General features: G+C 44.4%; 1 protein-coding gene and 1 long non-coding RNA gene across 2 annotated transcripts; both read right to left on the reverse strand.

The window, feature by feature from the left end:
- Positions 1-34,761: 34,761 nt before the first annotated feature.
- On the reverse strand, positions 34,762-70,583 carry LOC148527293 (uncharacterized). The gene is made up of 7 exons (XM_088469106.1): positions 70,517-70,583; positions 67,571-67,623; positions 64,043-64,120; positions 54,468-54,513; positions 53,644-53,745; positions 49,635-49,766; positions 34,762-35,833 (listed from the first exon to the last, which is right to left on the reverse strand). The coding sequence occupies exons 1-7, from the start codon at positions 70,572-70,574 to the stop codon at positions 35,649-35,651; spliced, it is 654 nt and encodes a 217-aa protein (XP_088325232.1). The 5' UTR covers positions 70,575-70,583; the 3' UTR covers positions 34,762-35,648.
- Positions 70,584-77,403: 6,820 nt separating this feature from the next.
- Positions 77,404-81,347, reverse strand: LOC148527294 (uncharacterized). The gene is made up of 3 exons (XR_015878035.1): positions 81,281-81,347; positions 79,572-79,600; positions 77,404-77,454 (listed from the first exon to the last, which is right to left on the reverse strand). It is a non-coding gene; the product is annotated as an uncharacterized LOC148527294 (long non-coding RNA).
- Between the last annotated feature and the right edge of the window lie 62,832 nt (positions 81,348-144,179).

The raw sequence follows: 144,179 nt of genomic DNA on the forward strand, positions 1-144,179 counted from the left end.
AGGCATCAAAATTCCGAAGGGGGGGGTTAGGTTTAGGCACCCCTGGGGGAGACTTAGGGTTAGGTAACCCTTAAGGGAGGGTTAGGGTACTTACCAGCTGGCGTTGGGCTCTCCTCCTGTCGGGATTTATACAGCTGCCGATATTTCATACTGAATCTGTCTCTGAGTAGTCCCTGCTTTATTTAAGCTACTTTGGATAACGACTACTGCCATGGACTTTGGATTACATCTTCCAATAAGATCCTGAGCAGCAACGTTTTCAGAAAAATAATGTGAATAACATCTTCAGGTAAGGACTATATAACATATTTTGGCCTGTCACTCTTACCCCTCCAGACAGCTCCCTCTATTCTATCTGCAGTGTTTCATTTAGAAGCAATGGATAAAGCAAATTATTCGTTTGATATGACAGAGCATGAGATGGGTACACACTTGACATATCTTCCAGGGATCAACTCCAGGCCAGACTGTTGACTCCATCGTACTGATGACCTGGCTGCAGTTCAAAACCCAAAATATGCCTCTACACCTGTCCAATCTTGCAGCAGATCTCAGATCAACATTTGCTGAAATTATCTACTGAAAGGATTGTGTCACCGTACACACTTCCAAGTTTTGGCAGACACAGGCAAGGGCATAGCTACAATAGGTGCAGAGAGTGGGGCTACTATGGGGGCCAGGCCACCTCTGCTCCCTGTCTCTCTCCCTGCACTGAGTTACACTGCCATCTCCTCAGCCCCTGGCTTTTTCATTCTCCGCAGTGTGCTGCTGCATGGCATCTGGGCCTAGAGGTGATCTAAGCTACAGCCATCTATAGCTGCTGCCTGCATGCATTGTGATGTCACAATGCAGATCACAGCCCTATATAAATAATGCCCAGCTACTAGCAGCCATTTTGTGGTGACATTTTGTCCTACATTGATACTCAGTATTTCCTGTCTTATTTAAGCATCTTTGGATATCAACTACTGATATGGACTTTGGATTACATCTTCCAATAAGGTCCTAAACAGCAACATCTTCAGGAAAAGAATCTGAATAACATCTTCAGGTAAGGACTATATAACAAATTTTGGCCTGTCAGCCTTACCCCTTCAGACACCTCCTTTTTTTGTCTACAGTCTTTTATTTAAAAACATTGATAAAACAAATTATTAATCTGATATAAAGTTGCATGACTTAAGATGGGTACACACTTACCCATTCCTCTGGGGATCCAACTCCAGAACAAACTGTTGAGAAAATCTTACTGGAGACCTGGACACAGATTCAACACCCAATATCTGCCTCCACACCTCTCCAATTTTGCAGCAGATCTCAGATCTGCATCTGCTAAAACAATCTCCCAATCTTTGGCAGACCACCTGCAGGTCACAGCCCTATATAAAGGATGCACAGTTACTGGCAGCTATTTTGTGGTGGCATTATTTTGTCCTACATTGATACTCTTTGAGTAGTTCCTGCCTTATTTAAGCAACTTTGGATAATGACTACTGAAACCAATTTTGGATTACATCTTCCAATAAGGTCCTAAACAGCAACATCTTCAGAAAAGGAATCTGAAAACAGTTTTCAGGTAAGGACTAGGGCAAAACTGCTTTCCATCAGTTGTACCACGGTGATGATATCGTCAGGTTGTGCATGTTCAGGGATGAGGGAGGATGCTCGCACTGAGCAATATCATTTAATTATATAGTTCAGTGTGAATGCTCAATGTCATTAACGACATTGAGCCCGGAAGTTCAGGGAAAACACTAGTCGATATCGCTCATGGAGCATGTTGTCTAGTGTGTATGCGGCTTAAGGGCCCCTATGTACCACCCAATGGTGAAAAGTCCATGAAAGATGACGTTTTGCCTCTTTCTGAGACCCGATTTTTGGCAGGAAAATCCAAATTTGATGGGAAAATCCGAACTAATCCAAGCCTACACAACCCTAGTCATAATGCAGGTCATAGCCCTCTATAAAGGATGTCCAGCTACTGGCAGCCATTTTGTCCTACATTAATAATCTGAGTAGTTCCTGCTTTATTTAAGCAACTTTGGATAATGACTACTGATAGGGGCTTTGGATTACATCTTCCAATAAGGTTCTGAACAGCAACATTTTTATAAAGCATGAATTTATCCAGCGGATATATCACGGTTAATAAATGACAAGACATAATTTGAGATAAACCAAACACGTCTAATTCAAAGAAAATAAAATAAAAATCACACAATGAAAAGCGAAATAGATAACAACAGTAGTGCTGTGCGGCCTAGGAAACCTCCAATATTGATATAGGAGGTTCATTATCTATGTGGCGTAATGAGTACCATGAAGTAGATGAAAAACATTGGATGAGCAATCGTTCAGTCTGTAATGGGAGTATATTTATATAACTTTCCCAGATGTAAAAAAAATTTAGATACTAAGATTATTTAGCCAGAAAGGCCTCCACCCAATCCATTCTAAACAAATACAATGTTTTTTCCTTGAACAGAGAGTAAGGAGGTATCCCCAGCTGAATCCATACTTGCAGTATAGTCTTTTTAGTGGCTGCACTTAAAGCTAACAGGAGTTTTCGACTATCTAGAAATATCCAAGAGAAAAAGGAAAAAGGACTCTATTTGGGGGCACACTTAAAAAGTTCATTCTTACTAGCTGTTGTTTGTTTTATCACAGGTATCTTACATATTCATAATTATAGAACATAAATTTTAACTTTTAATTGAGGTATTCTTAAAAAGTAATCTGTATTGTTACTGAAAATAAACAATAAACACACAAGTAGAAAAAACACATGTGAATATAGTGAATCACTATATTCAGCTGACGTTTATACATTAATATGTCCAAGTGGCAGTTATACATTGATATGGTCAGAAAAATATTAGATGGAGTTTGACACTTGTCTATCCACCCAAAGTATATTCAGCAGTGATGGTCAGTGTAACATATTGAGACACAGATGAAATTAGTAATACATATATTCATAATTCTGTAAGTACAATGACTGACAGATGGCTGAAAAATTGTGTGTGTGTGTAATATATATATATATATATATATCTACTTATTTCAGCTCAAAGATATCCACTTAGAGGGGTATTCAATATGAAACGTAAACCTCGCTGTCGAAGTTTACGTTTCATATCAGAGTTTTTACCTGCGTTAAAGCATCGGGCGCGCACCCGCTTATCCCTGTATTCAATATGAAATTAATGAAAACGAGAGTCTGCGAAGTTGGGTTTGCGTAAAGTTACGAATTTTTCCTTAAAAAAATTGTAGGACCCCCCTAAAGTTGTAAAAACATGGGGGATCACTATGGGTACCCCCGTTTTAGCCTTTAAATGAAAGTCGGGGATTTAAATAGCCACAGCAGGTGTTTTTACCCGACATTGAAGAAGTGATGCAGAAGAACACTTAGGTTATTTTTTTTGTTTTTTTTAAGTGGTCCCATCAAATTTGGGGTACATGAAAATGGGTACTAGCATATTTTTAAGTCCCTAAAGTAAGTTTTTAAAAATTCTGCAATTGTGCACCTGCCGCTATAAATCTATTCTAGAAAACACCTGCCGCATACATGCAGAATAGCCCTGAACCTATTTCCCTATTTTTAAACAATTTTTTTCCCATTTTTTTTTTTTTCACCCCAATTTTTAAATACATTTTTTGGGGTGTCCCTATTTTTTTTAAAAAACTTTTTTTTGACACAGTTCTTTTTTAAATGTCATTCCCAGGGGTGCAGGCTATTTTTTTAAGCCTGCACCCCTAAACCCCAATTCAGCACTTTTTTTCGACACCTATTCAATGGTGAAAAGTTATCCCCGTTTTTTAGCAAAGACTTTTCGAACCTGCGATAAGTCTTTGAAATTGAATACGGTGTAAAAGTCAAACCTGCGATAATGACGTCAAAAGTGCGATATTAACGCAAAAACGATGTTTTCGCTCCCATATTGAATACCCCTATTAGACTGTATCAGGTACATCATAGTCATACATAAATCAGATTTTTAGGAGATATGCCATCGGCATCAATGATCATCAGAAAATACAGTTCTAACAACATAAATATAAATTCTCCTGTCTTTTTGGACAGAAAACACAATATACCATCTTATCAATAAATGGTTTTGCTAACAAAGTTAAATTAGCCAAGGCGATATTTGTTACCAGTTACATAAATACATCTCACAGCAAATTAGCTGTTCTTTTGTCTGAAATAGACCATGCAAATAGAACAATTAACAGCTGATGCTGATAAAATAGGATGTGCATATAAAGCAATTAGCAGCTTATGCTGTTTATTATTCTCTCAGCTGACCACTTCTTCCCCTGACGAATCAATCAATAATAAAGCAGGGGTTTGACCAAACACTTTTCTTTCTTTCTTTCTATCTCCAATGTGATTAATAATAAAGGTTCATGGCTCCCAAGTAATAAATGTCATGCATATTATGCTGGTTTAGTGTCAGAAAGATGTAAGAGTTTACTAACTTTGGAACTCCTCTTCTCTACTTTTCCCCGTCTTACTTAAAAGCATAGGGCGGTGAATGAGAGTCAGAGGAGACCCTGTAGTAAAGCAAAGGAAGAAAGCGAGGTATCTAGCGGCAGGGGTCTGTGGCTGTTTACACTGTTACATTCTCTTTGCAGTGTAAAAACTAGGGGTGTGCACCGGCCACTTTTCGTGTTTTGGTTTTGGATCTGGATCTTTCTTCGTGTTTTGGATCTGGATTGGTTTTGCCAAAACCACCCTTCCAGGTTTTGTGTTTGGTTTTGGATCTGTATTTTTTTGGAAAAAAGCATAAAACAACTAAAATTACAGAATTTTTTTTTTGGTTGTTCCTACGCTATTATTAACCTTAATAACATTAATTTCCACTCATTTCCAGTCTATTCTGAACGCCTCACACCCACAATATTGTTTTTAGACCAAAAGGTTGCGCCAAGGTAGCTGGATGACTATGCTAAGCAACACAAGTGGGCGGCACAAACACGTGGTCCATCTAGGAGTGACACTGCAGTGGCAGACAGGACGGCAGTTTGAAAACTAGGCCCCAAAGAGTACATAATGCAAAGAAAAAAAAAAAGAGGTGCAAGATGGAATTGTGCTTGGGCCCTCCCAACCACCCTTATGTTGTATAAACAGGACATGCACACTTTAACAAACCAATCATTTCAGCTCCAGGGTCTGCCACATGACTGTGGCTGAAATGATTGGTTCGTTTGGGCCCCCACAAAACAAGCTGGCAATTAATCTGTCCCTGCACAAACTGGCTCTACCAAGGCAAGATGTCATCCTCCTCCTCCTCATCCACCGATTCCTCACCTTCAGTGTTATGTACATTGGTATACCAAAAAATATTTAGCGAAGAGCTAAAAAAAGAAATTCCTTATGTGGGGCACTCTTTTATTTATTAGTTGAGATATGTGATCATAAAGATAATATATTTTTAAAATCTAACCTTTCTTAGCTATAGTTTTAAAATAAAGAGGTTCAAGACATTAGCCTCAAAAGAATGAGAGAAATGATGAGTCTACCCTCAATACCGACACATAAAATAATTATTATATAATAAGAATATAATAGGGCAGTAATTGATGTTTAAATGTATATACAAATATATCAATTCATAATATAAAGGCGAATATATTTATATAAAATTACATCTAACCACCAAGGAGTATAATTTCATATGAGTTAAGAGTGCTGAGTACAGCAATTTAGTTCATATATCACTATCGGCATTGCATCATATGAACCAATTTATCAAAAAAGGTTGTCAATCAACAAATTGATGACAACCATCAGCACTTTAAATACTCCTTTTGATATCTGGAGATGTTAAGACACATATAGTTACCTCAACAATCTAATAACAGTTCAGACGTGTGTAATTAAACCCACATGTTAAAATGCTCTTTCCGAGAGGACACCAGATGAGAGAGGGACTCTGACAGTGCAGATGGAAAAAATAGTGTGAGAGAGTCCCGTGCCAGGTGTTAGGTGGCCTCTGTTACCATCGGCATTGCAGAGACCAGATTCGCCATGGGAGTGTCACTCACACTGAAAGAAAGTACCTGCTATGTAATAGTGATTGGAAGATCTCCTCGGTGGTGAGTGTGCTGCCCCACGGTATCTTGCTGGAGGCTGGTAAGATGCACGTTTCGCCTTGTTAGCTTGTTCACTTACAGCCTGCATATAAGGGAGCTTTAAATACTAATGGTTGTCAGTGTTTGCTTGATTGACAACCTTCTAATGAATTGAATATATAGTACTTAAATTGCTGCTGTCACCTTACGGATAAAAGAGCATTGTAACATGTGGGTTTAATTACTCACATGTCTGAACTGTTATTAGATTGTTGAGGTAACTATATGTGTCTTAAATCTCCAGATATCAAAAGAAGTTTGTAAATTGCTGATGGTTGATTTTTTGATAAATTGGTTCTTACGAGGTAGTGCCCATAGTGATATATGAACTAAATTGCTGACTGATATACTCAGCACTCTTAACTCGTATGAAATTATACTCCTTGGTGGTTAGAGATAATTTTATATAAATATATTTGCCTTTATATTATGAATTGATATATTTGTACAGTCAGGTGCATAAATATTGGGACATTGACAGAATTTTCATATTTTGGCCTCTATTCACCCCCACAATGGCTTTGAAATGAAACAAACAAGATGTGCTTTAACTGCAGACTTTCAGATTTAATTTGAGGGTAATTACATCCAAATCAGGTGAACGTTGTAGAAATTACAACGGTTTCTATATGTGCCTCCCACTTTTTAAGGGGCCAAAAGTAATGGGACAAACTAAACAATCTTAAATCTACCTTTCACTTTTGAATACTTTGTTGCAAATCCTTTGCAGGCAATTACAGCCTGAAGTCTGGAACGCATAGACATCACCAGACGCTGGGTTTCATCCCTGGTGATGCTCTGCCAGGCCTCTGCTGCAAATGTCTTCAGTTCCTGCTTGTTCTTGGGGCATTTTCCCTTCAGTTTTGTCTTCATCAAGTGAAATGCATGCTCAATCGGATTCAGGTCAGGGGATTGACTTGGCCATTGCATAACATTCCACTTTTTAGTTTTAAAAACTCTTTGGTTGCTTTTGCAGTATGCTTCGGGTCATTGTCCATCTGCACTGTGAAGCACCGTCCAATAAGTTCTGAAGCATTTGACTGAATATGAGCATATAATATTGCCTGAAACACTTCAGATTTCATTCTGCTGCTTTTGTCAGCAGTCACATCATCAATAAATACAAGGGAACCAGTTCCATTGGCAGCCATACATGCCCATGCCATGACACTACCACCACCATGCTTCACTGATGAGGTGGTATGTTTTGGATCATGAGCAGTTCCTTTCCTTCTCCATGCTCTTCTCTTCCCATCACTCTGGTACAAGTTGATCTTTGTCTCATCTGTCCATAGGATGTTGTTCCTGAACTGTAATGGCTTTTTTAGATTGTTGTTTGGCAAACTCTAATCTGGTCTTCCTGTTTATGTTGCTCACCAAAGGTTTACATCTTGTGGTGAACCCTCTATATTCACTCTTGTGAAGTCGTCTCTTGATTGTTGACTTTGACACATATACACCTACCTCCTGGAGAGTGTTCTTGATTTGGCCAACTGATGTGAAGGGGTTTTTCTTCACCAGGGAAATAATTCTTCTGTCATCCACCACAATTGTTTTCCGTGGTCTTCCGGGTCTTTTGGATTTGCTGAGCTCTCTGATGCGTTCTTTCTTTTTAAGAATGTTCCAAACAGTTGGTTTGGCCACATCTAATGTTTTTGCTATCTCTCTGATGGGTTTGTTTTGATTTTTCAGCCTAATGATGGCTTGCTTCACTAATAGTGACAGCTCTTTGGATCTCATATTGAGAGTCGACAGCAACTGATTCCAAATGCAAAGGTCATAGAATCAACTTCAGACCTTTTACCTGCTTAATTGATAATGAAATAACAAGGGAATAGCCCACACCTGTCCATGAAATAGCTTTTGAGTTGATAGTCCCATTACTTTTGGCCCCTTAAAAAGTGGGAGGCACATATAGAAACCGTTGTAATTCCTACACCGTTCACCCGATTTGGATGTAATTACCCTCAAATTAAATCTGAAAGTCTGCAGGTAAAGCACATCTTGTTTGTTTCATTTCAAAGCCATTGTGGTGGTGAATAGAGGCTAAAATATGAAAATTCTGTCAATGTCCCAATATTTGTGCACCTGACTGTATGTTTTGTTATTAATGGTGTTTTTCTTTTTTTCTTAATTTAAAGTAGGGATGAGCGAGTTCGGATTCTCGAAATCCGATCCCCCCCGGCTCGGGTTTTCCCGCCAGACACGGTTCATGGAACGAGGCAAAACGTCATCATCCTGGTGTCGGATTCTCGCTAGACCTGTACTTTGCACATTTTGCGCCTCCCGCCCCGCCGCCTTCACTCCAGTCCTGGATAGGGTAGTGAGAGGACGTGTCTGGTCTAGTGTCTGTGGGAAAGTGTGCTCTGCTGTATCAGTCCAGTCCAATGGTGCTGTGCTGCTGTATCAGTCCAGTTCAGTGGTGCTGTGCTGCTATATCAGTCCAGTGGTGCTGTGCTGCTGTATCAGTCCAGTCCAGTGGTGCTGTGCTGCTGTAACAGTCTGGGGGTGACCTGCTCTGCTGTATCAGTCCAGTCCAGTGGTGCTGTGCTGCTGTATCAGTCTGGGGGTGACCTGCTCTGCTGTATCAGTCCAGTGGTGCTGTCCTGTGCTGTATATACTATATTCAGTCCAAATAATTTTTGCAGGAGCTGCCCTGTGTGGTGTAGAGGTACATTGCCCTTCATCCAAATAATTTTTACAGGGCTGCCCTGTGTGGTGTAAGCTGCCCTTCATAAAAAAAATATTTTTACAGCAGCTGCCCTGTGTGGTGTAGAGGTACGTTGCCCTTCATACATATAATTTTTACAGGGGCTGCCTCGTGTGGTGTAGGGGTGCATTGCCCTTCATACATATAATTTTTACAGGGCCTTCCCTGTGTGGTGTAGGGGTACGCTGCCCTTCATACAAATCATTTTTACAGGGGTGATTCACTCCATAAAAATAATGGAGGACAAAAATTTGGAGGATAAAATAGGGAAAGATCAAGAACCACTTCCTCCTAGTGCTGAAGTTGGTGCCACTAGTCATGACATAGACAATGAAATGCCATCAACGTCGTATTCCAAGGCCGATGCCCAATGTCATAGTAGAGGGCATGGAAAATCCAAAAAACCAAAGTTCAGTAAAATGTAAAGTAAAAAAATATAAATTTAAATCGTCTGAGGAGAAACGTAAACTTGCCACTATGCCATTTACGACACGGAGTGGCAAGGAATGGCTAAGGCCCTGGCCTATGTTCATGACTAGTGGTTCAGCTTCACATGACGATGGAAGCCCTCCTCCTCCTGAAAAATTAAAGCTGGCAAAAGCACAGCAAAGAACTGTGCGTTCTAAAAAGTTATAACAAGGAGAGTCCAAGTGTGTCGACGGTTGCGATGCCTGACCTTCCCAACACTGGATGGGAAGAGGTGGCTCCTTCCACCATTTGCACGCCCTCTGCAAGTGCTGGAAGGAGCACCCACAGTCCAGTTGCTGATATTCAAATTGAAGATGTCACTGTTCAAGTACAACAGGATGAGGACATTGGTGTAGCTGGCGCTGAGGAGAAAGATGACTAGGAGGATTCTGATGGTGATGTGGTTTGTTTAAATCAGGCACCGGGGGAGACAGTTGTTGTTCCTGGGATGAAAAAGCCCATCGTCATGCCTGGGCAGAAGACCAAAAAATCCACCTCTTCGGTCTGGAAGTATTTCTATCCAAATCTGGACAACAACTGTCTTGCCACATGTAGCTTATGTGAAGGTGTAATAAGTAGGGCTAAGGACTTTAACCACCTAGGAACATCCTCCCTTATACGTCACCTTCAGCGCGTTCATAAAAAGTCACTGTCAACTTCAGAAATTGTGGCTAAGACCGTAAGCAGTCCATGGACACCTAAATCACTTTGTCCTGTTGTATCCAAGCGCCTGCAAACCACACCGTCAACTCCCTCCTCATCAATTTCCTCCTCAATCAGGATCGGAAGTAGTCCTGCAGGCCATGTCACTGGCATGACTGACTCCTTTCCTATCCGGGATTCCTCCAGAGGATCCTGCATTGCTACGCTTACTGCTGCCACTGCTGCTGTTGCTGCTGGGAGTCGTTCATCATCCCAGAGAGGAAGTTGGAACACCACTACTTCTTTTACTAAGCAATTGACCGTCCAACAGTCCTTTGCGAGGATGATGAAGTACGACAGCAGTAATCCTGTTGCAAACTTAACAGCTATTTTGGTGTTAGACGTGCGTTCGGTATCTGCCATTAGTGCAGTGGGATTTAGACAATTGATGGAGGTAGTGTGTCCCCAGTACCAAATCCTGTCTAGATTCCACTTCACTAGGCAGGCGATACAGAGAATGTACAGAGATGTCAGAAATAGTGTTCTCAGTGTCCTAAAAAATGCGGTTGCACCCAATGTCCACTTAACCATGGACATGTGGACAAGTGGAACAGGGCAGGCTAAGGACTATATGACTGTGACTGCCCACTGGGTAGATGTATCGCCTTATGTAGCAAAAACAGCAGCATCACCAGTAGCAGCATCTCAGGAACGCCAGCTCGTTCCAAGGCAGGCTACGCTGTGTATCACCAGTTTCAGTAAGAGGCACACCGCCGACAACCTCTTAGAGAAACTGAGGGAAATCATCGCCCAATGGCTTACCCCACTTAGACTCTCCTGGGGATTTGTGATATCTGACAACACCACCAATATTGTGCGGGCATTATATCTGGGCAAATTCCAGCACATCCCATGTTTTGCTCACACAATAAATTTAGTGGTACAGAATCTTTTGCAGGAGATACTTTGGGTGGCCCAAAAAATTTTGGGCCACTTTCCTCATTTAGCGACTGCATGCCGAAGACTGGAGCGCCAGCAAACACTCATAAACCTGCCCTGCTGTCACCTGAAGCAAGAGGTTGTATCGAGGTGGAACTCAACCCTCCATATGCTTCAGAGGCTGGAGGAGCAGCAAAAGGCCATTCAAGCCTATACATCCACCTATGACATAGGCAAAGGAGGGGGTATGCACCTGACTCAAGTGCAGTGGAGAATGATTTCCATGTTGTGCAAGGTTCTCCAGCCCTTCGAACTTGCCACACGTGAAATCAGTTCAGACACTGCCAGCTTGATTCAGGTCATTCCCCTTATCAGGCTTTTGCAGAAGCAGCTGGAGAAAGTGAAGGAGGAGCTGACGGAGCGATTCCACTCGGTATGTGGGACTTGTGGATGAAGCCCTTCATTCGCTTTGCCAAGATTCGAGGGTGGTTAATCTGTTGAAATCAGACCACTACATTTTGGCCACCGTGCTCGATTCAAGGTGTAAAGCCTATGTGGTGTCTCTCTTTCCGGCGGATACAAGCCTGCAGAGGTGCAAAGACCTGCTGGTGAAAACACTGTCAGCTCAAGCAGAACATGACATGGCAACAGCTACTTCTTCATTTTCTCCCGTAACTGGGGCTGCCAGGAAACAAATTAGATATCCTAACCAACCTGCTGTTGGTGATGCAGGGCAGGCAGGACCAAGTTTGGACATCTGGTCCGGACTGACGGACCTGCCAACAATTTCTGACATGTCTACTGTCACTGCATATGATGATGTCACCATTGAAAGAATGGTGGAGGATTACCTCGGTGACAGCATCCAAGTAGCCATGTCCGTACCTGTACTGGCAGGAAAAAGAGGCAATTTGGAGGCCCTTGTACAAACTTGCTCTATTTTACCTAAGTTGTCCCCCCTCCAGTGTGTACACCGAAAGAGTTTTTAGTGCAGCCAGGAACTTTGTCAGCAAAAGGCGTAGGAGGTTGCTTCCACAAAATGTGGAGAAGATTATGTTCATCAAAATGAATTCTCAATTATTCCAGGAAGACCAGCCTCTAGATAGTACAGAGGGACCTGTGGTGGTGGTTTCGAGCAGGGACAAATTAATACTCTGTGAGGATGAGCATGTACACAACACCCAAAATGATTTAGAAATGATCCCGCACAGGACAAAAAAAATAAATTACAGTGTGTTTAAACCAACGTAAAAATTAAGTAGTTAAGTGAAATACTATTTAATTACAAGTTGGTGGTGCTCCCTAGAAATATGTGAAAGATAGTCCACAGGTATACAAAAAATGTTTATCAAAAGAGCTAAGAAAAAGAAATTCCTTATGTGGAGCACTCTATTATTTATTAGTTGAGCTACAGTCAGGTCCATAAATATTGGGACATTAACAGAATTTTCAGATTTTGGCCTCTATTCACCACCACAATGGTTTTGAAATGAAACAAACAAGATGTGCTTTAACTGCAGACTTTCAGATTTAATTTGAGGGTAATTACATCCAAATTGGGTTAACGGTGTAGGAAATACAACAGTTTCAATATGTGCCTCCCACTTTCTAAGGGGCCAAAAGTAATGGGACTATCAACTCAAAAGCCATTTCATGGACAGGTGTGGGCTATTCCCTCGTTATTTCATTATCAATTAAGCAGGTAAAAGGTCTGGAGTTGATTCTAGGTGTGACATTTGCATTTGGAATCAGTTGCTGTCAACTCTCAATATGAGATCCAAAGAGCTGTCACTATCAGAGAAGCAAGCCGTCATTAGGCTGAAAAATAAAAAAAAAAACATCAGAGAGATAGGTGTGGCCAAATCAACTATTTGGAACATTCTTAAAAAGAAAAAACGCATCGGAGAGCTCAGCAACACCAAAAGACCCGGAAGACCACGGAAAACAACTGTGGTGGATGACAAAAGCATTATTTCCCTGGTGAAGAAAAACCCCTTCACAACAGTTGGCCAAATCATGAACACTCTCCAGGAGGTAGGTGTATATGTGTCAAAGTCAACAATCAAGAGACGACTTCACAAGAGTGAATATAGAGGGTTCACCACAATATGCAAACCATTGGTGAGCCACAAAAACAGGAAGACCAGATTACAGTTTGCCAAACAACATCTAAAAATGCCATTACAGTTCTGGAACAACATCCTATGGACAGATGAGACAAAGATCAACTTGGACCAGAGTGATGGGAAGAGAAGAGTATGGAGAAGGAAAGGAACTGCTCATGATCCAAAACATACCACCTCATCATTGAAGCATGGTGGTGGTAGTGTCATGGCGTGGGCATGTATGGCTGCCAATGGAACTGGTTCCCTTGTATTTATTGATGATGTGACTGCTGACAAAAGCAGCAGAATGAAATCTGAAGTGTTTCGGGCAATATTATATGCTCATATTCAGTCAAATGCTTCAGAACTCATTGGACGGCGCTTCACAGTGCAGATGGACAATGACCCGAAGCATACTGCAAAAGCAACCAAAGAGTTTTTTAAAACTAAAAAGTGGAATGTTATGCAATGGCCAAGTCAATCCTCTGACCTGAATCCGATTGAGCATGCATTTCACTTGATGAAGACAAAACTGAAGGGAAAATGCCCCAAGAACAAGCAGGAACTGAAGACATTTGCAGTAGAGGCCTGGCAGAGCATCACCAGGGATGAAACCCAGCGTCTGGTGATGTCTATGCCTTCCAGACTTCAGGCTGTAATTGCCTGCAAAGGATTTGCAACAAAGTATTAAAAAGTGAAAGTTAGATTTAGGATTGTTTAGTTTGTCCCATTACTTTTGGCCCCTTAAAAAGTGGGAGGCACATATAGAAACCGTTGTAATTCCTACACCGTTCACCTGATTTGGATGTAATTACTCTCAAATTAAATCTGAAAGTCTGCAGTTAAATCACATCTTGTTTGTTTCATTTCAAAGCCATTGTTGTGGTGAATAGAGGACAAAATATGAAAATTCTGTCAATGTCCCAATAATTATGGACCTGACTGTACATGTGTATTGTATTTTTATATATAAAAAAACCCTCACCCCGTAGCCAACCCTCCAGCATTTGTCCAGCTTCAAATTTATCATGAAGGGCTGACTGACTGAGGATAAAGGAGTGATGACATGCACCAGGGTAACACACCACAACACTCATTGCTTTCATGCTTGCATCACAAACCACCGGCACATTAGTAGAATGCTGGTGTTGCCTATTCAAATACACATGTGCCCGCGCCCTAGGTGGTTTCAGCCCAATGTGTGTGCAGTCAATCGCACCCAGCACATTTGGCATGCCTGCAATATGATAAAAGGCTACCCTGACTGCATGCCACTGTGACTCCTGAGCAGGAGCATGATCTGTGACCAAGCTTACTGCAAAACGTACGTCAGAAGAAGTGTGAGCGGACCACGTGGGGCGCACACATGACCCAAGCCAGCTGACTCCCCCTGCTAGCAGAATGAGATTTTGCAGGTGGTAACACACACAGAGGACACGGGGACTTCCAGGCTGCCAGCATCATATGTGAATTCAAGCAGCCGCATCACCCGACATATTGGTAACATTCTTACACACTGGCATTTCAATTGTTATATGGTTAAATCGTCCCAGGAGGGAATGGTATGTTTTTACTAGAGATGTGCACTGACCCTCATGTTTTGGATCTGGATTTTTTCTTTAAAAAAAATCATAAAAACAGCTAAAATCACATAAAATGGGCCCGTTTTTGTTCATACAGTATTATTAACCTCAATAACATTTATTTCCACTCGTTTCCAGTCAATTTTGACCACCTCACAGCTCACAATATTGATTTTTTCATCTAGTTAAGGGCCAAAAGGTTGCATCCAGCTAGCTGGCTCAAAACTGAGTGATACATAGAGTTGAGGATTGTGCAAAGATGATGGTTGGGGTACCCCTTGAGCATTGAAGAATTGATAGTTGATAATTCATACAATCACTGGCTGAAGTAAGAGTGATAGTTGGCGCAGCCACTGGCTGAAGTAAGAATAGATGATATTTGGTGCAGCCACTGGCTGAAGAATTGATAGTTGATAGTTGGCGCAGCCACTGGCTGACGTAAGAAGATATGATACTTGATAATTGGTGCTGTCCCTGGCTGAAGAATTGATAAATTAATTGGTGCAGCCCCTGGCTAAAGAATTGATAGTTGGTGCAGCCCCTGGCTAAAGAATTGATAGTTGGTGCAGCCTCTGGCTGAAGAATTGATAATTGGTGCAGCCCCTGGCTGAAGAATTGATAGTTGATAGTTAATTGTTGATGCAGCCTCCGGGCTGAGTAGTAGTGATTCTAGTGATTCAAATCTATGATTAGTCCTGCAACAGCCTTGAGGCCTGGAATTCTTAGCAAGTTGTGGCCATTACAGCCTTGAGGGCTGGTGAAGAGTGATGACAGGTGGCCTTTGGGTTGTGAAGCAGGATGCAGCCTCTTGGCCATGTAGCAGCCTTAAGGGCTGAGAACCCTTGGCTGAATGTCACTGTTGTGCGACTTGTGCCGTCGGGTTGATACAGCAAACGGCAATTGGTTCAGAATTCGCATGCAGGAGATACTGTCTGTAGCCATTACAATTTCTGGACATTCATAAACCATAACATTAAAAATGTCAGGCAGCAATGCACCAACCAACACATAATGGAAAGGAAAAAGGTGCAGGATGGAATTGCCCTTGGGTCCTCCAACCCACCCTTATGTTGTATATATAAAACAGGACATTCACAGTTTAACAACCAATCACTTCAGTGACAGGGACTGCCACTTGTGGCTGAAATGATTTGTTTGTTTGGACCCCCCCCACAAAACAAGCTGCCAATGCGCAGTGGACATTGGTGGCAATGATCCCATACACAAACTGGCTTTACAATACATTAGATGTCGTCATCCCCATCAGTGTGTACATCCTCCTTTTCTTCACACAATATGAATTTGTCCCCGCTGGAATCCACCATTACAGAGTCAGATGCTTCTGTATTTTTTGGACTTAAGTGCTGGTAAAGGTCTTCCTCGTGGAATTTGTAATTCATTTTGATGAACATCTTCTTTTCCACATTTTGGGGAAGTAACCTCCTACGACGATCACTGACAAGGTTCCCGGCTGCGCTGAAAACTCTTTCAGAGTACACACTGGAGGGTGGGCAACTTAAGTACAGCAAAGCCAGTTTGTGTAAGGGACTCCAAACTGCCTCTTTTTCTTGCCAGTAGTGAAACAGACTGTCTGACATACCTATTTGGATGCTATCCCTAAAATAGTCATCCACCATTCTCTGAATGGTGACCGTATCAGACAAATTCACGGTAGACATGTCACTCATTGTAGGCAGTTCTTTCAGAACCAACCAGATGTCATTTAGATGTTGCTGACTGATCTGCATCTCCACCAGCAGTGCGTCTCTTAAGAAAATTTAGGGCCTGATTCAGACCCACTCGCGAGCGGCTGTCCACTCGCAAGTGGGTCGATGGTCTGCACTGAGCATGCGCACGACGGAGGGAGCTCCGTCGTGCGCATGTGCCAGATGCGACGAACGAAGGACTTTCCTACGCTCGTTGTGTCTGATCAAGGGGGGCGTGCTGTCGATGTTGATTGACAGCACGCCCCCTTTGGTGGGCGTGCCGGGGGCGTGCCTCCCTGACGGGGGCGTTCCCAAGGGAACGCCTACCGTCAGAAGCCGGCCCACTGACATCACTAGTGATGTCAGTGGGAGTGATTTTGGCTCTGATAGAGCCAAAATCACTCCGGGCCTTGCGGTTGAAAACCTCAACCGCAGGCTCCGGCTCGCAGTTTCGATGGTCGTGACCATCGCGGCCATCAAACTGCACGCTCTTATAGGCTGTGGGTGGTGACCCACAGCTATACGAGCGTCCATTTTTATGGAGGGCGGCCCTCATTCAGAGCGTGCGCTCTGCTCAGAGCGTACGGCTCTGAATGAGGGCCTTAGTTTTTTCCTGGCAGCTGTAGAACTGAAGGAGGAGATGCTGCCGTGTCATGTTCCCCTTGAGCTGACAATTTTTTCACCACCAGCTCTTTGCATCTTTTCAGATTTATGTCCATTGGAAAGAAAGAAACATGGTATGACTTAAACATAGGATCAAGTATGGTCGCCAAAATATAGTAATCTGATTTCAAGAGATTGATGACCCATGGATCCTGTTGCAGTGAATAAAGGGTTTGATCTACAAGGCACACATACTTAGCGGAATCACTCTGTTTCAGCTCCTCCTTCAGTTTCTCTAGCTGCTTTTGCAAAAGTCTGATTAGATGAATGACCTGACTCAAGCTGGCAGTGTCTGAACTAACTTCACATGTGGCAAGTTCAAAGGGTTTGAGAACCTTGCACAACACAGAAATTATTCTCCAGTGCACTTGACTAAGGTGCATTCCTGCTCCTTTCCCTATGTCATAGACCATAGTGTAGCCTTGGATGGCCTTTTTCTGCTCCTCCATCCGCTGAAGCATATAGAGGGTAGAATTCCACCTAGTTACTACCTCATGTTTCAGCTGATGGCAGGGCAAATTAAACAGTTCTTGCTGATTCTGAAATCTCAGACACACAGTTGCTAAATGTCGAAAATGTCCAGAAATCTTTCAGGCCACTGAGAGCATCTCCTGTATGCCCCTGTCATTTTTAAAAAAAATTGTTGCACCACCAGATTAATTGTGTGAGCAAAACATGGGATGTGATCGAATTCGCCCACATGTAATGCTCCCACAATATTGCTGGCATTGTCAGAAATCACAAATCCTGAGGAGAGTCTAAGTGGGGTAAGCCATTTTCCTATTATTTCCCTGAGCTTTTCTAAGAGGTTCACATCGGTATGCCTCTTACTGAAACCGGTGATGCACAGACTAGCCTGCCTCTGAATGAGCTGGCATTTGTTAGATGCTGCTGCTGTTGCTGTTTGCACAGTTTGAGGTAATACACCTACACAGTGGGCTGTCACAGTCATGTAATCTTTAGTTTGCCCTGTCCCACTTGTCCACATATCTGTGGTTAAGTGGACAGTGGGCACAACGGCAATTCGGAGGACATTAATAAGATTTTTTTAATACCCTTGTACTGATTGGGAATTGCTATTCTAGAGAAGTGGAATCTAGAAGGCACATTGTAGCGGGGACACAGGACCTCCATTAATTGGGTAAAACCCACTGCATTAATGGCGGACACTGGCTGCACATCTAATACCAGCATAGCTGTTATGGTGTCAGTAATCCGCTGTGCAGCTGGGTGTTTGCTGTCATACTTGTACACCAATGCAAAGGACTGTGTGACAGTCAATTGTTTGGTTGAACTTCTTGAACTACTAATATTAGTCGTTTTCCTGGTCCCCTTCTGGGATGAATATCCACTTATAGCAACAGCAGAAGCAGGCATAACACTCAAGGATCCTTCTGAGGAACAACGGCTAGGAGAGGAGTCAGTCCTTATGATATTGGTTGCAGGACTACTTCCGATCACGAATGAGGATGTTGATGATGATGCAGGTGTTGGTGGTGGATATTGCAGGCGCTTGGATCTAGATAGAAGGGAGCAGCTTGGTGACACTGGATTGATTGTTGTTTGTTTTTTGTCCCCAAAGTTTCAATACCCTTTCCGATTTGATGAATGCACTGCAAGTGACGTAACAGGGAGGAGGTTCCAAGATGGTTAAGGTCCTTACCTCTACTCACTGTTACTTGACAATGGTCACAAATGGCTTGGCAAAAATTGTCCAATGATTCCACACATGAGAAGTGGATTTTTTGGTCCTTTGCCCAGGCATGACAACAATGGGATTTTTCCCACCATGTGCAACAACTGTTGCCTGATTTACAGTTTTTACACAATATCCTCGCGATCAACATCCTCATCATCATCAACATCCTCATCATTCTTGTTGTTATTACCAACTAGATAAATATCCTCCTCATCCTTCTCGTTCAATTCCACAGAAGCATCCTCGATTCTTCGTCAGAAGGCACACAAATGGTGGAAGGAGGATCCTCTTCAAGTACAGTGTTAGAAAGGTCAGGCTCACACATGGCAACCACAGACACACTTGGACTCTCCTCAGGGATTTGTGATTTTTCCGAGCACACAGTTTGTTACTCGTCTTAACAATTTAAATTTTTTTGTACCTCTCCTACAAGCAGAGGGGCTTAAATTATCATTAGAACCATCAGTCATAAATACAGGCCAATGCCTTATCCTTTCCTTGCCACTTCCTGTAGTGAATGGCATATTGCCAATTTTTTGTTTCTCTAAAGCTAACTTAGCTTTAGCTTTTATTTTCTTTGTCAGGGTAAAAGTTGATTTTTTTTTTTTACATGGCCTGACTTAATCCCTGGTGCATCGGCCTTCATAGATGACGTTGACGGCCTTGCATCGTCATCATGACTGCTGCCGGCAGCTACAAGACTGGTATGTGGATCCTGCTCTCCTGTCATGAGACTCTCCTCCATACTCACTGTGGTCTTACAGCAGTGTCACCAAGCAATTATAGTGCAGCTCAGTTGTGGCTGATGCACACAACCAAAAAATTGTTTTTATTTTTTCACTGGTGGTGTGGCTAACATGCACACAAAAAATAGTTTTTATTTTTTCACTGGTGGTGTGGCTAACATGCACACAAAAAATAGTTTTTATTTTTTCACTGGTGGTGTGGCAGGCTAACACACGCACACCAAAAAATTGTTTGTTTTTTGTCACACTGAGGGTGAACCCCTGAAAGAGGCAGCAGCCCCTTGACAGACAGCAGCACAGCACCCCTGCGCACATACGCTGATGATAGTTTTTATTTTTTCACTGGTGGTGTGGCAGGCTAACACGCACACACCAAAATATTGTTTTTATTTTCACCCTGGTGGTGTACACACAAAACATTTATTTTATTTTTTTTCCACTGGTGGTGTGGCAGGCTAACACGCACATACCAAAATATTGTTATTTTCACCCTGGTGGTGTACACACAAAACATTTATTTTATTTTTTTTCCACTGGTGGTGTGGCAGGCTAACACGCACACACCAAAACATTGTTTGTTTTTTTCACACTGGGGGTGAACCCCTGAAAGAAGAAGCAGCCCATTGACAGACAGCAGCACAGCACCCCTGCGTACCTACGCTGATGACAAGTGTGGCTAACATGCACAGAAAAAAATTGTTTGTTTTTTTCACACTGGGGGTGAAGAGCACCCTTTATGGACAGAGAACCCTCTGAAAAGGGTCTAATCTTGGAAATATTTTTAAGATGAAAACGACAGGACTGTGAGAGATTCTGGATATGTGGTTTGAAGGAGAGGGAGGAGTCCAGGATAACTCCAAGACAGCACACTTTGGGGCTAGAGGAGATAGTTGTGCCATCAATTGATAAAGAAATGGTGGGAAATGTGGTTATGTAGGGGGGTAGGAAGATAATTAGCTCAGTCTTAGACATATTAAGTTTAAGAAATCGCTGGGACATCCAGGAAGAGATGGCAGAGAGACAGTTGGAGACACGAGTGATGAGAGAGGGAGAGAGGTCAGGGGAGGGAAGGTAGATCTGAGTATCATCAGCATAGAGATGATATTGGAGGTCAAAAGAGTTGATGAGTTCACCTAGTGAGGATGTATAGAGTGATAAAAGGAGAGGTCCAAGAACAGAACCTTGGGGAACACCTACTGCAAGAGGCTGTGGGGGAGAAGAGGAGTCATGAGAGGAGACAGAGCAGGATTGGTCAGAGAGGTAGGAGGATAGCCAGGAGAGGGCAGTGTCATGTAGACCAAGGGAGTGAAGGATTTGCAGAAGGAGAGGGTGGTCCACAGTGTCAAAAGCAGCAGAGAGGTCAAGGAGAATGAGTAGAGAGTAGTGGCCCTTAGATTTAGCAGCAAGGAGGTCATTGCTGACTTTTGTGAGTCAAGTGAAGAGAATGGAAGCCAGACTGAAAAGGGTCAAGGAGGGAGTGGGAGGAAAGAGAGGTGGTAAGGCAGTTGTAAACAACATGCTCAAGGAGCTTGGAGGCAAAAGGGAGGAGAGAGATGGGACGGTAGTTGGAGAGAGTGTTAGAATCAAGGGTAGGTTTTTTTTAGTAAGGGGGAGACAAGGGCATATTTGAATGCAGATGGGATAGTGCCTGATGATAGGGAGAGATTAAGGAGGTGGGCAAGATGGGAGCAGGCAGAAGGAGAGAGGTAGCGGAGGAGACGTGAAGGGATAGGGTCAAGGGGAGAGGTGGGAGGAGGGGAGGACTGGATGAGGGACATTACTTCCTCTCCAGATACAGGGGAGAAGAAAGTTAGAGTCTGTAAAATTGAAGGAGAGGGGCGATCTGGGAAAGGTGGAGGTGGATAGCAGGGGGACTGGTGGGATATGATGTCCTGACGTATGGAGTCAATTTTAGATGTAAAGTAGGTATCAAAGTCAAGGGCAGAGAGCAAGGAGGGGAGGCGAGGAGGGGGTGGGCGGAGGAGGGAGTTGAAGGTGGTGAAGAGACTGAGACTGATTTGAGGACTGAGAGGAACTGAGGTTCTTGAAATATGCTGTTTAGAGAGGGAGAGGGCAGTACTGTATGATGAGAGCACAAATTTGAAATGGAGAAAATCAGCCTTAGAGCGTGATCTTCTCCATTGTCGCTCGGCAGTTCGTGAACACTTTTGCAGGTATCTGGTGCATTTGGAATGCCAGGGTTGAGGTGTAAATCTGTGAGGGTGAATAGTGATCGTCGGAGCAACAGAGTCAAGAGCAGAAGTAAGGGAGGTATTGTATAGGGAAATGGTTTGTTCAGGGCAGGAGAGAGACAGGATAGGGGAGAGAAGTGAGTCAAGCTGGGAAGAAAAAGAAATGGTGTCAATAGCCTCAATGTTGCGCTTAGTGATGGTGGCCTTAGGAGGTGGAGGAAGGGAAGGAGAGTGGGATAGGTTAAAAGAGAGAAGGTGATGGTCAGAGAGGGGGAATGGGGAATTGGAGTAATCAGAAATATCACAAAGGTGAGTGAAGACCAGGTCAAGCGAGTGCCCACTCACATGGGAGGGTGAGGAGGTCCATTGGGAGAGACCAATTGAAGACGTGAGGGTATGGAGTTTGGAGGCAGAGGCTTCTGTGGGCATATCAATAGGAATGTTGAAGTCACCTAGGATAATAGAGGGAAGGTCAGAGGAGAGAAAGTGAGGGAGCCAGGAAGCAAAGTTGTCAATGAATTTGGAAGGAGGGCCAGGCGGACGGTAAATGACAGCTACTCTAATGTGAACAGGTTGGAAGAGGCGTATAGCATGAACCTCAAATGTAGAGAAAGTAAGATGGTTCAGAGGGTAGGAGTTGGTAGGACATATATGAACAACAGCCAGTCAGCCCCTATATAATGGACAACAGACAGCCAGACCCTATATAATGGACAACAGACAGACAGCCCCTATGGATGGACAGGACAACCTCAGTGACTCAGTCACAACAGCCAGCCCCTATGGACATTAAAAGCAACAACTGTAGCATGCACAGCAGCACAGCTCCCTCCCTCTTTACTCTCCACAGCCGGAATTAAAAATGGCGGCGATCGCGGGACCTTTATAGAATCCAAAACCCTTGAGAATCCGACAGCGGGATGATGACGTTTTGCCTCATGTTCCCATAGTGGGTTTTTATGGCCTAAAAACAGTGAAAGCAAATCAAAGATCTGGTGATACAGCGACAGCACTGGCAAAATTGGAGATGAGTTGCATTTAGAATTTGAAGACTTTGGTACCCGGTAGGTTAAACAAAGACTTCGAGTTAAAATGGTTTTTGTGAGATGCCCATTAGTCTTATTATCTTCATTTATCTATATATGTATGTTTCAATTTATATGTAGTGTACTGTTTGGTGATATTCTTACTTTTGTGAGATTATCATTGGCATCATTTTCCCTTTAATATTTGAATACAAAAATCTTCTGAATTTAATCATGCATATTTCCATCTATATTCGAGAGAAATGTGTGGCGGTGTTCTTTCTTGGGACTTTAATAAAAAAATAAGGAATTTTCTTTAAAAAGTTGGACATTGTAAAAAGAAGTAAGAGGACATATCCATCTTATATGAATCCTTTTCTTGACTATCCTTTCTCATCAACAATTGATATGTATTATACATATTTTTGTAAAATACTGTTAAGATCTTATGTACCTGGAGTATCTATTATGATTGTGTCTATGTATCTTTTATGTAATTCCTGTTTAAATATGCCATTTGAGTTATATGTGTATTTTTTATATTTGTATCTGTCACTTCCGGTTTTGATGTATTCACGCCACTTACGGTTTTTGAGCATGTGGATAGCATCCGGCATTGTTTGTATGTTAATTCTGGTCTTGATTGTAAGGGTAATATCTTGATGAAGTTTGTTCCATCTCCGCTTCCGGTAGATGACACGCTGATGTCATTTCTGGCGATGGAAATAAATTGTCAGTGGCAATCCCCGGGCCTATTGGTAAAATCCTATGCCATTAGGAGAGGCGTGGCAGTCCTTATTAGTTGGGACAGGTGGTATATACACCTGAGCAGCTATTGGCTTAACATGATATTGGCACCCCCCACGACCTGCCGTGATTGGTGGATGTCAGCATAAATACCTATTTAATTCACACTGTCCAGTACGTCTTGACAAAGGCTCCTGAGTGAGCCAAAACGCGCATCGACTGAAGGAAGTGTGAATCTCAAAAAAAATTTTCCTTAAGGGGCACATCCACTAGACGATCTACTCCCTGTCCAATCTCTAAACTATTTTCCCTTGATTTTTTCCCTTGAAATTTTATCTTTCAGTCTGAACGATTTGCAAATGATTTGCAAACTATCTTTAATAGATCAAGTGAAATTGACCTGCATGTTCAATCGACTGACGAGACGATCAAACAACCAGCTGGAGCGCGCATCGTTGATCGTTAACGGCCAAACACTGCACGATTTATAAACGATTTTTAAATGATTGAACGATAACGACGTCGTTATCGTTCAATCGCCTGCTAAAATCGTGTAGTGGATTATAGTGAGGTATGTTCATGCGAGCTTTTGGAAGTATAACGCTTGGTTTTTCCTAAATATCTACCTCAAGGGTGAATATTTAAACATATATTTGAATTTAAGTGTCTAGAACGTTCCATAAGTGTGCTTTATATGGAGAAACGTTTTATTTAATTTTTACATTTATATTATTGTTCTTAACGTGGATTACACTGAGACCAATTTTGGTTTTTGTACCACTGGAATAAATCTATTTTTTTACAAATTCAACTGGTGCATATGGATATATATTTCTGGGAGTGAACCACGTTGATGAACCATAGTGGATTATAACTTCAAGGAGAAAAGAAAGATACCTTTATGTGCAAGATTGACTATACAACACTGTGAGTCTTGGTACGCTTTCTTAAGCCCTTCCTTTTAAATAAATCTTTATGAGTGATCCCTTAACCTCACTAATGTGAGTTATGGTAATTAGTGATTTGATTGGATTCTATGCCTAATATATGGTGTGGTGGTCAACTATAAAGAATGCTTTTTTAGTTGTCTTTTCCTTGACAAAGACAGATGGTCGAAATGCGTTGGTGGATGGGCTTAGAGATCACTGACACACCTGGAGACTTATGATCTGATGTGTAACAATCCGGACTTTGTTTCCACAATTCAGGTTATATTCCTTTTTTTCATCTTCTCCATGTGTGACCAGTGACCAATTATTTTATGATTTTTTAGAATGTTTTCTGTTAAATATAATAAATTTATTTGAACCCTGCCTCGCTCCTGATATATATTTTATATAATCCGGTGCTTTTTCTCATGAGATATGAAGTGAACACAGAGAAAAAGGAGTGACTGCAGGTGGATTCTAAAAGATACCTTGATATATACGTTGCAGCATGTTAGATTGTGAGTGGGGGTACGCCCATTATTCAGTTTGTTGAATACTACCACATGAGTGATATGAAGCATAGAACATTAAGAGCACGGATCAAAAGATACCTTTATCAGAGAATTTTACTCCGTTTTTACGTGAGTATGGTACGACTATCTACATAAATTTGAATATAAAGGGGAGAAATATATCCGAATTCACACAACAGAATGTGGGATTACCATTATAAAGAACGTACTACACCATTAGCTTTTTCTTCTTCTCCCCTTGTGTTTCATCTTTTGAGGAATACAATTGAAAGAATTCATCATCCTGAGAAAAGGAGAAAGACTATTTTATTGGATTAAGAATCCTTGTTGATTTGGGATAGGACTTGGACTTGAAACATTCAGTAACCACACCCTTCATTGTATGTATAAATAATCTATTTTGAGTGTATAAGATTTTACTATTTTTTATTAGGGGCTGTGCGCAGTAGTGGGTTTTATTTACATTCTTTATGACTTCTATCTTTGGGAGGTGGATGACCCTCCTTTAACACTCCCCCACTGCAGCCGCCTGAGTGCGCAGTAGATTCCTATATTCTTTTATTCCTTGGTGGAGACTGTCAGCTGGAAGTGGCAGTGTGGGATCCTTCATTCGCAGGAAACAAACATCTCTCGGGCCGACCTTGGCTCTCCACAATTGGTTACATTAACATACGGTTTAGCACTCCTCCAGCTAACCAGAGCCTGCTCCCAGCCTTGCTACGCAGGTGCATTACAGTCAATCGCAGTGCTGCTGCTCCATCGTGGTGTCATGACGGAGCCAATCGTCACCTTCCCCTTGTTGTTCTTAGGAAAGGCTTCCACCTAGGCTGCTTGGCGCTACAGCCTACCAATGAGGCAGGATGGATGAGGCCATCTGGCAGCAGAACATGAGGATGGGAGACAGAGCAACAGCTGCCTGGCTGCTGTCACTCAAAGTAACATGGGGCCAAGAGGGCCCCCACACCCCCCAGATTACACGAGGAGCTGCTGCTGGAAGAAACCCAGTAAGTAATCTCTGTAATAGCTTCCTGATGAAGAGAAAGGATTGGTGTGTGTGTGTGTGTATAGTCTATGTTACTCAGATGATCTCAAGGAACATTTCAGTGAAATCCTGATCCAAATCGGTTCAGTAGTTCTCGAGTTTATTGCAAACATACATAATACAAACAATAAATAATCTATATATCCATACAAACATAAAGCAAAAGTCCTGCACCTGGCTCCGCTCAGATGGAAGTCGTTGAGCACGGAGAACAGGTGAGCCCTTTTCCCCATAGCACTGTCATGACCAAATAAAGCTTTTCTCCTAGGCATTGTGAAATCTCCACCAAAACAAACTGGAAGCTTCATATGTGTGGTGTATGTATATGTGTGTGTAGTCAATTAACATGATAGTAAGATGATTCATAGCCAATGTTACTTGGATATCAAGGAACATGTCAGTGAAAACCCGATCAAAATCGGTTCAGTAGTTCTTGAGTTACTCGGGAACATACATACAAATAAACGTTTCTATATACAGTGTATTGTAAGAATTTTCTTACAAAGGAATGACTCTTCACACCAGTTTGTTTAGTCAGATGGATTCTTTACTCTTCACAAATGTTTGAACAGCACATTTGTATACATTCGATGGCTTCCTAGTACTAGCTATGCCCCACCAGCCCTATCTATTGTCTGTCTGCTATTCAACGTCGGAAGACCCACCCTCCAGATCCCACAATCCTATTATGCTTCACACACTCCAGAGCAATCACACCAATGTGGTGCAGCTGTGTGTAAGATGATGTCGTTTATAGACCAATGGACTAAATGCCGCCAGTCAATATCCCGACAGCAAAAGCCTAACAAGGGACTTAAGATAGGTGCACAAAAAGAAGAAATACAGGTGCTCAACTCCAAATTAACTGATTGTATATGAATAAATAAATTTTTCCAGGGAATAGAGGTTTTTGGCATAAACTTGGCCAAGGTTATGGGCCTACCCACCGTATCCGGGTAACCTCTGTCGGGTAGGTCTCTAACATACTACGGTTCAAATACAGAGCACAGGACACCTCCAAACCGGCCCAGCTAAACCACGCCAGGGCACCGCCATAGTTAGAAAAGTGCAGTGTAAAATAGATAGTAAAGAGCAGCCACTGCTGCATATAAAGAATGAAAATAAAAAAGTGAGGTACATGTATAATAAACAAACAGTGAAGGGTTAAAATGTGTTATAATGCGGTGCCCTGAAACAGATCAAGCAACGCAATCCAGGGGGACCCACACCCCAAAAATGAACCAAAGCTGCACTACATATTTGCAGGACTTACCTATATTGTGCCTCTGACTGATGTGCATATTACTATGCCAGACTCCATGCTCTAAACCAATGTAGTAGGGGTGCTAGTCTGAGTGGAACGTGTCTCAGGCTTTCCAGGTGTGCGAAGCAATGCATTGATTGGATTTATATGGGAAATGGACATCAGACTGCACACCCTGAACATATATATACATAATTGGAGGTGCTACCTGTGGAGACAATTGATATATGCACAAAAATGCTGACGCCAATCTTAATACCGATGCCGGAATGCTGAAGGATGCCGGACCGATCGAAGTAAGCCCAGCCGTCCTTAGCACTTAGTCATGCGGGGGAAGGGGGGGGGCGGTTAGGTTTAGGCACCCCCAGGGAAAATTATGGTTTGGCTAGGGGAAAGGGGGGTTAGGTTAGGCAGCCCCTTTTGGGTAACTTAGGGTTAAGCACCACCCTGGGAGTTTTAGGGTTAGGCACCCCTAAGGGAGTGTTGGGGGGGGAGAAGGGTAGGGTTGGGGTACTTACCTGCTCCGTCTGGATTCTCCTCTGTCCGGCTTCCGGTGTCGGCATTTCATCCCCACCCCTGTGTAAGACCTTTCCTGAGTGTTTATTTTCCAGTTACATTAGTCCATATTAGTGATTTTATATGCAGAAAGAAATAATAGATATCTAGTGCAACACTGTATATTCTTCAGTGTAATACAGAAATTGTACTGCACTTACATTTAAAATGGGAAAAACAGCATATATATATACATATTTTAAAAGTTGGCTCATTCTCTGGACTCCCCCTCTCTCTACCGACAGGATCACCAGACGTTCTCATTGAATTCATCTAATCGTATCCATCGATAGAATTGTAGAGCATCTTTGCTTCAGTTATCCTTGGACCATACAAACAAGCTCAAACTAAAAATGGAACATCTACAGGATCTATGGACTGTTGAGTAAGGGCTGGGTTATAAATATTATCTAAAGTCTGGGCTGAGTGTTCCATACATTACTTCTATTAATAGCCCTTATAGTTCCCATTATCAATGGGGACTACGATCTGACTCCTATGTACTAAACTCCAAAAAGCTTTTCAGTGTTTAGCCCGGGTAGTTTACACCATCTTCAGTGCCTTTATTATATATGAATTACATATGAAAACTACTCTTTTGAAACTCCAATCATGAGACTTAACAAGGAAATAATGAAATGAAATACCATTGTGTGTGAAATACTGGGCCATATATGAAAACTACTCATTTGAAACTCCTAAGTTAGAACATTCCTACTCCTAACATGACACTAAACAATTAAATACTTTAACAGGTTTTCAGGAGTAAAACCTTTTCTGTCTTCCATTAAAATTAGCTTGAATGTGCTAATACTGTGCTCCACATCACACGAGGTAAGGGGAGCGAATTTCATGGCTGTTATTTCCATAGGATTCCCAGGCAGCGTTTCTTGCGCGCTCTCCCCAAATAGAACAAGACTCACTTTTTCAATCTTCTTGAAATCGGTATTGCGTGCCAGCACAGCCTCCAACTTCTTGGCTATGGATGTCCCAACTGGTGCAGGAGCCACCTCGTTTCTCACTTCCTGCATATCCTGAAGCGCTTCTGTCATTGGAAGAGTTGCTTCTCCCTGCTTCTTGATTGCTCTCTTTACATCTACAATAGCATGATGCTCTCATAGTTTTCTGCATAGTACATTGCGGCTGAGAGCCAGGTCCCCCCCTCACCGTGACGCATCAGGTTGTGGAGGGAGAGGTATCAATGGAAGCTTCTCCCTGAAAGATTCTTCACTGAAATAACCATCTTGTTGACTACAGAATGCTGCTCCCGCATTGCTTCAGCTACCCGTTGGAGCTCATGTGTTAGACAGGTGACATGGAGCATGCGATGGTGGAGAGCCTTCAAACACACACCGGCTTTCAGCATGTAAGCTGCACTATCTTTCACGAACAAGCATCACTTATCCTCTTTCTCTGCATCTGGCCACAGAACCCGTAAGGCATCCCTCACTGCAATGGACAAACTGGAGTGGTTGGAGTGGTTGGTTTGCAAAAGCTCCCTGCATAGGATGACATGGGGTATAGTCGGTTCCTCACAAGTGAGCTTACCAACAACGATGGCAGCAATGCATCTGCCACAGGCATCCGTTGTTGAATCCAAATCAGAAATCAAATTACACACAGAGCAATGCTGGAACTGCCTGCCTTCTTTTTCCACACATTTCCACACTAAATTTATATAGTTTCAACTTAAGTAACAGAATTAGGTTCTAACAGTCAAAATAGGTAATATTAGGTACTAATGCCCATATTAGGGCATTTTAGGTCCTGTAGTTCCCTGGTACATAAAACATAAAAGGAAACTGAAAGTTTGAAAATAATGGAAAAGGGTTAGAATAGGTTAGAACTTAAGAATCCTGGGATTAATGATAGGTAATGCAGAACTGGTTGGGAGCAGAGAATGAAGATGCAGGAGACAAGAAGAACTAAGGTGGAAGGGTTGAGGGGTATATAGCATAAGGGATAGAGTCAGATGGAGGAAAAAATATGGGAGAGGGATTAGGGGAGGGGGGTGGAGCAAACAAGGATGAGCCGAGAAAGAGGAAGAGAGGTCCATGACCAGTCAGTAAGGAACCAGGCAATGGTACCCATAGTGAGTGAACCATGGGGTCCAAATGTAAACCCCTAAATGTTACTGAAGGGATATTGGGTTACTGCTAGCTGGATATCAATATGGTATATGTGCCTCTACCCAAACTATTAGAGGTTAGCCTGGGAAAACCTACAAACTAATTGTATATGGTATAGTTGTCAACATGCAATTCTTCGTAGTACGTGTACAGATGTTCAATATGCAAATTATTATACAGAAATAATTTTACTTGGATCCTTTCTTCTTTCACAGGAGGTCGCTGTTCTGGTACTCCCCCAAATATCTGCTCAGGTAAGTATTACTCAATAATGACAGTTATAAGTTATTTTCTTTATAGCGTACAATGACAAATAATATACATAGCTATGTTACACATGCATTGCAATATAAGTACATGTATAATACTAACAGTATACATTTACATTGAATGACACTTCTAGTATTGTAAGATAGTCTTAGATCCTAAGTTGCTAATATTGTCCCTATAAGTTATTAAATTATCCTCGTTTCAACTTGGTGGTGGAGTTCCTCTTTAATATTTTACAGTCACTATAGAACTCCAAGTTACTATAAATGTAGCTTTTTGTGTGTTCTCAAAGTTCAGTTCCTGCAGAGAAATCAAGTTGCTTCCTCTGCTGAATACTAATGGTGCATACACACGATCAGATTTTTCCTTCAGATATGAACGATAACGATTTAAAAATCGTTCAGTCGTTCATATCTGAAGGAAAATCGTTCATATCTGACATGCCTGAACGATGGACGATCAACGATGCGCGTTCCCGTTTGTCAGATAACGATATCTGACATCTGATGGGTTTGCAGTCAGACTTGGACGATTCCATTCATTTTAATGCAGTCAAAAATCGTTCAATCGTTCAAATCGTTCAAAACTTTGGTAAAATCGTTCAAATCGTTCAATCGTTCAGTCGTTCATCTGACAAATCTGACAAATCTGACCGTGTGTACGCTCCATATGCCTCACACTTCAATAGGTAATTTCCTGAGGAGTTATGCAGAAGCCAGAGCCCAAGGCTATGTGCTGTATAAGTTCTTAAAGTTACTATAAATTCCAAAGGGTTTACGGAGAAGTATGTAGCTGCGGCCAAATACTGAATAATATTCCCTTTTTTAAAATTTCCACTAGTTACACTGAGTCTCCTCAATTAGCTGTGGTTATGCTGTGAGCTTTACTCGACACTCATCTATAATGCAACCTTCTTCCTGGTCTCCCTAGGTCGCTCTATGCAGTCTCTTTATAAGATGCTGGTAACTAGATGCCTTCTCTTAAGCTTATAACTTCCTTTAATAAGAGTCTTTAGCACTCCCTTAGTATATAAAGATAGTCTTATATATTCTTCTCAGAAAGCTAGCATATTATCACCCCAGCATACATAAGTCACTATGAAGGCTTGGCCCGAAGAAACTATTCTTTTGGAATACACTTTGTTTAAATCCTCCATTAATCTCTAAGCTTGGGTTGCACCGAACTCTTTGAGTGACAGATATGATTTGTTCCCAGTCACTTAAATGCTGCAGCCAGTGTCAACACCACACAGGACGTTTCCCTGACATCGCTGTGCCTCAGCGCGGTTGTTTTTTTTTTAAACTGTCTGTGGTCGTTTTTTATAAACACCCTGAATTGGCCCCGCCTCCTAACTCTCAAGCTCCTATTGGCTGCTGGTCAATCTCCTAGGAACTGGCTCAAGCTCAATATGACAGCTGCCCGTAGTCTATAAAGGAGATGTGCTGTTAAAGGATCACTATCCTTCTATACGTTATAGTTTGCCAGTCAGTACTGCTCACTATCTAATTATCTTGTAAGAGTGGGTGTGCTGGGTCTTCCGTTTACTCACTCACCAGGCTCAGCGTTACTGCTGCAGCCTTCCCAGCCTTGAGGTCCCCGCCCACCGATCACCTGCTTGAGCTGACAGTGGTTCTATTTACAATCAGCGCCTGGCAACTCCTGTGACGGAGGTGCTGCTTCCGCTGGGCGTACACTACAGCCGGCTTCGCTTCCCCCTTCAGCTACCGGGTAACCTTTGAGATGACCTCCTCCTTTCCAGGTAGCACTACTGAGCAGCCCCTGCCCAACTTATGAGCAGCACCCAGTACGCCTCGCTACTTCCTAGTAGCAGCCCCACACTGGCATCACATCCGCTACTCCGGCATTCCTATGGTGAGTAACGATGTGCGCTCTGGAGGGGGGACCAGCAGACTGCCAACTAGCGCTAGCACAGCCCTTAAATACCAATCTACCCGCTGCGCAACTTACCCTGTCTCCCGCTCACAGCGCAAGCGCCTACTGTTCGAGGGCTCGTGCTGATTCTAGTACCTTCTATAGTACCAGAGGCCCCATGTAATTTTGCCCACAGCACATATACCTTAAATGACCAGCCTCTGTTATGGCTTTTGCCCACCCCCTCACAGTCTATAAATATATACAATGCATACATATTACATTACCCTATACATCCCTATATACATTTCACATTGTCAACATTTATTTATTTTTTTATTAAAACCATATATTCTTTAGGTACAAAAACATTGAGGTGCCAGACATCACTCTCAATGCATATGTGGTTACACATACCCTAAAATGTGCCTATACTATTTTTACACAAACTTTGATGAATTTTTCATAGTATTGTTGATTTGTTGATAGTGATGTTAAGAAGCCCAGTGATATATTACATTCGGGACACAAACCAGATCCAATTCTACACCTCTTGTTTTGAGGGGGGATTAAGCAGCTTCCAATTGCACACTAGTTGATACCTTGCTGCACATGTAATGTGGAGTATCATTCTAGGAAGTATGTTTAAGAGTATGGGGGTGCGGGAGGCATAGTAATAGGTGTGATGGGGCGGTGAGTGTCCTGTGACACAAGAGACTTAATCATAGTCTAGGACGAGGTGAGGTTGGGGCACGACCACCAAGTGTGGAAAAAGACTCCAGCAGAGAAACAACATGTTGGGGTACATCTTGTATAGGTGGTCCAGAACCAAATACCATCAGCTGAGGACTTTATAGGAGTTTTCTTTGATGGCAAAGCTAAAGGAGGTTTTGAGGGTGTTGGACCATATCAGGTCCCAAGCAGTAATGTGCGGGCAGGTGAGGCAGAACCTTTCCTGTCATACTTCACTATACTCCAGAGTTTTGACTATAAAATTTATACTGCCTCCCCTGCTTACCTTTTCCGCACAATCCTGATCAAAACTCACCAAATTTCTAGCACTATATACTGCTGCACCTTTGTATAATGCCCACATGAACCCCCAGGTTCTTATATGTATGTGTAAATCTGGCTCCGATACTAGCCAGTGCCTCCTCAGCCATTTACCTCACCGCATGTCACTGGTCCCAAGCCTCTGAACCTAGCTAGCTACCAAGGTCTAGTTCCCAGGCTTGTTTCTATGGAGATAGGGAGGCATAATCTGGGGTCAGTATAATGTGGTAGAGTGAGGAGATAGCACCTCTGTTCAATGGATGGTATATACATAATCATTCCATGGGAGTAAGACTTATGATGAGGGTAGTCATTAAAAGGGAACGAACTAAGTGACATATTTTTAGGTATTGGTATCCCGCTGCGCCATGCTTCTTCCTCACTGTCTACCCCATCTGTCTGCCCCTCCCCTTTAGAATGTAAGCTCTCACGAGCAGGGCCCTCTTCCCTCATGTGCTTCTCCTTCCCTCACTCATACGATCATCTACTCCTAACTCTCCACAATGGCACCTAACACTTGGTTGCTGACGCCCAGCTGCTTATTTGAGTGTTATGATCGCTATTGCAGCAGTGTCTATAAATTATGTCCTTGACCTGCATTGTTTTGTAGTGTAAGTCGCTGTTTTCATGTTTGCTCATTTGTTTATGTACATTGTAAGGTGTTGTGGAACCCTTGTGGAGTCATATAAGTAAAGGATAATAATAATAATAAAGTTAGTGGAGGGGATCCCATGTTTCTCTTAAAGCTCCTGGAATTTGCACAGGGCAAATTTACCAACTATGTGGTGAACTCTAGTGATGCTCAGTGTGGTCCACGTGGCCATTTCAGAGTGGAAACAGTGGGTGATTGCACAAAGGAGTCATAGGAGAGGGGTATTCGGAGAGATGGTGAGAGAAGTTAACACTGTCCCAATGAGAGAGCATTAATTCAACCGTGGCTGGGCCTATATGCATGGCGAGAGCGGGTGCACGACCACCAAGTGTCCCTCAAGATCAACCCAAGGCTTAACAAATGGTGAGGTATGCTAGGTCAACATCTGACTGAGACGTGAAGCTTATCTCTGGTAGTGGTAGGTTTAAATATCCAATTCTTACTAACACGGGGTGTTTTATGATTCCAAACAAATTACAAAAAGTAGCTTTGCAGGGAAATACATTCAATTTTATTAAAATAAAACAGAAATATAGAGAAAAATAATTGTCAGAGAAGCAAAACAAAAAACAGCAATGTACAATTCTTATTGAGAGCAGAGCACTGTTTGAGTCAGTCCAACTCATACACTGATCACTTGGTGGATGCACAATGGAAGTGGAGAAGGTTGTGGGGTCTGGGGCCAGTTCACCCAGGCCATGACACCCACCAACTCAGATTTTCATTAAACTTTGTACACTTGATACTACCACATAGTGTAGCTACTGTACAAACCCATGTAAAATATTTCTTCTCTAGGCTTATGCATTAATGAAAAGTCCTTCATTGATACCACTTTCAGACAGAAAATGGCAAAATACCTGGCTTTTACCAGCCATTTTGCGTGCCAGGTTTTTTGCCATTTTCTATCTGATACCCCTGTTACCCAGGCGAATGAAAATCCTGAGTAATTCACTTTTACTTGGTCATTTGCCGAACAACCGTTTTTTTTTCCCAGTGTGAAAGGGTTAACTCGGGACTTAATTCCTGGGTCTACGACCCTACAGAAAACCAGGATCGGAGATCCGGTGATTTAGTCCCGGGATGACCTTTTCACACAGGGAAAAATACCAGGTTGTTTTGCAATTTACCGGGTAAAAGTGAATTACCCGGGATTTTCATTTTCAGTGTGAAATGGTTTATAGCATGAATTATCCCAGATTATGTGTAATAAGAAATCTGCACACATATAGAAATATACAAATTAAAATACTGCCCTGGTGGGCAAAATTATACCTTATGGGCCTTACAGGGGTTATGTTTATGAGGAATTTTATGGTTGGGTTTAAAATTGTTAAAGGGGTACACCTGGTGAACAAAATTATACCGAATGGTAATTTTTATTTTAAAAGAGAGAATTTTAAAACTTTTAAATGCTCATACAGGCAATCAAAATCCCATTATTTTTCTTTAATAGCCTATTAAAGTAAATTTAAACAAAAAAGGGACATAACTCATCTGCCTTAGGTTGATAATGCTTATTGAACCCACTTTATTTATTTTTTTTTTGGTGCAAAAAATAAAGTATGAAGTAAATGAATGTATAACGACTCTCAGTCAGGCAAGATTGATAAAACATTTGTTTCTCGAATCTCCATATTATGATCGACAGATGGTCGAAATTTCTAGGTGATATGTGGATTAGGCACTGAGATGAGAATATTTTTCCACATACACCTCACACTAAAAATGGAGCTTTTCCGAGCAATATTTTCGAAACTTTGACCCCCCATATCTCAAAAACTATGAGGCCTAGAGGAGAAAAAAAATACTTTGTGACTATGTGGTAGTATCAAGTGTACAAGGTTTCCTGAATAAGTCGGTGGGTGTCATACCAACATTTTTCTGGGTGATTTGACATGGAATGACCCTGCCTCATCCAAAGAAGAAGCTAAACAACTCCCAGGCCTGCTCAGCAAAACTATATGTGAGTTATGTAGATGCAAATCAGGACCTGGCTGCGGAATCTCCAGATGCTGCCACTATACTCTGATGTATAAGATTGATCATCGTCTGTTGCGCTTCCAAGAGTGACAGCAATCTCCTCTGCTCTATGAGGAGATCGTCAACCTTGCACTCCAGGTTACTGTAACAGAGACAATGACCATCACACTTCTTCAAGCCAGGGGGTCCTGCAAAGTGACAAAACAAAATCAGGAATCAAGCCTCAAATGGTAATTACCTCTCAGTCTTACAATGTTGAGCTATTTATTAAAGACAATAGAGAGGTTACAGTTTAGAGTGACCTTTGTGTGCTAAGTGCACATACTATAGCCTACGATGCCCCTACATCAAATAATTGGTGCCTTTCTGTTAGACAAGAGGAACTCATCAGGGATACAGTCTGTGCCCTATCCTTTTTGCCATTGTATTTGTGCCTCTATCAGACAATGCCTAAGAGGAAAACTAGAGAAAGAGACTGGAAGCAGGTAGATGGATATCCTGGCTCCATATTGATTTGAGTGTTGTTTCAAATATTTATTTACATAATTAATCTACTGATAAATCATAATTACCAATATGTTTATGGGTTGTGATTTTATTGACTCTCAATTCTGGCTTTCAGGTAATTTTCTAGGACCACCAAGGACATTGCAATAAATGTGTGCATGTGGTCACTACCTGGTCTCCTATATCCGCCACCAGCCACTAGAGGCTGCCACGTGTACTTAAACTGGAAGATTCTCTGGCCAGAATCTCATAAAAATCTATCATGGTTCCTGTTTTTTCTGTTTGGGTATATGAGTAGTAGGGATGGCCATCGGTAGGCTGTCCATTGATGGTTTCCATCGATGGTTTCATCTGTGATTACATCAATGGCTCTAATCCATCTCTGGGGTCATGGAGAGAGCGGGTCAATCAAAATAGAGTACAGAGCTTAGCGGCCGGCCCAGGGGCGGGGTTAGGCTCTGTGCCACTTTTTTTTTTAAATTGGATCTCTGCCATCGATGACAAACCTTCATCCATTGGTAGTAAACCATTGATATTTGATAACTATCGATGACCATCCCTAATGAGTAGACATACACAACAGATGGACCTCCTAACAGCCATCTAGGTGGCTGATTCCACAGACAGAGACTGATTAAGGGGAGGGCACAGGAGGCGAGTATCCCTTGGCCCCCCTCTCTCAGAAACATAATCCATTTTATTGCAGAGGCACAATATGGAAAAGAGCATTTTGTACTTCTATTTTGCACTTGCTCCAAACTCTACATGACTTCCATTGAGTTTAAACCTATTGTTCACTGTTGTATTCATATTGATGCCTGACAGATCAAAAAATTACAATAGAAGTAAAGGTTGATCATAGACATATCCCAGGCTCAGCTTATTTAGGAAAATCTGATGTTAAGTCAAAATGAACTAAAGACCAAAACTATACTAAACAGCGAGAACAGTGATATCAAGAAACTCTGGGTGTGATTCACATTTGGGAATAGAGTAAAGCTGGCCACACATCTAAAGATTAAATGTCCAACCAGCCAAGTAGTTGATTGGTTGGAATGAAAATCTGGTAAGGTATGAAAGCAAATGACAATCAGCAATTTGCTCCCAAATGCTGGAAAATGGACCAAAACTGTTGTTTGAACAAATAGTTTAGATCAAACATTTAACAAACTTGTCTGACGACCATTTTCATCTGTTTTCTGGCATTTAGGAGCAAATTGCTGATCATCATTTACTTCCATTCCTTACCAGATTTTCATTCCAACCAATCAACAAGTTGGCTGGTTAGATGTAAGTTGGTCTAGTGTGTGGCCAGTTTAATATTGCACACAGGTTCTCAAACTCTAAGCTCATGACCCCAAACAGTGCATGTTTCCAGGTCTCCTCACAGAATCATAAGTGAAATAATTAGCTCCACCTGTGGATCTTTTAAAATGTGTTAGTGAGTAATTAATACACCTGTGCTCCTGCTGGGTGACCTGCAAAATGTGAATTGTGTGGGGTCCTGTGGAGAACCACTGACATAAAGCAAGAAACTGCATTGCAACATGATTTGTCCAGGTGTGCAAGGGGTGCAAATACATACATGATTTTGCATGTAGCCCACAAATGCTGGACAGCTTTATTTTTACACTGCAATTTAGATGTCAGTCTGGACATATCCCTCCCAAAGCTAAATCTCTGTGCACATTTTAAATCTGCCCCACCTGCAGTGCAGCATGGTTTTACCGTTACTTGCTCTTTCTAAAGGCGCCTATCCACTACTAGATCCCGGGATGACGGCACGATTACGTCGTCTCCCTAGGGGATGCAGTGCCTACACTGAACGATTGATCGTTCAGTGTAGGCACATCAATCATCCCCGAAAATGGCCAATCTGTCGTTATCGGCAGATTGGCCTGCATGTTCGGGCCATGATTGATGTCGGAAACGACCAGCGGGAGCGTGCATCACTGGTCGTTTCTGACATTTACATCCCCGATGTGTGTACGATTTCTGCACGATTACTGAGCGATTGCACGATTACGATGTCGTAATCTTGCAATCGCTCAGTGTCATCGGCTAGTGGATGGGCACCTTTACTCTATTCCCAAATCTGAATCAGTCTTTCTGTTTATAGTGAGACCACATTTTTGCTTGAACTTTAGTAGGAAATGTTGCATGAATGAAATAACTTATTTACGTGCACGTGCTCAGACATATGTGAGAATACATCCAGCTCTATAACACTAGTATATGCAGATTTAAACAAAGAAAAGAACACACTGCGCTATGTAACTGCCTAATTAGTATAAGTAAAACAGATACTCCAATAAAATAAAGGATGTTTCATAACATATGATAATTATACATAAATAGTAACATGAACTAATACAAATCACTAGTACAATACATACATTTTACCCATAAGAATAGACATAAAAAACATAAAATAAGATAAAAATCAGATTTTGTTATATTAGTTATATATAGTTGAGTTAGAATGCAATTCAACACTGATGTTAATTAATACCTCTTTTCCACCAAAAACCCATGTCACACGCCGGCCTGGAGACCCCAGAATCAGACCCCGTTGCTTACCTGTGCGGGCGCTGACCCGCGCTGTCTTCCGGCTCCCGCGCTGTACGCTGTTGTCCTCTGGAGGGTCCCGCTGCCGTGCTGCTCCCACGCCGGCTCCTGCTCACCGCTGGTCCCCGCTGACTACCTCCAGGAAGCGCTGTCCTCCGGTCCATGGGCGCGGCCATCTTGGATTGCCCATGTGACCCCACTTCCACCAATGAGGAGCCTTCTCCTTCTCTCTCAGCCTGTCAGCTCCCAGTGTCCACTATAAAAGGATCCCCAATGCTCACACAAGTTGCCAGTGCAACTAGTTTCTTAGTTTAGCTAAGTAGCCTTCCCACTGCGCTCCAGCCGCTCCACGTAGCCGCTCAGCTACCAACGTCTACCCACGGCTATCCAGCCGCTCCACGTAGCCACTCAGCTACCAACGTCTACACACAGCTATCCAGCCGCTCCACATAGCCACTCAGCTACCAACGTCTACCCACGGCTATCCAGCCGCTCCACGTAGCCGCTCAGCTACCAACGTCTACCCACGGCTATCCAGCCGCTCCACGTAGCCTCTCAGCTACCAACGTCTACACACGGCTATCCAGCCGCTCCACGTAGCCACTCAGCTACCAACGTCTACACACGGCTATCCAGCCGCTCCACGTAGCCGCTCAGCTACCAACGTCTACCCACGGCTATCCAGCCGCTCCACGTAGCCTCTCAGCTACCAACGTCTACACACGGCTATCCAGCCGCTCCACGTAGCCACTCAGCTACCAACGTCTACCCATGGCTATCCAGCCGCTCCACGTAGCCACTCAGCTGCCAACGTCTACCGACAGCTATCCAGCCGCTCCACGTAGCCACTCAGCTGCCAACGTCTACCGACGGCTATCCAGCCGCTCCACGTAGCCTCTCAGCTACCAACGTCTACCCACGGCTATCCAGCCGCTCCACGTAGCCACTCAGCTACCAACGTCTACCCTAGGCTATCCAGCCGCTCCACGTAGCTTCCTAGCTATCTCGTTACTGCCGCATTCCTCAAACTCCTGTCAGTTCGCTGCACCCTCTCATGCGGAGAAACTTCATTAAGCCAAGCCTCCTCCAGCGAGCGTCTGCGCCAAATAATACAGATCCAAGGCCCAGTCCGGGAACACAGCTCCTAAATTCCACGTTTGTGACAGTTTGCACTGGCCAGATGGACTCGGCAAGTGGTCAAGGATCTGGGATAGAAGCCTCGCAGGATGTACTATCCCGTCTGGAAAGACAGGAGACCTCTCAGGCTCAGCTGATCCAATTTATCCAAGATATGTCGTCACGCCTGGACAACATCCAGTCCTTACTGGCTCATCCCGCTCCCGCTGGCTCCCAAGCCGCCTCTCCTCCTGTGGTGTCACCTGCTCCTCCGGTTCTACCTCCTGCTCGTCTTCAGCTCTCCCCTCCGAGCAAGTTCGATGGCAACCCCAAATTATGCAGGGGTTTTTTAAATCAATGCGAAATCCAATTCGAGCTACAATCCGCCAACTTTCCGACGGCCAGAACCAGGGTGGCATATATCATCCCTCTACTCTCTGGCCAGAACTCGATTGGGTCTCGCCCCTTTGGGAGAAGTCGGATCCCCTGCTCTCCAACTACCCCGAATTTGTTGCTACATTTCGCAAAATCTTTGATGAACCCGGAAGAACCACCTCCGCATCAGCTGATATTCTACGCCTCCGTCAGGGCAGCAGGACCGTCGGCCAATACGTAGTCCAGTTCCAGACTCTGGCTTCAGAACTCAATTGGAACGAGGATGCCCTCATCGCTGCCTTCTGGAGTGGCCTTTCTGAAAGGCTCAAAGACGACCTAGCTTCCCGTGACCTTCCAACCAGTTTGGATGGGTTAATCTCCCTCTGCAACAAGGTGGATCTCCGTCACAGGGAGCGTGCCTTGGAAAGAGGCAGATTTGATCGTGGAAGGCCACGTCCAGTTTCCCGCTTACCCTCTCCTCCTCTGGGCGAAGAACCCATGCAGGTCAACCGCTCTCATTTATCGGCTGAGGAGCGTCAGAAAAGGCGGAGGCAGAACCTCTGTATGTACTGCGGATCTCCTCAACATTTAGTTAAAACTTGTCCCATTCGTCCGGGAAACGCCTCCTCCTAACTTATGAAAGAGAGGTTAAGTTAGGAGTTGCCATTGAATCACAAAGGAAGTCTGATTCCACCATCCAGGCTCATTTAAAGTGTCCTCGAGGTTCCAAAGCTGTATTAGCTCTCCTGGATTCCGGAGCGGCAGAGAACTTTGTCACTACTGAATTTGTCCAGAAGCATCAAATCCCCATGGAAGCATTGCCTCGAGTCATCACTTTAACCGCCATCGATGGTAGTCGCATTTCTAGTGGAACCATCACCCATCGTACAACACCACTTAAACTTACCATTGGGGTGCTCCTTTCCGAACAACTATCCTTCCTAGTGATTCCCAAAGCCTCTCATTCTTTAGTCCTCGGATTACCCTGGCTACAGAGACATTCACCTCAAATCAATTGGACCACCATGCAAATAATCTCCTGGGGTTCCAATTGCTTCAAAGGTTGCCTTCAGCGGGTAATACCTATCAGATCTTCCGTTGTACGGGATTCTACAGACCTGCCCAAAGCCTACGATGGGTTTCAGGATGTCTTTTGCAAACAGAGCGCAGACCTGTTACCTCCCCATCGTGATTGGGACTGTCCCATAGATCTGATTCCCAGGAAGAATCCTCCTAGGAGCCTATAATTTAATTCGTATCCGTCCAGGCGATGAATGGAAAACGGCCTTCAACACCAGGGATGGGCACTACGAGTATCTCGTTATGCCCTTCGGCCTCTGTAATGCTCCGGCCGTCTTCCAGTTTTTCGTCAATGAAATCTTCCGGGACCTCTTGTACAAGTGTGTGTAGTTTACTTAGACGACATTTTGATTTTTTCTCAAGACCTCCAAACTCATCGAGACCAGGTCAAACAAGTCCTTCTGAAGTTGCGGTCCAATCAACTGTTTTGCAAATTAGAGAAGTGTCTGTTTGAGGTCTCGAGTGTACCATTCCTGGGATACATTATCTCCGGAACAGGCCTTCAAATGGATTCGTCAAAACTACAAGCCATTCTTGATTGGTCTCTTCCTTCTTCCTTAAAATCCAAACAAAGATTCCTAGGATTTGCCAATTACTATCGCAAGTTTGTAAAAGGTTTCTCGACTCTGGTAGCTCCGATTACAGCCCTCACCCGCAAGGGAGCAGATCCAACTATATGGCCCGTCGAAGCTACCTCTGCATTTCAACTTCTTAAGCAAGCCTTCATCTCCGCTCCCATCTTAAAGCAACCAGACTCCACCCGGCCCTTTATCCTGGAGGTGGACGCATCCTCTGAAGGTGTCGGTGCAGTGCTTTCCCAGTGATTTAAAGATGAAAAACTTCATCCCTGTGGTTTCTTTTCCCGGAAGTTTTTGCCTGCAGAGAAGAACTACACCACTGGAGATCAAGAGTTACTCGCCATGAAACTAGCCCTCGAAGAATGGCGATATCTTCTAGAAGGAGCTCATTACCCCATTACCATTTTTACTGACCATAAGAACCTCCTTTATCTTAAATCTGCACATTGCTTGAACCCTCGTCAAGCCCGGTGGGCAATGTTTTTCTCCAGATTTAATTTCAAAGTCTCCTATCGCCCCGGTTCACAAAACCTCAAAGCCGACGCACTCTCCCGTTCCATGACGAGCAACCCTGATCTACCCATGGAGCAGCCCCAACCAATCTTGAATTCCGCTTCCTTCGCCTCTACTCAACTATCTTCTATACCCCCGGTTGGGAAGACTTTCGTCGCTCCGGAACTCCGCAAGAGGTTACTGCATTGGGCTCATGCTTCCCGGTTCTCTGGTCACCTGGGTATGGATAAAACCCTAGAATTTATCCAGCGGTCCTATTGGTGGTCTTCGATGAAAAAGGACGTCAGGTCTTATGTGTCTTCATGCATCAAATGTGCCCAACACAAGATACCTCGGCGGGTTCCACACGGTCAACTCCAACCTCTTGCAATTCCATCTAAGCCATGGACTCACCTATCTATGGATTTCATCTCTGATCTTCCTCCATCTCGGGGCCACAACACAATTTGGGTTATCGTGGATCGTTTTTCTAAAATGGCTCATTTCGTACCACTTACTGGGCTTCCGTCTGCACCTCTACTCGCCCAGAGCTTTATAAAAGAGATCTTCAAGCTCCACGGCCTTCCTCAAGAGATCATCTCCGACAGGGGAGTACAGTTCGTAGCGAAGTTCTGGAGGTCACTCTGCTCAGCCCTTCAGGTAAAACTCAAATTTTCTACCGCTTATCATCCCCAGACCAACGGTCAGACCGAAAGGGTCAATCAAGACCTGGAACAGTTCCTGCGCACTTTTGTCTCCTCCTCCCAAGATGACTGGATTGAACTTCTTCCTTGGGCCGAATTTGCCCACAATAATCATTATCACACATCCACCAGCTCAACTCCTTTTTTTACAGTTTTTGGTCAACATCCTCGAGTGCCAGATTTCCCTCTTCTTCCCACATTACATGTGTCTGCGGCCAAAATGTCCCTTCAACGATTCTCCAACATCTGGGAAAAGGTTCGTTCCTCTCTGACTAAAACGTCAGCCCGGTACAAGAGATTTGCTGACCGCCAAAGACGAGCGATTCCAAATTTCCGACCTGGGGATATGGTCTGGCTCTCTACCCGAAACCTAAGACTCCGAGTACCCTCGATGAAATTTGCTCCGCGATTCATTGGTCCATTCCCAATCATCAAAGTCCTGAATCCTGTGGCTTACAAGTTAAAGCTTCCTCCATTTCTTCGCATTCCAAGTTCCTTCCATATTTCTCTTTTAAAACCACTAGTCTTAAACCGATTTCAGAAGGTCCTGCCTAAAGCTTCTAGTGTGCAAACACAGCAGGGAGAGGAGTTCGAAGTTGACAGAATCTTAGATTCCCGTTGTCGATACAACCGTCTTCAATACCTTATCGACTGGAAGAATTATGGTCCGGAGGAACGAATCTGGATAAATGCCTCCGATGTCCATGCACCCCGTCTGGTCAAAGCGTTCCATGTGAAATTTCCTCATAAACCAAGGAAGTGTCCGGTGGCCACTCTTGAAGAAGGGGGTACTGTCACACGCCGGCCTGGAGACCCCAGAATCAGACCCCGTCGCTTACCTGTGCGGGCGCTGACCCGCGCTGTCTTCCGGCTCCCGCGCTGTTGTTCTCTGGAGGGTCCCGCTGCTGTGCTGCTCCCACGCCGGCTCCTGCTCACCACTGGTCCCCGCTGACTACCTCCAGGAAGCGCTGTCCTCCGGTCCATGGGCGCGGCCATCTTGGATTGCCCATGTGACCCCACTTCCACCAATGAGGAGCCTTCTCCTTCTCTCTCAGCCTGTCAGCTCCCAGTGTCCACTATAAAAGGATCCCCAATGCTCACACAAGTTGCCAGTGCAACTAGTTTCTTAGTTTAGCTAAGTAGCCTTCCCACTGCGCTCCAGCCGCTCCACGTAGCCGCTCAGCTACCAACGTCTACCCACGGCTATCCAGCCGCTCCACGTAGCCACTCAGCTACCAACGTCTACACACGGCTATCCAGCCGCTCCACGTAGCCACTCAGCTACCAACGTCTACCCACGGCTATCCAGCCGCTCCACGTAGCCGCTCAGCTACCAACGTCTACCCACGGCTATCCAGCCGCTCCACGTAGCCTCTCAGCTACCAACGTCTACACACAGCTATCCAGCCGCTCCATGTAGCCACTCAGCTACCAACGTCTACCCACGGCTATCCAGCCGCTCCACGTAGCCGCTCAGCTACCAACGTCTACCCACAGCTATCCAGCCGCTCCACGTAGCCTCTCAGCTACCAACGTCTACACACGGCTATCCAGCCACTCCACGTAGCCACTCAGCTACCAACGTCTACCCACGGCTATCCAGCCGCTCCACGTAGCCACTCAGCTGCCAACGTCTACCCACAGCTATCCAGCCGCTCCACGTAGCCTCTCAGCTGCCAACGTCTACCCACGGCTATCCAGCCGCTCCACGTAGCCACTCAGCTACCAACGTCTACCCACGGCTATCCAGCCGCTCCACGTAGCCACTCAGCTACCAACGTCTACCCACGGCTATCCAGCCGCTCCACGTAGCCACTCAGCTACCTACGTCTACCCACTGCTATCCAGCCGCTCCACATAGCCACTCAGCTACCAACGTCTACCCTAGGCTATCCAGCCGCTCCACGTAGCTTCCTAGCTATCTCGTTACTGCCGCATTCCTCAAACTCCTGTCAGTTCGCTGCACCCTCTCATGCGGAGAAACTTCATTAAGCCAAGCCTCCTCCAGCGAGCGTCTGCGCCAAATAATACAGATCCAAGGCCCAGTCCGGGAACACAGCTCCTAAATTCTACGTTTGTGACAACCCAGGTCTGACCTGGGTTTTTGGACATGGTTCCAACCCTGGTCAGACCCAGGTCAGACCCATTTACACTGCACCTTTGATCTGGGTTACTCCCAGGTCAGCCCTGTTCACACTAAACTCAGGTCTGCCCTGCTAAACCTGTGAGGTCATAAAAAGTGGGAGGTGAATGCTCCACAACCACCAATCCGCTCATTTTAGGCATGATCCAGGTCAGATAACCCGGGTTGCACCATTTACACTGCACCATTACCTGGGTCCATCCTGGGTCCAACCCTGGTAGCTACCTGGGTTGGATTGCAGGGTCACTTGACCCAGGTTATTTTTCAGGGACCCTTTTACACTGAGCTGCGACCCGGGTAGACCCAGCAAAAACCCAGGTTTTTGCTCTGGTGTAAAAGGAGTATAAGTGTCTATCCACTTGTAAAGGTGGCAAATAATGTAGCAGCCGGTATCATAAAACTGGTAACTCAGAAAATGTGTCTGTGTGTATGTGCTGTTAGATAGCGCAGTGTGTTCTTTTCTTTGTTTAAATCTTGCATTTATTAAGTTTTGACACTTAACTTCCCACATACTGCTGCTGGTTTCATACATGCCAATTTTTCTATATTAAATCAACTGATTAGCGCCGGGAGCTGGGTAGAGTTTTTATACCATTTTGGGGAGGGGGTGGGTTGTGACCGTGTGCCATGTCCCTGTCCTCGTCACACTGGGGGCTTGCCCAGTGCATCGGGACCTGCTGGAAAGACCCCAGACTCTACCAGCACAGTGTGGATGATGCAGACATTAATCTATTTCTACCCAATAGAATTGGGTAATGAAGTGTCACATACACAACAGAAAATACTGTCTGGACAGTGTTGTAAATAAATGCTAAAGTCACATTTACCATGTAAAACATAATTAAATGCAAATTAATTTACATTTTAAGTCAATACAAACATTTATATTTTTCCTTTTTCTACTGCAATCCAAATGAAAATAATGATTAAGTAATGTGAATTGACGAAAAAACTTTGCATAATATAACATAAGACGTATGTAAATAATACTTGGCGCAAAGGAAAACAAACAGGGAAAGCCATATTACCAGAAAGGGTGGGAATAGGTGGATAGGGATAGGTGAGGGGTTGAGGGTATGGGTATGGGTGTGGATTGAAAGATCTACAGTAAAAAGGTAGACAGTGCCTAGATAGACACCAGATGTTAGACAGTCAATAGGTCGACAGGGACAAAAGCTCGACATGGTTAAAATGTCGACACAAAAATGGTCAACTTTTTTTTTCTAACCCTAAACTTCACCCCACCCCTCGGTGCCTAACCATCCCTCCTGGTGCCTAACCCTAACCGTTGGGGTAGGTGCCTGACCCTAACCCTCCCTCCTGGTGCCTAACCCTAACTGTTGGGGTAAAGCTACGTACACATGGTACGACAAAACTGGACGATTTGAACGATAACGATATCAAATCATTCAGATTTTGGCCCCTTCCAACCCAACGACCTGCGATGCGCGGGCACCTATGGACGATAACGATATCATCCATCACCCTTGCATGCAGGTCAACCTGGTCGATATCGACCAGGTTACTATAGGGACCCGCGATCAACGATAGTCATTGGTGAGTTGGTGGTGTGCTGGATGATCAATATCGATCATCCAGCACACCAGGGAGGGTGCAGGACGATCAGACAGCGATATCGTTATCTGATCGCTCTGTGTGTATGCACCTTAAGTGCCTAACCCTCCGGTAAGTGCCTAACCCTAACCCTCCGGTAAGTGCCTAACCCTAACAAAACAAAAAATGTTTTGACCATTTTTGTGTCGGTCTTTCGACACTGTTGACCATTTGTACCTGTCGACCTTTAGTGTGTCTACCTTTTGTCCCTGTTGACCTATTGACTGTCTAACATCTGGTGTCTATCTAGACATTGTCAACCTTTTTACTGTAGATCTTTAAACCGTATCCCGAGGGTATATAGATCTGTTGTTATGAAACATGAGCACAATATGTTGCTACCAGCCTACATACAACAGAACGATGTACTGATATTAGAAAAATCCAAAATACATTTATTAAAATATGAAATGAAATAAAGCACTTGCATGTTATTAAATTCAGCTGTGATTTTAACAATTAACATTTAAAGATCTCAGAACTCTATACTAGGGGTAGATTTACTAAATGAAACGTAGAATCTTATTGGTCAACATCTCCACTTCTAAAAACCCGCACTTTAGTAAAAATACCCCTAGAGCAGAGATGAATTTTCACCACGATAAGGTAGAATTCCAGGCTTAAAAAAAGTTCTGTTTGATTTGAATGGAAAAGTTTTAATATAAATGTCCAGGGATCTGTGTAATCCAAATATCATTAAAGCACCTGATCGGCGCTGCTTATATGAAATGAAACAAATATGTATCTATAACCAGGATTCTAAGTTTAAGTGTAAATATCCAGAGATTTCTTTAATCCAAATGTCATTAAAGCACTTGATTGTTGCTATTTAAATAAAAATGTCTGGTTGCTTGATCTGCAGGTATGTGCAACCAAATGGGAGCTGTTATCTGCCTTTAATTTGGATGTTTGCAATGTTGGTAATGGAGTGCACTCATGCCATCTCCATGATGTCCTTTACTGAGGCATCAGGTCGTATACCAAGATGGCCACTACTACGGCTACTGCGCATGCGTGGCTACATCTTGTCACTGTGTTTGATTACCACAGTAGGGGAAGGCGGGGCTAGTTGTTACAGAGGAAAGTTGTTACAATGAACCTAAAACCACGCCCACGTCGTGCGACTGGGAACAAGATTGAACATGTTACTGTCAGTGCTCAGCGAAATTACGCTAACGCAGACGTGTTTATGTAATAGGTACCCAAACAAATTTGTTTTTCTTGTTCCAAAGTAATATTTTTCACCAAGTCGTATCTTGGCTGGACTTAAAGGTAAGGATTTATCATTCATTTTGTTAGAGTAACAGACCATTAGTGTATTTATTACCATTTTTATAATCGTGAATTGAAGCACGGAATTCGAGCTATGGCCATCTTGGTTATCTGACGTCACTTGGGGCAAGTTGTTACTGACTGACACTCCCATTAAAGACCAGCTAAAACTAGGGGCAAATTTAAGAAATGAAAAAAAAAAAAGAGGCAAAACTACAGAGAGGTAAGAAATCTTTATTCTGGAATGAAGATAAAAATAAAAAAAACTCAGGGCCTGATTCAGCAAGGATCGCTATTCTGCTAATATGACTTCTGCTAATTCCAGGTGCAGAGGCAGTTTTGCCATTAATGCTCCCTTATAAAAACCTTGCACCAGGTCCAATGCCTCATCAAAGGACTGATAACAGACTCTGCAGAAACCTTCCAGGATGCCATAATTTAGAAAGATGCTGTATTAGTCTATATTTACCGGGCACATTTTTAGGTAAGACACCAAGTGGGGAAATGCACAAAATCTGGAAGCGGGGCCAAAGCGAAAAGGGCCGCACATGCGTCCTAAGATAACTTCAGCTGTAACCTTCCGCAACTCAATTTCAGGAAACTCCCTACCTGAATGAAGATTCCTAACTGCCACAACTTTTATTGTTAAACAGAAATCAACTGTAAAACCCTCTAAAAGAAATTGGGCCTCATCCCACAAAGGATACCAACCCAACCATTATTCAAAATCCTTTAAGTATCGGTGAGCTAGCCTTATGAAGCGTCAGGCCTGGACTCGAACTTTCCTCCTGACTCTGTGTCCTTTCCTCTTTTACAATCCTTTGCTGGATGCCTACCTAAACAACGAAAGTCGTTATAGGCAAAACATTTAGCTTTTGCTGACAAGCCTGCTGCACCTTTTGCCGGTATACTCCTCTTAGTGCGTACCCCCTCTTGAGGAACCTTCTCTTGCTGGGTTACCTCCAACCACACCTCTAGCCCAAGAAGAGTAATCCTTTTCACTTCCAGTTTGGAACAAAACTTATCGTCATAATCCTTCCAAACCTGACCCTTTGTCTTTAAAAAGATCATGTATCAAATAAATATATTTGATAGCATTTTGGTGTTCCTCACGTTTCTAGATAACATGCCGAAAAAACTAAGATGTCCTTAATCCAATTATTATAACTTCCAAATGCCTCCTCTCCAATACCACCTGGCTTCCTAGCCTTATCTAAATATTTATTTGGCTCCTCTGTTAAAACATAAAAAAATCTACATATTTAGTATTTACACATACAATTTTTTTCCCTGGCCTTTTTCGTCAAACCCCTGGTAACTGTTGTGTTTGCACAATGTATCATGTCTCCTTGCAAACCTTGATCCCTTTTATCAAAAGTCTGCAGTACTAACGCCATTAGTCTGCTTCTTACTTAAACTTTGCACAGTAAACTTAGCCAATTACGCAGCCTACACGCAGCGCCAGAGGAAGAGCTGCTGCTGCTACTAGAAGAAGATAATACAGATGATAACAGTTCATCAATTAAGGGCACATACTCACCAATTAAAGAAGGACCAGGCTCTTCGGAGTCAAAAACTGGCGTTGATCCCGCTGCAGCAAGATGGCTGGCCTCTGCAACATCTACTAGTGCTTCCATCGCTATTTCAAACCCACTAGGAAATGAAGTTGAACCTGAAACAATAACTGGGTTAGCAACAGCAGGCAATAACAGTGCAGGCAAAGGCGGGGACGGAGGCTGGGGAGAGGGAGGTGGAGCTGGATTCACTGGCAGTGGGGTCAAAAGGGGAGGTAACAAAATAGCATGGGAATCCTTGGGGAATTGACAAACTGGCCTGTGCCAAATGAGGGATGCTCATTAGTGGTGCAGCATAAGGCTGCCACCAAGCCGAGGGGAAAGAAAAGGGCAATGGTGAAGCAGTAGGAGAAATGGAGGGTGCAGCTGACACATCAGTGGGCAACAAGGAAAAGTTAATCCTGACTGTCTAGAGGGAGGGAAGTTTCCAGACTAATAAGGAAAAGTAGGGTAATGGTGCACCGAAGGATGTCTGCCATGAGACCATATGAGCTGCACATTAGCAGTAGTTGGGGACGTAACCAGGGGAGAGAAAGGGGGAAAATTTGATTGTAAACCATCCTGGATACTCACAGAGGTAGGCAAGGATGAACCACTGATAGAATAAAATGACCCTAAAACAGCCTGCTCCCCCCCCCCCAACATACTGCACATAGGGGAGCTAAAATTCTGACTGATCGTGTTACTATGAGCAACAGGATGGACTGCGGCCAAAACCGCCCCCGCTGCTGAGCAGGCCTGCTCAGCCTGACAGGGAGGGAAAGCTGCACTAGCAGCCCTAGGGTCCTCCCACCTGCTCAGCCTGACAGGGAGGCACAGATGCACTAGCTGCCCTAGGCTCCTCCCCCTGTCCAGCCTGACAGGGAGGCACAGATGCACTAGCTGCCCTAGGCTCCTCCCCCTGTCCAGCCTGACAGGGAGGCACAGATGCACTAGCAGCCCTAGGCTCCTCCCCCTGCTCACCTGACACGGAGACACAGCTGCACTAGCAACCCTAGGCTTCTCCCCCTGCTCAGTCTGACAGGGAGGCACAGCTGCACTAGCAGCCCTAGACTCCTCCCCCCTGCTCACCTGACAGGGAGACCCAGCTGCACTAGCAAACCTAAGCTCCTCCCCCCTGCTCAGCCTGACAGGAAACACAGCTGCACTAGCAAACCTAGGCTCCTCCCCCCTGCTCAGTCTGACAGGAAACACAGCTGCACTAGCAAACCTAGGCTCCTCCCCCCTGCTCAGCCTGACAGGAAACAGCTGCACTAGCAAACCTAGGCTCCTCCCCCCTGCTCAGCCTGACAGGGAGGCACAGCTGCACTCTCGTCTCAGCACAATATAAAGACGCCACACTTACCTTACACACATCCATAATACTTAGCAAGACTGCAAAACCATCAGTAACATCGAGTACCATGCACACTTGTACAAGGCCTGACCTTGCTCAGTAATTGCTAACCTCATCGCACGCAGTGAGTACACAAGCTACGTGTGGTATCGCAGTGGATAATTTATGCATGCTCCTGTAATGGCATTCGCACGCACTGGCATGCCTGCCCCCTGTCACCACCCCCAAACGGTACTTTCTGTCAATCACTCTGCAATGGATCTGTGTACTGCAGTCCCGATCGCAGCAGAGTGTTTGCGCACGCGCAGTGTGCGATGCACACTTAAAGAATGTAAGCTCTTTCGAGCAGGGCCCTCTACCCTCTTGTGCTTCTCCCTACTGTAATTTAATTTATCTCTTACTCCCCACTAGGGCAACTAACACTTGGCTGCTTATGCGGGCGTTAAGGTCGCTAATATAGCAATGTTTATCCATGTCCTGTATTGTATTGTATTGTAAGTCAATGGTTACTTTTTTGTCTATGTACTTTGCAAGGCGCTGCGGAACACTTGTTAATAATAATAATGTTAATAATAATAATGCGCAGAACGCAACAATTGGTTGATTGCTTTCGGAATCGCAGTTGCAATCCTTGCCAAATCAGGCCCTATATACCAAATATATGCCAAATGTGTAAAAATAAATATTTGGATAGATCTACAAGGCGCAAAGAAAACCAGCTGCCACATTTGGTATAACAGAGAAGCACCTAATTCTCACAAGCATATAAATAACAATCATAAATAAATACCAGACCGTTGGTGCTTAGTAGTTTCACAAAATAGGATAAAAAGAGTCCTTTGTTGTTGTCTCAGTTTCGTTTGTCTCTCCACAGGTGGTCCCTATGTAAATAGATACAGATCACAAACAAACTATTGGTATCGTGTTGGAAAACACTCCTATTATCTTTTCAATATCCCATATAGACACGCACTCTGGTGATATACAGGTGGAGAAGCACAAATGGTGATCAAAATTCTATTGAGTAAAAATACCATTTGTGGATTTAAAAAAACCTGATTGGTGTAAGCAATGCATACATGTGAGCCACTATCCTAGATGTGTATAGTACATTAGGGACGTCATTACACATAGGTGCATTGGAAGAATCCATAAAGATACCTTTAAAGGAGTGTGCCCACTATGCCACATGTAAGCAACATGTGAGTTAATAATTAACACGTATAAATGAAAAGTGTCTATATGGGATATTGAAAAGATAATCAGAGTGTTTTCCAACACGATACCAATAGTTTGTTTTTTATCTGTACCTATTTACATAGGGACCACCCGTGGAGAGACAAACAAAACTGAGACAGCAACAAAGGATTCTTTTTATCCTATTTTGTGAAAGTACTAAGCGCCGACGGTCCGGTATTTATATATGATTGTTATTTATATGCCAAATGTGATTTTGTGATAAACGTATAAAGTTTTCTAATGAACGCTTTTTATATTAAGATTTTGTATAGATTATTTTATCGGTAACAATTTGCTCCAACTTTAGATTGTTACGATTATTTTTGTTCCGAAAAACATATTTTCATTGTTAATAATAATTATTGGATGTAACTTACACCCAATATAAATAGAAGAAAGAATACGGTTTTGTTTGTACATTTTCCTGTTTGGTTGTGATTAAAGAATTTTGAGATATTTGAATTTCTGTATTTTTGGAACAATTAGCTCCACCTTCCCCTACTACACGGAAGGAGAGACCCTGTGTTTTCCTGCATATCGATGCATTTACATGACCAGACAGTCCCATACCAATGCATTTACATGACCACTGTATGTTCCGATTCACCTCACTATCTGTTATTGCTACTGTGAGTATGAGATGTAGTCAGGAAGCCGACGGTCAAAAATGCCGACCGCCGGCTTCCGGACTGTCAAATCCCGGCAGGGGTCTAATGATAGGCGTCGAAATCCCGACACCTATCATTATCCCTACGCTGGGAGCCCGACGCCCTGCATACCAAACGAAGGTAAGCTGGGCAGCGGGCCTAGTCAGCCGGCGGGGGGGGGAGGGTTAGGTTAGGGGCTCCCGGGGGGTACTTAGGGTTAGGCACCCCCCCCCCGGGAGGGTTAGGTTTAGGCTGCGGGGAGGGGGTTAGGTTTAAGCACTTACAGGGGGGAGGTTAGGCACCTCTTAAGGAGGGTTAGGGGGGGAGAGGGTTAGAAATAGTTCATTTCCTTACCTTGTCGGGATCTTCACTGCTGGACGTCTGGCGTCGGGATTTGAACCGCCGGACTTAGGTCCTGCGGTAAATCATACTGATCCCTTGAGTATGGCTGTACATCTGCACACTACAATAAACCTAAAACCCTGATTAAGTCTCACTGCATGACCCACTTCATATTTGGATTCCGCTCATGTTGCGAGCAGGGCCCTTTTACCTTTATGTCTGTCTATTACTTACTACCCAGTTTTGTTCTATTAATGTTGTTTCCAATTGTAAAGCAAAATGGAATATGCTGCGCTATATAAAAGAAACTGTTAATAAATAATAAATAAAATGTTATATATCCATCTTATATATACCACAAATAGTACACACATATCAACATGTAAAAGAGCGGGCAGGATGTTGCCTTACCTGCCACTATTCGTGGTCCAGTTTGCGGCTGGTTGATGGTAGTCTGTTCCTTGTTGCTGCTGTTTCCTTCAGCTATGTTGCCACTTCCGGGGTCCGGATTTCCTGCAGCAGAGCACAAAGGTATAATATAGCAGCCACACTAATAACTTCTGTTACTGTCATCTGAAGACGCAAATCTGCAAATATCAATCAGAAGCAGCTAGTTATTCATCGTCATTGCGTCTCATTGCACTAACCCTCCTGACTGCTGATAGATGCACATGTCTTAGTCCAGGTCTACCTCAGACACAATTACCTGAATAAGACCTTACTGTACTTGACCTACGTTTGCCCATCCCTAACGTCCCCATTCTGCTTCTCCTTTCCTATAGAGTTCTAGTGTAAATCTGCATACGGACCTATACCTATGTGTTTTTTGGTGCGCAGTATAAGAAATGTGTATTTCAGACATCTATCCAACTCTACATGAAGCTCTGTATGTCAAATCATCCCAAATAATTTCATGGGACAGTCGGCACAGGGGCCGCAAGGATACGGAAGTACCTAAAAAAGCACTTCTCTTGTGATCTTACGCTTTCATATGGTCATGCAACTCCTAGGTGACTTTTAATAACCTTATATGTATTTCACAGTTGGGAGTACAATGTTATAATAATATACATTTTTCATAATTAAGAACAGTGTTTTGGCTCAATGCAAGCTACAGATCTCTACATTATATATTATAGTATGTTTTCCCTCACATCATATTCACAAATAATAGTCCATACAAATTAGTACAACTATAATATCCCACTCCAACCACCCCTAAAAAAAAGAAATACCTGAACTTGTTTGTTCTTCATCCACTTCATTAAGTTGTGTTTCAGTCTGGAAAATATGCAATTTGCATGGTTAGGAAGTAATAAATATCCAGTTGCTGGTTCTGTTGCAGAATGTCAAGGTCCATTTACTGTAAGTTGCATATTGTTATTGTCACAGTGCTTCGGACGCCGGCTTGTACTTACCAGGTCCGGCAGCACTGGAACCTCTGGCGGCGGGCAGTGGTCGGGGAGTCCCCGGAGCCCCCTGCCATGACGTCACTTCCTACTCTCCCTCTCCTCTGCAGGCGGCCGCGGCTCTCCTTGGAGCGCGCACGCCGACCTGAAAAATATTTAAAGGGACAGGCGCACCAAACGTGACTACACGTTTGGTGCGAGAATTAGATTTCTCCCTCTAAGAGGGAGTCTCTGACACCAGACAGGTGCCAGAGTATAGGCTCATTCACCATATTCCAGGGTTCCTGTGATACTTCGTTACCTGATTCTGACCTTGGCTTTGTTTGTGACCCTGATTTCGCCTGACCCCTGGTACTGCATCTGATATCTGGTTTTAACTTCAGCTATTCCCTGTGACCTGCTCTCGCCTGCTCCCTGGTACCGTCTAGTCCGTTTGGTTCTGACTCGGCCTGTCGACTACGCTATACATCTCCTCCACTGCATCCAGAGTTTACCAGCACCTGTATAAGGGAACCTATCCTGAGGGCCGCGACCTGTGTGTCGGACACAGCCAAGTCCATACCTTCTTGTGAGGGTCCCTGGTGAATACCGCCGGCACATTAGACTCCGCGCCTCAGGCATAGGTCTAGTCAACTCCCTAAATATGGGCCGCATCCATAATCCATCCGTGAGTTGTGACAGAATACTCTGGCCCAAAACATGGATGCTACTGGTAATCCATCATCACGAGACCTGCTCGAGAACTTACTTGCTAGAGTCGAGAAGCAAGAGCAAGACCAGGCTCAGATTATGCAGTGTTTGCAGACACTAATGCAGCAAGTCGGTGTCGCTCAAGCACCTCCGGTACAGCCAGGCCCATCCACTACTTCACCAGCCACAGGAGCTTCCGCACCTATATGGATTCCTAATCCAACAAAGTATGATGGGGATCCTACAGGCTGTCGTGGATTCCTGAACCAATGTTCGATCCAGTTTGAAGTCCAGGCAGCAAGATTCCCTTCAGACAGGACAAAAGTTGCTTACATAATCTCGCTATTGTCAGGTCAGGCATTGGCCTGGGCCTCTCCACTGTGGGAAAGGAATGATCCACTAGTCAACAAGAGCGCTGAATTCCTGAGAACTTTTCAGAGGGTCTTTGATGAGCCTGGACGGGTATCCTCTGCAGGGTCGGCCATTTTACAGCTGAAACAGGGAAACCAATCTGCAGGACAGTATGCCATGCAGTTTCGAACCCTTGCTTCTGAGTTGGGGTGGAATAACAAAGCCCTGGTTGCAGCTTTTATGCAGGGTCTGTCGGATTAAATTAAAGATGTCCTTGCATCTAGGGAATTGCCGACTTCTTTGGACGACTTAGTCTCCTTGTGTATCCGAGTGGATCTTCGCCACAGAGAGAGAACACTTGAAAAGGAACAGTCTTGCCGCTTCACCTTTAAGCTTGCTCCACATTTCACGGCACCTACTGAGCCCCTAGAAATTGGGAAATCTCGACTCCCTGCCGCAGAAAGGGATAGGAGGTTTAAAAATAAACTTTGTTGGTACTGTGGCAAACCAGGTCATCTTCTCCCTGGCTGTCCAATGTGTCCGGGAAACGAGAAGGCCTAACTGATCAAGGGGTGGTCAGGTTAGGTACATTCCAATACACCCCAGTTTTCCATCGATGTAACTCTGATTGTAGGAAATTCTTCCGAAACCATCAAGGCCTTCTTAGATTCAGGTGCCGATTGCAATTTTATTACGGATAAGAAGGTCCAAGAGTTAAGGATTGCGAGTATGCAGCTGCAAAAACCCTTTTGCATTATTGGACTGGATGGGAATAAACTTCCTACGGCTACCATTCACTCACAGACGACAGATGTTACCATGCAAATAGGGCCCTTCATCGAGAATTGATAACATTCTATATTCTCCCGTCAGCCGAGAGTCCAATCATTCTAGGTCTTCCCTGGCTCCGCAAGCATGCTCCTGTTCTAGATTGGAGAGATCACCTCAAATTCTGTCGTGGGAGTCTCAATGCCGTGGGTCCTGTTTACCTTCTGTTAGACCTCCACACCGTGTCATTCAAAGTTCAGTTGTCTCTCCAGAAGACCAACTTCCAGTCCCATATCAATCCTTTACGAGTTCAGCAAAAAGGCAGTGGAGACGTTTCCTGCCCACCTGGAATGGGATTGTGTTATTGAAGATACCACCCTGTGGAAGTGTTTCTTCCCCTTTAACTTCCAGAGTCCCAGGCTGTAACCGAATACATTAAGGAAAATCTGGAGCGTGGCTTTATCAAGGAGTCTAAGTCACCTGCCGGAGCTAGTCTGTTCTTTGTTAAGAAGAAAGATGGAGGCTTGAGACCATGTATCAATTACCAGGGCCTGAATGCAATCACCATTAAGGACCGGTACCCCCTACCGATGATTTCTGAACTTTTTGACCATATAAAAGGGTCAAAGATTTTCACCAAGCTGGATCTCCATGGGGCCTATAACCTAATCAGAATCCGGTCTGGGGACGAGTGGAAGACGACCTTTAATACTCGTGACGGCCACTACGAGTACTTAGTCATGCCCTTCGGATTAAGCAATGCCCCAGCAGTTTTCCAGAAGTACATGAATCATATTTTCCGGGACTTGTATAAATATGTAGTGGTATACCTGGACGATATCCTAATATTTTCTGAGGATATAGCAAGTCATCGTCAACATGTTTGTGAGGTACTGTCACGGCTCTGGGCTAATCAGCTTTTCTGCAAACTGGAGAAATGCTCTTTTGAGCAAAACTAATTAACATTTCTGGGGTACATCATTTCGGGTTCCTGCCTTCGAATGGACCCAGAGAAGCTTGCCACTATTATCAGTTGGTCCCGTCCAGTTGGGTTGAAAGCTATACAACGCTTCCTGGGTTTTTGCAACTTCTACCGCCAGTTCATCAGGAACTACTCTTCCATTGCTGCTCCCATCTCTGCTCTTACCAGAAAGGGTCAGGACACTCGTGTGTGGTCAACTGAGGCAGAGGAGGCTTTCATTAATTTGAAACATCACTTCCTTTCAGCACCCATTCTGAGACAACCCAATTGTGACCAACCTTTTTTTTTTGAGGTGGATGCTTCCACAGTTGGTGTTGGGGCAGTCCTGTCGCAGAAAGATAAAGAAAATAAATGGTACGCCTGTGGGTTCTTTTCCCAAAAGTTCTCTGCAGCAGAGAGGAAGTATGCTGTTGGTGATAAAGAACTACTTGCCATTAAATTGGCTCTACAAGAATGGCGATACTTGTTGGAAGGAGCTAAATTTCCAGTAACAGTCTATACTGATCACAAGAATTTGACGTACCTCAGGACAGCTCATTGTCTAAATTATCGTCAGTCCAGATGGTCTTTATTCTTCGATCAATTTAATCTAGTGATTACTTACCGGCCACGCAATAAAAACTTCAAAGCCGATGCCCTGTCTCGAGCATTTAGTTCTGCTGAAATAGAAGAAGTAAGGGTAGACAAGGCCATTCTAAACCCTGCTTGTTTCACAGCAGTCACCAATAAGGTCAAGATTCCTCTGGGAAAAACATTCATTACACCAGACCTCCGGCCTAACTTGCTTCAGTGGGCACATTCATCACGTTCCAGTGGGCATGCAGGAGTCAGGAAAACCTTGGAGCTGATCCTCAGGAGGTACTGGTGGCCGTCGATCCTTCAGGATGTAAAGGACTGCGTGGCAGCATGCCACATTTGTGCTCAAGCTCAAGGTTCCACCGCACTCTCCATCAGGTTCCCTGTTGCCACTACCAGTGCCTGATAGTCCATGGACTCACATTTCTATGGACTTTGTCACTGATCTGCCTTCATGCCAAGGGTTCAACACAATTCTGGTGGTGGTGGATAGATTCTCCAAACCTCACTAGCTGGTCATTTCTTCAGAGGAAAAAGGCATGAGTACTCTGAAGAAAAGACCAGCTAGTGAGGTCAAGAAACACGTCAGGAGCGGAGGAGCTGTTTGTTTTATTCCCCTGGATCACGGTCATTATTGCGGTAGCAGAGCGGAGATAAATTAGCCCGGTTGCTGGCAATCACTATACCGCTCAATACAGCTGCCCCTAATACGCTGCGAAGCATATACATTCACTGGTGAGAAACTTACCTACTGGACACAGATCAAGGCGGCCGCCAATTACATCTGAAATTATCCTCACCAGTCCCCGTCACATGTGTGGACTATGAAGGTATGTTAAACGGGGAGATGGCATGCTAAGGAGCAGACACGGCCGCAGGTTCCAAACATACTACAGTCCAATTTTGGTTGCTGCAGCAGTCTAAAAATACATTATATACCTGCTTCCGAAATAAATAAATTAAAGACCAAACACTGGATGGTTGCAAACCCCTGGAGCAGGCTATTCCGATTGAGGAGGAGGGAAAATTACATATTGGTGCTCCTAGCACAATTACTAACTATATGTTAGTTATAAAAGTTTTATTGGACACAATTCGTTGGATTCTCAACAAAGGGTATATAGCTAATTTGTGCTATGCCAAATAACTCTTTTTACTTTTGTTTCCGAATTACTCTATTGAGAGATATTTAACTGTTTATTAATATCCATATTTTTTCTTTTACTTTTTCAATTTTATATAAAAAAATTTTTATATCATCACCCCCCCTCGTTTTCATATAAGCTTATATATGTGACCGATTTTATGATGTTAGGGGATTATGATTTTATCCTATAATTATTTTATGCATTTATAATTAAAACAATGTTTATACAATTACCATTGGCTTGATTGAATTGTTTTTTTCATACCACAGTGTATATATTAGTGGAGACACGACTATTGAGAATCATTGTTCATAACTTGTGTGTGCTCCCTGCCTCTTTCTTTTGTTTTACCGACTACTCTATACGTCTCCTCCACTGCTTCCAGAGTTTACCAGCACCTGTATAAGGGAACCTATCCTGAGGGCTGCGACCTGTGTGTGTCGGATGCAGCCAAGTCCATACCTTCTTGCGAGGGTCCCTGGTGAATACCGCCAGCACATTAGACTCTGCGCCTCAGGCATAGTTCTAGTCAACTCCCTAAATACGGGCCGCATCCATAATCCATCCATGAGTTGTGACAGTTATCACTGAGTTTCACATCTTCATATATTCTGATTATGGGGTTTGGGGATATTTCAATAAGACTCAGTTACTTTCTTTTGCAGACTCTCAGGGCCTGATACAGAGATGCATGGGGCAGGGGTTTTTGCTTCAGCCGCACCTTTATGCTAATGCCACAACCAATTCACGGCCTACTGAGATACCCACTGACTGTGACGCTATTCAGTTGTGGTGCGTACTAAGGGGTATATTTACTAAGATGGGAGTTCTATTAAGAAGTGATGTTGCCCATAGCAACCAATCAGATTCCAGGTATTATCTTCTAGAAGGTGCTAGATAAATGAGAAGTAGAATCTGATTGGTTGCTATGGGCAACATCACTTCTTAAATAGAACTCCCATCTTAGTAAATTTACCCCTAAGACACCTCATAGATCACACCATCGGTCGTAGATAGCACCAGACCTTTAACAGCTGCAATTTTGCCACCTGAACATGGCCTCCTGTGTCAGTGCCGCAGTCGCTGTCAACAACACGCCTGCATCAGGCTTGCCACCCCCCTGTTACCTTCGAGGAATGCCTACTGAAAATCAATCTTTCTGCAATTTCAATCTGCGTCTTACAGCAGTAACTCCCGGGACGCATGCACAATGGGACTTGGACGCATGTATAGACTGAAAACATCGGACACTTGTTTGTGACATCGCCACTACCTGAACCAGGACAAAATTGCATTCACTAAAAAAGCCGCAATATAAAGCATACAGAAGTCTCCACATAAACCTTACTTCCTTGCTCGTTAAACAGCCCAAAAGGAGAAAAGAATGTCTTTTCTCCTTTAGCACGTCCATTGTATCCCTGACATAAGAAGGTAGAGTTAACAAGTACTGTCTGAGATATTGATCAATGAAAATACTAGCTTTCTCAGTCAGGCTCCCTTTTCCATATACAATTGGGTGACCAGGAGGTGTTTGGTTGTTTTTATTAATTTTGGGAAGGAGATATAATGTCGATACTTTAGGATTATCCACTCTGAGAAACTCAGAGACTTTTTTGGATATAATTCCATCTGCTAAAGCTCGAGATATTAAATTATTATAACTCTAGAGAAAATCTTGGGTGGGGTTAAAATTAAGTTTTTTATAGCATTGAGTCTCGCCTAGTTGTTTCTTTAATTCATTGACATACATGGTTCTAGGCCACAAAACCACATTTCCACCCTTGTCAGAGGGTTTCACAATAGTATCCTGCCAATTGATGATCTGATTTAATGCTAATCTTTCTCCAATTGTAAGATTTTGGGCTCTATTTACTACAATCCGCATATTGAATGCGGATTGTAGTGTGATATTACCGAGTGAATTCGCATTGCGAATTCAGGCAATATCACAGGAATTTACTATGAATCCCTTGCAGGGACAGAGCTTGCGATAAAGCTCTGTCCCTGCGGATCCCATCCGCACTCTAGTCGCGGTATTTTCGGAAAAAATACCGCGACTAAGAGCCCGCGCATGCGCCGACCGACCACCGCTACTACCCCCCCACCGACGCTAAGCCCCGCCCCCGCAATCGCGGACCCCCGCGACCCCCCCTCCCCCCACCTGCGACCCCCCCCTTCATTACACTTACCTGCATCCTCCTGGCCTCCGGTGATCTTCTCCAGGTTTCCCGATCAGGTGATCTCCCATACTGCACTGGGGTCCGATCACCTGATGACCGGGCCCCAGTGTACTATGGGAGACCAGCTGACCGGAGAGGAGCCATCACCGGAGGCCCGATCACCGGTCCCTGGATTCAGGTAAGTAAAAAAAAAAAAGTTTAATTTTTTTTTCTTTTTTGTACAGCAATCAGCTTGCGGTCTGCTTAGACCACATAGCTGATTACTGGTACCGGCTCCCGCCTCTGCTCTCCCGTTTGAGCAGCGTGGGAGCCCGGTAACCGTTATTATCACAGGGCTTCCCCCGGTATTTTTTTACAATTTATTTTTAGTAACTTAGGTCGGATCACATTTCCCATTACAATTATGGGAAATGCGATCTGCTTTACTAAAAATAAGTGATACTGGGGGTTGGAGTAGAATTTTACTAATTCTACTCCAATTGCCCTGTAATAACTACAGGTGAAACTAAAATAATGTGAAAAGGGTGTGAAAACACCCTTTTTCACTTTATTTTACTAAAAATAATGTTAATAAATAGAGCCCTATCTGAGATATAATGATCCGGCTGTTCTGAAAACAATTTATCAAAGTCCCTTGAAACTAGGTCCGTGAAGACTTTTACACAGGAACTAATTTTTCAGTCTGGAAAGAAAGTTGATTTGGGTTTAATAGTTAGTTGGTCAAAAGGTCTTAAGTCCTGTAACATTATGTTGGTGTCACCTGCTTCCAAATCTTCCAAAATTTGGATCATATATCGGTCTTCTTCTGACAGTTCAATAGTAGAGGGATTAGTGATATCAGATGGTGACTGATCTTGTTTGAATTTCTTTAAAAGGATCTTACGACTGAAAAGCTGCAAGTCTTTTTCACAATCAAATCTGTCAGGTAATTGCACTGGTGAAAAAGACAATCCTTTAGATAATAAAGAAATTTGATCATCAGTAAGGGATCTGTCGGTTAGGTTAATAACCTTGAGACAGTCTTCATCACAATTAGTTATTTCTTGTATCTCCATAGATCCCTTGGTTCCTCCAACCAACCTCTCATATCCCTTATTCTTCGTCCTCCTCCTCTTGCCCCTTCTGGTCTTAAATCTCCTATCCCCATATTGTTCCTGTTTTCTTTGGGGGTTTGTTCTAAAAAAGTTCTGCTCCTATCTGGGAACAGAATTTGAACAGAACTTTCACCCTCTGAGGAGTCAATTTCTGAGATAGAGTAGCCAGTGGCATTAGTATATCTATTCCGTTGGGACTGATTTTTCCATCGGTAAACATTGTTTTTAGCAAAGTCCAGTTTGTCTCTCTGTAACTTCTTCTTTTTTCTCTCTATGATCCCTATTTCAAATTCCTCAACATCTTTCTTGTATTTATTATAAACTTTTTGAAAACTCTCCATTGTTTAAAATTTTTTAAGTTTATCACCCAATCTTTTAATTTCTTTGGCATACTATATTTATATTTTATTTCAATTAATTAAAAGTTATATTTTACATTTATTCTCAGTGCGCCAACAAAGAGGACATTCTTTTCTCCTTTTGTGTTGTGATTCTTTATTGTCCTTGGCAGCACCCCCAGCATCTTGATAATAATTTGAGAACAATTAAATTGGGGTTATTGTATTACTAATATATTGATACCCACTGGTGCAAAAGTTTCCTTCTTCTTCCCTTTCCCTTGATACACTCATTAAATAGCCCTTCTGGTTGCCCCATGCTGTGGTATGATTTGGTAGTGCCGAGCGTCTTTTCATATGACTTTTTACCTTCAAATGTGTGTTATTCGCAAAGCCGCTGACACTGTAATGTAGCATTTTGCATGCAGATAAAGCCGCAGTCGCACATAGAATAGACATGTCGCATATCATTTTAATCAGCAGAAGCTGCTTGTGCATCCTATTAGCATCAATTTGTGAATAAAACGCATTTGAAGGTAAAAAGTTGCACGAAAAGACGCTCAGAGCTACAGAGTCACTCTTTACCAAGGCGCAGCAGGAAACTGTTCTGATGAGATGTATGAACATCTTCTCTGCTGGAGTGTGGGCGATCCGGGCTAGAGTCCACAGCACATCAGCCTAGTGCTGATGCACTGTGTCTCACCTCCCGTCATGCTCCAGTGAGCATGTGCGTATGTCCCTTGCACAACACATAGCCCATCAGCCACCACAGCCAGCGACATGCGGCAACCATAGCTGCAGCTGTTGAAATCGATATCTTGTAGAAAGCAGCCCTGAAAATGACTGGGGCACATGGCGCCCCGGTCATCTCTCCACATTAATAAACAGAGGAGAAGTGGTATCAATGCACATAACGTGCATCAATACAGCTAAACCCCATAACGCTCCTTCATACATCTCCCCCTGTGTTCTTGTTTTGTTCATATGGTTTCTGTCTATGTACCTTGTAAGGCACTGCGGACCCCTTGTGGTGCCATTTAAATAAAGGATCATAATAAATTATTATTATTTTCACTGATATACATATACACAGCTCTGCGCAGCCAACACTTCTGCCTACAAGTACATGGCCTGAAAACACTCAGCTGATGTGCAAAGGCTCAGTTATCACCCAGTTACACCCATTCAGGAACAAGCAGAGATACGGCTGACATGCCTATGACACTGATCAGGCTTACAGAGGGCACAATTGGTAGTCTTTCTGTGACACCCACCTTCGTTATCCAGTATTTTGGGTAGGTTCCTTCAAACGTAACAGGTTCTTTCTTCCTTTGCAGAGAGGTGAAGGTAACCTGACCCCAGACCCAAGAATCACACAGGTTAATAAAGGAAAATTCTGTTTTATTTGACTGGAACGCTTCCCAAGTAATAAAACCTGTTTGCTTTAAATACAGCTAATCCAGCATCAATGTAATAGGTTTGTTAAACATTAAAACACAAATTCCAGATTATACCAAACTATGCACACAAAATGACAGTAAATATAATTTAATATCACAAAGTTAAGCAGTAAATACTTCTATATGTATTGTCATTATTACTATCACCAAAAGCTTCCGATAATGACTCACACTACAGATCCCTAAATAGGGGTATAGGACATTGAAATTTATATGAAGCAACGATTTTCATTTACCTTCCCACACATTCTAATTACCCATTATGAGTCTCTCTATGCGCATGGCCATGCTACCATGGTGCACTTATTCATTACTATGGAGTTGATTGAATAGTAGCATCCAGTAAGCTCAATACAGTAGGTAGTAATTCTGTATTAGGTGACTGTAGTTGTCAGGTGAGGGTATTCCTGGTGTTACTGGTTAGAGCTGTATGTGCTGCCTGTATGAGTACATAGCCTGTCAGCCATTACTGTCTGTCCTCAGTGCTGTCACAGAAGTACTTATTTTATTAAGATTAAACAACTTATTTCAGATGATGTATGTGGTAGTTGCCAGGGCTGCATATGTATCCTCTGTCACAAGTGGCATCCTGAATCTCTGTTACTCTCTGTGAAGGGTGCAGGGCAGTATTATCATCACAGACCTGATCCTCGTAAGGGCCGTATTCAATTTGAGGCGTTAAGTCTGGATTTGCGGTAATTTACCGCCGATGACGTCGTTATCGCCTGTTTTAGTTTCCTCCGTATTCAATTTGAAAGACTTTCCGCCTAGGCGTTAAGTCAATGCAATGTAATAGGCGGTAAAGTATCGCCTATGAATGGCTGGCGTTAACAAGTGCAGAATTGGGGTTTTGGGGTGCAACATTTCGGGAACCCCCGTGCAGCCTTCAGACAGTTCCCCAAAGGTACTCTGTGTAAAAAAAAGTAAAAAAAAAAATTTAAGGGCACCCCAAAAATTGACTTTGAAAAAAGGGGCGAAAAAAAAATTGGGGTACAAACTTAAAAAATAGCGAACTTTACTCTGGGGGGATCCCCAAGTATGCCCCAAGTGTTTTTTTGATTGCAGGTTTTTGCGGCAGGTGGGTTTTTCATGTTTTTTTTTAAGCCACTTTAGCAACTTTAAAATATGCTGAACCCCATTTTCAAGTACCCCAAATTTGATGCCCATAGTTGTTTTGCCCAAAAAAAACATCTAAATGCTCTTCTGCATCACCTTATTCAAAGCCGCATTTATGCACCTGCCACGGCTATTAGAAACCCGACTTCCTTCAGTAGTTAAAAATGGGGGTACCCATAGTGATCCCCCATGTCTACATATCTTTAGGGGGATCCCGAGAATATTTCCCGAAAATTCCCGTTTTTTTTAACCTGTAAAAAAAAGTAGTAAAAATTTACAAAAAAAATGACATAAGGTCCCTCCCCAAAAGCCAAACCAGCCCCAGGCTTGCCAGCCAGTGGTGGTTTCTACAAATATGGGACTAAAATGTGTAGGGTTCCACCGTATTTTAGAAACCAACACCAGGCTGCAGGGACTAGTGCTGGTTTTAAATTTAGGGGGCAAAAAAGACTTGGGGTACACCCTATATTTAAGACCAGCACCAGACCCAACCGACTGGGGTGTAATGCCACAGCCCGGAGACCCAATCACCGGGGCTCCAGGTCCAAAGCATTATACCCCAAGTCGGTCAGCGCAATCCGGTGATCTCGGGGGAGTTGGGGACCCCCCAAAAAGGGTCCCCCCTCTCCCGAGCACCACAGGCTTACACTGAAGCCTGGGGTTCATCCCCATACCCCTGGAGCGGTGGGTATGGAGGTAATAGGGGGGCCAAATAATGTAACACTATTTTACTTTACAGTGGAACTACAAGTGCCAGCATGCCTGCCATTTTGCACTTGTGGAACTACAAGTGCCAGCAGACATGCGGCACCTGTAATTTCACTGTAAAATAAATAGTTAAACACACACACCGTGACAGTATAACTTTATTACACACACCTACCCATTCACACATACTTACCTATACCAGATGAATCTGTCCCCTTCTCCACATAGAATATCCGAAAAATATGGTTCTGCATATAAAAAAATCATACTCACCTATATCCTGGCGCTGATCTCCGCAGTAATCCACGTACTTGGCAAAAAAAAAAAACGACTACACAACCCACGAACTAGCTATGAGTATACTCATAGCTCCCGAACGTCAGGTGACGGCACATACACGGAGCTGGCATTCCCAAGAGCCAATCAGCGGCCGTGCTGACTGTAGAGCTCCGGGTACTGACAGTTCCCACGTGGTGTGACTCACCCACGTGGAACTGTCAGAAGCTGGAGCCAATCAGCGGCCGCTCTACAGTGAGCGACCTTACAGTATGACATTTTTTTGGTAAATTTTATGTATTTTTTTTTACAGGTTAAAAAAAAACAAAAAAAACCCGGAAAATATTCTAGGGACCTCCCTAAAGATGTATAGACATGGGGGATCACTATGGGTACCCCCATTTTTATCTCCTGAAGGAGGTCGGGATTTCTAATAGCCACGGAAGGAAAAAAGCTATTTAAAAACCCGACTTTCTTCTGCAGGCAAAAACGAGGGTATCCATAGTGATCCCCAAGTTTGGACATCTTTAGGGGGGTCCTAGGATTATTTCCCGAAAATTCCTGTTTTTACTGCCGATCCAAGTATCGCCGGGTCCCGTTTTCGCCTACTTTCAAATTGAATACGGGGATAAACAGGCACGCGCGCGATACTTTAACGCCTGGAAAACAGGCAAAGGCAGCGTTAAGTTCGGGCCGCGTTAAGTTAACGCGGCTCGGCTCAAATTACAGGCTTAAATCTGTCAGGTCCTGCACCCACTCCTGGGAATCTCCATCCTCTGTCAGTTCAGGGCTCTCTGGCTGTCACCTCTCAGGGCTTTGCTTAAGCCTATTATAGGTAGTTCCCTCCATTTCCTCTCTCTCTTGAGGCTCCTCCCCCACAGCTGCATCAGGTGTCTGTATATGTGTGGGGGGATGGGTTAGTCTGGTATGTAACTCCCCTGTTCCTTCAAGAAAGCAGTTTATATTAAAACATAAATATAAATGATGAAGTGATGTCCTGTTTTGGGGTATCACATTTCCTCTAATTTTGGCAATACTCTGGGACTTGACAGAATACGTGTTAAGATTAGTGTCATAGCAGTTTATTGAAGATATTAAATAACCAACAAATTGAAAGGCCAGCTCACAATTACACAGTATGGTTAATAATAATAATAACAACAATAAATGCCAAAAGATTAAACAAAAAAGTGATCCACCAATGTCTTTCACAAATGAAAAAAAAATAAAATAAACACTCACATTTTGATAATCTTCTGTAGAAAACTCTTCTTGGGGTACACTGGAAATATAACCTAGAAATAATGAATTGTTAGACCCTGAATTATCATTTAGGATCCAACAGTACATAAAAAAACTATTTATATCAGGTAAGCCGATAAAATCCTTTTTTGTAATTATCATTTACCTTTATGTTAAAGTGTGGGTTTTTTCTGCAACACAGAGGGAGAAGATTCAGCATAGATAGGAGGACACTGTGAGCCCGATTCAGCAGTGAATGCAAGTGCTGATCGCAGATTCCTGATTATTGGGAATCTACAAGTGTGCAGGACCTATTCTGCGAATGTGCAAAATGGGTCCTGCGTAGTCGCACGCAGACCCTTGAATGTCTCTGCCTGATTGACAGGCTTTAAGGGGCAGTGAGGGGGTGCATCCGCATTGTTTCCCAGGAGTGTCCAGCCCAGGATCTGCGTTGATCAATGCAGTGTCCTGGGCTCTGCTGGCCGGAGGCCAGGCACCGTCCACCATCGCGACCATCGACCACCAAAGGTCACAATGGTGATCCCAGCCTGCGACCTCCGTTGCAGTGCTGGGATTGCAAATGCAGCAGGCGGTGTCATACACCACCTGCTGCATTTGCATAATAGCAAGGATCGCAATTGCAAAGCTGCCTGCTTGCAGCTTTGCAATTGCAATCCTTGCTGAATCAGGCCCAGTGTCTCTTTACCCGCACAGGCAGTGCCATAGCTGGGCACCTCTGCGCCCTAGTCCAGTACCACTTTACCCGCACAGGCAGTGCCATAGCTAAGCACCTCTTCGCCCTAGTCCGGTACCTCTTTGCTCGAGGCATGTTCGAACAGTGTGGTCGAACAGGGGCCCACCCCTCCCAGCCATTCCTGATTTCAGCGAGCCAGTCCTGTTTTTGCACCTCCACCGCCACAGCTGTGGAGCAGTGCCAGCCCCTGGGACAGGAATGGATGCCACGCACATGCGCGCAACATCCATTCAGTGCAGGGAGAGAGCTGGGGGCAGCCCAGCTGACGTTAAATGGGAGGTGTGCCATACAGGTACGCCCCCAAATAGTGTCATTTAGAGGGCGTGGCACATGGAAATTAGCCCATGCCCCCTTTTCAGCTGCACACGAGATTTATGGCCTCCCTAGCTGCACAGGGACGCGGCCACAGGCAGTGCCATAGCTGGGCACCTCTGCATCCTAGTCCGGTACCCCCTTCACCCACACAGGCAGTGCCAAAGCTGCGCTCCTCTGCATCCTAGTCCGGTACCCCTTTACCCACACAGGCAGTGCCATAGCTGGGCACCACTGCGCCCTAGGCCGGAACCCCAGTGGGAGCTGGAAGATGGTTGCCGGAAGTGTCCCAAGGATACCCGCTTCTATGTAGTGGGGTGCCTCACCAAGCAGGATGGAAAAGGGTGGTGGGCTGTCTCTCCAGTGACCGTGCCACCCTCTTGGCTTTGCACCCTGTGCAACAATACCGGTCACACACTCCTCGTTACGACCCTGCCGCATAGCACCTTCTGTTTGTGCCCCAGTTCTGCATTTTTTTCACAAAGTGTTAAAGCCCAGATTTGTACAAATTATAGAAACTTTTCATTCTGTGCGTAAAACATGTCTCCCATCCATCCACATGCATACATTAATGTGAGAATGTGACAGGGCAGTGGCACACATGCATACACTAATGTGTGAATGTGACGCAGAGCAGTGGCACACACACACTAATGTGAGAATGTGACAGAGCAGTGGCACACATGCATACATTAATGTGTGAATGTGACACAGAGCAGTGGCGCACACACACACTAATGTGTGAATGTGACACAGAGCAGTGGCACACACACTAATGTGTGAATGTGACACAGAGCAGTGGCACACACACACACACTAATGTGAGAATGTGATACAGAGCAGTGGCACACACACACTAATGTGAGAATGTGACACAAAGCAGTGGTGCACACACTAATATGAGAATGTGACACAAAGCAGTGGTGCACACACACACACACACACACACTAATGTGACATAGAGCAGTGGCACACACACACACACTAATGTGAGAATGTGATACAGAGCAGTGGCACACACACACTAATGTGAGAATGTGACACAGAGCAGTGGTACACACACACACACTCTAATGTGACATAGAGCAGTGGCACATGCACACGCACACTAATATGAGAATGTGACACAGAGCAGTGGTGCACATACACACACTAATGTGACACAGAGCAGTGGCACATGCACACACACACTAATGTGAGAATGTGACACAGAGCAGTGGTGCACACACACACACTAATGTGAGAATGTGACACAGAGCAGTGGTGCACACACACACACTAATGTGAGAATGTGACACAGCAGTGGTGCACACGCACACACTAATGTGAGAATGTGACACAGAGCAGTGGTGCACACACACACACTAATGTGAGAATGTGACACAGAGCAGTGGCACATGCACACACACACACTAATGTGAGAATGTGACACAAAGCAGTGGTGCACACACACACACACTGTGACACAGAGCAGTGGCACATGCACACACACACACTAATGTGAGAATGTTACACAAAGCAGTGGCACATGCACACACACTGTGAGTAAGGACCCGCAATCGCACACAGAATATAGGAATGCTACATATCAAGTAATCAGCAGACGCTGTTTGTGCATCCTATCTGCATCGCTGAGCGAATAACACACATTTGAAGGTAAAAAGTCGCACGGAAAGAAGCTCAGCGCTACCAAGTCACACGGAGCTCCCGCGTTATGTTTAACGCGATTTGTAGCACACGGAGGATAGCTGTATGTGGGCACATCTGTAGGACACCTATTGCAGATGTGGTTGTTCTGTTATCTATAATCAGTTTGCAGAAGACCTCACACAGTAAATTATGGATTTCAATACCCGATCAGACAACATGTATCTGCTTACCCATATGTTCAATGTACATTTGCTCGTAGACTTTCCTTTCCTCTGGGGACATTGTCATCAATTTCTCTTCCAGCTGGCATGAAAAATAAGAAAATAAAAAAAAAACATTTAATGCAATATAGTTATTTTTAGGCCTTCACGCTCCTGGTCCCAGCTAGTTATGTGGAAATTGCCTAGACAGGAAATAAATTGCAGCATATTGTACTTATTACTGAATAAAGCATATAGTGAAGTGAAGATGGTAATATATACAGTGGATATCAATTGTATTCATCCTTCTACACCATTGGGATTGTTCACACTTTGCTGTGTCACAACATGGAACCATGCTGGATTTATTCAAACTAATAAACACAATGTTCTTGACAATGCATCCAATTATTTGTCACAATTAATTAGGTACAAGATTGAAAATAAGCAGTGGCGGATTTTGCCCCTCCTAGCCCCCTAGTAAAATCCGCCATCTCAGTGTAGTCAGTCAGTGCAGTCCGTGACTGTATTGGCTACACTGTGACTGGCAGTGGCTTCCTATTGGAAGCATTGTCAGTCAGAAACACAACAGGCAGTCCCAGAGGGTTTGTGTATGTGCATGCGCACGCTTCGTTCTGTGCGTGTGCGAACTACTCTGTGCGATCGCAGGCCGCTCGCTCGCCCAGCAAAGACAGCCCAGTGAAATGAGTGACAGGAGAAGCCATTTGTGGTTGGTAACAGGGGCAGGACACTAATAACGGGGGAGTGGAGGTGCAAACGCAGGCGTGCCTGAGTGTTTCAACGCCGTTTTAGAGGCGTGCATAATTAACATGCAGTGTCATAGTATACGTCACATGCTTGTTTTTTACACTGAAGTCCTCGCAGTGCTTGCGGTAGGGTAAGGCAACCACAAGCGCTGCGATCGCTTCCGATTGTCCTCGATGTACCAATTTTTTAATACACTTCCTGGAGATGACGTGTGCTGGTGGGCGGCTCTGCCTGTGCGATTGGGCGTACGCTGGCCGCTCGCTAAGACATGGTGGGCGTGCTCATGCCTTGGCGAGCGATCGCTTCCCTTGGCGTCACTTTGACAAATTTGCATACGCTGGGGGCGAGCGATCGCATCTAGCGAGAGAGTCTGAATGAGGTCCATAGTCCATGAACGGGATCACATATTAACATCGTGTTTGGGGTCATAATGTACAGAATTGTGTTAGCAGTAATCCGGTGATTGCGAATAGATTGTCACACATTGCGGCAAGCAGATATTAGCAATGCCGGATTTATGATTAATATCGCATATAACAATGGTTGACTTTGAACTAGCTTTCAGGAGGGAACCCAGGAGTGAACTCCTGTAACAGCATCCTGAGCCTAGGCATCGCCCACTGTTTGAACCAACCAATGACCCCCAGTGAACTGGAAACGCCCGCCCCTGGACCAATGGAAAGAAGACACAGCTTACTATTATACACACCCATAATTTAACTGTATAAATTAGGCTCCCCTGATCCAGAGAGCAGTAGCTGTATTCCACCAGTCATCTGGTGACGACTCAACTCTGGGTCCAGGGAGCGCATGCGAACGTATGTATACTGGATTGTAACTCTAACCAGTTTTCTGATTTGTTTTGTACCTATGAATAACTTGTAATAAATAATGTTATATATACTTTCAATACAGTATTTACTTTTGTGCGTGGAACCACAGAAACTGGTGTGTGTGTGTTCACTTGCTTTCACATAAGGTTATATTACTGTGATATATACTGCACTGTAATTCACATTGTATTTTGATATGAAGATAGCAACTATTATGCATACTGTTGGTGTTACAATATAGGTAGATATTGCATATGCATCACACGTTGCATACACTGTGCATTCACATTTGCATATCGCCATTCGCAAGGTGCGTCCATGTGGCGTCAACAGCTGTAGAGAGTTTTAAACGGGATTTCACAGGTAAGGTGGGCATCCCTATGTAGTGCTGCGATGGCATAGCGATCACAATGGATTAGCATACTATCTCAGCCAGACTGTGTGCATAATCGCAGCCGTGATCGCAATTGCGATCTGTAGTGAATCAGGCCCTCTGGGAGGAAACAGATGGGTCACCACTGCGGGTGCAGGGGGGAGGGGGGATTGATGTGTTGCTGCAAGTGGCCGGGGGCATGATGAATCTAAGATTACTGCTGTTTGTCACTGCATCGTTTACGCCATCTACAGGCACTTCCGGGAGTGGAGGACGCCGCTGAGGAGGGGGATTGTCACTGGACCTCCATGGAGAGGTAAGTAATGTTAAATATATATAAGATAAAGCAAGCACAGATACTGTTAGCATAAATGAGGATCACTCAAACCAGTAGAAACACTGTGTATAAAAATCAATTGTATATTTATTGTAAGAAAGCAACCAATGAATTGCAATTCAATTAAAGCAATAAAAACATAAATAATGAAATTCATGAAGTATGAAAAATAAGTGGAACAATGTATGAATAAAAAAGTCCCGCACTTGCAATTTGAACAATTATAGAGCCCTCTGGAAAGCTCCTTCGTAGACATATATTAATGTTGAGCTGGTATTACTTAGTACATCATCTGGCAATAAAGTCAAAATAAGGTAGATACAATATTACCTTTCGTGCAGGCTGATCAGACCCAGATGTTGATGTTGAACCGCAAAGTTGATGATGATTGCCGCGACCAGGGATGGCTGGTCTCCCGGACTCAACCCAGCTGACGATGGAGATGCAGAGGGGAGTGGGTGGCCGCTCCAGTACTCCCGGTCTGGCACAGGGAGGGCAGCGAGCTCTGTGTTCTAGGGGCGGATGGGTATTCTGACCAGCGTGCACGTGCTCAACCCGGCTAGCGGGGAGACTGTGTGGAATAAGATAATGCCACTCTGAAGTTCCGTGGTAGCCGGGGAGCAGGCAGAGTGCTCTGAGTTCTGGAATGATGTGGGGAAGGAGGCACTGCGAGCTGGCGTTAGCACTGGCTCTGGGTTTTCCAAGGCGTCTGTGTGTAAATAAGCAGAGGGACTTGGCAATGAAAATCCAGGGTCTAAGAACCGGGTAGGTATACCGGTATCAGGTACCAACGCGTTTCAGCGTCCTTCTGACCAGCGGCATATTCATTAGTATCACTGCGATATTAAACAAAATCTGCCGCTGATACTAAGGTACGTTCTTAAATGGGACCCTAAGCTTTTAGTCTAAATGCTTAACACATAGGGGTCCATTTATCAAAGTGTATTTCAGGTAAAATCCCCGAAAAGACCAGTTTTCGGGGGATTACCTCAAATACTAAGTATCCCCTGTATGTATGAAGGAGGCCCGCATTGCCGCTGGCAGCCGCCTCCTTCATAGGTTTCTATGGGGGATGCGATGCTGGCAAATTTACCAATATCTGTAATGCAATGCATTCCAGATATTTGCCCCCGCAGCCAATTTCATCAGAAGGTGGCATTAGCCGCTGTAGCCTTTGGGCTACATCGCGCACTATTAGCCGGCAGAGGGATCCGCCGGAACCCTTCCCGGCTATGGCGGATGTGAATGTGCAGTCCTTTCGGAGCCCGTGTCCCTACATGTCCCGGATGATACATCCGGCCGAAGAGATCGCTTTTTGCAATGTGATCAGGGGCATTACTGGCTTGTCCTGATTGCTATGCAAAAGCGATCATTGATAAATGGGCCCCATAGGCTTACACCTAGGCTGTCCATACTTTTTAGCTTTCTAGGTAATGGAGAACACTCATAAAAGTGGATACTTTTTTTAAAAAATATTATTTTATTTTTTTTAATTATGTGTGAAAACTTTAATTATATTTCATACTGAAACTACTGGCAAATGACATGAAATAAAACACCCTAGTAACACAGCCACTAATTTGAATCCAAATTGAAAATGCGGTAAAACCCCGAAAACTGTGTTTTTACCGCATTTTCCATTAAGTACATCCCAGCCGATATCTTTTAAAAATTAGAAAAAGGGGTAAAACAAAAAAAACCTGAGTGTGACATATTTATGCTGGTGACCTTAGCCTGGCTGACAGTTAGGTGTGTGTGCAGAGTATGAATTTGGCTCAGAAGCAATGTTTACAGCACCAGTCCGTTATACCCGGAAGTGAGACTAGAATTACCTTGCACTTAATAAAAATGGCCCCTGAGTGTAATAAATAGGCCTGAAGCCATTCCAATCCAGTTGTGCCAACAGGTCATCTTTCACTCTGAATCACTGGGATTTTTAGACCCAAAACAACCCACAACCCAGAGTAAGGAGTCTATATAAGAGCATGTAATCACATGCAAATACCTGTGTGTTGGGTTTACTCTCTGGCGCACGTTTCCTGTCCTTTATCTGAAGACCACCTATGAAAATGGAATATTAATAACAAAAATAAAGAATTGTAACCTTACTATGTTTTTTGTCACCTACTTTTTAGTTACCGTATATACTCGAGTATAAGCCGAGTTTTTCAGCACATTTTTTGTGCTGAAAAAGCACCCTCTCGGCTTATACTCGAGTCATGCCCGCATGGTACGCTGCTGAGTAGCGTACCATGCGGGCCGCGGTGCAGACTGTGTCACTGTGACACAGCTTCACCGCGTGTGTAGCGCTGACCGGACGGAGTTCGGTCAGCACTACACACTGCTAAACACACAGCCGCCGGAGCCGGCAGCTATGTGTTTAGTGTAATCAGCAGCTGCTGAGAGTCTGTCAGACTCTCAGCGGCTACTGCTGCTCCCACTGCGGGAGCCATCTTCCGGCTCCCGCAGTGGGTAATGGGAGAGACGTCGTCATGACGACGTCTCTCCCATTATGCAAAGCGGCGGAGGAGCCTGTAGCAGCGTCGGGACCAGGAGCGGGGTTACAGGTAAGTGGTTTTTTTTTTACATTTCTTTCTACTGGGGGGGCTACTACCGGGGGGTACTACCAGGGGGGGATATCGCTACTGGGGGCACTACCAGAGGGGGGGATTAATAATGGGGGAACTACCAGGGGGGGATATTGCTACTGGGGGCACTACCAGGGGGGGGATTAATATTGGGGGCACTACCAGGGGGGATGTTGCTACTGGGGGCACTACCAGGGGGGGATTAATACTGGGGGCACTACCAGGGGGGGATATTGCTACTGGGGGCACTACCAGGGGGGGTATTACTACTGGGGGCACTACCAGGGGGGGATATTACTACTGGGGGCACTACCAGGGGGGGATATTACTACTGGGGGCACTACCAGGGGGGGATTACTACTGGGGGCACTACCAGGGGGGATTACTACTGGGGACAGTACCAGAGGGGGGATTACTACCAGTAGCTGCTGCATTTCCCACCCTAGGCTTATACTCGAGTCAATAAGTTTTCCCAGTTTTTTGTGGTAAAATTAGGTACCTCGGCTTATATTCGGGTCGACTTATACTCGAGTATATACGGTAAATAAAATATGTATTCAGCTTTATTCTTATTACTTTAATTAATTTGCTTCTATCCTGTAACCATTTAAATAGTTTTATTCCCCTACCATTGTCTTTCCCCTATTCATAAGGATACAACCACTAGCCGTATAAAATCTAAAACATGTAGAATGCTTAGCCAAAGAAATAACTAACCTGTAATGTATGGTCTAAGTATATCATTGAAATTTATATAAAGTTAGACTATTTCAAAATATAAGCTGTACACACACATTATTTTGGGAACCCTAGAAAATAATTGCAATGTAAATTTGGGACATCAGGTTCATTCACAAACTTTTTTTTTATATAACAATGGTTGAATACTTTTTTTTTATGACACCAGATTCACTTGAATAAACGTTACAGCACAGTTTTGTTTTCGGCAGCTTTTGTATGTTACTTATTATTTTTATGTAGCTCACATACCGTACAAATCATTCTTAAGACCCTTACCCTGTGGTGTTATTCACATAGCAAACGCAATCATTGATGTTGAACGCAAGATAAAGGGCTTTAGAATGAAACAGAGTACAGTACTGTATGTCTTCTTTGAATACAATGATGAAAAAACAAACAAAGCCGTAACTTATACTTTTGAATAAGCATTTCAGGAAAACTGTGAAAGTAACACCTACAGTATGAAGGGCGTGTACTGCTACATCTGAGAGACGTGTCATCAAACTGACTTACATCCAAATGTAAATGAGCCCCATACCAGTTAGTAAGATCTACTTGTTGATGAAAACACATTGATACTTTTTAGAAAATGCATGTAGCCATAGGGATCATTGTGCCTTATAAATGCAGGGAAATGATACTAATGATCACATTTGAATGTATATATCTCTGTTTTTTTTGTATAAAGCAGCTTCATAATGGGAGTAAGCTGTAAATCAGGGAGATCACTAGACTCTTTAGGGATTCAGGGAGATTGCCACTATTTCAGGGAGTCTCCCTGACAATGAGGGAAAGTTGGCTAGTATGCCGTATCTTCAGTAAATATATTGAAACTATAAAATGCCAATTTAAATATATTAAAGATTATATATTTCAAGCTACACAATTTATCCAAATAACAGTAGCGTCCCCGCTAGGCTGTTTAAGCAGGCCGTCGCGCCCTGCCCAATTTCAAAAGGGCAGAAAGCGCCCTGCCCCTTTTGAAGGCACTCCACTAAAACAGCCTGCGGGTGCCGTCCCTATCTGTGGGCTGCAGTGTCCCGTGGTTGGGGAAAACTGCGATGTGCGCCCGGCATCTATTCACAGAGAAGGGAGAGCTTGGGGGCAACCTGTCATGTCTGTAAAAGCTGGGCAGGCCCCCAAGAGTGAAAAGGGCACGTGCCGCAGTGCCCTTTCTCTAGGTGCGGTGCGGGACCTGGAGTGAACACTATAACAGAATGTGTAAGCACTAGACCAGACTTAAATGACTGTACTTACTGAGAGAGAGAGACCATTTTATGTTTGGTGTCAATAAGGAAACACTTGAGTCTGAACTACTGCCAGATGTGCTGTAAAAAAATATGTATAAAATTGGTTAATATTGGTATTATGAGTATATTTAAGAGTCCTGAACTAACAAAAAAAAAAAAAAAGTAAGTCAATTGTGAGAACCGCAGGCTAACCTTTAGTAACCCTGGGGCTCTCACCATTGACTTCAATGGTGGGAGCCATTCATTGGCTGAGAGAGGCGGGAGCTGACCTCTCTCAGCCAATAAATGTTCAGACACGACACTACAAAGGGTAATGCCGCGTCTGAGCCATTCATTCGGGAGGTACTATCCTTCAAGGATAGTACCTAGTTCCTGGGTCGGTAATTTAGTTTTGTTATTTACGAAGGATGCTTACAGAGACAGTGGGGTCAGTCCAGGTAATGTAGATGAGTATGTGTGAGTGTGTGTATATGTATGTATTAAACTTATACTGTCACGGTGTGTGTATTGTCTATTTAAACATTTCTTTACAGGTGAACTACAAGCACCAGTGGGCCCTTAATGTCCCGCATCCCGGTACTTGTGGTTCTCCAAGTACCAACATTCGGGGGAGGCTTGCTGGGATCTGCAGTTCTACTCGTAAAGACAATGTTTACACTTCTAATTTTGCACAACACTTTGACACTATCAGGGGTGCCAGGGATAGCCCAGGGCTATCAGCCTAGGCCTGGGGTGCCCTGGAGAAGGGGGACCCCTTTATTGGGATCCCTGGCCTGGGCTGACTAGCGGTCAGGGGTAATGCTTTGGCCAGGGAAACCGGTGAAAGGTTTTCCCTGGCTGTGGCATTACCCCCGCTAGAAAGAGTCCGGTGCTGGTTATGGAAATTACAGGGGACCCCTACTCGTTTTGTCCCCTGATTTTCCACAACCAAGACCGGCTCAGCTAAGTTCTGTGCTGGTTCTTAATATACAGGGGCCTCCTACGCATCTTGGACCCTGTATTTTTAGAACCAGGACACACTTTATAAAGCCCTGGGCTGGTTATGCTTTTGGGGAGGGGCTGCACATCTTTTTTTTTTTTTTTATTTAAATATTTTCATAAGTACACACAGAAACATGCACGTATCTCATGGATATGTGCATGTTTCTGTGTTACTCTGAACTGCTCAGGATATACTCGTTATCCTAAAGCTGGTCTATTATTTGGTGTCTTTTGGTAAACTTTTTTTTGCAAGTTAAAAACTCGCAACCTATTACATTTGGCGAGTTGAATGTTTTAAATGGCAAAACACATGGATGCGAATTTGAAAATGGCGATTTTAGTAACGCTGAAAAAATGCGAGTTCTAATGAACTGACACCCTATTACATGGGAGAGTTGTGAAAAAGTGCGAGTTTGCCACAAAACTCGTAATTTATCCAAAACAGACACCCTATTACATTTGGCCCATCATTTGGAAAATCTATGTCTACAAATGTTTAGCTATCTATTTTATTTATTTATTTATTTATTGGATATTTGATTTGGGATTTATATTATCACTAATATGTAGTATTTCACTTACATCCTTTTATAAAACATTGGCATTTTGTTTAATAGAAGTGTAATTATCTGTGATATTATTACATTGTCCTCTTCCTAAAAGTTAATAAATAAAACACATTTCTATCACATATTTTTAACATCAACCCACATTTCTCATGGGCACTCCCCTGTGGTTGGACCATATCAGCCACCTAAGCCAATGGTTCCCAAACGCAGTCCTCAAGGCACCCCAACAATCCTGGTTTTAAGGATTTCTATGCTTGAGCACAGGTGACTAATTAGTACCTCAGTAAATTTGATTTAACCATCTGTGCTCAACCATGGATATCCTTAAAAACTAGATTGTTAGGGTGCCTTGAGGACAAGTTTGGGAACCACTGACCTAAGCAATACTCTTAGGGGTAAATTAACTAAAGTGAGAGTTTTTAGAAATGAGTTTTAGAAGAGATGTTGCCCATAGCAACCAATCAGATTCTACTTAACATTTAACTAGCAACTTCTAGAAGATAATCGCTAGTGTCTGGTTGCTACGGGCAACATCACTTTTAAAACTCACTTAAAAAAACTCTCACTTTAGTAACTTTACCCCTTAGTGTCTGTATATAAAAATAGTATTTATTATATTCTGGTTGTTAGAACAGTACAACTCACCGAGTGGATGCAGATGTCCCTGGCATTTCCTAAACATAAACATACATTGATAGTTACTATTACTATGAGACAAGAAGATCACAGTAGTAACATAAGCCAACAAGGAACATGCAGGTATAAGCACTGACTATGGCTATGTTGTGTACGGATTCGGTACGATATACCGCCGGCCATGAATCCCAACAGCGGCAGCCCGACAGAGGAGGAAATCCCGATCGTCCTAAAGGTAAGTATAAACTAACCTAATTCTATCCTCTAACCCTAATCCTCCTTCAGGGTGCCTAACCCTAACCTCCCCCCTTGTGCCTAACCCTAATCCCCCTCGAAGTGCCAAAACCTAACCCCCCCTTCCCCGCCGCCTAAACCTAACGATAACCCCCCTTCCCCTAGCCTGACCCTAACCTCCCGGGGGTGCCTAACCCTAAGACTCCCGGAAGCCCTAAATCTAACCCCCCCCCCCCCGCGTGACTGTCTGCTCGTGGCGCCCAGCGTAGGTAAAATGACCTTGTGTACAGCTCTTTATTATCTACTACTAATATAAGATATGTGCACTGATTGGGCCAGACAAATGTTTGCATTAGAATAATATTATCATTTATCTGTATTAGTTAATGTGTCCCTTGATGTGACTATGGGGTCTATTTACTAAGCCTTGGATGGAGATAAAGTGGACAGAGATAAAGTACCAGCCAACCAGCTCCTAACTGTCATTTTTCTAACACAGCCTCTGACATGGCAGTTAGGAGCTGATTGGTTTGTACTTTATCACCATTCACTTTATCCCCATCTAAGGCTTAGATTATAGACCCCTATGTTTGAGTGATCTATTTGATAATCTACAGAAGAACTGTAGTCACCAGATTGTGTGACATGGTGGCACAGTGTTAGGCATTGCTGCATCCCATTCCAGGGGCTTTGTGGAGTTTGTATAACCTCCCCTTGTTTGCGTGGGTTTTATCCCGATGCTGTTTCTCTCCCTAAAATATGCGGATAGATAAATAAGCTTTTGATTTAATTTGCCACATCTACAATAATGTACATTATCATACCTCTTCTCTATAGAGTGTGCTACTTAATATAACTATCCCATCTGTGCACTAACTGATTAAGAGAATAATTAGTTCAAACAAGGTTGGTTTTGCCTTTAAACTATTTGCAGCTTTAGATCAATCTTACTGACATTGCTCCATCTCCCGCAAATCGCGGGCTATTACATTTGGACCCAGGTCTGATATAGAATATTTAAACTTTTTTTTTAACAGTTGACTATCTATGTGGAGTGTGTATTTCCTCCGAAACGTTGTTTACCAGTACTGGGGACATCGTGTACTGGTCTGCTCGCCGACATGTCTTCCAAAATAGCCACCTCCACAGAACTGCACATTATCAAAGACTTCCTCTACATAGTGGAACACCTAGAAATAACTCCCTATCTACCATATTATAGAGAATCACTCCATCAGTTACTGGCACACAATAGGCATCCAGGGAAACAGAATTGTTGCATATTTTGTATTGTAAAAATATGTATTATTTAAAAAATAAAGGCCTTGTGCAATATACACACATTTGCCCCACACACATTAAGTGTGACTGTGAAGCTGTTGCTATAATTTTAGGCTGGAGTCACTGGGAAGAACATGTGTGTAAATGGTCTCACTGCTCTGGTATCACTGGTGTTTACGGTGAATTACTTGCAAAGTACTGACCGCTGTATATTCTCTACTTTGTGTAACAGCATAGTCTGTGTGGTCACCGTCTGACTCCCCCCTCCTTCTGTCCTCCTGCACGACTCCTGCAAACAATATGAAATAAGAATAATGTCATATATAAAATCATAGAGGCTGATTCCAAGCCAGATAGATCTCTGGGCCTGATTCAGAGCCGCTCGTAAGTGGCCGCTCGTTCTCTCTGAGCGATGTTCGCATAACTGCGCATGCGTATGGGTCGTAATGTACATGCGCAAACCAGTCATTGCGGTCGGAAATCGTGCGTTCGTAAAACAGCGAGAGGCTTCTAATTTGATTGACAAGAATGTACCGTTTGTGGGTGGTAACGGGAAGGTGCTTGAAAACGTGAGTGGAAATCCGAACGCAGGCGTGCCTAACGGTCAAAAGGGCGTTTAATGGGAGTGCATAATTAGTAAAGGAGCGTCATCGACCATGTCACTTGGTTGTCTTTTAGCCTGAACTGCTCACAGTGATAGCGGTAAGAAAATCCTACCCCAAGCACTGCGAGCAGTTCTGATGCCTTTCGATTATTCTAATAAATACCGGAGATGATGTGTGATACGAACGGCAAAGGGGCGTCTTTACAAAATAGCGAGCGCATTTTTTTAAACGCTTGCTCAGACATAGAGGCGTCAACACATCGCAAAGAGCGAGCGCTCAATTTAAATATTCGGCCCCTTTTTTAGAACGAGCGTCCGCAAATAGCGTCCGGCTCTGAATCAGGCCCTCTGTGCATAGTAGCAAACAGGGAGGCTTTGCATGCACAGATGCACAGTATCTCTGTACTATTATGAGTCGGATGGAACTCGGTTGGACCTGCCTATCCGTGCAATTGGGCATTTCAGCGCAGCAATAATGTGAGCGCATGGGACCGCCCTGAGTTTTGGGGGTGTCATGGAAGTGCTTTGTGCATATGGGGAAGAGAAGCCTGTTTCTGACAGATGTCTTGCACCTAGCGTGGGGCTGATGCAAGGGCAGATACTGATGATGACAGTTGTGGCAGCTGGAGTATCACCAATGGGTGGCACAAGTTTCTGCTCGCAGATGCACACACTCCAGCATTAGCCCTACAGAATCTCACATTAGCATAAAGGTAGTAAAATCCGGATTCCGTGGCTGCCACACAGCTACAGCCACTTTGTGTGCAACTCAGAATCAACCCTATAGTGAGCATTTTATACAACCCAGCAAGAAGTTCCACAGTTGGTAAATTAGCTTTTTTTTCTATATTATGGAACAGTCACGTCTAACTGCGGAATACCCAGACACAACTGTATAATCATTGCAGAATACCCAAGCACAACTACAGAGCATAGTTGCCGACTTTCTGGCTGCTCCTTCTGGGAGGGAGCAGCCAGATTGGCAGGGAAGGGGGCCGTGGCCGGCAACATGGGGTGTGGACAAACGGATGACTTCTGTTTGTGGGCGTGACGGGACGGGTCATGTGATCGCGTCATTTTGACTCCGTCCCCGCTACACAATGCTGATAATACAGGAATTGTGAACCAGGGGGCGGGGCCAAAATTACATGATTCAGCGGGGGTTTAACAATCGCAGGGGTCGGGGAATCGGCGGCCGCTGGGAGGCTTGCCTGCCTTTCCAGGGGGCCGGGAGCTGCACCCGATTATCGGGAGGCTCCCTGCCGAATCGGGAGGGTAGGCAACCCTGCTACAGAGTTACCCAGGCACAACTGCAGAATACTCAGGCATACCTGTAGGATACTCAGGCACAACTACAGAGATACCCAGGCACGACTGTAGGATACTCAGGTACAACTACATAATACTCAGGCGCAACTACAGAATACCCAAGCATAACTGTAGGATACTCAGGTACAACTAGAGAATACTCATGCACAACTACAGAATACTCAGGCACAACTACAGAATACTCAGGCACAACTACAGAATAACCAGGCACAACTACAGAATACTCAGGCACAACTACAGAATAACCAGGCACAACTGCAGAATACTCAGGCACAACTGCAGAATACTCAGGCACAACTGCAGCATACTCAGGCACAACTGTAGGATACTCAGGCACAACTGTAGGATAGTCAGGCACAACTGTAGGATACTCAGATACAACTGCAGAATACAGTACACAGGCAAAACTGCAGAATACCCTGGCACATCTAAAGAATACCCAGGCATAACTGCAGAACAGGGCCGCAACCAGTACAGTATAATGGGTGCAGGCTATAAATAGGGTGGTTCGACCATGGCACAGGGGGCGGCACAGGGCACCGCAGGGCAGGGGGCACTATTTGGGCCTGTCAATTTTCTGGTTTATTATCCTTCTCACTTGTAGCTTTCTCTTCTTTTATTCCCAGCATCTCCTGGCCTCCCCTATCTCTTCCCTGACCCTTCCCCATGAGGCCATGACCCTTTTTCAGGTGCACTATCTTATGTCCCTATTTAAAAAATGGGGGGGAACCAAAAAGTCTAGTTATGGCTCAGCTGTAGAATACCCAGTCACAACTACAGAATACCCAGTCACAACTACAGAATACTCAGGCACAACTGCAGAATGATTACAGAATACCAGGCACAACTGTAGCATAAAATGTAGATAAAGAAAGCAACCGCACCAGTTTGTGATATTGGGACATCAGGGCTGTTTTTAAAAAGCTAAAATGTGCAAATGACACAGAAAATATTAACATTGTATTTCGCATGAAAATTAATGTACTTTCCTGTATAAATTGCATCTGAATGGTCTGAAAGACAAAACGCTGTATGAAGGGCTGTGGTATGATATGGCGACACTCAAAAATGTCGACATTTATCTTGTCGACATGGTCATAATATTGACATTAACATGTCGATATTCATCATGTAGACAGTGTTGAAATGTCAACATGTGAGAAAGTAAACCTACCGTCCCTCGTTGACCAGTGGTGACTGACGCTGCTCCCGAGAGCTGCAGTGAGTCCAGAGTTTCAGGTTCCAGCGGTCATGTGACTTCTGTGATCCTCAGACCTGCCGGTGATTATTTCTTCCTTAATCCCTACCCCACCCCTGCAGTTTAACCATAATCTCCCACCGCAGCCTAACTCTAACCCTCCCACCCACAGCCTAACTCTAGTTAACATTCTGACATTGGACATGATTCAGCAATGATCGCAACTTTAAGTACGCATGCAATCGGATGTTTTGCACTTCGCATGCATTCGCGTCGCAGAGTGATGACACATTACATGAGGCCTACACTCGCAGCCACCTCCAATGCGTCTGTACACTGGAGGCCAGGACTGCCGCGCACAATTCCCCGAAAAGGAATAACTTACCTGTCATCTCTGTGATCCGACTGCAGTCCAGACTTCAGCAAAAAGCGGGTAGCTAAGCCACGCTGAGGACTGCCGAAAACCTCAGGGCATATAGCGGTACTGGTGTTTCGGCGGAGGTAGGAGTCGCGGTACATGCGTCATTATTGGCGCTTACCTTCACCAGTGTTTCCACAGTCATCAGAAGTGGTTATAATCAAAACATTGTTATCAGAATCTCTTTCCAAAATCCAATTTCTGCAAAAAGGAATTCATATTTCATTTTTTGAACATTACATGTCTCCTCTCCTCCCTCATTCCCACCTCCATCTTCTGTCCCGTCTCCCCCCTCTTTCCCGTTTCCATCCCTGCTTCACCTTCTATACCTGCCTCCATCCCTACTCTGCCTCTATCAGGCTTTCGTCCCTGCTTCACCTCCGCCCTCTGTTCCACCTCCATCCCTGCTCTACATGTGACACCTCTACCATTACTGTCCTCTGTCCTATGCTTCATTGGCTGGAGAGAAAGTCTCCAGACAGAGGTAAAAGACAGAGATAAATAATTGGATAAATGTTAAGGACTGAGGGTTATTCTTGGTTAGACCTGATGTAAACAGCCTTGAGGACTGATTTGCATGAGTTGGTGGTAGCCGAAAGGCTAGAGGTGATAGCCAACCTATGGGGTATTGGAGCAGCCTTGAGGGCCAGCTTGAGGGCAGCGCCAGCTATCCTGAGGGAAACTTTGGAGGGAACCAGCTACTAGATGTTCGATTAGTCTTTCGCCCCTATACCCAGGTCGGACGACCGATTTGCACGTCAGGACCGCTGCGGACCTGGAAGTGGGAGTAGGAAGTGGCGGCCAATGGACCAAAGATGTGATGCAACCAAAGATGTGATGGGCTGTTGAAGCAGCCTTGAGGGCTGGTAGCAGCTTGAGGGCCGGGAGCAAGATGCAGCCTTTGGGCTGGTGGAGCAGCCTTGAGGGCTAGTTTGCCGTGGCAAGTTGTGATCTGGGGCCCCAGGGTTAGATGCAGCCTTTGGGCTGATGAATCTTAGATGAAAGACGTAGCGCTGCTACCAATGTCACCGGGATGACACTGGCAACGGTGCGCGGGTTTGCGCACATACATCGCTGAGCAGCTACCATTGCTGCCGGGATGACACCGGCGACGGTGCGCTGTTTTGTGCACTGGGGACGCTGAGTAGCTACCAGTGCCGCCGGGATGACACTGGTGACTGTGCGCTGGTTTGCGCACTGGGAACACAAAGTTGCTACCAGTGCCGCCGGGATGACACTGGCAATGATGCAAAGGATTGCGCACCTGGAATGCTGAGTTGCGGCCTATACCGCCTTGTTGACACAAGCCGCTGGGCTAGATTGGCGCTTCAGGAGGAGGAAGCACACCGTGCCACTTAGATGGCACAAGCGACATGAGCAGGTGGAATGCAGACTGCGCCGCCTGGATGGTACAAATGACAGCAAACAAACACAGCAAACTGGCACAGGAACTGGACTGAGAATCAGGAGACTGGAACAACTGGAAGTATGAGAAACTCTATCACCGGCATGGAGTGAAGGGCTGGCTGTAAATTTAACAGATACAAAGTCCAATCAGAGGAAGCCTTGCAAGCCTCCCTAATGACAGACCAGTGTGCAGCTGGCCTGTGCACACTAACAAATAAATTAGTGAGCAGCTGATACTGCACACAGGCAGACAGTTAATTACTGAACACGTGATCAGCACACAGGATTAAATGCAGTGTCAAAAAAGAATCTGCTAACCGCAGATACTAACAGTACCCCCCCCCTTGACGAGGGGTTAAGGAACCCCTATACCCTGGTTTGTCTGGAAATTCCTCAAAAAACTTTCTCCTCAAGATAGGAGCATGCAATTACTTTTACGGAATCCAGGAGCGCTCCTCTGGTCCGTATCCTTTCCAGAGAAAAAGAAACTGGATACAGCCTCTGGAAATTCTAGAGTCTAGAATCTTTTCCACAACAGACTCCTGCCTTCCTTGAACAAGGACTGGTGGCAGTCTGACGAAACGTTTGAGAGAGTATCTGGTGGAGAGGAATACTGGCTTCAAAAGGGAACACTGGAAGGTGTTATTGATATTGATTGACCGGGGTAACTTTAAATGGAAAGCCACAGGATTAACTTGTGAAATTATTCTGAATGGCCCGATGAACTTGGGTCCCAATTTTTGTGATCTTTGGTGAAGGTTGATGTTCTTGGTGGATAGCCAAACCAAATCCCCTACCTTCAGACTGCAAGGTCTATGGCGTCTGTCTGCCCAGCCCTTGGAATGACCAGATGCCTGCAGAAGGGACTGATGAACTTTCCTCCAGACGGATCATAATCTGGAAACTGATGAAGATGAAGGACCTGGATTTGGTGATGACTCAAAAGAATTGCACCTGGGATGACTTCCGAAATTGCAGAAAAACTGGGAAATTGAAGATGAAGAATGATGAGAATTATTGTAAGTGAACTCAGCAAAAGGCAAGAGAGACACCCAGTTGTTCTGACATTTAGCAATTAAGCAGAGGAGATACTGCTCAAGGGATTGATTGACCTGCTCCATCTGGCCATTGGACTGTGGATGATATCCCGTCGAAAGGCTGACTTTGATGCCCACTTCTGCACAAAAACACCTCCAAAATCTTGCAACAAACTGGGTACCGCGGTCTGAAGCAATGTCCAAGGGAAGCCCATGAGTTCTAAAGACATGTTGAATAAAAAGTACTGCAAGTTCCTTGGCTGATGGTAACTTGCTGAGAGGAACAAAATGCACCATTTTGGAGAACCTATCATCCGGATGACGATTGTCCAGATGACTGTACAACGAGCAGATGACAGGAGATCCACCACAAAGTCCATAGCGATGTGTCCATGGCTTAAGAGGAGTAGCTAATGGACACAACAGACTGGTATGAGAAGTACGGAGAGTCTTGTTTTTAGCACAAACATAGCAAGCTGCCACAAACTCGTGAACATCTCGATGCATGGACCGCCACCAAACAGAGCGTGACAGAAGTTCTAGAGTTCTGGTGACACCTGGATGACCCCAAGCCTTGGAGGAGTGGAAATCTTTAAGGACTGCTTTGCGAGACCTCTCAGGGACATAAACTAAGCCATGGGGCATTTCCGGAGGAGCTTCAGATTGATACTGTGAGTGAGTCTGCCAAAGTTCTGGCCATGGCGAAATGAATCCTAGATGAAGTAATGATGGACTCCTCACCACCAGTAGAACAAGGTTCATCAGGAAAACTGCGTGAAAGGGCATCCGCCTTCACGTTCTTGGAACCTGGCCAAAAGGAGATGGTGAAATTAAACCGGGTGAAGAATAGAGCCCATCGTGCTAGTCTGACATTCAATCTTTTGGCAGATTCAATATAGGCCAGATTCTTATGATCTGTAAGCACCGATACCACATGATTAGCTCCCTCTAACCAGTGGCGCCAATCTTCGAAGGCCCACTTGATAGCCAGAAGTTCCCGATTGCCCACATCATAATTTCTTTCAGCTGCCTGGAACTTCCATGAAAAGAAAGCACAAGGGTGCAATTTATTGTCCTATTATTGTCTTTACACCGAAGCATCCACTTCAACTATGAAAGGAAGATCAGGATTAGGATAACGGAGGACAGGTGCAACCACAAAAGCCATTTTGAGCGGATTGAAGGCCTGCACAGCTCTGGGAGACCAGTTACTGACATCCGCTCCTTTCTTCGTCAAATCCACTATGGGAGAGACAATAGTGGAAAAGGACAATACATTTGCGATAGTAATTCGTGAAGCCTAGAAATCGCTGAAAGACCTTCAGAGACATGGGCTGTCCCAATCCAAGACCGCCTTCATTTTATTTGGATCAATGGAGAATCCCCGAGATGAGATTACATAACCCAGAAAGGATATCTCTTCCACCTTAAACTCACACTTCTCCAGTTTGGTGTACAAGTTATTCTCCAGGAGTCTTAGTAGAATCAACCTCACGCGCTGTCGATGTTGTTCCAGAGACTTGGAGAAAATAAGGATATCATCCAAATAAACTACAGCATAGACTCCCAGAAAGTCTCTCAAGATCTCATTTATGAAGTCCTGGAAGATGGCTTGGACGTTGGACAGACCAAACAGCATGACTAAATATTCAAAATGCCCCAAGTGCGTATTGAAGGCAGTCTTCCATTCATCACCTTCACAGATGCGGATGTGATTATAAGCTCCACATAGATCGGTCTTGGAGAAGATAGATGCCCCCCATAACTGGTCAAACAGAACTGAGCAAGGGTATGCATTCTTCATGGTGATCTTGTTAAGACCACAAATGTCTATGCAAGGCCGGGGGGATCCATCCTTCTTTTAAACAAAAAACAAAACCAGCCCCCACCGGAGACTTGGATGGCCATATGAACCCTTTCTTCAGGGTGTCCTCAATATATTCTTGCATAGCCTTATCTTCAGGAATGGACAAAGCATAGAGTCTACCCTTAGGAAGCCTGGCATTGGGTACAATGTCAATGGCACAATCGAAAGCTTGATGGGGTAGTAGAACATCAGCTTTCTTCTTGTAGAAAACCTCTGCCAGGTCACGATAGGGAGCAGGAATCGTGGGAGTCTCAGTGGGAATGAGGGCGGCCAGACGAACTATATGAGAGAGGCAACGTATGAAACAGGAGGAATCCTATTGTAGAACTTTTCCAGACTGCCAGTGGATGACTGGGTTATGTTTCCGTAACCACGGTAGGCCCAGGACAACGGGAGCCATCGGGCACTGGAAGAGAAGGAAGGACAGGACCTCATGATGCAGGGCACCCACGGTCAACCGCAGAGGCGGCGTCCGGAAGGAGACACGGTAGATACAGAGAGAGGAGAGACTCCTGCCTTCAAGACCAACAACCATGACTGGATTCTTCAGGGGTTCCGGAGGAAGTCCTAAAGTCTTAAAGAATGCCTGGTCCGTGAACTTCTCTGCAGCCCCACTATCGATAAATGCAGAGTCTGAAACCTGTCCAACTGAAGAATGGAGCAAGATAAGAAATAGGACTGAATTCCTAGGAGAGATGGATGCAAGACCTAGATGTATCCCTCCACTCTCATCTAGGCCTTGTCTTGCCGACTTAACAGGACAGAATTGTGCCACATGTCCTCTACCTCTGCAGTTGTCACGGCTGCCGACACTTGAGACTCCTGGAAGGAGGCAGGCCTACTGGGCACTATAAATTGGGGTGGTTTTAGGAATGACCTTTTCATGAAATCTCAGTAGTACGGAATAAAAGTAAATAGGTTTTATCCACAGGGAAAATATAATAGCAACATTTCACATGAAGTCTCAATAACACAGAAGTTCACATATGCAGTAATGAATATATGGGTAAATCCCCATATATAAATACAGTCTGACACACAAGAAATAATGTGGTAGGGAAACCCCGAGTCCAATGGGAGGCTAACACCTCAGGATGACATAGAGTACCTTTACCAGGGTTGGACCCTGTAGTGATGAAAATCCGGAACAGAGTTGAGCCCTGCAGAGTAATGTAGATCTGGAACAGGGTTGAGCCCTGAGACGTAGTGAAGATTGGAGCAGGGTTGAGCCCTGTGAAGCGATGAAGATCCGGAACAGGGTTAAGCCCTGTGATGCGATGAAGGTCGGAGCAGGGTTGAGCCCTGTGAGGCTCGGGGACAGGGTTGAGCCCTGTGATGCAGTGAAGATCGGAGCAGGGTTGAGCGCTGTGATGCGGTGAGGCTTGGGGACAGGGTTGAGCCCTGTGATGCAGTGAAGGTCGGAGCAGGGTTGAGCCATGTGATGCAGTGAGGCTCCGGGACAGGGTTGAGCCCTGTGATGCGGTGAGGCTCGGGGACAGGGTTGAGCCCTGTGATGCAGTGAAGGTCGGAGCAGGGTTGAGCCATGTGATGCAGTGAGGCTCCGGGACAGGGTTGAGCCCTGTGATGCAGTGAAGGTCAGAGCAGGGTTGAGCCCTGTGATGCGGTGAGGCTCCGGAACAGGGTTGAGCCCTGTGATGCAGTGAAAGTCGGAGCAGGGTTGAGCCCTGTGATGCGGTGAGGCTCCGGAACAGGGTTGAGCCCTGTGATGCAGTGAAGGTCAGAGCAGGGTTGAGCCCTGTGATGTGGTGAGGCTCCAGAACAGGATTGAGCCCTGGAGCGTGACTAGAATCTGGAGTGGGATTGAGCGATGTACTAATGGTCTAGCGATGATAACTGTAACGGTGCAGTTGACAACTGTAACGAAGGTGAGTTCAATGTCCACGGAAGTAGAAGACAACAGGCAAAGTAAATAATGCAGCAAAGAGTGGAACCACAGCAGTGGAGCAGAAAGCAATACTTAGGCAATGGCGATGCTGAGCTCTGTAGTGTATAGCAAGTCCACAGCAAACCACAGGCACAGCAGGGATCTGGCAGGAGTCCAAGAAAGACCTGAAAGTAACTTTGCACAGACACTGAGACAGTTAGAAACAGGCTTTATACTAGAGGTCTGTGATCCATAGGAAGTTCAGAACATGTGACCCAAATGGAATCAGGTTTGAAATAATGAGCAATATAGGAATCTCACAACCTGACAACACCTTGGAAACAGATGATCATTTTAACACTCTATCCCCTGTATGTGAAGAACGCCAGCAAGCAGGATAGCTCCAATGACCACAATGGAACTTTGGCAAAAGTAGTCTATCTTTATGTACTGAAATAGTCGCAGTCCTGACAGCAGTACATGCACAGTCCCAGTGTGTGCCTTCTCTGTCTCTCTTCAGCAGGAAGATGGAAAGCTCCCAATTGCATGGGTTCCTCTTGTTCTGTGACAGGAATCCAAAGAGGAGAACGGGGAGCTTGAGACAGTAATCTCTTTTAAAGCTTGCGCTCATGAAGACGTCGATCTATGAGTATAGATAGACCCATGAGATCATCCAATGAACTTGAGGAGGGATGTTGTACTAGAATGTCCTTGATCTGGTCTGACAACCCCGATCAGAACTGACTCTGTAGCGCAGGATCATTCCACCCAGAATCCACAGCCCACTTCCTGAACATGGTACAATAATCTTCCGCTGCCCGGCTGTCCTGTCTCAGAGACCAAGGCTAGCCTCTGCCAAAGCTGCTTTGTCTGGATCATCGTAAAGCAGTCCGAGAGCAGCAAAAAAGGAGTCCATGGTCTGAAGGACCGCAGAATTGGGAGGAAGACCGAATGCCCAAGTCTGTGGATCCTCCTGCAGGAGGGAAATGATAATGCCTACTCGTTGCACTTCAGATCCCGAGGTTAGAGGCTTAAGCTTAAAATAAAGTTTGCAACTTTCCCTAGAGTTAACAAAGTCCTCACGAGTTCCAGAAAAATGGCCAGGCAGATTGAGTTTGGGTTCTAGACCCATGGGGCGAATGGGTGCTGCCTGTGTCTCTTCAACCTTGAGGGAAAGTTCCTGGACCTTATGGGTTAAGACCTGGATTCTGTCCGGGTTCCATGACTAACCTCTAGTTTATGGCCGGTGATAATGTTAAGGACTGAGGGTTAGTCTTGGTTAGACCTAGTGTAAACAGCCTTGAGGACTGATTTGCATGAGTTGGTGGTAGCCGAAAGGCTAGAGGTGAGAGCCAACCTTTGGGGTGTTGGAGCAGCCTTGAGGGCCGATTAAGATGTAGGAAGTGGCGGCCAATGGACCAAAGCTGTTGAAGCAGCCTTGAGGACTGGTAGCAGCCTGAGGGCCAGGAGCAAGATGCAGCCTTTGGGCTGGTGGAACAGCCTTGAGGGCTGGTTTGCCGTGGCAAGTTGTGACCTGGGGCCCCAGAGTTAGATGCAGCCTTTGGGCTGATGAGTCTTAGATGAAAGACGTAGCGCTGCTACCAATGTCGCCGGGATGATACTGGTGACGGTGCGCAGGTTTGCACACATAGAATGCTGAGTAGCTACTAGTGTCGCCGGGATGACACCGGCAACGGTGCACTGGTTTGCGCACTGGGGGCGCTGAGTAGCTACCAGTGCTGCCAGGATGACACTGGCGACGGTGCACTGGCTTGCACACTAGGAACACAAAGTTGCTACCAATGCCGCCGGGATGACAATGGCGACGATGCACAGGATTGCACACTTGGAACACTGCGTTGCAGCCTATGCCGCCAGGTTGACACAAGCCGCCGGGCTAGACTGGCGCTTCAGGAGGAGGAAGCACACCATGCCGCCTAGATGACACAAACGACATGAGCAGGTGGAATGCATACTGCGCCGCCTGGATGGTACAAACAGCAGCAAACAAACACAGCAAACTGGCACAGGAACTCGACTAAGAATCCGGAGGCTGGAACAACCGGAAGTATGAGAAACTCTATCACCGGCATGGAGTGAAGGGTTGGCTGTAAATTTAACAGATACAAAGTCCAATCAGAGGAAGCCTTGCAAGCCTCCCTGATGACAGACCAGTGTGCAGCTGGCCTGTGCACACTGACAAATAAATTAGTGAGCAGCTGATACTGTACACAGACAGACAGTTAATTACTGACATGTGATTAGCACACAGGATTAAATGCAGTGTCAAAAATGATCTGCTAACCGCAGATCTTAACAATAAGTTAGTAAGGAAGATGGATGAGTATCGCTTATTTTCTACAAAAGCAGGTGAAAATGAACATTTTCACCTGCTTTTGTAGAAATTAAGTTATTGGGCCATTCATCAAAAAGGTAAGGCAGGAGATATCACAGATACTTTTCTCTCCCGAAATGGCCTGCTGTCCCCACTATGCTAGTATGGGGACAGAAATTCATCAAGCTCCGCTATCTTCAGATGGCGTTTGCTCCCACTCGCAGCCGCGGGTTGCGAAGAGGGATCCTTTTGGATCCCTCCGCCCCTGTCCGGCTCCTTCCGCCAGAAGGACCCCTATAATTAACAATGAATAGAGCCCTTAGAGTGGTTAGGTGGTCATATGGTTTCACAAAGTATTTTTGAAAAATGCCTCCTGGAATGTTCCCCATCTTACCACTGCCTCATAAGACTGGTGCGGGGCCCCCTCCTCTCTCCCCGGCGGCCGGCAGCCGACTGACATGGCTGGCCAGCCACCGGAGAATCAGTAGACTCTGGGCATTAGTGTGCCCAGAGACTACTGCGCATGCCCAGAACGCCGGAAAAATGGCAGCAGCGGCCATTTTCCGGTGTTCTGTGCAACGCTGACACCCAACAGGTGAGTTTTAGATAATATGGGTGCAGCGTGCACACTCTGCACCCATTATATATACGCCCCTGAATACAAGGAGTAACCAAGTGATTCCAGATGTTATTGTTACAAAGTATTAACATCTTTATGGCTGCATGTGAATAAATAGGCGAGAAAAATGTATATTAAAAATAAAAACCTGAATCAAAGACACATTGATGAAAATGAAAATACTAACTACTCATCTATTTGCATTTACCAGTGGTTTTGATTTTTACAATACATACAGAATACTTTATTAACATATCTTCTGGAAAATCTATGTCTACAAATGTTTAGCTATCTATTTTATTCATTTATTGGATATTTGATTTTGGATTTATATTATCACTAATATGTAGTATACACTGATATTTCACTTACATCCTTTTATAAAACATTGGCATTTTGTTTAATAGAAGTGTAATTATCTGTGATATTATTGCATTGTCCTCTTCCTAAAAGTTAATAAATAAAATACATTTATATCACATATTTTTAACATGAACCCACATTTCTCATGGGCACACTCCCCTGTGGTTGGACCATATCTCTCTATCAACCACCTAAGCCAATGGTTCTCAAACTCAGGGCCTGATTCAGACCTGGACGCAAAGCTGCAAGCGCACTCTATGGGCAATTGATGCCCGTCTGCACATGCGTATGCATCAAAATACGCATGCACAAACCAGTCACTGCGTCCGGGAATCGTACGCTCATATTACACAGACTGGACGCAACTTTGAGTGACAGATAGTGCCGTTTGTGGGTGGTAATAGGGGAAGGTGCTTGTGAACGGGGGAATGGTGGTGCAAACGCAGGCCTGTCTGGCTGTCTAAACAGCGTTTTATGGGTGTGCATAATTAGCAAAGAAGCATCATTGTACACGTCACTTGGTTGTATTTTAGCCTGCACTGATCGCAGTGCTTGCGGTGGGGTAGGGTCTACGTCAAGCGCTGCATGCAGCTCCAATGGCTCTCGATTAATCACACACTTCCTGGAGATGACGTGTGCTAAGAAAGAAAGGTGGGCATCTTTATACTCCGGCGTGCGCTCACTGCCATCAATCACTTGGACATAGAGGGCGTCCTTACATCAGACAGTGCGATCGCGGAATTTGCATACCCGTTCCCTTTTGGATGCGAGCGATCGCGGCTTAGCGTCCGGGTCTGAATCAGCCCCTCAGTCCTCAAGGCACCCTAACAATCCTGGTTTTAAGGATTTCTATGCTTGAGCACAGGTGACTTAATTAGTACCACAGTAAATTTGATTTAACAATCTGTGCTCAAAAATGGATATCCTTAAAACCTAGACTGTTAGGGTGCCTTGAGGACGAGTTTGGGAACCACTGACCTAAGCAATACTCTTAGGGATAAATTTACTAAAGTGACAGTTTTTAGAAGTGAGTTTTAGAAGAGATGTTGCCCATAGCAACCAATCAGATTCTAGTTAACATTTAACTAGCAACTTCTAGAAGATAATAGCTAGAATGTGATTGGTTGCTATGGGAAACATCTCTTCTAAAACTCACTTCTAAAAACTCTCACTTTAGTAACTTTACCCCTTACTGTCTGTATATAAAAATAGTATTTATTACATTCTGGTTGTTAGAACAGTACAACTCACCGAGTGGATGCAGATGTCCCTGGCATTTCCTAAACATAAACACACATTGATAGTTACTATTACTACGAGACAAGAAGATCACAGTAGTAACATAAGCCAACAAGGAACATGCAGGTATAAGCACCAATTATGGCTATGTTGTGTACAGCTCTCTATTATCTACTGCTAATATAAGATATTTGCACTGATTGGTTTAGTGGGCCAGACAAATGTGTGCAATAGAATAATATTAGCATTTATCTGTAATAGTTAATGTGTCCCTTGAAGTGACTATGGGGTCTATTTACTAAGCCTTGGATGGAGATAAAGTGGATGGAGATAAAGTACCAGCCAACCAGCTCCTGTCATTTTGCAAGCACAACCTCTGACATGGCAGTTAGGAGCTCATTGGCTTGTACTTTATCTCCATTCACTTTATCTCCATCCAAGGCTTAGATTATAGACCCCTATGTTTGAGTGATCTATTTGATAAAGTCTTGGATGGAGATAAAGTGAATGGAGATAAAGTACCAGCCAATCAGCTCCTAGCTGCCATGTCAGAGGCTGTGTTTGCAAAATGACAGGAGCTGGTTGGCTGGTACTTTATCTCCATCCAAGGCTTAGTAAATAGACCCCTATGTTTGAGTGATCTATTTGATAATCTACAGAAGAACTGTAGTCACCAGATTGTGTGACATGGTGGCACAGTGTTAAGGTGCACATCCACTAGGCGACTAAGGAAAGACAGTACGATTACAACATCGTAATCGTACCATTGTTCCCCATCCCCTGTAGTGCCTACACTGAATGATTGGTCGTTCAGTCCAGGCACCCTCCATTATCCCTGAACATGGCCAATCTGTCATTATCGGCAGATTGACCGTCATGTTCAAGTGATGATTGATGTTGGAAACAACCAGCAGGAGTGCGCATCGCTGGTCGATTTCGACATGATAGTGCACGATTTGTGCACGATTAAACTATTACAATGTTGTAATCGTGCAATCGCTCAAAAATATCTGCTAGTGGGTACACGTCTTTAGTCATTGATACATCCCATTGCAGGGGCCTTGGGTTCAATTCTGGCAAGGGCGCTATCCTTGTGAAGTTTGTATGACCTCCCCTTGTTTGCGTGGGTTTTATCCTGATGCTGTTTCTCTCCCTAAAATATGCTGATAAATAAATAAGCTTTTGATTGAATTTGCCACATCTACAGAAATGTACATTATCATACCTCTTCTCTATAGAGTGTGCTACTTAATATAACTATCCCATCTGTGCACTAACTGATTGAGAGAATAATTAGTTAAAAGAAGGTTGGTTTTGCCTTTAAACTATTTGCAGCTTTAGATCAATCTTACTGACATTGCTCCATCTCCCGCAAATCGCGGGCTATTACATTTGGACCCAGGTCTGATATAGAATATTTTTTTTTTTAAATTTAACAGTTGATTATCTATGTGGAGTGTATATGTCCTCCGAAACGTTGTTTCCCACTGGGACATCGTGTACTGGTCTACTCGCCGACATGTCTTCCAAAATAGCCACCTCCACAGAACTGCACATTTTCATAGATTTCCTCTATATAGTAGTACACCTAGAAATAACTACCTATCTACCATATTATAGAGAATCACTCCATCAGTTACTGGCACACAATAGGCATCCAGGGAAACAGAATTATTGCATATTTTTATTGTAAAAAAATATGTATTATTTAAAAAATAAAGGCCTTGTGCAATACAACATTTGCCCCACACACATGAAGTGTGACCATGAAGCTGTTCCTATAATTTTAGGCTGGAGTCACCAGGAAGAACATGTGTGTGAATGGTCTCACTGCTCTGGTATCACTGGTGCTTACAGTGAATTACTTGCAAAGTACTGACCGCTGTATATTCTCTACTTTGTGTAACAGAACAGTCTGTGTGGTCACTGTCTGACTCCCTCCTCCTTCTGTCCTCCTGCACGACTCCTGCAAACAATATGAAATAAGAATAATGTCATATATAAAATCATAGAGGCTAATTCTAAGTCAGATAGGTCTATGTGCATAGTAGTAAACAGGGAGTCTTTGCATGCGCAGATGCACAGTATCTCTGTACTATTATGAGTTGGATGGAACTCGGTTGGACCTGCCTTTCCATTTCAGGGCAGCAATAATGTGAGCGCATGGGACCACCCTGAGTTTTGGGAGTGTCATGGAAGTGCTCTGCCTACGTGGAAGGGAAGCCTGTTTCTGACGGATGTCTTGCACCTAGCGTGGGGCTTCATCAATGGGTGGCACAAGTTTCTGCTCGCAGATGCACAAACCCCGGCATTAGCCCTACAGAATCTTGCATTAGCTTAAGGTAGTAAAATCCGGATTCCGCGGCTGCCCCACAGCTACAGCCACTTTGTGTGCAACAGAATCAACCCTATAGTGAGCATTTTACACAACCCAGCAAGAAGTTCCACTGTTGGTAAATTTGATTTTTTTCTATATTACTGAAACAGTCACTTCAAACTGCGGAATACCCAGACACAACTGCAGAATACCCAGTCACAACTGTAGAACACCCTGGGGCCTATTCATCAACACTAAAATAAAAATTTTAAGGACATTTTCCTTAAATAACGTAATTTTAGTATTCATGATGACACTTATCACAGGAGATAACACTGATATCTCCTTGCTAAGTCCCCCTGCGTTAATTTCCACACTCCCCATACATTAGTATGGGGATATGGAAATTATGGTATTCATCAAATTCCGAAAATGTTGTATTTTCGGAATTTCATGGAGGTACTATCCGCCACTGTGAGGTGGCGAATAGCAGGTGAGACTTACCTGCGGTCAGCTGGACAGGTCCCCCGCAGTTCCCTCCGGTGCTCTGGTCGTTAGCTAAGCTGTGGGTTACGCTAACCTATACATGGGTCATTTTGAAGACCAACATGTGTGGGGGAGTAGGCTCGGCGGGGGCCTGGTTCTCTATGGCCGTTATATTGATGACTTATTTATAGTTTGGGATGGTGATTTAGAATCGGTACTTACACTAGTCACATCACTAAATTCTAATCATTATAATTTACAGTTCACCTATACTTATCACCCCACCACGATAAATTTCCTCGATATAACTCTAGAGGTAAAGGGAGGCACTATATGCACATCCAACTATGTGAAAGAAGTTGGAACAAATGCGTACCTCCACTACAAAAGTGAACATAGCACAGTGTGGAAGAGAAATATTTCCAAGGGTCAATTTCTCCATTTATGGAGAAATTGTACAGATATGGCTACTTTTGAGACACAAGCAGAAGTTAGGGCACAATCCTTTTTATCCAGGGGGTATCCTGATCCTATTGTTCAAAAAGCATTAAATGAAACAAGATTAATATCTAGAGAAAGTCTTTTACTTAAAAGAACTAAGAATATTCCAAACACTAAAGAAAATTATGATAATTATTTGGCATTTATTACAACGTATAATAGTCAGTATTCGCAAATTAAACGAATAATACTAAAGAATTATGATATTCTCAAACAAGATAATATTCTGCAAGGATGTATACCAAATAAACCTACTTTCATTGTTAAGAAAAATAAGTCACTAAAAAATATCTTGGCACCTAGCCATTTAAAATCCACAGTCTTTAAAAATAAGGTAAAGGATGTTGGCTCTGATCTATCTTGGTTGAAACCCCTTTGTGGTTTCTATAAGTGTGGAGGTAGTAGATGTACCACGTGTCAACATGTGAAAAAATCAACTAGGGTTTTGACCTGTGGTAAAGAAGAATGGATTAATATTAGGAGTTCATAAACTGTAACACCGAGTTCTCTATTTACCTACTTACATTTGGATGCAAGTTACGCTATGTAGGGAGGACTACTCGTAAGATTAAAACTAGATTCATGGAACATCATAGAAACATCCTTAACAAGAATCTTAAACATAGTGTATCCAAACACTATAATGAAAAACACAAAGGAGATCCAACGTGCTTGACAATAGTAGGACTGGAACATATACCAGTCACTATAAGAGGGGGAGATAGGTTCAAGCGCCTTTGTATTCAAGAAATTTTTTGGATGTTTAAATTAGATACATTACACCCAAACGGTTTAAATGAATCAGTGGAGTTGAATGTTGTGTTATAAAATGGTTTGAATTTTACTTCCCACCCCTTTTTTTTTCTCTTTCTTCTACACGTAATAACATTTAATATATAGGAGTTGTGATTTATTAATTGCCGATTTTGACATATATTTATAGTTAGGATTCCCTAATGATATCGTTCTCGTCTATCATGTGCACCTCTTTCTTAGTATTCTCAACGATGGACTTATAATTTATAATAAATCTATAAAAATTATATGTCGGACAATAATAGAATGTCCATTCTCTGTATATTCTATATGTGGTTATATAACCCCAAATTCGCCATTTTTACTAAGGGCAAATGCCACAACTAACCAGGAATAAGGAGATGGCGGTCATGTGACACGGTGTGGTCACGTGATGTAATGTGTCCGCCCTTTGTGAGATTCAATCGGTGGATGCAGGACGCCAGTGTGTGGAGTATTGCGCTCTGGTTGCTAGATATGGTGATGTGGGGTGTGGTTGACTCTGCGGGTGGGAGATCACTCGATTGATCTCCCACTTCCGCCTTTCTCTATGGTTGCCCGCTATACTCCGCATGCCTTGTCACATGGTGAAACAGGATGTTGTCATCCCTATGGGCAGGAGATCACGTGATCTGCTATACTCACGGTGTATTGAGTATCACGTGGTCCCTTGTTTACACCACGTGATCGGCGTGGTGGACGGATATGGGCTGCAGGACAGGTATGTTTGGGCAAAATACCCATATTATCTGTTTAAATTCTTATTATTATTATTATAACATAAGGTTTGCCTCTACATTATGATTTATTATAAGAGTTGGAATGTCCCTTTTTAATACTTTTATGCAGATGAAGTGTAATTATTTTCATGTGTTGGTAATTAGCGGCCATATTGTTTCTGTATAAATATTTCAAGAATCAAACATATAATTACCTTTGATAAAGCTGGGGGTTACCCAGCGAACGCATCTGTTGTTTGAGCACCCCTTTACTCTGAGAAGATGCATCTTGATTTTTATTTGCACTGCTGCTGGCTTTAATCCTTGAATTGGACTCCGTGGACCATACAGTATCTTGTTTGGGCAATTACCAAGTGACAGATGGATTTTTACAGTTGCTGCTAGGAATTTTTTCTGGACTACACAGCCTCGCCACTCCAGGGAACATTACAGAGCGTGATTGCTGTTCCGCCTTAAACCGGATCCCTAAATATTGTGAGTTAGTTAGAGACTGATTGGAACCTATAAATGTCTCTCCACTGTCATTATAAAGGAGTCATAGAGGAACAAGTCATTGACCATTTGTACACCAATACCTATGAGGAGGGGTAGCATAAAATATCGATTGGCCTATATATGTTTTTAATATAAACCATTATGATGTTTATATACATGTATGTTGTTGTAAAATATCTTTTTATATATTACATTTTTATATTGATTACACTTCATCTGGTTCCAATATACCATTGAATTTATTAAACCTCATATTAGCGCTGTATCATATTTCTCTTTGTGTATCTTTCCAATTGAGTGTGACTACACTCATCTAATATAGCTGCTGTGGAAATAGTGCCCACTAAAAGAGCCTGTTGTGAAGATTTCTTCACAAAAAGGCTTCTTTGAAGCTGTGGGTTACCACCCACAGCTTAACGACCGACCAGGTTGATGGTCGCGATGGTGAGTCACAACTGCAGAATACTCAGGCACAACTACAGAATACTCAGGCACAACTGCAGAATACTCAGGCACAACTGCAGAATACTCAGGCACAACTGCAGAATACAGTATCCAGGCACAACTGCAGAATACAGTATCCAGGCACAACTGCAGAATACAGTATCCAGGCACAACTGCAGAATACAGTACACAGGCACAACTGCAGAATACAGTATCCAGGCACAACTGCAGAATACAGTATCCAGGCACAACTGCAGAATACAGTATCCAGGCACAACTGCAGAATACAGTATCCAGGCACAACTGCAGAATACAGTACATTGGAGCCTATTCATCAACACTAAAATAACGTTTTTAAAGGACATTTTCCTTAATTACCGTTTTTTAGTATTCTCCTGGTTAAGTCAGTCTGCGTTAATTTCCACACTCCCCATACTTTAGTATATTAGTACAGGGATGTAAAAAATAGGCTATTCATCAAATTCCAAAAATAATGTATTTTCGGAATTTGATGGTGTTACCATACGCCACTCTCAGGTGGCGTAAAGCGGGTTATACTTACCTGCTTTCAGCGTGAGCAGGTCCTCCTCGGCTCCCTCCGTCGCTCCCTCGTCCCTCCTCCAGCTGCTGCTCCGACTGTGTTCTCCTGGCAGAACACAGTAAAGTTTATAAAAAAATATATATATTTTTTTTAACTTTACTGTTTTCTCCCCTTCAGACGGGAGGTCGTGGTCCGCGGCTGCAGCCTGTGACAGGCGGGCAAGTGGGTGGTGGAGGGGAGGAGGGGGGGTTGGGGGACACAGTTACCGCAGCTGTAATCAGTTCTGCGCATGTGCATGTGCCGCTTTTGTGAACTTAGCGCATGCGCAGCACTGATTACAGCTGCGGTAAGTTAGAGTAGAGAGGGAAAAGTATCTATTTCCTGAAAAGCTGTCTTCGCAAAAATTACAGCTTTTTGGAACAGATGCTTATGGAGAGGAGGAAGGATGAATTCCACCGGTAATTAGGTAGAACTCCATGCGAGTTCTAAACATAATTACCTCCATCGTTTTTTAGTTATGATGAATAGGCCCCAGAGTCACAACAGCAGAATACAGTACACAGTCACAACTGCAGAATACCCAGTCACAACTGCAGAATACAGTACACAGGCACAACTGCAGAATACAGTACATAGTCACAACTGCAGAATACAGTACACAGGCACAACTGCAGAATACAGTACACAGGCACAACTGCAGAATACAGTACACAGGCACAACTGCAGAATATCCAGGCACAACTGCAGAACACAGTACACAGGCACAACTGCAGAATACAGTACACAGGCACAACTGCAGAATACAGTACACAGGCACAACTGCAGAATACAGTACACAGGCACAACTGCAGAATATCCAGGCACAACTGCAGAACGAACACAGTACACAGGCACAACTGCAGAATACAGTACACAGGCACAACTGCAGAACACAGTACACAGGCACAACTGCAGAATACAGTACATAGTCACAACTGCAGAATACAGTACACAGGCACAACTGCAGAATACAGTACACAGGCACAACTGCAGAATATCCAGGCACAACTGCAGAACACAGTACACAGGCACAACTGCAGAATACAGTACACAGTCACAACTGCAGAACACAGTACACAGGCACAACTGCAGAATACAGTACATAGTCACATCTGCAGAATACAGTACATAGTCACAACTGCAGAATACAGTACACAGGCACAACTGCAGAATACAGTACACAGGCACAACTGCAGAATACAGTACACAGTCACAACTGTAGAATACAGTACACAGGCACAACTGCAGAATACAGTACACAGTCACAACTTGCAGAATACAGTACACAGTCACAACTGCAGAATACAGTACACAGTCACAACTGCAGAATACCCAGGCACAACTGCAGAATACAGTACACAGGCACAACTGCAGAATACGAGCCCTGATACAGAGACGGACACTCTGAATCTGGGCGTTTTTTTTTTTTTTTTGGGCGGCCTTCTGGCCGCTCGCATAGCTGTGGGTGACCACCCACAGCTATTGTGAGCGGCCAGGATGATGGTCGCGATGGTCTTGACCATCGCGACCATCAGGCTTGCCACGAGACCCTTGTGGTAGGGTCTCGTGGCCGCAAGTCCAAGAGATCTTCTGGCTCTAATAGAGCCGGAAGCTCTCTCACTGACATCACTGGTTCGCTTGGGAACGCCTCTGTTTGTGAAGCCACCCCCCCGCCGTGCCTACAAAACGGGGCGAACTGTCGATCAACATCGACAGCCGCCCCTTTTGTAGTGAGCCACGGAGCAAGAGAATTTCTTTCTCGCTCCGGGGCTTGCGCATGCGCTGTGCGGACGCTGTGCGATCGCAGAGCACACCATCGACCCGCTCACGAGCGCTCAAGCGCTTGCGAATGGGTCTGAATCAGGCCCACAGTACACAGTCACAACTGCAGAATACCCAGTCACAACTGCAGAATACAGTACACAGGCACAACTGCAGAATACCCAGTCACAACTGCAGAATACAGTACACAGGCACAACTGCAGAATACAGTACACAGGCACAACTGCAGAATACCCAGTCACAACTGCAGAATACAGTACACAGGCACAACTGCAGAATACAGTACACAGGCACAACTGCAGAATACCCAGTCAGAACTGCATAACACCCAGTCAACTGCAGAATACCCAGTCACAACTGCAGAATACAGTACACAGGCACAACTGCAGAATACAGTACACAGGCACAACTGCAGAATACAGTACACAGTCACAACTGTAGAACACAGTACACAGGCACAACTGCAGAATACAGTACATAGTCACAACTGCAGAATACAGTACACAGTCACAACTGCAGAATACAGTACACAGGCACAACTGCAGAATACAGTACACAGGCACAACTGCAGAATATCCAGGCACAACTGCAGAACACAGTACACAGGCACAACTGCAGAATACAGTACACAGTCACAACTGCAGAATACAGTACACAGTCACAACTGCAGAACACAGTACACAGGCACAACTGCAGAATACAGTACATAGTCACAATTGCAGAATACAGTACATAGTCACAACTGCAGAATACAGTACACAGGCACAACTGCAGAATACAGTACACAGGCACAACTGCAGAATACAGTACATAGTCACAACTGCAGAATACAGTACACAGGCACAACTGCTGAATACAGTACACAGTCACAACTTGCAGAATACAGTACACAGTCACAACTGCAGAATACAGTACACAGTCACAACTGCAGAATACCCAGGCACAACTGCAGAATACAGTACACAGGCACAACTGCAGAATACGAGCCCTGATACAGATATGGACGCTCTGAATCTGGGCGTTTTTTTTTTTTTTTTTGGGCGGCCTTCTGGCCGCTCGCATAGCTGTGGGTGACCACCCACAGCTATTGTGAGCGGCCAGGATGATGGTCGCGATGGTCTTGACCATCGCGACCATCAGGCTTGCCACGAGACCCTTGTGGTAGGGTCTCGTGGCCGCAAGTCCAAGAGAGCTTCTGGCTCTAATAGAGCCGGAAGCTCTCTCACTGACATCACTGGTTCGCTTGGGAACGCCTCTGTTTGTGAAGCCACCCCCCCGCCGTGCCTACAAAACGGGGCGAACTGTCGATCAACATCGACAGCCGCCCCTTTTGTAGTGAGCCACGGAGCAAGAGAATTTCTTTCTCGCTCCGGGGCTTGCGCATGCGCTGTGCGGACGCTGTGCGTTCGCAGAGCACACCATCGACCCGCTCACGAGCGCTCAAGCGCTTGCGAATGGGTCTGAATCAGGCCCACAGTACACAGTCACAACTGCAGAATACCCAGTCACAACTGCAGAATACAGTACACAGGCACAACTGCAGAATACCCAGTCACAACTGCAGAATACAGTACACAGGCACAACTGCAGAATACAGTACACAGGCACAACTGCAGAATACCCAGTCACAACTGCAGAATACAGTACACAGGCACAACTGCAGAATACAGTACACAGGCACAACTGCAGAATACCCAGTCAGAACTGCATAACACCCAGTCACAACTGCAGAATACCCAGTCACAACTGCAGAATACAGTACACAGGCACAACTGCAGAATACAGTACACAGGCACAACTGCAGAATACCCAGTCAGAACTGCATAACACCCAGTCACAACTGCAGAATACAGTACACAGGCACAACTGCAGAATACAATACACAGTCACAACTGGAGAATACAGTACACAGGCACAACTGTAGAATACAGGGCCTGATTCAGAGCCGCTCGTAAGTGGCTGCTCGTTCGCTATGAGCGATGTTCGCACAACTGCGCATGCATATGGGTCTTACTGCACATGCGCAAACCAGTCATTGCGGTCGGAAATCGAGCGCTCGCAAAACAGCGAGGGGCTGCTAATTTGATTGACAGAATGTACCATTTGTGGGTGGTAACAGGGGAAGGTGCTTGAAAACGGGGAGTGGAGATCCGAACGCAGGCGTGCCAAACGGCCAATACGGGCATTTAATGGGAGTGTATAATTAGTAAAGGAGCTTCATCGACCACGTCACTTGGTTGTCTTTTAGCCTGAACTGCTCACAGTAAATTGCGGTAGGAAAAACCTACCACAAGCACTGCGAGCAGTTCAGATGCCTTTCGATGTAACCGATTAATCTAATAAATAGCGCAGATGATGTGTGATGCGAACGGCAAAGGGGCGTCTTTACAAAATAGCGAGCGCATTTTTCATTCGCTTGCTCAGACATAGAGGCGTCAACAAACCGCAATGAGCAAGTGCTCAATTTAAATAGCCGGACCCTTTTTTGGAACGACCGTCCGCAAATAGCGTCCGGCTCTAAATCAGGCCCACAGTACACAGGCACAACTGCAGAATACAGTACACAGTCACAACTGCAGAATGCCCAGTCACAACTACAGAATACCCAGTCACAACTGCAGAATACAGTACACAGGCACAACTGCAGAATACAGTACACAGTCACAACTGCAGAATACAGTACACAGTCACAACTGCAGAATACAGTACACAGGCACAACTGTAGAATACCCAGGCAAAACTGCAGAATACAGTACACAGTCACAACTGCAGAATACCCAGTCACAAATGCAGAATATAATACACAGTCACAACTGCAGAATACCCAGGCAAAACTGCAGAATACAGTACACAGTCACAACTTCAGAATACCCAGTCACAAATGCAGAATATAATACACAGTCACAACTGCAGAATACCCAGGCACAACTGCAGACTACAGTGCACAGGCACAACTACAGAATACAGTACATAGTCACAACTGCAGAATACAGTACACAGTCACAACTGCAGAATACCCAGGCACAACTGCAGAATACAGTACACAGTCACAACTGCAGAATACCCATTCAGAACTGCATAATACCCAGTCACAACTGCAGAATACAGTACACAGGCACAACTGCAGAATACAGTACACAGACAGAACAGAGTAGGAACAGAGTAGGAACAGAGGGCCTGATTCAGAGCCGGACACTATTTGCGAACGGTCGTTCAGAAAAAGGGGCCGGCTATTTAAATTGAGCACTCACTCTTTGCGGTCTGTTGACGCCTCTATGTCTGAGCGAGCCAACGAAACATGCGCTCGCTATTTTTGTAAAGACACCCCCTGGCCGTTCGCATCATACGTCATCTCTGGTATTTATTAGATTAATCGACTACATCGAAAGGCGTCTGAACTGCTCGCAGTGCTTGTGGTAGGTTTTACTTCCCGTAATCACTGCGAGCAGTTCAGGCTAAAAGACACCCAAGTGACGTGATCGATGACACTCCCTTACTAATTATGCACTCCCATTAAACGCCCGTTTTGACCGTTTGGCACGCCTGCGTTCGGATCTCCACTCCCCGTTTTCAAGCACCTTCCCCTGTTACCACCCACAAACGCCTCATTCTGTCACTCAAATTAGCTGGCCCTCGCTGTTTTCCGAGTGCACGATTTCCGACCGCAATGACTGGTTGGCGCATGCGCATTACTACCCATACGCATGCGCAGATGCGAACATCGCTCGGTGCGAACGAGCGGCCGCTTACGAGCGGCTCTGAATCAGGCCCCGAGTAGGAGCCCGGTAACCGTCTCGCCGCAAGCCCGATGGTCACGATGGTCTTGACCATCGCGACCATCATTTTAGCCGCTCGCTATAGCTGTGGGTGGTCACCCACAGCTATGCGAGCGGCCAGGAGACCATTCCAAAAAGGAGAAGGGACGGCCCTGATCCAGAGCGAGCGCTCTGTCAGTGCGTCTGGCTCTGAATCAGGGCCACAGTACACAGGCACAACTGCAGAATACAGTACATAGTCACAACTGCAGAATACAGTACATAGGCACAACTGCAGAATACAGTACACAGTCACAACTGCAGAATACAGTACACAGGCACAACTGCAGAATACAGTACATAGGCACAACTGCAGAATACAGTATACAGTCACAACTGCAGAATACAGTACACAGGCACAACTGCAGAATACAGTACACAGGCACAACTGCAGAATATAGTACACACAGTCACAACTGCAGAATACAGTACACAGTCACAACTGCAGAATACCCGGTGGCTGCCATAGTCTGTGTTAAGATTCAAAGTGTTCTGATTATAAGTGTAAATACAATTTGATAACTAAGTCGGAGTTACGCTGGAGATCTTATTTGTCATATGCGCACCATGCAAAGACTGATGTGACTTCTTCTCTGCATTCCACAGGTAAATTACAACTACTGCTCCCATCAGATGCTGTTTTAGTGATTGCCTCAGCACAGTTTTGAAAATTTATACTGGGTAAATTACAACTACTGCTCCCATCAGATGCTGTTTTAGTGATTGCCTCAGCACAGTTTTGAAAATTTATACTGGGTAAATTACAACTACTGCTATACTAAGAGCAATTTATCTAAAGGAAGTTAGGAATGTATTGGGAATCTGTGTTGGCCTCCCCCTTCTCACAAATTGTTTATCTTAGACTTTATTGCATCCCAATTTAGTGTGTGTTAGAGCTTTCGGGGTGGGGTCCCAATCAGTGAGCCCAGAGACACATGTTTGTAACTTTAGATATTACTGCTCCCACAGGCTGCATAGCCGGTGGCTGCCATAGTCTGTGTTAAGATTCAAAGTGTTCTGATTATAAGTGTAAATACAATTTGATAACTAAGTCGGAGTTACGCTGGAGATCTTATTTGTCATATGCGCACCATGCAAAGACTGATGTGACTTCTTCTCTGCATTCCACAGGTAAATTACAACTACTGCTCCCATCAGATGCTGTTTTAGTGATTGCCTCAGCACAGTTTTGAAAATTTATACTGGGTAAATTACAACTACTGCTCCCATCAGATGCTGTTTTAGTGATTGCCTCAGCACAGTTTTGAAAATTTATATTGGGTAAATTACAACTACTGCTATACTAAGAGCAATTTATCTAAAGGAAGTTAGGAATGTATTGTGAATCTGTGTTGGCCTCCCCCTTCTCACAAATTGTTTATCTTAGACTTTATTGCATCCCAATTTAGTGTGTGTTAGAGCTTTCGGGGTGGGGTCCCAATCAGTGAGCCCAGAGACACATGTTTGTAACTTTAGATATTACTGCTCCCACAGGCTGCATAGCCGGTGGCTGCCATAGTCTGTGTTAAGATTCAAAGTGTTCTGATTATAAGTGTAAATACAATTTGATAACTAAGTCGGAGTTACGCTGGAGATAAACTGGAGGGAAAAGAAACTCAAAACCAGAACACTTTCTGAACAACAAGAAGCAACATACTTATGTGAATGAACAAAATCAACATCTTCTGCTGTATGCTTATCCAGGCAACTACTTACTGCACTCACTGCTTGGACACTGCAAGTGCTCCCCTATCTGTGTACTGCTCTTGTTGATTGATCTTTGTTGATCAGAACACTTTGGACTGGATCAGCTCGGGTACATTGTAATTTTGTCCTCATTCATTTTGTATTGCCTTTTCCAATTGTGTCACATCTATCCACTTTAATCATTTGTTTATAAACTAATTCCTGCACCCACTACTCACATACCTCTCCTTTATATATCACTTTTGGAGCTGCGCTCATACATTAGCAGCACTGTTCTTTACATGTATTTTTGAACATTTAACAACTTTAATCCACACTGACTCTATATCTCACAGCCTCCACTCCAGTTTACATCTCAATTATTACCTTGTCCACAGCATGAACACCCTTACTTCACACAACCCCCATATTCTATGTCCACATAATCCTCTACTTTATCCATCTCTCTCTTCCCCCTCCTGTTTCCTCCACTTGCTGTTCTTCCTTTTTTTTTCTCTCATCAGTCTGCTTCCAACCCTCTGCTTCTTTCCCCCACCTCTCCTATACCTCCACTCTCAACCACCTCCCTCCATGGTCGTTACCCCACTACTAAGCCCCATTCCCTCCTCGTTCTGTCTGTCACCTCCAGGGCTGCCAAGAGAAATTCTGGGCCCGGGTACTGCAACATCCTGTGGGACCACATCATGTATGGCTGCACCCATTTGTGAGTGGGTCTAGCATGTGAGATGCACCCACTCACAGGAGCATGGCATAGCACCCAGCAGCTGGAACTAAAGTAGTCACTACTGTATTAGGATGGCGGGACAGTCCCATAATAGCTGCATTTCTTGTCAGGCTGTATATAGATGCTAAAATGTAACACACAAATTAAAGTGCTTCTACTTTACTTTGTACATCTCTCATGTAAATAACACAAACAATCTATTTTCTATCATAGAGATAGATGTATGAAGGACTTAATTTTTACATAACATCAGGTCGTCTTATACACACACATTCCGCAGCACATATCCTAACTAGGGGTGTGCACCGGCCACTTTTCGTGTTTTGTGTTTTGGTTTTGGATCTGGATCTTTCTTCGTGTTTTGGATCTGGATTGGTTTTGCCAAAACCACCCTTCCGTGTTTTGGGTTCTGGGTTTTGTGTTTTGGATCTGTATTTTTTTGAAAAAAAGCATAAAAACAGCTAAAATCACAGAATTTGTAGGTTTTTCTGCTCCTATGCTATTATTAACCTTAATTTCCACTCATTTCCAGTCTATTCTGAATACCTCACACCTCACAATAGTGTTTTTATGTCCAAAAGGTTGCACCGAGGTAGCTGGATGACTATGCTAAGCGACACGAGTGGGCGGCACAAACACGTGACCCATCTAGGCGTGAAACTGCAGTGGCAGACAGGATGGCATTGAAAAACTAGGCCCCAAACTGTACATAATGCAAAGAAAAAAAAGAGGTGCAAGATGGAATTGTCCTTGGGCCCTCCCACCCACCCTTATGTTGTATAAACAGGACATGCACACTTTAACAAACCAATCATTTCAGCGCCAGGGTCTGCCACACAACTGTGGCTGAAATGATTGGTTCGTTTGGGCCCCCACAAAACAAGCTGGCAATTTATCTGTCCCTGCACAAACTGGCTCTACGGAGGCAAGATGTCATCCTCATCCTCCTCATCCACCGATTCCTCACCCTCTTCAGTGTGTACATCCTCATCCTCACAGAGTATTAATTCGTCCCTGCTGGAACCACAGGTCCCTCTGTACGTTCTGGAGGCTGGTCTCCCTGGAAGAGTTGATAATTAATTTTATGAACATCATCTTCTCCACATTTTGTGGAAGCAACCTCCTACGCCTTTCGCTGACAAGGTTCCCGGCTGCACTAAACACTCTTTCGGAGTACACACTGGAGGGGGGGCAACTCAGGTAAAATAGAGCCAGTTTGTACAGGGACCTCCAAATTGCTTCTTTTTCCTGCCAGTACAGGTACGGACTGTCTGACATGCCTACTTGGATGCTGTCACCGATGTAATCCTTTAACAGACAGACGCACGCTTGTCGCTGCTGCTTTGAGGATTCAAGTGCGGCTACAGCCCACACAATTCACAAAGACAGAAAAAAAAAAGAATATTTTTATTGTTTGTGTAGCACACTTTGAGGGTTACACCACCCTTTAACAGACAGACGCACGCTTGTCGCTGCTGCTTTAAGGATGCAGGTGCGGCTACAGCCCACACAATTCACATAGACAGAAAAAAGAAGAAGAATATTTTTATTGTTTGTGTAGCACACTTTGAGGGTGTCACCACCCTTTAACAGACAGACGCACGCTTGTCGCTGCTGCTTTAAGGATGCAGGTGCGGCTACAGCCCACACATTTCACAAAGACCAAAAAAAGAAGAAGAATATTTTAATTGTTTGTGTAGCACACTTTGAGGGTGTCACCACCCTTTAACAGACAGACGCACGCTTGTCGCTGCTGCTTTGAGGATGCAGGTGGAATCTAGACGGGATTTGGAACCGAGGACACACTACCTCCATCAATTGTCTAAATCCCACTGCACTAATGTCGGATACCGGACGCACGTCTAACACCAACATAGCAGTCAAGGCCTCAGTTATACGTTTTGCTTCAGGATGACTGCTGTCGTACTTCATCCTCATCGCTAGGGACTGTTGGAGGGTCAATTGTTTAGTAAAAGTAGTGATGTTCCTACTTCCTCTCTGGGATGATGAACAACTCCCATCAGCAGCAACAGCACTAGGAGGAAGTGGTTCTTGATCTTTCCCTATTTTATTTTTATCGGAGAAAGTTTGGTCCTCCATTTATGTTATATTGATATATATACGTGCGGCTAAAGCGCACACAAACACAGAAAATATTTTTTATTTTTGCTGGAGAGTAGTGCACTTTGTGGGTTACACCACCCTTTAAGAAATGAGCCAGCCGGCTCTTTACTTATGGGACACAGGCGCACGCTTGGCGCTGCTCCTTTGTTGATGCACGTGCAGCCACAGTGCACACAAGTCACAAACACAGAAAATATATATTTTTTTGGTTTGGAGTGTACTTTGGGGGTTACAGCACCCTTAACGGTCAAGCCAGCCGGCCCTTTACTTATGACACAGGCGCACGCTTGGCACTACTTTGTTGATGCACGTGCGGCTACTGCGCACACAATTCACAAACACAGAAAATAATTTTTTTTTTGGTTTGGACTGGAGTGTACTTTGGGGGTTACAGCACCCTTTAACGGTCAAGCCAGCCGGCCCTTTACTTATGACACAGGCGCACGCTTGGCACTACTTTGTTGATGCACGTGCGGCTACTGCGCACACAATTCACAAACACAGAAAATAATTTTTTTTTTGGTTTGGACTGGAGTGTACTTTCGGGGGTTACAGCACCCTTAACGGTCAAGCCAGCCGGCCCTTTACTTATGACACAGGCGCATGCTTGGCACTACTTTGTTGATGCACGTGCGGCTACTGCGCACACAATTCACAAACACAGAAAATAATTTTTTTTTTGGTTTGGACTGGAGTGTACTTTCGGGGGTTACAGCACCCTTAACGGTCAAGCCAGCCGGCCCTTTACTTATGACACAGGCGCACGCTTGGCACTACTTTGTTGATGCACGTGCGGCTACTGCGCACACAATTCACAAACACAGAAAATAATTTTTTTTTTGGTTTGGACTGGAGTGTACTTTCGGGGGTTACAGCACCCTTAACGGTCAAGCCAGCCGGCCCTTTACTTATGACACAGGCGCACGCTTGGCACTACTTTGTTGATGCACGTGCGGCTACTGCGCACACAATTCACAAACACAGAAAATAATTTTTTTTTTGGTTTGGACTGGAGTGTACTTTCGGGGGTTACAGCACCCTTAACGGTCAAGCCAGCCGGCCCTTTACTTATGACACAGGCGCACGCTTGGCACTACTTTGTTGATGCACGTGCGGCTACTGCGCACACAATTCACAAACACAGAAAATAATTTTTTTTTTGGTTTGGACTGGAGTGTACTTTCGGGGGTTACAGCACCCTTAACGGTCAAGCCAGCCGGCCCTTTACTTATGACACAGGCGCACGCTTGGCACTACTTTGTTGATGCACGTGCGGCTACTGCGCACACAATTCACAAACACAGAAAATAATTTTTTTTTTGGTTTGGACTGGAGTGTACTTTCGGGGGTTACAGCACCCTTAACGGTCAAGCCAGCCGGCCCTTTACTTATGACACAGGCGCACGCTTGGCACTACTTTGTTGATGCACGTGCGGCTACTGCGCACACAATTCACAAACACAGAAAATAATTTTTTTTTTGGTTTGGACTGGAGTGTACTTTCGGGGGTTACAGCACCCTTAACGGTCAAGCCAGCCGGCCCTTTACTTATGACACAGGCGCACGCTTGGCACTACTTTGTTGATGCACGTGCGGCTACTGCGCACACAATTCACAAACACAGAAAATAATTTTTTTTTTGGTTTGGACTGGAGTGTACTTTCGGGGGTTACAGCACCCTTAACGGTCAAGCCAGCCGGCCCTTTACTTATGACACAGGCGCACGCTTGGCACTACTTTGTTGATGCACGTGCGGCTACTGCGCACACAATTCCCAAACACAGAAAATAATTTTTTTTTTGGTTTGGACTGGAGTGTACTTTCGGGGGTTACAGCACCCTTAACGGTCAAGCCAGCCGGCCCTTTACTTATGACACAGGCGCACGCTGGGCACTACTTTGTTGATGCACGTGCGGCTACTGCGCACACAATTCACAAACACAGAAAATATATTATTTTTTTAGCACTTGGGGGGAGCACCCCTGATGGACAGAGCACCCCCTGGACAACACTACAGCACTCCTTTAGGACTGGGACACTGCACAGGACTTTGGAGTGGACACAGCCCCTATGGAGAACTGACTGCACAACACAGTCCAGCCAGCCCCTATGGACTTTGAAGTAGTGGACACAGCCCCTATTAACAACAGCAGCACAGCACAACACAGCCAGCCCCTATGGACTTTGAAGTAGTGGACAACAGCAGCACTACACTACACTACACTACACAGCCCTAACTCCCACCCTCCCTCTTCACTGTCCACAGCCGAGTGAGAAAATGGCGCCGACGCGGGTACCTTATATAGGATCCAAAACCCGCGAGACTCGGAAGGCGGGATGATGACGTTTTGCCTCGATTTCAGATCCGAGTCAGGCGGGAAAAGTCGAGCCTGACTCGGATCAGACTCGGATCGGGGGGGTTCGGGGGGGTTCGGATTTCAGAAATCCGAACCCGCTCACCCCTAGTACACAGGCACAACTGCAGAATACAGTATACAGGTAAAACTGCTGAATACCCAGGCACAACTGCAGAATAATATAACGGAGGTTAGGAATAGAGCCGACGGCACATAAACTTCTAGTCAGGGATAGAGGGGTTAATAAAGTTAAAAATGTTTGTTGACAGTAGTAGGCAGATGTGATAGGACGTTAGGTTAGGGGCGGGGTGAGTGAGAGGGTGTAGTGAATCTACTGTGGAAAATCTGCCTCTTTGAATTGATCTGCGACCAGGGAAGTACAGTTCCTTCTTAGCAGATCTGTTTGTTAGGATAATCGTTTGTACTCATCCCTACTTTCTCTTTCCCTACTTTATATCTTTCCCTACTCTCTTCTCACTTTCCCTATATATACACTCTTTTTTCTTAGCTAACTTTTCTTTCTCTTTCTTTGCTCTACCTATCTTGCTAACCTGCATTAGCACTATGAGCCGCCCCCAGCGCGCGCGCTCGGTACCCGCCCGTCTGTCAGACGGTGTCGGGCCCGGTGCTCTTTATTCCCCGCAGGTCCTGCCCTCCCGGCGTTCGGGAGGGTCAGGTACAGTGGGCCCCTTATCAGGCAACGCTGCGGTCCCATGCACGTGGCCGCGGCGGTCCCGTGAGGCGCCACAGTTGCTGCCTTCGCCTGCCCCTGGTTCCCCGCTGGTCGCCAGTACTAGTGCGACTGGGGACCAGGGCAGGCGGGGATCGGGGGTGGCTGGGCATAATACAGCGCCCGCGCGAGTAGCGGGCGCGCACTCCGGCCGTTCCCGCTGCCAGCAGCGCTCAGTTACACCGCCCGTACCTTCTCCCCCAATTGCCACTCAGAGTGAGCCGGCTGAAGTCCGGGGGGAAGGGCGGCGGAAGCGGCCACATAAGCGTGCAGGCCGGATGCCTGTCATGGCGCCGGCTTGCACGCAGGCCAATATTTCTTCAGGCGGGGGGCGGAGACGAAGGGGGCGGAGCCAACGCCTGCATTGTGACAGGCAGGTTAATCCGCCCCCTCTTCTGCTGCCCTCTGTTTATAATGATGCAGACATGGGGTCCCCCATGTCTGCAGTAGCCAGCTCCTCCAGGCCTGCGGGGGTGGCAGCTGCTCCGGCGTCTGCTATGCCCGCAGGGCCTGCGGCACCAGGGAGCGCTCCGTTGCTGGATGCTGGTGCCATAGCCGGACTGCTGGTGTCTGTGGTGGGTGCACTGACACCGCTTTTGACCCAGCAGCCCGAAAACGCTGACACTGGAGGCCCTTCTGCGTCGGCGGTGTCCGCCGTGCAGACGCCGCTTGGCCCTCTGGTGCAGCAATTAGGCAGGATTTGCGGTCTTTCCCTCGCTCCCATGCCCGCAGCTCCTTCCGTTTCTTTCTCTCCCTCTGCCATCTCCCTTCCACAGCCCAATCAGGCTACGGACACAGACAATGCGCACGATGCCGCCTCAGTCTCTTCTTTTACAGACGACAGTCTGGAGGAGTTAACAGTGGTCGCAGCCCCGACCAGAAGCGCGACGGCGGAAGTCGGAGCTAACGCAGGCGCTGGAGTTACCAATGCCCTTGCCAGTGCTTCTGGTGAGTGTGACAGTACATCTGACTGCGGGTCTACTTCCATTTCCTCCTCCTCTTCAAGCGATAGTTCGCGGAAGGCTAGGCGTAAAAGGGCAAGGAGGTCTCGCAGACGTCGCTCACGTCGTCACAGGCATTCTAGCGAACGGTCCTCTGGCAGTAGTACCAGTGTAGATCGCGGAGTGGGTCCGGAGGATGTTGTACACTGCGCTAATACAGCTGTCACTCGAGGTATGCGTACCAGGGTTAAGCAGCGGATCAAAAAAGGGCGCTACGTAGATATGTTCACCCTTACAGCTACGGCGAAGAAAGCTGCTGCGACCGCAAAGGCAAAAGGGGGTATTGGTCTGGAGGCCTTTAAGTCTTACACGAATTGGTTATCTGGGTTCTGCGTGTTCTCAACTTGCTATCTCAAAACCAGGCCTTCCGAGTACCTTAATGTGATAAGATATTTACACCTGATACATGGCCTATTCAAGGCCTCACGCAGTACGGCGTGGCGCCAATACGACGAAGAGTTTAGTCGAAAGCAAGATCGGGTTAAGGTCATGGAATTGGGTTGTAAAGATGTTGAAGTGTGGATGGAGGTGACACAGCCTACACACGTCCTTGTTGATCAGTCCCCTGGGCGGCCAGTTCAACCCTCGTCCCCCTCGGCACCAAGGACAGTCAATGGATGGCAAAACAAGCGGAAGTGTTACGCATACAACAATGGGAATTGTACCCTTGGTAACAGGTGTCGCTTTCGACACCAGTGCCTCCGCTGCGGCGCGGCACACCCCAGTAAGGACTGCTCCCGCGGTCCAGGAGGAGCTCAGGCCTCCTCTGCAGCACCCTCTGCCAAACGGTCGGGGGCTGGGACTTCGAAGTAAAGCGTCGACTCCCATTCGTCTGGATGCCATGGCAAAATGGTTAGACTGGTATCCTGTGCGGGACAACGCCGCCTTTTTGCGTAAGGGTTTTGCAGAGGGATTTTCGCTTCCAATAATACGGCCTGTCAGTTCCGGGTCCCCTAGGAATTTACGCTCGGCCTGCGATTTACCTCACGTACTAAAGGATAAGGTTATGAAGGAGGTAGGGCTGGGTCGCATGATTGGACCTTTCCCGCAGCCTCCGATACCCGATCTGGTCCTTTCCCCTGTGGGTGTTGTCCCCAAGAAGGCCCCCGGGAGTTACCATTTAATTCAGCACCTGTCACATCCGTCAGGCACGTCGGTTAACGACGCCATAGATGTTGAGGTCTGCCGCGTACAGTACCAGTCATTCGAATCTGCGTTAGCAGTGGTTCGCGCAGCGGGTCCGGGTTCTTTCATGGCGAAAGTGGACATTGAGTCCGCCTTCAGATTGTTGCCCCTGCATCCTGAATCATTTCGCTTCATGGGGTTTCGGTTGACGGATGGCTATTACCTGGACAAATGTCTTCCGATGGGCTGTTCTATTTCCTGCGCGTTCTTCGAGCGTTTCAGTTCCTTTCTCCATTGGTGTGTCGCGGTGGGGTCTGGGGAGACGAGCATAGCCCATTACTTGGATGACTTCTTGTGCGTAGGTCCAGCTGGTTCGCGTCGCTGCAATCGTCTCCTTTTTTCATTACAAGCACTCTTCTCGGAATTTGGAGTACCTATCGCGCACGATAAAACTGAGGGCCCAGTCACTAAGCTGGTTTTCTTGGGTATTGAAATTGATACCTTGGAGGGTCTTTGCCGGCTGCCGCCGGACAAGATTCGTCATTTGCAGGATACTATACTCCTAGCGTTGGCAGGAGGAAAGGTAACTCTTCGTCAAGGTCAATCCCTGCTCGGGCTGTTTAACTTCGCGTGTCGAGTTATCCCGATGGGGAAGATTTTCTGTCGGAAGCTACAGAGGGCTTTGGTAGGGCTGCGTCACCCGCACCATTTTCTGCGACTGTCGTCTGAACTAAAGCTGGACCTGGCGGTTTGGGACGCATTTTTGGTCGATTTTAATGGAGTGCGCGTCTGGCCTGCGGATCCTCAGCCTAATGCTTGCCTGCAGCTCTTCACGGATGCTGCTGGATCATCAGGTTTCGGATCCTTTTTGGGAGGAGATTGGTGTTTTTCAGTTTGGCCGGCTGAATGGGTACAGGCAGGATTGACCAAGAACTTGCTCCTACTGGAGCTGTTTCCCATAGTGGTGGCATTAGAGCTATGGTGTCAGCGGTTGCGCGACCGTTCCATAGTTTTTTGGTGCGATAACCTGGGGGTAGTACATGCGATCAATAACCAAAGATCGTCGTCGCTGCCAGTGTTGCGGCTGCTTGCTTGGCTGGTTCTGCGCCCTTTGCAGTTTAACATATTGTTCACAGCTCGTCATGTGCCGGGTACTGATAATTCCATTGCTGATGCGCTCTCCAGACAGGATTGGCGAAGGTTCCGCGAATTGGCCCCGTACGCGGCATTAAAAGGTGAGCTTTGTCCATTTCATTGTTGGCAGATCATCAAATCCAGAATGGAAGATCTCGCACGTCGGTCCGTGGCCCCACGGACGTTGACGGCCTACCAGACATCTTGGCAACAGTGGGAGAAGTTTTTGCAAGGATGGAGTTCGTCAGGTAACTCTCGTGATACTAATATGGTTGCTTTTGTTTGTTTCTTGTTCGATTCCGGCAGGTCGCGGGCTTATGTTGCCCAGAGGCTTGCTGGGATTTCGTTCTTTTTGCGCCTAGCGGGGCGGAGGGACATAACTAAGGGTTTTTTAATACAAAGGGCCCTTAGGGGTTGGTCTCGCGCCAGGCCTGCCACGGATGACCAGCGTCGTCCTATTGGTCCTGATTTGTTAGCGCGTCTAGGTGAAAGTTTGACGGGCATTTGTTCTTCGCAATTCGAGGTTCTGTTATTCCGCCTCGCTTTTGCGATGGCCTTTCATGGCTTTTCGCATCAGCGAGCTGGTAGTGTCTTCACGCCGCGCTCAGCCCCCTCTGCTTCGTTGTCACATTTTGCTGCGTGATACGCTGTTGTGCCGTGTTCGGCGTTCCAAGACCGATCAGTTGGGTAGAGGTCGCTGGGTTTTCCTGAAGTCCTGTCCTGATGACGGGATTTGTCCGGTTCACTTGGCCTCCCAATATACTCTTTGCAGGCCAATGCGGCCGGGGGCTTGGCTTATGCACGAGGACGGAAGTCCTTTGACTAAATTCCAATTTAGATCGGTCTTCCATCGCTGCATACGGCACCTTGGGCTTTCCCCTTCGGATTACGGCACCCATTCTTTTAGAATAGGTGCCGCCACTTTTGCGCCCTCCTCGGGTCTTTCTTCACAGGAGATCCAGGCTCTCGGAAGATGGAAGTCCAATGCCTACAGAAATTATGTTCGTCTGGAATCATAAATTGTTATACTTTATTCGTTTGGACTTGAGTGCCTTGGCCAACTCGCTGCCTTTCCGGTGGGGGTCCCGAGAGATTTTGCCCTGTTTTTTGCCCTGCTCTGGACATTGATCGTTTAGCTTAATATAATATTAATGTGAACGAATGAAATATAGAAAAGATCCAGCAGGTTTTTTGTAGGTTTTCACCTCGGGTCAAGTCTTCCTCCCCCCTCCCATCCTCCCACTCCTCCTTTGTGATTTACATGCTGCATATATGCTTATCTATTTTATTTCTGTATATTTGCAGGTGTCCAGTACGCTAGGCCCATTTGGCTTATTGGTCACTCTTTTATTTTTTGGGCTGAGCAGTCACGCTTTGCTGTAGATGCCTCCGTGTTCCCATGTTGGGAGAGTGTTAGGTGGTTGGGGCAGAGGGGCATGCTTTGGGAAGCTTTGTTGCGCAACTTGCACAGGTCAGTGGCTGAATTTGGTTCCCCTTTAGTGTTAATTATACATCTCGGGGGCAATGATTTGGGCCAGCAAACTTCCTTAGAGTTGCGCCATGCGATTGTTCGTGACTTGAGAAAGGTGGTTCGGTTATTGCCTAACTGCCTTTTGGTGTGGTCCCCTATCATCGCCAGGTTTTCATGGCGATATTGCTATAATAGTGTGGCTTTGGACAGGCAAATGGGTGGCTAGGCACGTGCTGGAATTGGGAGGGTTGGTGGTGCACCATCCTTTAATTCGGATTCAGGATGCCCACCTTTTCCGTAGGGATGGAGTTCATCTTACTGAGGAGGGTAATTTTTTGTTTCTAGAAGATATTTTTGCAGTTTTTAAGGGTTTGGTTTGTTAGCATGGTGGCGGGCTGCTTCTCTCCTGAGAGCCGCTGTGGCGGGAAAGACCGGCAATGGGGCCGCATCACTTGCTCTGAAAGGGATAGTTGGCCCTTGCAAGTTTTTAGATCACCCTACCCTTGTCTGGGATAGTTGGCCCTCACAAGTTGTGATCTACTTCCGGCCTAAGACAAGTGGACGCTGGTTAGTTGCCGTTCTTTCTCCTGCCACCATGTCTACCTTGTAACCAAATAAAGCTGACCAATTAATTTAAAGGCATAACTTGGTCTCCTGTGTTTATTTTAGTTAAGTTTAGTTTAAGTTTATGGGTCACATCTATCATCTGACGATAGAAAGTTTACAGTACACAGTCACAACTACAGAAAAGCCAGTCACAACTGCAGAATACTGCACAACTGCAGAATACAGTACACAGGCACAACTGCAGAATACAGTACACAGTCACAACTGCAGAATACAGTACACAGTCACAACTGCAGAATACCCAGTCACAACTGCAGAATACCCAGTCACAACTGCAGAATACAGTACACAGTCACAACTGCAGAATACCCAGTCACAACTGCAGAATACCCAGTCACAACTGCAGAATACCCAGTCACAACTGCAGAATACAGTACACAGGCACAACTGCAGAATACCCAGGCACAACTGCAGAATACAGTACACAGTCACAACTGCAGAATACCCAGTCACAACTGCAGAATACAGTACACAGGCACAACTGCAGAATACAGTACACAGGCACAACAGCAGAATACTGTACACAGTCACAACTGCAGAATACCCAGTGACAATTGCAGAATACAGTACACAGTCACAACTGCAGAATACAGTACACAGTCACAACTGCAGAATACCCAGGCACAACTGCAGAATACAGTACACAGTCACAACTGCAGAATACCCAGTCACAACTGCAGAATACAGTACATAGTCACAACTGCAGAATACAGTACACAGGCACAACTGCAGAATACAGTACACAGTCACAACTGCAGAATACCCAGTCACAACTGCAGAATACAGTACACAGGCACAACTGCAGAATACAGTACACAGTCACAACTGCAGAATACCCAGTCACAACTGTAGAATATAGTACACAGGCACAACTGCAGAATACAGTATACAGGTAAAACTGCTGAATACCCAGGCACAACTGCAGAATACAGTACACAGTCACAACTACAGAAAAGCCAGTCACAACTGCAGAATACTGCACAACTGCAGAATACAGTACACAGGCACAACTGCAGAATACAGTACACAGTCACAACTGCAGAATACCCAGTCACAACTGCAGAATACCCAGTCACAACTGCAGAATACAGTACACAGTCACAACTGCAGAATACCCAGTCACAACTGCAGAATACCCAGTCACAACTGCAGAATACAGTACACAGGCACAACTGCAGAATACCCAGGCGCAACTGCAGAATACAGTACACAGTCACAACTGCAGAATACCCAGTCACAACTGCAGAATACAGTACACAGGCACAACTGCAGAATACAGTACACAGGCACAACAGCAGAATACTGTACACAGTCACAACTGCAGAATACCCAGTGACAATTGCAGAATACAGTACACAGTCACAACTGCAGAATACAGTACACAGTCACAACTGCAGAATACCCAGGCACAACTGCAGAATACAGTACACAGTCACAACTGCAGAATACCCAGTCACAACTGCAGAATACAGTACATAGTCACAACTGCAGAATACAGTACACAGGCACAACTGCAGAATACAGTACACAGTCACAACTGCAGAATACCCAGTCACAACTGCAGAATACAGTACACAGGCACAACTGCAGAATACAGTACACGGTCACAACTGCAGAATACCCAGTCACAACTGCAGAATATAGTACACAGGCAAAACTGCTGAATACCCAGGCACAACTGCAGAATACCCAGGCACAACTGCAGAATATAGTACACAGTCACAACTACAGAAAACCCAGTCACAACTGCAGAATACAGTACACGGTCACAACTGCAGAATACCCAATCACAACTGCAGAATACAGTACACAGGCACAACTGCAGAATACAGTACATAGGGCTTTAGTTTATGTATTACAATCCGCATTTGTAATGCAGATTGTAGTGTGATATTACCGACTGAATTCGCATTGCGAATTCAGGCAATATCACACGGATTTACTACAAATCCCTGCGATTCCCCACCGCACACTAGTCACGGTATTTTCACAAAAAAATACCATGACAGGTGCCCTGCACATGCGCCGACCGTCCGCCGCTGCTATCCCCCCCGGCGATGAGCCCTGCCCCCCGTTATTGCGGACCCCTTCGATTGTGGACCCCCCGCGACCCCCCCTCCCTCCCCGAGATGCCCCCTCTCCCTTAATTACTTACCTTTATGATCCGGCCTCCGGTGATGTCTTCAATATCCTCCGGTCAGCTGATCTCCCATTCTGCAATGTGAGCCGGTCAGCTGATGACCGGGCCGTAGTGCAGCATGGGAGACCAGCTGACCGGAGGAGGAGATTACCGGAGACCCGACCATTGGTCCCTGGAGTCAGGTAAGTAAAAAAAAAATTTGTCAATTTTTTTTTCTTTTTTTTACAGTAATCACCTAGCGGTCTGTTTAGACCACACAGCTGATCACTGGGGCCAGCTCCCGCCTCTGCTCTCCCCGTCAGAACAGAGTAGGAGCCTGGTAACCGGGAGAGACCCTGGATAACGCCACCTCCAGGTGGCGTTTTCACAGGTCCTCCCTAGGTATTTTTTTCACTAATTATTTTTAGTAACTTTGGCTAGATCACATTTCCCATTACAATTATGGGAAATGCGATCTGCTTACTAAAAATAAGTGATACTTAGGGGTTGGAGTTCAATTATACAAATTCTACTCCAATTGCCCTGTAATAACTTTAGGTGAAACTAAAATAATGTGAAATAGAGCCCATAGTCACAACTGCAGAATACAGTACACAGTCACAACTGCAGAATACCCAGGCACAACTGCAGAATACCCAGGCACAACTGCAGAATACAGTACACAGTCACAACTGCAGAATACCCAGTCACAACTGCAGAATACAGTACACAGGCACAACTGCAGAATACAGTACACAGGCACAACTGCAGAATACAGTACACAGGCACAACTGCAGAATACAGTACTCAGGCACAACTGCAGAATACCCAGTCACAACTGCAGAATACAGTTCACAAGCACAACTGCAGAATACAGTTCACAAGCACAACTGCAGAATACAGTACACTGGCACAACTGCAGAATACAGTACACAGTTACAACTGCAGAATACCCAGTCACAACTGCAGAATACAGTACACAGGCACAACTGCAGAATACCCAGGCACAACTGCAGAATACAGTACACAGTCACAACTGCAGAATACCCAGGCACAACTGCAGAATACCCAGGCACAACTGCAGAATACAGTACACTGTCACAACTGCAGAATACCCAGTCACAACTACAGAATACAGTACACAGGCACAACTGTAGAATACAGTACACAGGCACAACTGCAGAATATAGTACACAGTTACAACTGCAGAATACCCAGTCACAATTGCAGAATACAGTACACTGGCACAACTGCAGAATACAGTACACAGGCACAACTGCAGAATACAGTACACAGTCACAACTGCAGAATACAGTACACAGCCACAACTGCAGAATACAGCACGCAGTCATAACTGCAGAATACAGTACACAGTCATAACTGCAGAATACCCAGTCACAACTGCAGAATACATTACACAGGCACAACTGCAGAATACAGTACCCAGTCACAACTGCAGAATACAGTACACAGTCATAACTGCAGAATACCCAGTCATAACTGCAGAATACAGTACACAGTCACAACTGCAGAATACAGTACACAGGCACAACTGCAGAATACAGTACACAGGCACAACTGCAGAATACAGTACACAGGCACAACTGCAGAATACCCTGTCACATAGCCCACTTAATTTTGCTAAATTTTTTCTATTCTGTACATGTCATGCAAACCTGGGTGCCTTCTACGTTCTGGATTGTGGAGTGCTGTGTGAAAATAGTCTGCGCCGACGGCCGTGGGCCAAAACACACATGTGCATGGTGGAAAAAATCAAAATATCACTTCAAGATCCTGCACGTAAGCAAGTTTTCATCACCCCATTAATTGATTTAAGTTTGAAATTGTTCTCTTTAAATACTGTTTATTCAAATTTCATTAATTTCTTAAACAAGGCATGAGAGTGTGGGAACATGGGAAGGGGGTTAGGCTGCGGTGGGAGATTATGGTTAAACTGCAGGGGTGGGGTAGGGTAAAGCACTAGAGAAAGGGGTAGGGATTAGGATTAGGAAAGAAATAATCACCAGCAGGTCGGAGAATCACAGCTCTGACCCGGAAGTCACAATCACATGACCGCTGGAACCGGAAACTCTGGACTCACTGCAGCTATCGGGAGCAATATCAGTAAGCACTGGTCCACGAGGGACGATATGTCGACTTTCTCACATGTTGACATTTCAACACTGTCTACATGATGAATGTCGACATGGTCAATGCCAACATTATAACCATGTTGACAAAATAAATGTTGACATCTTGAGTATCGCCATATCATACCACAGCCCTTCATACAGCGTTTTGTATTTCAGAGCATTCAGATGTATTTTATACAGGAAAGTACATTAATTTTCATGCAAAAAGCAATGTTAATATTTTCTGTGTCATTTGCACATTTTAGTTTTTAAAAGACAGCCCTGATGTCCCATTATTAATATACAGGCTGAGTCTCCCATATCCACAATGCTTGGGACCAGATGAATTTTGGATATTGGATCTTTCTGTATTTTGGAATATATGCATACCATGAGATATCTTGGGGATGGGACCCAAGTCTCAACACAGAATGCATTTATGTTTCATATACACCACCTTATACACAATTTATGTTTTATATACACCTTATACATTACATTTATTAATTTTGTTGCATCAAACAAAGTTTGTGTACATTGAACCATCAGAAAGCAAAGGTGTTACTATCTCAGGCGCTGTATTGCATTTAGAACCACAATGAGCTAGTAACGGTGATGACTACCTTAGAAGTAATAATTGATTTATTTCTGTATTTATTAACAGTTTCTAATATAGCGCAGCATATTCCGTTGTGCTTTACAATTGAAAACATTAATAGAACAAAACTGGGTAAAGAGAGATATATAGGTAGGAACTAGGAAGGCCTCGCAAGCTTACAATCTATAGGGAAATAGGCAGCTTTTTGAAGACAAACACCCACAAAAGATCATGCACAACATCCGCATAGGGCAGAAAACAGCATGTACCCATGTATGTACATATACTGGGCATGAGATTCTATATTTTGGCTTTTTTTAATGACCTATAAGTAGTGAAATTTTTTTACACCTTCAGCTTTTGTTGGTGATACAACTGAAAATTGCATAAGAAAACTGAAATGTACATCTGTGAAACATACGGAAGACATCTCACCAGTGCTGTAAGGCTATTGTATGTTCTTTTTCTTCCTGTAACAGAAGACAAACATGCTCCATAAGCATACTAATTACATACTAATTACATAATTAAATACAAACACTTGACTTTATACAAGATTTTTAAAATGGAACTCAAAGAAGGTAAATAAAGATAAGAGTAATAGGGGCCTATTCATCATCACTTAAATTTTCACAAAAGCAGGTGAAAATACAAATTTTTCTACCTGCAATTGTAAAAATTAAGTATTCGGGCCATTCATCAAGAAGGTAAAGCAGGAGATATCACAAATATCTACTACTTAGCTTCCTCTGGCGGAATGGCGCGCTATCCCCATACACTAGTATGGGGACAGAATTCATCAAGTTCTATAGATATTATATTTTCAGAGCTTGACTGCGGGAGCATTCGCCATCTTCAGATGGCGAATGCTTCTGCTCCGGCATCGCAACCCACTCCCGAGGACCAAGTTGCGAAGAGGGATTTTTTCGGATCCTTCCGCCCCTGTCTGGCTCCTTCCGCTGGATGTCAGGGAGTGTGTGCACATGCGTGACCTGGAGGTCATGCATGCGCAGTCCTGTCACTGCTCCGAGAGGAGCAGTGAAAAGATTTACTGCTCTGAAAAGGAGCAGTGCAGCCGCTCGCGGGGGCAGGAAATTTCGCATCAGCTGTCATCGTGCCGGAGCAATGACGAATTGCTCCGGTAGCAGCGGCGAGATAGAATGTTAATTAATTAACATCATGAATAGGCCCCTAATAGTCACAAATAAGATTCCTGTGTATGGTTTATGCATAGAAATAATACTTTTTTTAAATAACGCTTTGTTCAGGAGGGAAAATAATAGAATAATTGTCATCTACTTTTCACTAATATCAATTAATAACATAAAACATAAATATTTATTCATACTGGGAGGGACTTTGCGTTCACATGAGTCTGTGTGGGCTCACTGTGGTTACAGGCTCAGGCCTTAAGCTGGGTACACACTATACAATTATCAGGCCGATCAGCCAATAATTGTATGATCTCCCAGATAATTGTATATTGTGTATCAGGGCCGGATTGGCCATCTGGCACTTCTGCCATTTGCCAGACGGGCAGATGGCCTTTAGGCTAGTTTGAGTAGGGTGGAAGTACCCCTGCCCTCCACCCCACGCCACCGGATACATGGTATTAGCTCCGGGGGAGGGAAGGGGTGGCGGTAGTGGGCCAGGAAGGGAGGGAGATGTGCCGCAAGGCCAAGCCCTCCGTGACTCGCTGCTCACTCCCCTTGAAAATAAACCACGCCCCCTTCACGAGCACACGCACAGGGCGTACTGCCAGGGCTGATGTACAGCCCCAGTTCGTCCCTGGTGTGAATGCAGGAGCGTTATGCTGGGTACACACTTAAACGACGCTGTCCGAGTGACCGATTTGTAAGCTATACACACTTATCAATTGGCTGCTCCATACAGTATATCTGGTCTGTCATCACAACTGGGCGGCCCTTTAAATTTGTGATGTCAGTGTCGGTGGTCCCTGCAGCCAGTGTCGCTCGTTCACACAGCCAGACTTACCAATTTATCTGCAAGATATATCTGAGTCAGCTGTTCCCCAGGGTCGACCTGATATGTCGGTGAACAACGCTGTTCACCGACATATCAGGTGTACACCTGCCGATGCACTCGCGATATATCATCGATCACACAAACGATATATTGTCAAGTGTGTACCCAGCCTTAGCCAATATAAGTCTTCAAACACTCCTGCAAATGGTTGGATCTAGAGGTCGCATCATATGAGCTGTGCACCCGATCCGACTGATCCCGTTCAAGAGATCAAAGGAAAGTACACACTAAGAAAGACATTTTCTCTTTCCTCCACTAGGGGGCACAGGGACAACACTGGGTATAGCCTGGAGAGGAGATTCTGGGCACCAAACATTTAAATACAAATACCCACAAAGACCAGGCTCCTTTCCTCTATACCCCACCCCCAGGCATTTGCCAGAAGGGCCGATGGTCTCTGGGCTGGTTCGAGGAGGGCGTAAGTACCCCCGCCCTCCACCCCACACCGCCGGATACATGGTATTAGATCCGGGGGAGGGAAGGGGTGTCAGCAGTGGACCAGAAAGAGGGAGTGGTGCCGCGAGGCCAGGCCCCTGTGACTCGCGGCATGACCCTCCTTGAAACTAAACCATGTCCACTTCACAAGCGCACTAATTGCTAGATGAAGCATCTAGCGATTTGGAGGGCAAAATCTACATAAATTTGACATAATTTGTGTGCCATTAGAAGTCGCCACAAAATCACATTCTATTACATTCATTTACCCAACCTTACTGGATTTCTAGAGGGAACTGTGGGCCTGATTCAGAGCCGGACGCTATTTGCGCTCGCTCGTCCAGAAAAAGGGGCTGGCTATTTAAATTAACCGTTCGCTCTTTGCGGTCTGTTCACGCCTCTATGTCTGAACGAGCGAACAAAACATGCGAACGTAATTTTGAAAAAAACGCCCCCCTGGCCGCTCGCATCATACGTCATGTCCGCTATTTATTAGATTATTATTAGATTAATCGAGTACATCGGACGGCGTATAAACTGCTCGCTATTCTTGTGGTTGTTTTTTCCTACCACGATCATGTGAGCAGTTCTGACTATAAAACAACCAAGTGACGTGGTCGATGACGCTGCTTTAGTAATTATGCACCACCTTAGAACGCCCGTTTTGACCGTTTGGCACGCCTGCGTTCGGATCTCCACTCCCCGTTTTCAAGCACCTTCCCCTGTTACCACCCACAAACCCCTCATTCTGTCACTCAAAATAGCAGGCATTTGCTATTTAGCGAGCACACGATTTTCGGCCGCACTGACTGGTTCACGCATGCGTATTAAAATCCGTACGTATGCGCAGTTGTGCGAACATCGGTCGGAACGAGCGAGCGGCCGCTTACGAGCGGCTCTGAATCAGGCCCTGTATTAGCCTGAAAGAGGCAGTTTTTGCCTTTTAAATTATTGTCCCTTTAAAACATAGGGCCGATTCACCGCGATTCACTGGGATCGTACCAATGCCTGCCTCTAGCAGGCTATTACATTTCTCCTGTAGTTCGGAGTTGGAAACCCTGAAGACACTGAGAAAACGAAGTGGGAGGGTGCAGACTATTCTGCCTGACTGATGTGTCCTTTTTATTAGGTAAATTAATTAACAGGGTATTACAAATTGTTCCATCTAAAGATGAACACAAGCATTTCTTTAAAGTCTATTGAACCAGATGTTACAGTGCACCTGTAAGTGAACAGGGAAAATGAAGAGAATCTTATAATCATATAACCTTGAGTTACAGGAAAGAAAATCTTGATTTTGTAGAATTGTTGAATTCTGCATTTTACCTTAGAATATTGCATATTACCTTACTGAGTTGGTCAATTCAGGTCTCCTCTTTTTCTTAAACAAGAAATAAAAATCAAGTATATTTTTGTTAAACGATTAAATTATTAAACTAATAATAATAAAAAAAAGAATATTTTGTCATGAATAACCGCACCATATTGCTGCTTGTTTGCTACTTAAACCAGATTACTCTGAATTTCCCTGTAGAATAATGTAAATTAAATATAGCTATTTTATTACATATTGTTACTTTAGCTTTATTTAAAATTCACACATTGGCCCCCAAAAATCTGACTGCAAATGTGAACCCAAACTAGTGGCTCAGGAAGTGACCTTCAGCTGACTCCATTGAATGTATATTCATTTATGCAGCTATAAGGTTGAGCAGATGAATTTATTTTTTTTTAATAACTTTTCATTGGAGCAAGAGTACAACAAACAGTCAGGGGAGCCTAGAGGGGGGAAGGGAGCGGGTACTAATTAACCGTGCCCAGGCTCTCTGGAGGGTCCCGGGTCCGTCCCCCGCTAAAAGCTTCTTATCTTTCAGTGGCAGCAGCCCATCTCCCTAGGCCAGCACATGCTACTGTGTGCAGGGCTGTAGAGGGTCCAGGGAGGTTGCTGCCACTGAGCTGCAGCCAGGGCTGGACTGGCCATCGGGCTAGTCTGGCAAATGCCAGAAGGGCCGATGGCCTCAGGGCCGGCTCAAGGAGGGTGGAAGTGCCCCCCGTCTGCCACCCCCCACCTCCGGATTTACTATGTGAGCTCAGGTAGACAGGAGGAGTGGTGGCAGGGATGGGCCGGCACGCTGTTCTCGGATGGGAAGAGACAGGGGTGTGCCGTGAGGCCAGGCCCCCATGGCTCACTGCATGCCCCCTTGAAACAACCACGCCCCCTTCACGAGCGAGCGCGCCTAAGGCGTGCTAACAGGGTGGACTGACAGGGCTGATCTACAGCCTCAGTCCGTCCCTGGCTGCAGCAGTTTCTCTCTGCCTGCTGTGTGGGGGAAGGGGAGCGATCACACTGATCACCCGCCTCCCCTCCCTACCCCTAGTATCTGCCCCTAGCTGAGGGGTGCCTGATGACCCCAGTGCAGCTTTCAGCACTGCAAATACATTTTTTTCTTTTGGGGGGGGTGCCGGGAGGAAGCTAGGGGAAGCCCAGTAGTTACCAGAGTGCCCGTGACACGCGCCTAAAACAGCATACTCCAGGGGGGGGCCTTGTGGGCATAAGGTCATGCCCCCTTTACTAATTTTAATCTGATTTTCAGAAAGTTGGGAGGTAATGATGGAAAATTCTTTTATAAAACAGGCTCCTGTAATAAAATTTTTTAATAAAAACATCTCTCTGACCTCATTGGAATAATACATTTCTCCTACCTGCCTTCTTCTTCTTCTATGTGAAGATTGGTCATCTGTAAGGAAGAAAAACATTTTCATTGTTGCAAACACATGGTTCAATGAAGCACTAATGCTGATCTATACCTCTATATTAACTTGAGTTTGAGAAAGAAAGGACACCGTATGAGAGGACAGATATTTGTACTTTATTCTATAGTAGAAATGTAATAGCACGCGTGATGGCGAGATATACCGAAGAGTCTGCCCAATTTTTTAAAGCATCACTGATTCAAAAGGTAAAACCAACATGATTTTGCCTTATAAATGCTTGCCGCTTTAACGTCGGGCAGACTCCTTGGAATCTCGCAGGCTATTACATTTCCCCCTATGTTTGTTATAGAGGTATAACCGAGGCACAAGGTATTTCAGTTTACTTTTTATTTCAAATAACAACATACTATAGCCAGATATATATGTGGCTCGCACACAAATAATTTTTTATTTTTTCTTTAAAAAGTGATTTAATTAAATTTTTTTGTTTTATATAAGGTAATGAATGGGAAAAAGGGGAGGGACAAAGGGTAACATAGGTGGGGAAAGGGAAAGGGGTACGCTCTCTGTGAAAAGGAAAACAAAACTTTGAATGATAAACAACAAAACGATCAGTAAAGCTAGGATAAAGCTAGGATAAAGCTAGGATAAAGCTAGGATAAAACTAGGATAAAGCTAGGATAAAGTTAGGATAAAGCTAGGATAAAGCTAGGATAAAGCTAGGATAAAGCTAGGATACTGCTGAGATGTCAGCACCCAGTAACTACTTTCAGAACAAATGTAATAAATTGCTCTTCTAAGAAGGTGAATTGTCTGCTGAATAAAGAGCAAACCCAGGGTCCCATACTGACCTACATCTGTGTCCTTTGTCATGTAGCAGATTAATAATTTAGACTACACCCTAAATTTAAACATAATGGGTGGGATGCAGCAAAGGTAGAAATGCGTTCAAACCCTGAAAAATGTGGGTTTGACCGGGGCGTGGTTGCGGTGGGTAACGCCATCTCCTGATTGGCGTTACCCTATAGAAGCCTATTGGCTGAGAGAAGGTTCCAATCGGATCCCTCCCAGCAACCCTCACAGCCTGCGCAGAAGAATGCCAGAGGGGCTTCTGTGTCATAGACCTGGAAGTCCCTCCATCGTAAAGGGCCGCTCTTACCAACAGAGTGGTCCTTTGCCGTGTTCGTCATGCATACCGTTAAAAACACTGGGCATGCATTTGAAGAGCGGCAGGATGCATCACATCCCGAATGCGATGCGCCATGCATCCCGCCCAATGAGAGGTGCTACCATGCCGAGACTTGTAGTGCCATGCAGAAAATGCAGATGCACACTCTAAACACTAAGAATACTGATAGTCAAAACATTTATAATAAACTCTACAACTTTCATGGAGTATAAATAATGTTTCTGAGCATGTTTGGCCAAAAATGCATGCCCACCTACCACGTCATGGTGACCTCATCAGGTGGGTCCCTAACATCCCTACTACTGACACATAATATCAATTTATCTAGGACTTATCTACAATAGTGCTCATTTCAACGTGTAGTTTGAAATTCAAGAACCCATACTAATTATTATAAATGTTATGATCATCAGTATTCTTAGTGCTTAGAGTGTGCACCTGCATTTATTCTTTTTTCTGTATTGGAGGTCTATTACAATAATTAGGTCTATACTTTATTAGACCTAATTATTGTAATAGACCTCCAAAACAGAAAAAAAGAAAGTGCAGGTAAATGCAGGTATACTCCAACATGTTAGGTAATAGTATACATAACACACAATAAATATATGAGATATGGGATAACAATTGATGAGGGCAATTCAGTTTTCCATCGCTCTGCAAAAAGGAGCATAGTCATTTTGGAGGTACGTAACTGGCTGTATATTTCTGTAAAGCTGCATACCATAGTTGCCTACCTTTGGCTTCTCCTCCCAGGGAGAAGCCTTGGTAGGGGAAGCAGGTGGGCTGTGACGTGGCAGGGCCTGACGTTTCGCATCATTAAGCCCGCCCCCTACGCGGCAAGTTGCCGCAGTTGGCTCAAATTTAAATAGGGGGCGGAGTTAAATTACACGATTAACTGAGAATTGCAACATTAAGCCCCGCCCCCTACACGGGGACCCACGATCCCCACGGAAATTCTGCCCACTTCACTAGGAAGTGGGCAGAATGCGGGAGAAGTGCCTACCCTTCCGGGGGTGCGGGAGGTTACCCGAAAAATCGGGAGCCTCTCACAAAAACCGGGAGGGTAGGCATATATGCTGCATACACACGGTACGATCTGCACAACCAATGATATCGCTGATAGATTTCCCTTCAACTTTCTGTAGTGCAGGACAAACAATATTGGGTGTACACACTGAAAGATATCTATGATAGATATCTTTCAGTGAAGTCATCCTGCTACATCTCTGAACATGCAAATCTTGATGAAATCATCCAAGTTGGCCTGCATGTACGGACGACCAAAGATATTGTTATCGTCCATGCGAAAACTCGCATCGTTGTGGTGTTTACTGCATAAAAATGAACGATATGAACGATTTATCGTTGAACAACATCGTTATCATTCATAGATACGTACCGTATGTACGCACCATTAGAATGAGCTGAACTTTGTAGTAGTCACATGACAACAACTCACTTTTTTTGTGTTTAGATAGGAGTTTGATTATACCAATCAAACTCCTATCTAAACACAAAAAAAGTGAGTTGCCGTCATGTGACCACTACAAAGTTATTATTATTATTATTATTATTATTATCCTTTATTTATATGGCGCCACAAGTGTTCCGCAGCACCTCACATAGTACATAAAACTAATAAGTGAACAAGAAACAAGTAACTTACAGTACATTACAGTGCAGGACAAGGACATGGTTTATATACATTGCTGCAATAGCGATTAAAGCACTCACAATAAGCTGCCGGGAGTTGGCAGTCCCGTGTTAGGTGCCCTTATGGGGAGTAAGGAGTAGAAGAAAATGTAAAGAGAAGTAAAGTTCAGCTCATTCTAATGGTGCGTACACACGGTACGTATCTATGAAAGATAACAATAAATCGTTCATATCGTTCATTTTTATGCAGTAAACGACCAACGATGCGCGATCCCGCATGGACAATAACAATATCTATGGTCGTCTGTACATGCCAACTTGGACAATTTCATCAAGATTTGAAGCAGACAGGCACATGTGCACATTGCCTAGGAAACATATGCTGCTTTTCTTTCTCCCTGGGCTAAAGGGGAGGATAAAGATTTGTAGAGGCCCCCACCAATAAAATATATATATTGTGATAACTTGGGGTAATTAGCTTGGTAGATTCGTGTCAGTGGTATATGGATCTGCCTGCCTCTTTGCAGGTATGATCCTGACCACCTGGTCTGCTTCGCTCTGACTGCAGTCCCACCTGGACTGTCTGACTGTGTCCACCAGCAGCCTCACCTGGGCTCTGGTCATATGGCCGCCATTAGGCATCTTCCCACAATGCTTTTCTACTCTGTGTGGGCGGATCTGTCCTGCCACACACAGAATCTGCTGCTCACCAGCACCACCTCTGGTGATACTGCCACATATCCCCCTCCCCAGCTTGAAACCCCTGAGTTCAGCTACATGGGATGAGGCATTCACATTGCAAAGTCCCTCTTCATTCTTCTCAGAAACATCCACCGGATCCAAGATCATCCAGACTCTGGTAATCTCTGGGGCTCGCATCCTCCAAGTTCCCAAGTTCATTTTTCTCCTCACTTTTTTCCTCACTTTGTGGTACTTGCTTTCTTTATGCAGTACTTGAGGCTCACCCTTGGGTACTGCAACAGGCATTAAGAACTTAAAGTAACTTTTTCCAAAGCTACATACTTCATCTTTACTCTTGCCACTTAAACCTATTAAAAGCACATCTTTTGGCCAACTTCTACTTGTCACATCTTTAACCTGCAGCCTTGAAGCCCTGTATTGGCTACTGGCATACTTCACTGATGGCCCTTTGAAAGAAGAGGAGCTATCAGTATCTTGAGAGTCATCAGCATCACAAATTCTGGATCTTGGCTTTATGTCAACAGACAATGTACTGGCACTGTCACCCTCAGATTCCGGACTCCCTGTGTCCACATAGGATACTTGAATATTTACTCCATTGATCCACAAAATTTATCTCACGGCTTTGATGGCTATCTGCCACTTCATTAAGGCATAGATCTCTTGGATTTTCTTGTGCTCCCGATTTTTGAGCCTTGAAAATATAATGAACTTCCACATGTTCCACCAGCACAGGTTGAAGTTCACCTTCCACAGAGGTCTTTATTTTCCAATTCAGTTTAGCTGGACATTTTGCTTCAAGCTTTGTAATTTGAGACCACTTCACTTCCTCACAGATAAATTCAGCTGTATTGCAAGTTTTATCCTGGTTGCATGACGGCATTACTTCATATACATGAGAATTACTCTTCACAAGACTGTTACCATTAACTGACTGTAAGGTTCTGTTTTCCACTGCAAAAATGCATGACTTGGGCACATTCACATCACTGTGATCATATAGTGACATCAGAGTCTCATCTTTGGAAGCCATCAACATATCTGTAGACTTCTGTACATCTTGTACCTTTGCCTCACGGGTTATGCGATCACCATCTGTATATGTTATTTCTTTATCACCAACTTCAGACAAGGTTTTGCAACCTGGACATGTGCCCCTTTGGGAGAACTTCACACCCTCAGCTATTACTGTAAGCTGAAAGTCACTGCAAGGAATCTCATCCACTCTTACAAGATGGACCTTTAGGGAATTTCCCAACTCCTATACTTCTGTCCCTTCTTGTACACTGGTATCATTAATGAGGACATCTCTATGATCACATTGCTGATGAAAGACATCATTCTGGAACATCTTACTTAGTTTCCGCAATTCACTGTTTGTCCGCTGCCCATCACACAAGACACTCTGCACTGTTAGCATATCACTCTGCGTGCCAGCCTTTTCAGGTACAACCTGTAACAATTGCTGATTGTGTTTATGTACTTCTGCCACACTGGGTTTAGTGAAGACATCGAACGCCATTTTTGGTCCAGAATCCAACTTCAGAATGTTATTTAACTTCTTTTCCTATTCTGATTTTCCCACTACCATGTGGAACTTTATTTGAGCCATAGACAGCTGCTCTTCCAGCTGGGCAATTTTCACCATGGCGCTTTCCAACTTATTCTCAGATTGCCACAGATTGCGCTCCACAATTTCATGTTCAGCAAGTCTCAACTTTTGTACATTTATTTCAGACCCTGCCAAGTTTAATTCACGTTGCAAAGAAAAAACATACAACAGCGCTTAGCTTACATATATCAAAAATCAATCACAATTTATTACATACACTTAAACAAACATATATAGAAAAAATAGTTTTCCATATAAAATATATATAATTATACAATGGTACCCGTTGATTGTATCTTAATGCAAAAAGTGTGCATATATAATTTGCTTCGATTGCAAAAGTAGCTATACAAAGCTTCGATTGAGTAGCTATACAAACTTCAAGTGTCCCAGATAGTTACAAATTATTGAGCTCAATTAATCCCAAGGAGGAAACCAATTAGGCAGACTTAGCGGAGTTTAGTGTCACTGGCAGTCTTAGATATCAATTCATATAGAATTGATAGCATCGACTTCCGGTGGGCGGACCTTGTAGATGGCCGCATTTTAGAGAGCTCTCGCTCCCTTCACATACAGGCGTGGATAAAACACCTGCAGCACCAGGAGCAGTGACGCGCGGACATCAGCGCGTCACCTGGAGATAGCGGTGGGTAAGTGGACACTATTCCCGGCTCCCCACCGTCACCATACTGCCGGAGTTTAGGTGCAGTACAAAGCACCACTAATCGCGGCCGCCATTTTGGATCCAAACGGATCGCGCAACTGCCTCCCTTGTCACCTCTTCCCCTCAAGTGTGCTATTGGAGGGGCCACCTACCTTCCTGCCTCTCTGACTCCACTGGCCCCCTGTGATAAGTGCTGTAGTGTGGGCAGTGCAGTATATTAACCCACGACCGCCATCTTGGGATTGGCAGGGCTCTAGCTGCTGTTCCTGCAACACATTTTTATACAGAGAAATATCAGAGTTTTTCTGGATCTCCAAGGGCACTATATATATATCAGCTCCTCCTGCTGGTCAGGATTATTCAGTTTTGTTTTTTGTTTTTTTGGCATATTAAATATAATCAATTTTCCTAGCAAAGTCCATTATCTGAGATTTATATATGAATAAGCACGTGACCAAAATACAGAAGGGTGGTAAGGGAGGTCCAGGTGTCCGAGGCAGAGAGACCAGAACTACTGCATCTACCACCTCTAGTCCTCCTACTTCCCCGGCTGGGGATGATATTATGGATGGCGTGTCTGATCCTTCCAAATTCAGTGCTGCGTCTGTGGCCAAAGCACAGGAAATCTCGGATCTTCTCTCACCATTGCTTGATAAAAAGTTGGCTGGTCTGAAAGAGGCGATAGATTTGGCTGTAACGCAGCTTCGCGAGCATAGTGTGCGGTTTGATGAAGCAGAACAGCGCATTTCAAATCTTGAAGACGATCTTACTACGGCCAAATCGGTAATTGAAACGCAGGAAGCTTCCATTGTCACCATGCAGGAAAAGCTGGAAGATTTGGAGAATCGCAACCGCCGCAATAATCTACGTCTGATTGGCTTACCGGAATCTGTCAAACAGCGGGAACTTATGGACTTAGGCCCTCATTCAGAGCCGTACACTCTGAGCAGAGCGCACGCTCTGAATGAGGGCCGCCCTCCATGAAAATGGAGCGTCCTCCTGGACGCTCGTATAGCTGTGGGTCACCACCCACAGGCTATACGAGCGTGCAGTTTGATGGCCGCGATGGTCTTGACCATCACGACCATCGACACTGCGAGCCGGAGCCTGCGGTTGAGGTTTTCAACCGCAAGCTCCGGAGTGATTTTGGCTCTATCGGAGCCAAAATCACTCCCACTGACATCACTAGTGATGTCAGTGGGCCGGCTTCTGACGGGAGGCGTTCCCGTGGGAACGCCCCCGTCAGGGAGGCACGCCCCCGGCATGCCTACCAAAGGGGGCGTGCTGTCAATCAACATCGACAGCACGCCCCCTTTGATCAGACACAACGAGCGAAGGACTTTCCTTCGCTCGTCGCGTCTGGCGCATGCGCACGACGGAGCTCCCTCCATCGTGCGCATGCTCAGTCCAGAACATCGACCCACTTGTGAGCGGACAGCCGCTCGCGAGTGGGTCTGAATCAGGCCCTTAGTTTCCACCTGGCTTCCTCAGGAGTTGGGTTGCAGCTCTACATCAGGCCCTACATTGATCGAACGTGCACACAGAATTGGTCTGGATCGTCAAGCAGATTGCCGCAGACCTAGACCTGTCATTTTCAGGTTCCTTAATTATATGGATAAAGTCAGACTGATGGAGGCTTATCGTAAATCTCAAAATTTATCCTATAAAGGGGACAGGTTGCTTCTCTTTCAAGATTTTTCTTATCAAGTGGCAATGAAACGAAGAGAATTTTCACCGATATGCAAGTCGCTTTTTGATGCTGGAATCAGATTTGCCCTCCTCTACCCAGCTAAGCTTAGAGTACAACATGATGGCAAACAGTATTTCTTTGATTCGGTGTCCCCGGCAAAGACATTTGTTACTTCTCTCTCGGAATCTAACGTACTCTCATCTGTCGATGAACATTGAGTTAATGCTTAAATCGCAAGTATTATATTACTCACATATGCCTCATTATGTTATTAATATTTGTTAATGAGAAATTGATTCTCATCTGTTTTTGCATATTATGTGTATTTCTTACTATTTTTCTGGAAAACTCTGTTTCCTCTAAATTGTTCTTTTTTATTATTTGTTTTGATTTTGAATTTTTATTTTTTTTTTCTCATATTTGGAATATAGTTACTGGTTATTATTGGCCACAATGGCCTTATGTTTGGGTTCAAAGAAAAATACAAAATGGTAGAACTGTATAATTTTGGTGTATATATGTTTGGTTAAATGTAGTGATAATGGGATTGAGAGACCGCGCGTTTATAATAACAATGGCGTCCTTACTCGCTGGGACATGGGATGCTATGTTTAACGAATTTCAACAAATTAGTATTTTCATGAAACAAGGTATTGGTTGATAACTTGAATTCCTTGGGTACACCTGTTAATTATAAGGATCGTATAAAATTCCTCACTTGGAATGTAGAGGGTCTTAACACACTGCTCAAACGGCGGAAGGTATTACAACACCTACAGAGGCTCAAACCAGATGTGGCTGTGCTTCAGGAAACGCACTGGAGGGAGGGGGATCCAAATACGTTAAGGAGCAATTGGTTGAATGAATACATAGCAGCTTCATATACATCCAAACGAAGAGGTGTGGTTCTTCTTCTACGCAAGTCCCTTAACTACACTATACTTGATAAATTGTGTGACCCTGAGGGTAGATTTCTATTTGTTAAAATACAATTGGAAGGGGTTTTGTTTACTATTGTCACCATATATGCACCAACTGGTCCTAACAGTGTTTTTTTTACAGATTTATATGTTCAAATACAGGATTGGGCCGAAGGGACCATTATTTTAGGGGGGATTTCAATACTACTCTCAATCCTCTATTATACAGATCAGGCGATGGGGGAAGGGGCACTATACCTAAGGCTTTAGATTTTCTTATATCTTCTCTCCAACTCTCTGATCCCTGGAGGTATCAACACCCCGTGGAGCGTGATTATACGTTTTACTCACACTCACATCACACATCCTCCAGGATTGATTATTGGCTTCTTCCCACAAATCTCCTTCCTAAAGTTTATGATGATAAAGTAGAAAATATAGCTATCTCTGACCACGCCCCAACATGGTTCTCCTTATCCTTTCCTACACCAAAACCTTCCTCCTTTAATTGGAGATTTTCCTCGTATTTATATAATTGTCCTGATTTCAAGCTATATTTGGAACAACAATACGGGAACTATGTCAATGATAATAATCAACATATTGAAGATATCAATTTATTTTGGGCAGCATCCAAGCCAGTTTTGCGTGGCTCGATCATAGCTTATGTTGCCGGAAAATGTAAGAAACTCTCCCAAAAATTTCAAGCTATTAGTACAGCTCTTTCTACATCTTATACAAATTTATTAAGGTTTAATACCCCAGAAACTCGTCAGATTTATATTGATACTAAAAATTTATATGACACACTATGTACAGAAAAAGCCCAATGTTCTTTAGATTACCAGAAACATCGTTATTTTAAGTGGGGAAATAGGGCAGGGAAACTGTTGGCCAATGTGGTTCGAAATCAGCGTCCTCAGGTTAACATTTCAAAAATTGTCTCGGAATCTCATGTTCTTACCTCCACTTCTGATATAACAAATTCCTTTTTGGAATACTTTAGAAATATATACACTGCACCACCAGATAACCAAATTTTAGGTATGGAATTTTTAAAGTCGGCAGGTTCCCCTATATTAACTGAGGAGGAACAGGAGATACTGACTGATTTAATTTCTGAGCAAGAAATCTTGGCGGCTATTGGACATTCAGCAATTGGTAAAGCTACGGGCCCTGATGGGCTTAGTGCAGAATATTATAAATTATTATCTCCATCTCTTACTCCTCATTTATTAAAATTGTTTAATTCTATTCTCTCTGGCACAGCGGCTCCATTTTCTTTTAATGAAGCCCGTATAATAATGTTACCTAAGCCGGGCAAAGATCCAACATTAGTACAGTCTTACCGTCCCATATCTTTATTAAATCAGGATTTAAAGTTATTATCCTCCATTATGGCACAAAGATTACAGATGCTTTTACCCAAGTTACTCCATACATCACAATCTGGCTTTGTAAAGAATAGATCTTCAGTACGTAACATTCGTCAGGTAATAGCAGCCATAACGCAATCGCTACAAAACTCAGAGGATACGTCTCTTTTGGTCAGTTGTGATGCTGATAAAGCATTTGACCGTGTGTCCTGGACACATTTGTTACGCGTCTTTCATTTTCAAAATTTTGGTCCAAGTTTTATATGATTTTTTAATTCACTATATAATACCCCCACAGTATTTCTCACCATTAATGGTTTAAATACGGAGAACTTTCAATTATATCGCGGTACAAGACAAGGGTGCCCTTTATCTCCCCTACTTTTTAATGTAGTGTTGGATCCCCTTATCCGACATTTTTATTTGCATACTGAATGGAAAGGGATTCGAATTGGAAGTCAAATATTAAAAGTGTCAGCATACGCTGATGACTTGCCATTGTATTTTGCTAATCCACAAGCTGCTTTCCCAGGTTTTATGCAACTTATACATGATTTTGAAATTATGTCAGGATTTGTGATAAATAAGTCTAAGACAGAAGCTTTAGCCTTACACGATGGTGCCCAGGCTGCCTGGAATGGTTCTTTTCCTTTCAGATGGGCGAATACCTCTTTGACTTATTTAGGTTTACATATACCTGTCAATCCCTCTGATCTCTACATGGCTAATTTTCCTGCTGTAATATCTCGTATTATTGCTGACTTTCAGGCCTGGAAACATTTGCCACTGTCTTACATAGGTAGATGCCACTTAATAAAAATGATCTCTTTTCCTAGGTTGCTATACCCAATACAAATGTTACCTTTACTTTTAAAAGATTCAGATCTAAAGTTATTGATTAAAGCTATGAGCAAGTTTATTTGGGCGGATAAGAAACCAAGAATATCTTTATTCAAATTAAGTCAATCCACACAATTGGGTGGTATTAACCTTCCCTGTATAAAGAGCTATAATCTAGCTGCAAACTATCGTTGTGCAGTTGATTGGTTACAGAATTCTGAAGAGTTTGCTAATACTGGCCTGGAACAAGCCTTTTGTCCTGACACTCTCTAGCCTATTACATATGAGACCCACAGATTTTCCTTTCTCGGTTACTAATAATTTGTTGTTAACCACTACCTGTACAGCCTGGCGTCTATCTAGACGCAAGATGGGTATATCAACATATAACACTATTTTTTTACCCATATATCATAATACAAGGTCTCAAGGATTCTCTGCTTTACATCATACTTTAGTGCGTTTTGGGGGTTCAGGGGGTCCGTGACTGGTTTATCAAGTTTTGGATGGACAGACACTTAAAATTCTTACATATGAAAAATTACAAGAAATATTTCCTCAGATAACTATTCCTTTATTTACATATTACCAACTTAGAAGTTATGTGACTAATATTCTCTCCAAACTAACAGATTCTGACAAGACACATACATTAGATAGAGTGTTGAGTAGTTGCTCAGGAAGAAGTTGCTCTACCTCATATTTGTATTCTCAAATTAAACGATCTATAGATTTGGAAAAATTACAGTCTGGTATTGTTAAATGGAAGATTGATTTTCCTGACATTCCACTTAATGATGTTCTTCAAGCTTTTATTCTTTTAAATAAAATACTTATTTCCGCTTCTTACACAGAAATGCATTATAAACTGCTACATCGTGCTTACTACACACCCAAGTTGCGTTTTTTGATGGGGGCCTCCAATGATTCTAAATGTTCCAAATGTCAGGCTTTAGAAGCAGATCTTTATCACTGTATGTGGAATTGTCCTGAAGTTAAAAAAATTTGGCTTATAATTCAAACTTATATTAAAGATGTTTTAGGTATAACTATTAATATCTCTTCCGAATCGGCCCTATGGGACATATACCTTGATCAAAATTTACCTAAACCACCACTGGGTCAAGGAATTTTGTTAGCTAAAATTGCAGCAGCAGGAAAGAAGACCATCCTGTCTCAGTGGATATCCACAGATACCTTGACATTACCTTTGTTAATACCTTGTATTTCCTATTTGTTCCACATGGACTGGCTTGAAATGTCAATTAACAAGGAAAAAAAGGTCAAAAAGTTTTTCGAGATATGGTTACCATATGTTTGTGTGTTACCTTCCGAGACAAAAGATAATTTACGTCAAGCGGTGAGGTTAACTACTTGGTACAACCTAGAAGTTGTTTCAACAGGAGGCTCACCCTTCTAAAGTAGTAATTTGGCTGACCCATAATGTTTATTGGGGATACGTGCGGTTCTCTCAACCCATTTGTTTCTGACAACTTGTATATATATATGTTTCATGGTAAACATAGAATGTAACTGTTTATATATTTGATTATGATACATTGTATATTATATTTGTTTTATTAATGTATACAGTTTACCAATAAAATATTTTGAGAAAAAAAAAAAGAATAGATAGCATCGCACTCACCCGCTATATTATCTTGTCTTAGGCACCTAATGGTAATTATCCTTTGGTGGTTATATTGTATCCAAAAGTTCACAGCCGCTATATGTAGGCAGTGTCCGGACAACAAATGCACATGATACACACCGGCCGACTGTGTTCACGGCAAATTGAACCGCCGCATCGACTCCCAGTAAGTATCCACAGAAGACAAATTCTGAAGGGAGGAATAGAAATTACTTTCAGCAGCAGGGATTGTATCCACTTGTCTCCACGTGAAGTTTGAGATCGCTGGAAGCTGTTCTCAGAGTGCGGCAGCTGGAAGGTGAATGAGCTCAAGGACAAATGTTCGTAGCCAAACTCAAACCTTAATATAAGGTGCCACTGCAATTTTAAAGTCTTTAAAAACTTTTGGATACAATATAACCACCAAAGGATAATTACCATTAGGTGCCTAAGACAAAATAATATAGCGGGTGAGTGCGATGCTATCAATTCTATATTAATTGATATCTAAGACTGCCAGTGACACTAAACTCCGCTAAGTCTGCCTAATTGGTTTCCTCCTTGGGATTAATTGAGCTCAATAATTTGTAACTATCTGAGACACTTGAAGTTTGTATAGCTACTCAATCGAAGCTTTGTATAGCTACTTATGCAATCGAAGCAAATTATATATGCACACTTTTTGCATTAAGATACAATCAACGGGTACCATTGTATAATTATATATATTTTATATGGAAAACTATTTTCTATATATATGTTTGTCTATGTGTATGTAATAAATTGTGATTGATTTTTGATATATGTAAGCTAAGCGCTGTTGTATGTGTTTTCTTTGTGCTTTTTCTGGTAATAGATGGTGGCAACCCTCTAATAACAGCTGCTGGCTATTTTTAACCCATTGATTATTGCAACATTCTCTCTTCAGCGCCGAAGGGAACTGTGTATTTAATTCACGTTGCAACTACAGTTCTTTGGTACTCCTCTCCAGTTGGAATCTTTGCAACTGGTCCTGTGTACCTAGCAGACACTTCTCAAGGTTCTCCCTCTGTTCTTGCAACCTCCAAACCCTGCCATGGACAAGGTTAAGCTCACTCTTCAAAGATTCACGTTGCTCTGCGGCTTTATGCAGACTTAACTCCAGGAATATAATTATTTCGGTCAGAAAACCTGAAACTGCTTTAGCTACAACTAAATTGGAGTGGAGAGTTTGTACTTGCTCCTTACAGCTTACTTTAAGATGGATCATCTCCATCTCTTTTTCTTCATGGTCAGTTACCCACTGAACAACAGTCTGCAGCTTCTCTTTCACTTCACAAAACTTTTCAGCCAAAGAACTTTTCTCCAATTCACAAGATTTAAGCTTTAGTTGTGTGGACACAATTAAAGAGTCTTTTTCTTTTAACAGCAGAGCCAGATCCGCCACTTTCACTTGTGTGCGCTCTGCATCACTCTGATGTCTCTGGACACCTTCTTTCAATTCTTCCACTTCCCGCAGCAATTCCACAACATCTTGCTCTAA

The sequence above is a fragment of the Taudactylus pleione genome, unplaced genomic scaffold (assembly GCF_031769625.1).
Source record: "Taudactylus pleione unplaced genomic scaffold, aTauple2 ptg000089l, whole genome shotgun sequence".
NCBI lineage: Eukaryota > Metazoa > Chordata > Amphibia > Anura > Myobatrachidae > Taudactylus > Taudactylus pleione.

Excerpts from the sequence above, each read along its gene's own strand:
- LOC148527293 (XM_088469106.1), bottom strand. The coding sequence starts at position 70,574 with ATGACAATGTCCCCAGAGGAAAGGAAAGTCTACGAGCAAATGTACATT. Across the intron at positions 54,514-64,042 it reads CAAAATACTGGATAACGAAG|ACTGAAACACAACTTAATGA; the intron begins GTGGGTGTCACA and ends CATATTTTCCAG. Across the intron at positions 53,746-54,467 it reads TGAAGAACAAACAAGTTCAG|GAAATCCGGACCCCGGAAGT; the intron begins GTATTTCTTTTT and ends GCTCTGCTGCAG.